Source organism: Rhineura floridana, chromosome 13 (assembly GCF_030035675.1).
Source record: "Rhineura floridana isolate rRhiFlo1 chromosome 13, rRhiFlo1.hap2, whole genome shotgun sequence".
Taxonomy (NCBI): domain Eukaryota; kingdom Metazoa; phylum Chordata; class Lepidosauria; order Squamata; family Rhineuridae; genus Rhineura; species Rhineura floridana.
Window position 1 is genome coordinate 35809069 of NC_084492.1, and position 143570 is coordinate 35952638.

Here is a 143570-nt window from a genome sequence, read left to right on the forward strand (position 1 = left end):
GTGGAAGGCACAGAAGCACATTTTTGTAAACCCATATTTTAGTACAGTGCTGGATTTCTGCCAGTGTAAATGTTAAAAGGATCGGCCTACTTTAACAAATCAGTTAAGAATATGGTCCTCAAGCCAAACAGAGGTCCAGCATTTTTTGGTATACGTTTCCATATTTTTGGGCCTCAAACCTTTAAGTGACCTCCTGTATTTTTTCAGCTTTGCCCAGAGAATGTTTAACTTGCGGTTTGATCACCAGCAGAAAACAGCGGGTCCATTATGAAAATTTTGCCTAACCAGAGCTTATAGTAAAAAGACTGTCTTTTTTTCACCCGTCACATTTCAAAAGGTCAGGAATGTGATTGGTGTTTTATCTGGTTAGACATGAACTGGCTGAGAAGCAAGAGAGAGTTAGGCCTACTTCTCCTTGCAGCTAGAAACCGGCATCTGGACTATATCACATTTAACAGAATCATAGACTGGGAGGGTGCCTTAGAGGCCATCTATTCCAACCCGCTGTTCAATGCCAAGAGTCCCAAGCAAAAGCATCAGCAACAAATGACTGTCCAGACTCTGTTTGAAGGCTTCCCATGAGGCAAAGGCCACCCTATAGGACAAGCGTGAGAAACCTCATGTCCAGAGGTTGAATATGGCCCTCCAGGCCTCTCTGTCTGGTCCTCAGGACTGTCCAAGGCCACACCCACTCTCCCCAGACCACACCTTTCACTGTCCCTGCTCCATATCCTCCTTGAGTGCTTTGCCTGGCTGGAACGTGCTCTTGGATTCTGACCATGCTTCTCGCTTGCCTGGGTAGAGGATGGGGAGGGAGGTGCAGAAACAAGTCCACTGTACAAATGTAGTATTCACATTCATTGTTCCTCCCACTTTTGCCTCCGGACCCACTAGGGATGGGATCCATTGGCTGGTGCCAGTTAGGCAGCATTCTTTCAACCTAACAGGCTGGTATCTATTCAAGTTTGTTCTTTATCCTCTAGCTGCTACTTTTACCGATCTGTTTTGTTCCCCTTGCCAAAAATATTGATATTAATATCAATATTTTCAAAGGAAATATGTATAATTTTAAAGGCAATATTGATGTTTTGAAAGGTAATATTGATAAATGAAAGAAAACACTGATAAAATCATCGTTCTTAATATTGATATTTTGGAGGCAGATTCGTTTTTTAAAATCCGCTTTTGGAAAATGAGCACGGAAGTAAGGTTGGTGTTTTTTAACTTGATTTTTATTAATTGTTTATTGAAGCCTAGAGGACATTTTGTTCAATGTTTGCTATAATTCTTCTTGTATTTTTTGTAGTTCATTTTTATATGCAATGTCCCTGGACTAAATGTTGGCATTAAAGAGGATGCTCTGTTCAGTTATCAATTAGATATTATAGATTGTGCATTTTTGTTGTCATTGTTGTTGTATTTGCTCTTTAAGATGTTTAACCTATGTTGTACACTGCTTAGAGTTCCATTTAAATATAAGCGGCATATAAATTATCTAAATAAATAAATAAATAAAAATAGCTACATAAAAACCCAATCTGCAATGACAGGGAATAAGCGTACTAATGGAAAATTTGGTACGAAACCCAAATTGAGTGGAATTATAGCACATCCCTACCCACCACTGACATGTGGCCCACTGAAGGTTATCCTGCAGGGAATGTGGCCCTCAAGCTGCAAAAGGATCCCCACTCCTGCTCTAGATAGTTGGTTTCCCTGTCAATCTGCTCTTCCCAATCATGAAGTGTCTGCTAATGTTCATCTAAAATCTTCAACTAAAACTAAAATAAATTGTTCTACTAAAAGTCTAGGGAGGGGGCTGAATCCACTGCAGGCCAGGATAAATATAAATGTTTAACGGTTGACTTTAACCCTCCAATGGGAATGGAGTTACTTAACTAGATTCATATTGCCAATGATCGCCACCCCCACCCCCATGTCTTCGTGGAAATCGGGATTTTCCTTAACAAAACGTCTTGTGGTCTCTTTCTAGCCTTTCTTTCTCCATGAGCTCGTCCTGATGTTAGTTTTCTTTGGCTACCCCATAGAAGGCTAAATGATTTTCTTTTGAAGTTTTTATTGATGAATGAGCTCCTATACAGTAAATAACTCTCCAGAGAAGCAGCCTGATCTCTCCTCATGTTCTGGAGCAATTGTAGTGACATGATTAAAAGGGGGGGGAGTGAAATTTATGACTGCCTGGCGTGGAATATTTTTGATGGGCTTCATACTCTTTGTTTTTTTTAAAAAAAAACCTTAATCTCTACAGACGTAAAAGCAGGAATGCCGCATCTCTAACATCTTTGATTACACCCATCCCGGCTTGGATGGGAGCAGGAACAGAGCAGGCTGTCAAAGTTGTGCTGTTAAGACTTTAATGTTGTGGATAAAATTCATGCCTTGGGATAACAGACAGAGTTTGGAAGGAGGGGAGATGGCCTCTGTCCAAGTGTGAGATGGATGTAAACCATTTGACCCTGTCCCACACATCTGGACACCTGTATGCACCCAGTAGCAGGTAGAATGTCTGGGATCTTAACGCAGGATTGGGCACCCTGAAAAATCTCAATGTCCATATTTAATACGAAAATGCAAGGCATTGCTCCTCATTGTGGCACAAAAATGCTTGCAAGGATGAAGATTTCCTGGAGGTAAGGTGTGGAGTTATTATTTGGGGACCACACTGAATCTGAGCCAGGGACTTAGCCTCCAGAATCTGTTTGGGATGGAGTTTCTCACTGGTATGGTGCTCTCTGCACATACTCAGAGACAATTATTTCACCGATTCCACGGCTGACCCCTGTTCTCCTATACTTTCTTCCCTGCCCCTTCAAATAAGAAAGGAAGACCTTATTTCAAGTTCCATCCTTCTAAGATGTAAACTGAGCTGGATGTAGAGTGGGCCCTTTTGTATCACAGCAACCAACCATGGAAACTCCCCACTTTTAAAGGAGATCACCCTAGTTAGCTGTTTCCTTCTTCTCCTTCCACTGGCAGGGAAAGGTCATGTACAAAGTTGTTCTTGAATATTAATACAGATTTTCCTACTTAATTTGCTGGTGCCTTTTAACAGTTTTGACAGTAGGTTTATATACCTCATTTATTGATTTCATAAATTTTACATGTGGGTATTAACTATCCGTGGCTTGACTCACTGACTCAAGTCATCGGGCTTCCCCTTATGGTGACATAAGTGCATGATGTCCTAGTTGCATGTGTTTATCTGGGTTGCTTTTTTTAAAAAAAAAAAATCCTTGCACATAGAAAACTAGCATGTAGAGAGAAGGCTTTTCCCCTAATGACTACTTTTCTATGTGTAAGGAATTGTTTTGTTGGGAGGAGCAGTCAATCAAGAGAGAAATCGGCTGTCAACATCATTCACTTAAGCACATGATTTTCCCCCAAACAATCCTGGGTACTGTAGTACTGTACTGTACCCTCACAGAGCTATGATCCCCAGCACTCTTAACAAACTATAGCTCCCAGGATTCTTTCGGGGAAATCAGGTGCTTTCAATGTATGGTGTGGCTGTGACCTGAAGCACATCTTGGCAAGAGGGATGGTGTGTAACTTGTGTAGCCAGGATTGGCCTCAGTGGCTCCTTAACTCCTTTTCCACTTTCCCCCCTTCTCCACATTTTTCCCCCAGGCTCCTCCTGCTCCACTTATCAAAAGCCAATTTGATAAAGCTCCCAATGTATATTCCATCCCAATGGTGCTCTGTGGACTATATATAATCCTGTCACTGGGCAATTGAATTCATCCAGTTTGAGGTCAAAGAAATCATGTAGGTTATAATCATATTACAAGGCCCTGCCGCAAGTGAAAAAGAACAAACAAAAGCAAATGCTTTTAAAACCTTTTCAGTTTTGTTTTTTTCCTTCCTCTTGGCTGCTGGGTCCATCCTGCCTTCATTGTTTCCATTACACACGCTGAATTCTGCAGAGCATGGACTTTGCAAGGAAGTCATCGCCCGGGGTGGTGAAGCCAGGCATTTTTCTGGGGGCTGAGCAACTGCTGCATTGTCCCTTTGCACGGAGCACCCAGGAAAGATTGGAAGGAGGGGGAAAGAATTCTTGGATCACACTCTCCACTTCTTCCAGGGCAGCTGCATGTGCCACCCAAGCCTTCACCCCACCCACCCAAAAATTACTGGCATTGTAAGGTGCTCAGAAAATTGTTGATATGCAGCAAACCCTGACATGTAAGTGTATATCAGGCCCGTGGGCAGAGGTGTAGTTGTCCAGGCTCTCGGGGGATCTTAGACCCCTTATTTTTTTGAGAGCAGGGTCCCTTTGTCTCCAGCATCCTATGAGCCAATAAGCAGGGAAAGAGAGTGTGTTGGTCACTGAGAAGAGTCTTCTAACGTGCTTCCTTGTCCTTTCCTGCTGACTGGAGCCAATCAGAATGAAAGGAGGTGAGTCAGCCACTGAGAAGACTCTTCTCAGTAGCTAACACACTCCCCTTTCATGCTCATAGAAGGTTGTATAATATTAGAAGGGGGTGTGGCTATGAGGAGGTATGGCTGTGACGATCATAAAGGGACCCCGCACTTCTGAATTTGCTGCTACACTACTGCTCTTGGGACTCGCCCCAGGCCTCACCTTTCATCTGCCTTGCTTCACACCCTCTTTGGGCATTCTTGCCTGGCTGGTATGAGCCCGTGAACTCTGATCATGTCTCTTGCTTGCCTGCGTGGAGGACAGAGAGGGATGTGTGAGTGTCTGTAGAAACTGGGCTACTCCACAAAGGTAAAATTTATATTCTTTGCTCTGCCTGCTTTTGCCTCTGGCCCCGCCTACCACTGACACGTGGCTCCCCAGAAGGTTGCTCACAAAGGGATACAGCCCTTGGGCTGAGAAAATGTTCCCCAGCAATGTATATCATACAGGCCTGGGAACAGCACCAGGCATCCTTGGGCAGGCGCTGGGGCCTAAAGGTGCTGGCAGGTCCATTTCTGATGCCTATCCTGTGCTTCCTCCCCCTTAATTATTATTTTTCTAGCCTGTTGCTCCAATCGAGCAGCTGCGTCGGACTAGCCACAATGTTATTTCCTGCCATACCCCCAACAGAGGGTTGCTCTGGTGCATCATTAAAATGGTAGCCACTGCTCCCTAGCACCAACAGGAAAGCCCTTCAGAGCCCACTGATGTAGGAGAGATTCCCCAAGAGGGCACTTTGCCCTCTCAGACCTGCAGCCAACTCTGACATCGTAACTAATGACACATTACAAGGTTAATAGTGACATGCTCAGGTTCTTGAATTGACACATGTTCATTTCGCCTGCAAAGGAAACACACCATGTGTTTTCTGGTGTACAAAACAAAAACTGCCTCTTGTGCAAGAATCAACAAGCTTTTTCCCCCCTTCTTTGACCTGGTTTCCAGAAATGTGGGAAAGTTTATTTATTTCTCCATGCATTCCTGATTCGCAATGTGCTCTCTAAAAATGTCGCTCAGATTTAGGCTGAGTGAGCTCATGCTAAATTTAGCAATGATCATTTAAACAAACATTCTTTATGCTTTGCTGAATGGGCACTGAAGCTGGATTAAAAGTCAATTGCGTTTGCATGAATGTTATTCACAATGTTTCATTCTTCTCTGAGCTCTTGTCTAAATTGCTTGTAATCTGACGGAGGGCAGGGAGTGTCTAAAAACCTGTATGATTTCAATCTCACTGTGGCATGTGGGCAAGGACTCCCAAATTAGAACCTGCTGTGAAGCCTGAAGGATCTCAGCCTTAATTTTCTCTTGCTCTCTCCTTCTCACATCAAGAACAAGGTTCTAGGCCTGAATGTGTGTTGGCAGTTTCTGTACACACAGTGGAGGTTGGTGCCCAATGGGATCAGTAAAGCAGAAGGCAAGGAGGCTAATAGTAGGTAGAGCCTAGGAAGGGCAAGAATTTCTGTTCAGTTCACATTTCAAGCTGAATCTATCAGATTCACACTTTTCAAAACAGTATGAAAGCCAGCCATCCTTTAAAATTTGCATTTATCTGAATTGTGAGATGCAGGCTTGGTATCCAAACAATGTTTACAAAAATACGTATAGGGAAGGCGTTATCTTCCCTTAACCTTACGAGGTTATCATACTTTGGACACACAATGAGAAGACCTGATTCACTAGAAAAGACAATAATGCTGGGAAAAACAGAAGGGAGCAGAAAAAGAGGAAGGCCAAACAAGAGATGGATTGATTCCATAAAGGAAGCAACAGACCTGAACTTACAAGATCTGAACAGGGTGGTTCACGACAGAAGCTGTTGGAGGTCAGTGATTCATAGGGTCACCATAAGTCGTAGTCGACTTGAAGGCACATAACAACAACACGGGAAGGTGTGCACAAAAATGAATATATGGGTGAAACTAACATGCAAAAATGCATTGTATGTCAAAACTGCCTACAAAAATGTGTTTATTAGGAGAAAATTGCAGTAAAATGCCGGAGAATTTTCATGAGGATTTAAAAAAAAAAAAAAAAACACAAATTGCTGCAGAAATGTGGAGAACTGAATTTAAGACTGGAAAAAAGAGAAATTGAGTGAACCGAAGTGGACAGATCCTTCCATCCCTAGCTGGAATCAGAGCCAGCAACAGGAAGGGCCAACTCATTCCAGTTTTATGCCCATCCTCCTCCCCATTGTGTTCTTCAGGAGTCAGTGAGACTAAGGAGGGAACAGGGAACTGACAGCCAGTGCTATCCTTGGGGCTGGCTGAAAGAAGGAAATCAAGTTAAGGTTGGCTGAGGTTGGTGGGTCAGTGCCCCATTAAACTTAACGGTCCAGTCTTCACTGCATGCATGCCGTCCTGGGCTCTTGCTGGGAGAAAATGGACTGCCTTCAAGTCAATCCCGAATTATGGTGACCCTATCAACAGGGTTTTCATGGTAAGGGGTATTCAGAGGGGGTTTACCATTGCCTCCCTCTGAGGCTGAGAGGCAGTGACTTGCCCAAGGTCACCCAGTGAGCTTCATGGCTGTGTGGGGATTCGAACCCTGGTCTCCCAGGTTGTAGTCCTAGGATAGGTAAAACTGACCATGGGGGAGGAGAAGGGCGGAGGGGAGGGAAAGTAGGAAGAGGGGGAAGGAGGGGATTGGAAGGGGGAGGGAAGGGGCAAGAAGGAGGGGATAGGAGGGAGGAGGAGGGGAGGGCAGGTTTGATCATTTGCATGCTTATTGAGTTCAATGGGATTTACTTCCGTGCAATCATGCTTGAAAATGAAATGGACTGCCTTCAAGTCAATCCCGACTTATGGCGACCCTATGAATAGGGTTTTCATCATAAGTGGTATTCAGAGAGGGTTTACCATTGCCTTCCTCTGATGCTGAGAGGTAATGACTGGCCCAAGGTCACCCAGTGAGCTTCATGGCTGTGTAGGGGTCCCCCAGGTCATAGTCCAACACCTTAACCACTACACCACACTGGGTCTTTGCTGGGAGAACAGGTGGGATATAAATTTAATAAATAAATAATGTGTCTACACACATGCACATACACACCTTTAGATCATAATACAGAATTCTGTTCATTGAATTGGACTATTTCTCCTATCCAGCTCTCTGCCTTGGGTGTTCCCACAGTGGCCAGACAGATGCTTTAGAGGAGTTCATGAACAGGTCACACTGCAGAATGGCCATGTGTCCCACCGTCAGAGGAGGATAGTCCTCTGTTTGAAGAGTTATGCAGTCCACATCCAACTGAAAGATAAGGAAGACTAAGAAGGGATAACAGGTGGACGTTGAAGTCGCCCCTGAGCACTGAGAAGAGGGGCTCTTCCAGACCTGAATCTTTTTGCAAGTGTATTCTGCAACATTTCAATGATGCAACCAGGGCTTTTTCTGTGACCGTACTCACCAGTATGGAGTACCGGCATCTCTTTCTTTGCTGGCCCTGGCAGCCATTTTGTGCTGACACCCACGGCACTTTTATCAGCATATGAGTACCAGCACCTCATTTTGTACCCAAAAAGCACTGGATGCAACAATAGTGCATTAGTGGTGGATTTATACTGGACCATCCACACATCATTCCACTTTGTTGGTTGTTTTGGGATGCTTCCCCAATGCTACCACTTTGCCACCGTCTAGAGGGGGTGCTCTTGCACTACAGCACAACAAAAGTGGAGCAAAAAATAAATTGGAACATTTGTGGTTCTCCGCTCCCCATTTAATACTCACAACAGCCATGTGAGGTAGGTTGTGCTGAGAGTTGAGGAGTGACTCAAGATCACTCAGCAGCTGAGCAGCCATCTGTCTGTTGTAACTGCATTCAGCATTGTAGACCCTGCATTGAGTGGGAGCTGGACTAGATGACCTCCAAGTTATCTCCCAAGTCTAAAACCCTATGATTCTTTATCCAAGTCATGTGCAGTCCCTCCAGATGAATAGGAGGAAGGAAAACCAACATGCTAGAAAAATAAGTATTTATTTGTAATCCAAGCCCAACGCATTTCAGCCTTTGTATATTTAGCCTCCTTGGAGGTGTTTGCATCGGTGAAAGCAGTTTGCTTATTGGAAGATACTTCTTGCCAGCCTTTATTCCCCTGATGAAGGCTTAAATATAAAAACCTGTCTGGAGAGGCTGGTAGTGTTTCCTCTGGGTACTTAACACTCACCTATTCTGTAGCCCCAGGAAGGCAGCAGAACTAAGAGGTTTATAAAGACTCTTGTCAGCCATCATAACTGACTGTTGGGCTGCACTTGACTTGATGGATCAAAGATTGAGCAGGTTTGAAGAAGAAAGTGGAATCCTGTGCTGAATATAGAAAAGGTGCACAGTCCCAGTGTTATATGCACATATACACATACACAGAGCATCACCTATGACATGGCAGGGAATCATAGGCTGTGCACCTCTTTGCACACAGCAGACTCTGTATTCATTCTGGGCACTAGTCCCTGTTGAAGGTCTGCACAACCTTTGGGTTCCCTAAGTCTCCTACTAACCAACTTTATGGGCACCCTTGGAAATATCCCTAACCCAAGCTTGCATGCTCAGGTTATTACTGCCTATATATCATAGTCAATGGGCCCAATTTGGTCTCCTGACTCACGTTTGCTATTTTTTATTAGCTCTTGAGCCTAATTCCAAAAGCTATTTTTCCTCCTACTGAACTTGCACTGGAGGCCATTAGAGGTCACTGTTTGAAGGATCTGGCCCGTTATAAAGCACTTAATGATATGTCTGGATGAAGCATTAAAAGAATCCTACAGGGAACAATTCAGGCAGTGGCCAGACAGATGAATAACAGACCTTAATGGGCCTTTCCCCATCTGCAACGTTTCTTATTCAGTGACTTCCTCTCTGTGCTCCTTAGGCTGAGATCAAATGGGTTGCCTGTGTAACATCAAGTACTTTCTTGGGTGTGTGGGTGGGGGGGAGGAAGCATCAGGGGATGGAATCATGCTTTGCCTTTGGGGTACTTACATAGATATAGTAATCTGGTAAATTATTCCCTGATAACAACCCAGAAACTGTTCCGGGAGTTGTCGAGGTGTGGAGGGGGTAGACTGCAGGCACAGGAGGAAAATATCAACCGTTTCTGTTGGGAAAGCATTATTTCATTAATAAGAACATAAGAGAAGCCTGCTGCATCAGGCCAAATGCCATCTAGTCCGGCATCCTGTTCGCACAGTGGCTAGTCAGATGCACATGGGAAGCCCTGCAACAGGACCTGAATGCAACATCACTCTTTTCCCAGTTTTGACATCCAGCAACTGGTATCCAGAGGCGTTCTGTCTCCAACAGTGGAGGCAGAACATAGCCATCATGGCTAGTAACTACTGATCGCCTGGGTTTGGGGGGGTGCCATTCTTGCTTCTTGTCATTTTTTTAAAAGATGCGTTGCTGAATTTTGGCTCTTTTTGGAGAGGGGAGAGGATAGTTTTTGTGTTATGCTTTTCACCTTGTTGGAGTTCAGAATCCATTGCCTCACTTTCACAGGCTTTTGCTAGATCCTCAAAAGGGCCAATGATGACACACGTTTGCATCAAATTTGCAAGTCCTAACTAGGCTTGGGGAGAATATCTGCTAAATCGGACTTAGTACCGGATTCCGACTGAATACGGTGGTCCGCTACCTTTTTGGACTGGCACTGATTTCTTGCAGTGGGCCATGGCTATAATTGGCATGGATTTTTTCCCCAATTTCCCCCACACACACACTTTTATGTAATTATCTTCATAATTTCCTCTAAGTTGATGCATTCGTAACACTGTGTAGGTGTGATAAATAGGAAAACATAAACCACATGGAACACTGTGATCATCTACATAGGCATTTACATTAAAAAGTGCACAATTTTTTCTTTGCAACAAATAACCCCCCAAAACAATGGATCAAATTGGCAAGCACCAAAGCAAGCAGGAACAAAAAAAGAGTGGATTGGGATCGAACAACGGACTATCAGAATACAAGCAGATCAGAACTAGGCACTGAACCCTATCCCTAGTGTTATATCTTTCCATAGGAACACTCCCCAGTAAATAGGGAGGGTTGAACCTGTCCATGTTGGTTTGTCTCTCTCCATTTCTCTTTTTTCCCCTGTCTTAAGTTTATTTCTTTACATTCCTGCGTCAGTTTGCAATTTAAAAAAAAAAAAATGAAGTCCAGCATGAAAATTCATCAGCCAATTTCTCCTAATGTATTTATTGGTGTATTTGTTTATAAGTTGCTTTTTTTTAACAGAAAAGTGAATCCAAAGTGACTTACAGAAACAAAGATTAAAACAAGGATATAAAAAAAAATGTTTAGGTAATTTTTGCAAAGCAATTTCCCTTGATATGATGCATTTTAATGTTTTCACTACTATATATGTTTATGCACACACTTCACCCTAGTATATACCTTTTTTTACTTGATTGAAAACTGCCAAATTTGGAGAAGTGCATATTTCAAAAGATGGCTGCGTTTTGGTCCATGCCTTGTTTTGGAAAGTGCAAATTCGGCAGGTTTCTCCACATCCATATCTGTAAGCAAAGTTTTTTTTAAAAAAATAATAATAAAAGGAGAGGAAGGGGCAAGAGATCTTGTACCTGGTGCAAAAGACCCATGGCTGAGACCCCCCTAACAGTACCCCTGTTGGCTTTCACAAGCAGAAAATGGGAATTTTTTAGGCTATAAGCTGAGTTTGAATTATTTTAACTGTATGTATGAATGGTTTTAATACTGTAAATAGTTTAATTCGATTTTAATCTAGACTTTTGTTTGTTTTTAATTATATGTGTGCTCTTATCTGGAAGCCACCGTGAGTTCCAGTTTTGGAAAAAGGGCAGGGTAAAAATAATGATAATAAATAAATAAATAAATATAAATAACAACAATATTAAAACAGGCTTGGGTTTATCCACTTGCCTGGTAACCATAGGTGATAAAGAATCCCATGCAGGTGAATGAGAAACAATGTCCTTATGTTCCACCTCTGTGCTCAGCATACAGACCAAATGAGCTGCCAATGAAGAGAAGCCTCCGCTTTGGCAGGCTAGTAACTGTAGTGGGTCATATTTACAAGGCTGTACAAAAATTTCTATAAAAATAACTCCAAGAAAATGAAGTGGTCACCCTGTGGCTGCATATATTTAAAGCACATGACATTCTCCCAAAGTCTCCTGGGAACTGTAGTTTGTTAAGGGTACTGGGAATTGCAGCTCTGTGAAGGGTCAACTACAGTTCCAGCATTCTTTGTTGCTGTACACTGCCCTGATGTTTTGTGAGAGGCAGCATCCTTTTAGAAATAAACAAGTCATGTGCTTTTAGCCATAGCCTTGGCTGTACCAGTTCAGAGGAGGGCTCACATGGTGGAATGCTCTCTATACCAAAAAACATAGAAATATAGTATGTCAAGCAAAAACAGTTCTAGCCTAGCCTCAATCCTGACATGCTACTTTTCTATTTGAAGCTAGTTCTTCTTGTGTTTTGTGTGTGTGTGTGTGTGTGTGTGTGAGAGAGAGAGAGAGAGAGAGAGAGAGAGAGAGAGAGAGAGAGAGAGTCCACAGCTGCAGTCTGAAGTGGCACAAACACATAGAGGTTTGCTGGGTCCATCTGCTCTTTATGAAAACTAGACCTCTGTGTATGTAAACACAGCAAAAGCATCACATCCGAGTCAACTGTAAGCCAGAAATCTGGTGAGAAGAGGAAAGAAAACAATTAAGCAATGTCGTATTTTGTTTAACAAAATTCAGCCATTCAGAAATTTCCAGAAATGTAGGGCTGTATTCAACTACCTCCTGCTCAGAGCAGACCAATTGAAACAGATAAGTTAAATGTGTCCATTAACTTCAGTGGTTCTACTCTGAGTAGAACTAGCACTGAATACCACCCATAATAACCGAACTCACCTGCAAAATTGGGATGGGAGCAAAGACATTTTTGGGGTTCGGAAGGAGAGGGGCACAGGAAGAGGGAATGAACGAAGGAAAGAGTTAAGTGCCACTATGAGAGTGCTGCAGCCCAGGCTGCAGCGTGGTATGGAGATATGCCCAGTTTAATTTCCCTTCTTCTTCTTTTGAGAACGTGGTGTGTGGGCATGACTGATGCTTGAAATCTGACCGATTACTCCTGTTTAGGGTTTGGAAGGACTGGCTAATGAACCTCATGGTGGAGGCGTCGCTGACTCTGGTTGGCTGACTTTGCACAGGCATCCCAAGCAGCAAATTTGGGGCCCTGTTAAAGGCTCACCAAGAAAACTCAGTTATTTAATTGTACAATGGAGTTTAATAACTGCTCTCCTGTTGGCATATAAGTGCTTTGATCCCCATCCTGTACTGTGCCCAAGATGACATAAATGCCGCTTGAGCAATACAGGCATAGTCTTCTCCCTGTTATCCTGCCTCCATTTACCTCTCTTCCTTTCTCTTATGTCCCCAGAATCAAATGTTAGACTGTAAGCTTCTCAGGGCAGGGACCTACAATCTTGTGCTTTGCAAATTATTATTATTATTATTATTATTATTATTGCTTTTTTACTGTTCTGTACACTTGAAACTGATTTTTGCTGTATTAAGATGGTGAAGACAGGAGCCCCCGCCTGCACTAAACATTTAAAGTAGTATCATTCAACTATAAAGAGTCATGGCTTGCCCCCAAAAAAGTTTGGGAACTGTAGTTTTTTAAGGGTGCTGAGAGTTGTGAGGAGACCCCTGGTCCCCTCACAGAGCTACAATTCCCAGAGTGACTTAACAATCAATCCCTGTTCCCAGGGAATTCTGGGAATTGAAAATTCTTCAGCCTTGTAGTGCAAATTTCTCCTAATAAACACATTTGATATGCAGTTTTGATTAATGTACACATTTGTGCAAGCAATTTCTTCTAATATAATGCATTTTGTGTTATTTTTACTAATATATGCATTTATATTATCATCATCATCACTGTTTATTTGTATGCCACCTTTCCATAACAATTTATGTGCAAGGCGGCTCACAACATGAACAGGAAAAAGGTTACATAATTCACAGTAAGAAATAAATTCAAATGGTCAATAAGTTAACAAAAACATCTTTTTAAAAATACAATAAATTTATACATCCTTATAATTCCTAATAAAATCCAACAATAAAATACAGAAGCATAATCCCAATAACAGCAAAGCATATACATTTATATGCATATAAATATAAATGCAATTATATTGCATTTATGTGCAAATGTTACTCCAATATATGCATTTTTGTACGCACTACTTGACTGGAGAACTGTTTTGCAAAATTTGGAGATGTGCAAATTTCAAAGGATGGACATTTGGTTTGTGTATTGTTCCAGAAAGTGTGAACAAAGGTAATTTTGCTTTTAAATGCAAACTGAACTGAATTTGTCCACCATTCCTAGCTCCAGCATTTGTCCAACCATCGTGGGTGCTGATGCCTGGCCTTTTCTTTTTACTTATAACAGAGGTCACCAACATGGCATCCATGGACACACATCTGCTGCAGAAGCCTTCCCTGGAGCCTACAAGATTCCCTCCCCCTGCTGAAATCAGGCTTGAAAAACAATAGAAACTTGAAAGCTTGAAGCCAATGGAATAGGTTGTGACATGTGCTAGTTTGTAATGTGTGTCTGTGTGTGTGGTGCTCACAACAGTTTCTCCAGTTTGCAAATCAGCCCATGGGCCCAAACAGGTTGGCAGTCCTTGACATATGAGAATGCACTGTGGCAAGACTTGGGCTTCTGCATTTTGTACTAATCTTTTCTTCCCTTCCTTTTTCCCTTCCCTTCCTTTCAGATCCTTCCCTCCCCCCTCCATATTCTTCCCTCTCTTCCATGCTTTCATGCACATGCAGAAGTAATTTAAAACCTGTGCTTGTAGTTTGGAACAAACAGCAGTTTCCCTTTACCTCCTAACACTGCAAACCGTGGTTTGTACAACCATTGTTAGTTAGCATGCTCAGAAAAATAACATGCGACAGCTCTACTTGGACCTCAGCATTTTCAGATGAAGGTGGGGTGTAAAGTTCCAACTGATTAGTATGCGTGCACACATTTCACGGAATGAAAAACTTGCAGCTAGAATAAGAGAAAGTGTCAGGTTAGAACCCACTTATCTGACAAGCTAGCTTTCCAAATGCATGGATGGTTGGGTTGTTGTTGTTTTTAAGGTGGGGCAGCATTAAAACAGGCAATCCTCATACCACCTGCATTCTGATGTGGTACAGGTCCAAGATGGACCATGTGCTTTCTCTGCATGAGTAGATAACCTCTGTAAATCCTGCTTGCAATGCTCTAGCCAGAAAAGTTGCGGAAAAAAGGAAGATTCCTCACTTGGAGAGCTGTGTGTGTGGCCGCCAGTCTGTCTCCTCTGTGCCAAAAAGTGGCTAGTGTTGGATCCAGGAGAGATTAATGAATCTATGATATAGGGCTTGTCCAATGTTTTGAGGAGATGCTTTAGGACAGTCCTAAAGTTTAGGGTCTGGGCGATGAGCCATGGAACTGTGGTGGACCTGGAGTTCTCAAGACCAACAGAGAAAAGGCTGGAAGCCAAGTTGTGGGTGAAGTTCTGTGTGTATGTCTGTATTTTGTTTAGCCATGGATATTGAAATGGGGTAGGAAAGGTTTATTTTTGTGTGTGCAGCTACTACCCTGCACACAAAACCAAGCATTTCCCATTTTTGTAGGAGTTTACAGGAACTTGGCAGCAGGAGGCTGAAGCAGTGTGGTTATGATGAACCAGGACAGTGTAGTTGTGTGCCAGGAGGGGAGGGATGCAAGGGTGAACTTCATGATAAGGACTTTTTTCTCTCGTTGAGACTGAAACAAAGGCCAGGGGAGACTGGGCATTGCAGGCACAATGGATACAGTTCAACTTGCCTCTGGGACACTAAGATTGCTTCCATCCAGGACAACTGGGGAAGGGCTGTAGCTCAGTGGCAGAGCATCCCCTTTGCATGCAGAAGGTCCTGGGTTCAATCCCCGGGATCTCTAGATAGGGCTGGGAGAGACTCCATGTCTGAAACCCTGGACAGTCTCTGCCAAATCAGTGTGGACCAGGTGTGGGGAACCTGTGGCCCTCCACATGTTGCTGAACTACAACTCCTATCATCCCTGGCCATTGGCCATGATTGCTGAGGCTAATGGCCATTGTAGTCCAGCAACATCTGGAGGGCCAATGGTTCCCCCACACCTGGTGTAGACAGTACTGAGACAGTTGGACCAGTGGTCTGACTCAGTACAAGGCAGTTCCCTGTGTTCCTAATATCCACCGATTAATCTGTCCTGCACAAAACTGGGGGAAAATCCCTCCCTCTCTGTACTATTGAACACTCGGGTTGCCCTCCTGTTCATTGCAACAACACTTCAGCCTGCTCAACTCTCTAGTCCTCATCTCTTTCTGAAACTAAGGGTTTGTACTTAAAGTATAAATACACTGATGCATAGTCTTCCCATGGGTGCCTCTGTCTTTCCACCCCACCCCACCCTCTTTGCCTTTATAAATGCCCCATATGAATTGATGATGCTATATAAATTGTTGTTAATAATAGAGAGGCTTGCCGTGCCTGGCATTTGACAGAGAAACTATGAGATGATGAATCTGTCCTGGAAAGAACTCAGAGTTGTAAAATTCGGTAGGGGAGAAAGTCACAGATGGAGATGGTCCGTTGTGTGTTACAGTGGGGTGAGGAACCTCAGATCTAGGGGGTGAATACAGGCCTCCAGGCCACTCCATCTCTCCACAGGCCATATATCCTTCCCTGGCCCTGATCCACCTCCCCTGTCCAGCGTTTTTACCTGGCTGTATTGTGCCTTTAAACTCTAATAATGCTTCTGGGTTACCTAGATGTGTGTGTGTGTGTGTAGAAACTAGAGTATTGTACAAAGATAAAATTGACATTAATTGCTCCACCCAGTTTTTTCCCCTGGCCCCACCTACCACTAGCATGTGGCCCCCGGAAAGTCACCCACAAGGGAATGAGGCCCTTGGGCTGAAAACAGTTCCCCACCTCAAGTTTACAGGCTGGGGACACAGAAGGCTGTGCTGACTGCTTCCCCCTCCCCCCCCCAAAAAAAAGAGGTTTGAGGACAGATTTGAATAAACGGTTTTGCCATTGCAATAGGAGTTCTGTGAGGGAATTCCAGGCACAAGAGACAGCAAGACTCGGGCTAGGGCATGAAATGCTACCACACCGTCCCTGAAAGGTAGCCATCCAGCCTCTGTTTAGAAACCTCTACTAAAGGAGGGCCCATCACCTTCCAAGGCAGCCTGCTCTGTTATCAAACAGCTTGTGCCCACAGAATTCATCGTAATGGTTAGTCAAAATCCTTTGTCTTGTAATTTCAGCCTGGTCGGGTTCAGGTCCTACTGTCTAAAACAAGAGATATTTGTTCCACCCTCTATGTGAAAGCACTTCAAATATTTGATGATGGCTATCCTAGTGCCTCTGAATCATCTCTTCACCAGACTAAACAGGCCTCATGGGTGGCCACCATATTTGTCACCCTCCTCTGGACAGAGTCATCTAAGGAAGCAGGAGACTTTTCTTCTTCAAATGGCTGAAAGCATTGGAAAAAAGTATTAATATGAATCAGTCTGCATCCTCATCCGCTGTGAATTTCTCCAATGGATCTTAAAGACATCTCAGCTATTTTCTATCATCTTTTCAGGGAGAAGACAGGTGTGTGTGTGTGGGTGTACACACACAGAGCAACAAAACACCATTGCACACTGGTGGCAGTCCATAAACATTAATAAATAATAATCATAATAACTAATATTATGAATATCCCATTATTCCATGCCCAACCACATTGCAGGCAAGACTCCAAATTCCAATGGCTCTACTATTTTGATGAGAAGGGGGGGGGAATTGCATTTCCCCAGAAATTATAAGCTTGGATAGTTGGGGGAAATGTACTATGGCCCAAACAGAAGTACATCCTCTGGAAAGGAAGACAAGTGGACTTTGCATCAGTTATACTATGACAGGGATAGAGAACCTCTTCCTCCCCCCCCCAAGTAATTATTGGAATCCAACAACTCCCATCAGCTCCTCCTGGTATGGGTAATAGTTAGGAATGAGAGGACTTGTAGTCCCACCACATCTGAAGGGCAACAAGTGTGCCATTGATAAGAAGTGAGACTGGGTCGTAGTAGGCTGCCTTGTACTACGTCAGAGCAACTGGCTCATCTAACGCCCCGATGGGTGCATCCACACCACAAACTTAAATAACTTGTAAAGCATTTCTGCAGCGTTAACGAAGAACCTCGGCCACTGTCAGTTTATTGAGTTTAGTGGTGGGCTGTTGTTGTTTTTCCTGTCAAGAGACTCCAACCACCTTTTCAGGACAACAGTCCCTGAGGTTTAAGTTTGTGGTATGGATGCAGCCATTTACACTGACTGGCAGTCGCTCTCCGGGATTTCAGACAGGAGTCTTTCTCTGCCCCAACTGCCAGGAAGTGAACCTGGGGCCTTCTGCACGCAAAGTATATTTCACAGCAAGGCTTCAGGGCCTACTCTTGAATGTCTACTTCTGTGCCCATTTACTTCTGGTGAGTAAGGCCATTGAAATTAATTACATCTAAATAAACAGGCATGAGATTTTTTCGGCGCCAGGTCAATACTTTCCTCTTCTCCCAGGCATTTTAGCATGTGTTTTAAAGTTGCTTTTTTAAAAAATGTGTTTTTAAATTTGTATATTTGTTTTTAATGTTTTTAATTGTTGTAAACTGCCCAGAGAGCTTTGGCTATGGGGCCGTATACAAATGCAATAAATAAATAAATAGTGCTATGGGTTGCAAGCACTGCTTTTGTGGATGCCCACCACCCTTGTCACCAGTCTACGCTATGGATTGCAAAACATGTTTTACAATAATTTGTTGTAGTGACTTTGTATATAGCTCATAATTAATAGAGATGGGTTCTTCTGGGAATAATAAACTGGCACTGGGTGAGGGCAGGACTCCCCATTTGGGTAGCAATCCTCTGCACATTTACTTGGGAGTAAGTCCCATTGAAGGCAATGCCATTTACTTATGAGCTGGCATGGATGGGCTCTTGGCCTCCTGAACAAGCTCTTTGGCCATCACTGTAACCAAAGTCTACACAAATATCCTCTACACACCTACACATCTACACTTCATCCTCCTTCAGTGTAAAGAGTGTGCATGGGAAGTAATGATCTGGAACAACAAGATAAATCAATAAGCCTTGTTTTGACAAAATATTTTATTGAATATAGGTTTTGTTTCTTAATGAAAATCTGAAAAAAAAATTAGGTTTTTTATTACAAAACATCATAAAGATATTTACGGACTAATATACAAAAGACAGCCTTGTTTATTTATAGCAAGAACAAAAGAATGTCTTATGATTTTTTTAAAAAAAATAACAACTAAAGGCTAAGAGAAAGTGTTTCTTGATATCTCTGGAGGATTTCTCTAGCTTCCCTGTAAGCCACACATCAGGTGGGGGTTTATCAGGCTGGTCAATTGCTTTGTTAGGGCACAATCCAACTCGCATTTACACCAGGCCGAGGGGAGTTGGATATGGCAGATCTCCAGCTGAGCCTGCTGGGTCCTGGCTCAACTGGGCTACGCTGGCGTAAGTCCTGGTCCCTGGCTCAGCTAAGCCAGGACAGATCCAGCTGGTTCCGCTAGGACCGGCAGAAGTGGAGCCGGCGGAAGCTGGCATAAGATCCAAAAAAGGGGTATGTTGGGGGCAGGCCTGAGATTAGGGGGCTTAGGCCACATCCAACTTGTGTTCGGAGTGCTCCTGCAGGTCCCAATCCAGGAAAAAGTTACACCAGGAAAAAGTTCAGTCCAAGAAAATAATTGCAATAGAAGTCAATGGAGAGAGCTGAGTCCCTGGTAGGGGTATTTGGGAGGGCAGGCTTTTATTTCATGGTCCCTGCACACAGCTTCCGTCTGAGCTGGCGTTCAGCCAACCCAGAGGCTCCTGAATGGCAACTGGATGCAGCAGAACTCCAGCACAACTTACCCCAGCTTCCTCTGAGTTGGATTGCTCTGCTGGTGACTCTAATGAGGTCCAGTTGGGATAGAAACAGCTTCCAACAACAGACAGACAGACAGAGAAAGAGGAAGGCATCTTATGGGGCGTTTTCTTCCTAAATAGAGACATGCTGTTAAGAGGGCTTGACAAGTAATAGAAACAAGAAGCAAATGATCTGGAATAACCCCCACCCAGAGCTGCGTGACAGTTTATATATCTACAGAAATAAAGTCCATTCCGCATGATTTGATTATTTTCTTTAAGAAGGCAAGATTCGTATTCATTCAAAATCCTAAGGCACTTTGAGCAAACTGATTAGAAAGCCATTTCTTTGGAGGCCGGAGACAAACAACTGGGTCTGTCTTTTCACATGCAGAAGCGACTGGAATAAGACGGGAACAGAGACACAGAACTGGGGCAAGGCGGGGGGGGGGGGAGAGAGAGGGTGGGAAAACAGAAATTCAGCTGCTTAGAACGTGCTTTGCATGTTCTGTTTAACCGGCAGAAAATCCCACACGTTTTCCATGAGATTGACTCTGAAGCACAATTAATTGGCTTTGAATCGCAGCCTTCACAATGCAATCCTGTGCGCTTTTTGCCCGAAATGAAAGTTCCATTGTGTTCGACAGGAGTTGATCCCCAGGAAAACGGGCCTTAAAAAGTTCTTGCTCCGGGGCGTTGAAACATTCTCAGACAAACACGCCGGGTGGGTGGGAAGAGCCCTCCCAAGCCCAAGGGAGGAATTATGGTTTATTCCCTTTGCAGTCGCGATCCGCAAAGCAGTTAAACAAACCGCGGCGCTCCCCTGGGTGCCTCTTCCGACACTAGAGCGAAAACGCCTCAGAAGCGGAGAAATCAGCTGAGCTGGCAACCGGCGGCAGTGCATGTGCGTGTATATTCCATATCCAGACGATAGGGTGATTTTCCCTGGATTGTTTTTTAAAAAAACGGGGGGCGCAGGGGGAGACTTGAGAGGGCTGACTCGGGTTAGACGTTGCACGTGAGAATCCCAATCGCCCTGGGCACGCATACCGAACGAAGGAGCGCCAGCAGCCCCCGAAACCTGCTCGACGTCTGGTTGGTTTGCGGCCTCCTCGGAACTGTCGGAGGCGCACAGCCCGAGCGAGCGGCCGGCGGGGGTGCTACTGGAAGTGAAAGACAGTCTCGGGAAAGCGGAGAGGCAGATAAGACAGGAAAGGGATGCCGAGCTGGTAAAATCTACCTTGAATCTGGGGATCTAGCACCAGCGAGGCGTTGAAAGTCGGGCGGGTCTCGACACTGGCCAGTAGGCAGCCGCCGGCGAGGCCGTCCAGTTTGGAGACGCCTTTGGGGCCCGGCCTGTGGAGGCCTTTCCTGGAGAGAATGCTCTCTATGCTGAAGCTCTGCGGCTTGGCGGAGCTCCTGGCAGCTTCGGGGGGAGCCTGGCTGGCCGCGGAGACTCCCCGGGGCGCCTCCAAAGGGGACGGTTCTTGGAGGAGCCTACCGGCTGCCGCCGGCGCCCCTGCGCTCCCAGAAGCACCCTCTCCCTCGACGCGCGCCTGGTCCTTGGGGGAAGGCGCGAGGCGCGCCAAGTGGCTCCGAATAGCCGCGCAGCTGGACGGGGTCAGCTGGAGGTGACTGCCGAGGCCGCTTGGGCCTGATACAGGGCCGATCCCTCCTCCTTTCTCCCCTCCCTTCGCCGGGTCCAGTCTGGCCCTGGAGTCCTCCTCATCCTGTCTAAAGGTTGGCACCGAGTCTTCGCCTACGGTGGGCTTGATGGAGAACAGGTGATGGTGGTGTGGGTGGGAGCGGCTCTCCCGCGGCCTCTTGCCTTGGGCCTCGGACGCGTGTCCACCTCGGGCGCCTCGGTCCCTCTCCGTCAGCTCCGCGTCCTCCCCTCCGACGGGGCTCCCGCCGGCTTTGGGCTTCCTCTTCCTCCGCCGGTAGTTCCCGTGCTCGAACATGTCCAGGCACCTGGGGTCCAGAGTCCAGTAGCTCCCTTTGCCCGGCCGCCCCTTCTCCCTGGGGACCTTGACGAAGCAGTCGTTGAGCGAGAGGTTGTGCCGGATGGAGTTCTGCCAGCCTTGTTTGTTGTCGTGGTAGAAGGGGAACCTCTCCATGATGAACTGGTAGATGCCGTTGAGGGTCACTTTCTGCTCCGGGGCTTCCTTGATGGCCATGGCGATCAGGGCGATGTAGCTGTACGGAGGCTTCTGCGGGGGCTCCTGCCGGGAGAGGACCCCCGCGGAGGCGAAGCCCAGCGCCCGGGGAAGCCCTCCCCGCTCCGCCCCGTAGAGGTAGACCAGCGGGGAGCTGCCCAGGGCAGGAGGGAGGGGGCTGCTGTACAGCTGGCTCATGGCAGATCCGAAGCGACTCCGGGTGTCTCGCGCGAGGGCCAAGGAAAGGGGGGCTCCCCTCTAGGGCTCCCCCAGAGCTGCCTGCGCTGGGAGGATGGAGATGGTGGCGGCGACCGTTCCTCCTCGGCTGGCTTTGGACTCTTCTCCGTCTCTCCCTTCTTCATAGCGCTTTTTTTCCCCCAAGGGGGGTGTTGTGGGGGAGAGAGAGAAGGAGAAGGGGGGCGGGAGGAAATGTGAAATAATTGTTGTAAGTTTGCGATTATATGTTGACTTAGCGCTGGAAAATAAATTGTCTCCGATAAACAGCCGTTTGCGCGCCCCCGGCCCACCCACATTAATTAAAACTCTGCGCGGCAACTGCAGCCCTTCCACGTGGCTCGCCCGTACCAGCCAATGGGTCTCCCCGGCGCTCCCCTCATTTGTTTATAGCATTAGTCTGTTGATAAGTCTGCCCACCCAAGTCGAATCAAGCTGTGTTTATTTGGAAAAATTTCCGGGCACCCAATATATAAACGCACGGATCTGATGTTTGAAATCTCACGTCCACCCCCTCCCCAACCCCATTGACGCTGGCTGGAAGCGCGGAAAGCAGCCGAGAGTCGCTGCTGGGGCTGAGAAGGGAAAAGACGGGAAGCCAGAGGGGAGTTCGCTAGCACGGCTCGGTCTGGCTCTCTTTCACGCTCCCATGTCAATGGCAAAGGGAGGTGGGGGGAGGGTTGTCGCCTTTCAAAATCGGGTAACCGCTGCCGAGCGTAAGAATCTCAGGAACGTCGTAAGAACGTAAGAAGAGCCATGCTGGATCAGGCCAGTAGCCCATCTAGTCCAGCATCCTGTTCTCACAGTGGCCAACCAGATAGATGCCCATGGGAAGTTCACAAGCAGGATCCCAGCACAAGAGCGCTTTCCTCTCCTGCAGTTTCCAGCAACTGGCATTCAGAAGCATTCAGCCTCCGAGTAGCATAGCCATCATGGCTACTAGCCGTCAATAGCCTGATCCACCATGAATCTGTCTAATCTTCTTTTAAAGCCATCCAAGTTGGTGGCCATCACGGCCTCTTGTGGGGGTGAATTCCATAGTTTAACTATGAGCTGCATGAAGAAGGGCTTCTTTTTGTCTGTCCTGAATCTTCCAACATTCAACTTCATTGGATGTCCCTGAGTCCTGGTGTTATGACAGATGGAAAACTTTCCTCTACCCACTTTCTCCATGCCACACATAATTTTATACACTTCCGTCATGTCTGTGGCCTTTGGGTTAGGACTCCACCTCCCATGGGCCCCAGCCAGCATGGCTAATTGTCAGGAACAATGGGACTTGTTGTCCCCAACCTCTAGAAGGCCACAGGTTCCTCTGTTCCTGCCCTCCTGCAAAGAGCTGAGGACTTGTGACCCTCCAGATGTCAGGAGATTTGAGAACAGACAAAAGGAAGGACTTCTTTTTGCACACAGCACAGTGTTAGTCTGTGAGATTGGAGACCAGAAGATGTTGTGATGGCCAGTGACTCCAAGGGGCTGGTGGACTTGGTCCATTACAGCGAATGGGGCTTTGTCCCAGCAACCTCAGTCTGCTGCCTGCTAGCCCGCACCTGCCTGCCTTCTGATGTACAACCAGTCCAGAGTTGGTACCGCCTGTCAAGGTTCCTCTTCCTCCTTCGTGTTAGCATTGCCCTTGTAGAAATCAGCAGGGATGAGGATGGGGGTAAAACTGGCTCCACCTGCTGATTGAATTCCCTGCCTTCTGCCCCATCTTTCCAAAGGGGCACCAGCCACCACTGCAGGAGGCTTTAAATGGGGGGGGGTAGACAATTTCATAGGAGGATAAGGCTGTCAATGGCTAGTAGTCATGGTGATGGCTGTATGTTACCTCTAGTATTTTTATGCCTCTGAGTACCACCTTCTGGGGATCACCAGCGGGAGAATGCTCTTGCACTTGGTGCTGCTTGTGGGCTTTCTAGAGGCATCTGGTTGTCAATGAGGGGACAGAACCAGTGGTGGCTTGTGCTCCATGTCAGTGCAGCAGTGGAATCCGCTCCGGGTTTTCCTCTGAACTTTCAAGGAGATGTCCAAGGTGCAGCACCTTGGGCAGCTCCTTGAAAGTTCAGACGAATACCTGGAGCGGATTCCACTGCTGCACTGATGAGCCACTAGCCACCACTGAATGGAATGCTGGGCTGGATGGCCCTTGGGTCCTTTCAAGCAGGGCACTTATTCTTATGCTGTTGGACTCACAGTGCCTTTCATCCGCGACGAGAATGGTCAGGGATGATGGAAACTTGAGTCCAGCAATATCCAGAGAACCATATTTTCCTCATCCCTGCCTGACAGGATCAGAACAAAAGCCTTTCTAGACCAGCTTCCTATTTCAGCAGAGGCCAGCCACATGATTCCCTGAGAAGAAGCCCACAAGCTGGGCATGAAGGCAAAAGCTGTCCCCCATCTCCCCCCCCCAAATATCCTGAACAATGCTCGAGACTGGGTATACACAGCATTTTATTCTAGCACCAGCAGAGTTGAAGTACTTGTTTTTTCCACCTAGTCTGCACACAATCTAGATCTACTGCATATTTTCCCACTCTGAAAAGTGCTTCTTGAGAAACTGGTTTCATTCTGAAAAGGAAAGCTCGTTGCAGATGGATTCTGCACTACTCCGCAGTGTGTCCATTTGAAAAGAGATGAAAACAGATGTAGACACTCCTGGCCAGGGGTGTGAGTATCCATACCTGCTCCATGATGCCATGGGTGGGTGTATACATCGAAATGGAAGGTCTGTCAATGTTGGTTCTCTCCGTTTCTCATAGTTCCAGTCTTAAATTCAGTTCTGCAGCAATTTGCCTTTTCTGTAAATCCTCATGAAAATTCTTTAGCATTTTAGTGCATACTTCTACTAAACACATTTTTGTGACACAATTTTTGCAAGCAATGTCTCCTAATATGCATTTTGTATGTTATTTTCATTAATATATTCATTTTTATGCACATTTCCCCTTAATAAATGCATTTTTGTACATATTGGTTGGAGAACTGCATCACAAAATTCGGATAAGTACAAATATCGAAGGATAGCTGTGTTTCGGTTCTCATATTGTTTCAGAAAGTGCACATTCGATAAATTCGGCTTTAAATGCAAACTGAATTGAATTTGTCTCCCATCCCTCACACCAAGATCGCAATTACCACTTCTTTCTTCATTTACCTGGGGCAGGAAAAGGCATGGGTAACCTAATCAAGAGGAGGGCTTAGAAATGTGTTATCAAATAACCACCCCTTCCCTTGTGGATGGCAGGATCTAGAATCAATCTGCATTGATTGACAACAGGAACAGGAACAACTCTGCACTGAGAAAAACTACATTTTTGCACTACAAATGGGTTAGCATGTATGCAGTCATTGGTAGGTAGATCTTTTCCAATCCATGAATTTTCCTGATTCCCCTTTGAAGAATCTGTGGCAGAGGGGCCATCATCACAGCTTCTGTCAATGAGTTCCAGAAGGTAATTTGCCTGATGTAACAGAACAAATTAAACCAGAACTACCATTCCACAGTGAAAAAAGTGGATAAGAGAAAAATCAACTCATTTGACATGTGGTGTTGGAGGAGGGCTTTGCGCATACCATGGACTGCGAAAAAGACAAATAATTGGGTGTTAGAACAAATTAAACCAGAACTATCACTGGAAGTTAAAATGATGAAACTGAGGTTATCATACTTTGGACACATCATGAGAAGACATGATTCACTAGAAAAGACAATAATGCTGGGAAAAAGAGAAGGGAGTACAAAAAGAGGAAGGCCAAATAAGAGATGGATTGATTCCGTAAAGGAAGCCGCATATCTGAACTTACAAGATCTGAACAGGGTGGTTCATGATAGATGCTATTGGAGGTCGCTGATTTGTAGGGTCGCCATCAGTTGTGATCGACTTGAAGGCACATAACAACAACAAAAGATGGACTCTTTTTTATTTGGTCTGTCCTGGATGTATTATCAGGCAGCAGCAATGGATAACCCCACTTCTAGTTTAATGAGAGAGGGAGAAAAATGCCTCTCTTTCTCTGCCCACTTTCTCCACAGCATGCATAAGTCTATAACATCATTCCATGTGCCTCCCTCCCCCCATAACAGCCCTGTGCATGGAAAAAATGTTCCACTGAATTCAGTGGGATTTACTCCCATGTAACTGCATTGGGTTGAAGTCTTCATCATTTCCCAACCAAAACTAATAAGCCTTACAATGCTATAGCCTTTCTAAAAGGTGCCCCAAAACCTTGATCATGGGGTTTTGCACTGGAACCACTGGGTCATCTTCTGAAGATGGAGATAGTCCACCACCACCACCACCAAGAATTGAAGGTGGCACGTATTGGGAATAAGCAAGCTTCTCATTGAACCCAATAGTATGAATGACACATTTTTGCCCATGTTGTGCACCCCATGGCCATCTTTGTTGAGAGGAATTCTGGGGAAGGCTGTAGCTCAGTGGCAGAGTACCTATTTTGCATGTAGGAGGTCCCAAGTCCAGTCCTCAGCATCTTCAGATAAGTCTGGGAAAGGCCTCAGTCTGGAAAGCTGCTCCCAATCAATGTCTGAGCAGTACTGAGCTACATAGACCAATGGTCTGATTCTGTATAAGACAGCTCCTTATGTTCCTAGCCAATGTGGCATAGTAGAGTCCTGGGCTTCAAATAGGCAGGCAGAAGTTCAGATCCCTGAAGCTCACTGGATGGTCTTGGGCCAGACACTACATTTCAGCCTACCTCACTGGGTTGTTGTGGGTGAGAATCATCTTGCTTGATGATAATAGTACAAACAGTGCTTGAAAAACTTCCCATATCTTATTTGACCAGAGACAAGAGTGGAAGAAAAGAAATGATTATGTACACCAGGAACCAAAGCCTCCGTCATACCACCTTTTTCGAGGTATAGTTGACCCTCAGAAGTAGGTCAGATCCTGTCTCTCACTTCTGACTTAGGGAAGGGCTGTAACTCAGTGGTAGAGCATCTGCCTTGCATGCAGAAGGTTCCAGGTTCAATCCCCGGCATCTCCAAGAATGGCTGGGGAGCCACTGCCAGCCATTGCTGACAATACTGAGCTAGATGTCCAGTGGTCTGACTCTCACACTAAGGCAGCCTCCTATGTTCTCATCTCATGTGCAGTTACAGTTATTTCAGGAGATAACCTGCGATGGTGCAAAACATTTCAGTGCCCATGGGCAGGAAAGCAACCAACATAGTGACAAAGGTATAAAAGTAAATCATTGACCATTTGCTGCCCTTTGATGGTCCTCCTCTCCCCCTCCCAAAAAAAACCCAACCCCAGCTGCCTCTTGGCAGGTCCATCCACCCCTGGAGAGAATTCAGCAGAACAATCTAGTGTGTGTTGCAGCACAGCCAATAGGTTACATTGACATCCGGAGCTGATTTAAAACGAAGCCAATTGAAGCCTTATTTTTTAAAAAAAAAAAACATGAGGCTGCCTCTTGTGTCTGCTTTTCCTTAAATGAGTCTGTCAATGCCAATATAAAACCTGTGTCGTGCAGCATGTGTGTGTGTGACTTCTCTCACACATTCTGTCTTGCCCTGGCAGCATTCACACGTGGCATAAAGAGTGCAAGAGAGAAATCGTCCCCTTTTTTCTGTTTTTTTTTAACTGCCTAGTGTGAAAACAGGCTGGCATCTGGATTGTGTCAGTTGTAAACATTGTGAATGCAGGATAAAAGCAGGAAAAGAAACTGTTTTAAATGGAAGATTCATCCTAGTAGCTCAGAGCTGGGGAACCTATGCCCTCCAGACATGGTTGGACTCCATCTCCCATCAGTCCCAACCACCATGGCCAGTGGTCAAGGATAATGGGAGTTGTAGTCCAGCAGCATCCGGAGGGTCACAGGTACCCCAGCCCTGTAGGAGCCAATGCAAGGTTGGTTGGTTTTATTGAAATCACAGAGACAGGGAATGCAAGAACACACCTTTATTTTAAGTATCACTTGTGAACATTGTGGAGTCAGGGCTGAGGAGCCAGTGATCCTCCAGATGTTGCTGGACTCCATTCTCTGTGACCATTGGCCTTGCTGGCTGGGGTCAAGGAGGGCTGGAGTCAAGCAACATCTGAAAGGCCACAGATTCCCCACCTCTTGGATTAGCCTTCCTCGCAGATTCAAATAGGTTTGAAAAACCAGTTTTACTACTGTGGCGGAGTGTTGTGTGTTATAGAGACTGAGTGCTGCAGGTGTGTGTATGCATATTTCAAATATACATTGGACATGCCCACTGCTGGCATGTAGCCTTCAGAGGGGTGGCTGACAATCAGACCAAAGAGTTAGCCACCTTTGTTCTACATAATAATCCCAAACTTGTGAGACTGTACTTCACACATGAAGCTTCAAAATGCAATAAGATAAAACAGAAGAGACTTGTCATGTAAGATAACAAGCGAGCATTCTAGCCAGCATAGATTTTTACACTCAGTTTGCAGATGGATTGAGACACAACTGGTTTAAACCTTATGCATGTATATGGGCTGTGCACAGCCCCCCTGATCTGATGTTTCGGCGCGGCCCTGATCCAACCTGGATAATCCAAAGCCGACCTAATTTGGATCCAGGTCCTGAACCGAATCATGGACATTGCACAGTGTTTAATTGTGAATATAGGCTTGAGACTGACTTGATGTACAGGGAAAAAAGACTCTGAAGGCACATCCCCACAAAAACTACCCAGTCTTGGCACAACTGGAAATATTGGCAGGGGACCTGGAAAAAGATGGGTTACTCCTTTCTGTATGGATGCCTTCATGCATCCCTCTGACAGGTGGTAGTTGCTTATGTGCTCTGGCTGGTCTGTGTGCTAGTTCTGCTATGTTCCCCATTTGCTGTGTGGACCAGCAGCTGACTAGCCTAGGCTGACAAAAGAGAACCTCTCCTGATTCACATTGAGCTGGATTTGATTCCCAAAATAAGCACCATGGAGACACAGCTCAAACAGCATACATCATCATCATCATCATTGTTGTTGTTGTTGTTGCAGGGCTGGCTTGGGTCAGCATTGCTGAGCACCTAGAGAGGCCTACACCTCAACAGAGGGGCCACTGCCAATCCCCAGAGCTGCTTGACCCTTTTGCTCTTTGCTGTTGGTACTTGCAGCAGCAAAGCCTTGCCCTCTCCCTCTGATGTAGATTGGGCCCAGAGGCAGCAGAGGCTTGACCATTATGGAGAATGGGGCACTTCCCCAAAGCATTTCCATCAGCCACACCCAGAGGGGGGAAAGGTTCATCTGCCGATCAGTTGCAAAATCTCTTAGAAGTGATTTTTTAAAAAAAACGCACTCAAGCAGCTCCCACCAGGTTTTACAGGGGAAAGGGGCAGGGTTTGAGTAACATCATGCGCCCTCGTTTTCAGAAGACAGAGGTAGAGATGCACTGAAGCGAGCAGAACAGGGAGTGTGTTTCTACCCTCAGTCTCACCCTTGTAGAACTCAGCAGGGAGGAGGATGGGAACAAAACTAGAATGAGTTGCCTCTGCCTGCTATTGGCCCTAGCTCTGCTTGTCATTGGCTCTGGCCCCGCCTACTGTTGGTGCCCCTGCCTTCCGCCCCACCAGTCCCAATACGCATCAACCACCACTGGACAGAGGGCAAGCTAGTAATAAATCAAAGCAGTTATAAGGAGCTGGGTCAGCACAGGGTGGGACCCTTGCCTTTTCCAAGCCTGCACCATTCCACTCCCCACCCACTACCAAAAAAACCCACACACACTGGAACCACCAACATGGCTTTGTTTGTGGACAAAGAATGTCAGTGCTGGAACAAATCCACAAACATGGATTTGTGTTTGAATTCACAATGATAAATCTTGCAGCATAACTTGTTGAAACACACACACACACACGGTCTCAAGAGTCTCTTTTAAATAAACTTTATTTGTTTTTAAGAAGGAAAATAGGCCAATTTGCATGAGTGTTACATAAAACAACCAGTTAACCAATCAGAAAATATAAAGGCTTGAGAAAAAACAACATTCCATCTGCCTAGCATGCTTCAGTTTCGATAAAAGTGGCAAGGGTTGTGTCAGAGAGCCATACACCCAAAGTGGCTCGCCTCCAGTTTGGGGCCTTAATCTCTCCCACCCCAATCAAATTTTTCTCTCTCCACACTATTGGTGTCAAAGGAGGGAGGAATTAAACACAGTAGACACAGTGCTGGGGTGGGCAGAGCCCTGATGAGGGTGTAAATTGCCCCCTCCCTGATCATTCAACTGATCATTTGATTAGTGGAGAGGGAGCACACACACCCAGTCAGCTAAGGAGGGTGCCCCTTTCTGTCTGTGTGCATGGCTTTCTCTTTCTCTCTGTGGCCACACACATTTTGGCCACACCCACTGCTGGGACGTGGCCAGTGGATGGTTAGCCAAGGGTAAATGTAACTCTTTGACCAAAATAAGGGTAGCCATCCCTGATATGTGCCTTTTGCGCTCTCTCTCTCCCTCCCTCCCTCCCTCCCTCTCTCTCTCTCTCTCACACACACACACACACACACACAAAGCCATGGGCACAGCAACAGAGAAATTTAGCCCCCGAAACAAGTGAGATGACCAATGCCAATGGATGGATGGACTGAAGGCCTGTCCCATAGACAATTCAAAATGTGATTTCTTACATAATGTCTTCTTATATTGGCCCACATTCCAATACACACAAGGCATATATTTTCTTTTTCTCTATCCACAGATCCGCAGGCTCCTGAGAACCCAAAAATAAGCTCAACTCTTGATTTAGCACAGCTGCAACTGTACAGATTGGGGTGAGGTGGAGGGCTGATGGTATCCCCATCACCTCTTTTTGGGGGTACCTTTGTACATGCGTTCAGTTCAAACTTGACCTGGTCAGGCTGACACAGTCTCATAAGAGCTGATGGGAAGGATGCATGTGTTTTGCTTTGCTTTTTTCTCCTCCCTCTCATTGCCACTCCTGAGAAATTGCATTTAGTCAAAAAAGATGTTTCTGCCTGCTACTTTTTGATCTCAAAAGATTTGGGACTGTGGGACATTTCAGACAACCATTGAGGAGGTGACCAAAGTGCAGAAGACATTTTGCATGTTGACCTGTCATAGTTGCCCTCGATGCATCAGAGGGATAAATTGTGAGATCACAGCTCACCATCTCCAGGCTCATTTCAAAGGAAGCAATGCCAGGCTGTGTGAGAGGAAAGAATCCACATTTAAATCACATCCAATACACCTTTAAAGTGCATGACTTCCCCCAAAGAATCCTGGGAACTATGGTTCCCCCTTCACAAAGCTACAACCTTTGCTGTTACTGTACCATCAATGCGTCGGCTGTTTTAAGGCTGTAAACACACAAGTCACCTACAGCAAAGCATTTCCATTGGACGCACTTGGAGGGGGAACGGGTTGATCTGCCAATCAGCTGCGAAATCTCTTTGAAGCTGAATTTTTTAAAAAACTCAAGCTGCTCCCACCAGATTTTACAGTAAAAAGGGGCAGGGTTTGAGTAGCGTTGCATGCCCCCATTTTAAGGAGAGAGAGATGGAGATGCACTGGAACCAGCAGAACAGTCAGGCTACATCCACACAAGCCATTGATTCCACTTTAAACAGTCATGGCTTCCCCCAAAGAATCCTGGGTAGTGTAGTTTGTGAAGGGTGCTGAGAATTGTTAGGAGACCATGATGCCCCTCACAGAACTACAATTCCCAGAAGAGGGGCTGACTATTAAACCACACTGGCCATTGGAGCTCTGTCAGGAGAATAGGAGTCTCTTAACAGCTATCAGCACCCTTCACAAGCTACACTTCCCATGATTCTTTGGGGGAAACCATGACTGTTTAAAGTGGCATAAATGGCTTGTGTGGAAGTAGCCTAAGTGTATTTCTACCCTAAATGATTCCACCTTAAGCATCAGCAAGTACAGTGATCTGCTTTTGATAGACTGACTCGTGTTAGCAAAGAATGAAGATTTTTGGGATTTGGCTTGCAACATTCCAGGGTGTAGGCTGGCCTTCCCATAATTTCCAGAGATGGATCTTGACCTTGATGCTTTGCAGACCAGGCTTCCGCTATTCACCACAATCGCATATTGGCAAATCCTGCTTTGTGTTGTTTTTGCACAAACTACTTCTTAGGGTAGACCAAAAAAGAAAGTTGTTTGCACCATATTCCATGTGCTTACATATATCAGTAAAGAGCCACTGTGGTGCATTAGTTAGAGTGTTGGACTATGACCTGGGAGACCAGGGTTCGAATCCCCACACAGCCATGAAGCTCACTGGGTGACCCTGGGCCAGTCACTGCCTCTCAGCCTCAGAGGAAGGCAATGGGAAACCACTTCTGAATACTGCTTACCATGAAAACCCTATTCAAAGGGTCACCACAAGTCGGGATCGACCTCAAGGCAGTCCCACATATATCAGCTGAGAGCTTCTTGGAGAAATCATAGAGGGGTTCAAGGAAGTCAGGACAGAGTCCTGTGAGGAGAGACTGAAAGAACTGAGCATGTTTAGCTTTGAGAAGAGAAGACTGGGGGGTGATATGCTAGCACTCTTCAAGTACTTAAAAGGTTATCACACAGAGAAGGGCCAGGATCTCTTCGCAATCATCCCAGAATGCAGGACACAGAATGACACTTTAAACAGTCATGGTTTCCCTCAAAGAATCCTGGGAAGTGTAGTTTGTGAAGGATGCTGAGAGTTGTTAGGAGACCATTACAGTTACAAGTTACAGGAAGCCAGATTTTGGCTGAACATCAGGGAAAACTTCCTAATTGTTAGCGCAGTACGACAATGGAATCAATCACCTAGGGATGGTGGGCTCTTCAACACTGGAGGCATTCAAGAGGCAGCTGGACAGCCACCAGTTGGCTATGCTTGAAGTTGGATTCCTACATTGATCAGGGGGATGGATTAAGTGGCCTTATAGGCTGCTTCCAATATGATTCTGTACTTCTCTGAGTGGTCAGTTGACAGCACAAAGATTTATTTTTTTTTATTTTAAAAGGCTAGAGTTTTGGTTCTACACATGCAGCATAATGAGACGGTAGGATCCTGAAGTGGTAGAACTGATTGTACCACTTCAAGCAGCAGGCTGGGTGTATTATTTGTGAATGCTGTCCATATGTTTAAAAATAAGTTTTTAACAACAATTGCAGGGCACTAATGGAGCATATGGATTCTGTACCTAATCCCATTCCCTACTGCTGGGCTAGTTTGTTTTGTTTTGTTTTTAACATGGGAGAACATTTTAAGACCACCTCCAGTCTGAAGTTGTACAGTCTTTAACCCTCATTTGGCCTTATATAGGGCTTGAACCTCAGTTTAAACATTAGCCATGGAGGTTGTCTAGAGTTGCTCTATCCTTTGGCCTCTCTATGGTGAAAACAAATTGTCTGTACTATAAAGTGGCACCCTTCTATCCCTTTGCATCTCTGTGGTGAAAACCAATGCAGTGCTATGTTTTTGAAGTTAGAGTGGGAAACCAGTTCAGTTTTGCACCTCTAGTGCAAATAAGGTATATGCTGGGATTGTACACACGCACACGCCAGAGAGAGGCCTGAGAAACAGTGTGAGATTAGGATCAGGGACAATAGTGTTCAAAGTTCTGCTCAGCTACAAAACTCACTAAGTGACCTGGGTCCAGTCACAGTCTCTCAGCCTAACCTACCTCACAGGGTTGTTGTGAACATGAACCGCAGAGGAGAGATAACATATATCACTTTGATCTTCTTAGAGGAAGAGCAGGGTTAAAATGTGATCCATATATAGTTTTGCCAGTATGGTCTTTGTTCCTGTTGAGAGGGTCACCAAAATAGTTTGTCATGCCATCATTTTCCCTACTGAAAGCAGCGGATTCTGGGCTTCCTGAAACAAGCTGTGGCCTTTTCTGACCTCTCTCTGGGCCACCCGGCAGGAAACATCCTATTTTCTCTGTGGCCCTCTCCTTTCATGAAAAGCAAAAGCAAAAGAATTATGTGCATTTGACATCCAGTGCTATACAACTCAAGTCTTGGGGGAGCAGGTTCCTTGGGGGCATATTATGATGATGATGATCATCACCAGCGTTATTGTCTGTTTTGAGGTCACACAGGAATGGCAACTCCCAAAACATAAATGGGGAATACTTGGCAAAGCCCCAGAGGAGCCTGAATATCTGTGTGCTCAGGCCTGTTGCTTTATATTATATACTTTCCTGTTTATAACAAAGAAAGGGATTTATAACAACTTTACAAGTGCACACAGCTGCTTGGTGCTTACATTAGGCATTTGGGATGCTTGAATTTGTATAAACGTTCAGTGGGCTTGATATTTATCTCTGTTTTTATTTACTGGCGTCATGGGTTGCATCAAAGGTGGTTGCAATTCAGAACAAAGGTTTGTGGGGGGCAGTAAAAATATGGCAAAATAATGCATTACTCTCTCTCTCTCACGCACACACACGCACACACACACACACACACACACACACACACACACACACACTTTGATTCCTAATGCTTTCCCTGTTTCTGTCCAACAAGCTACACACCCCTTTCAAAGCCCACTAGCACTGCAACTGGGATAGGTGCAAAATGCAGCACCCTGTGAACCATCTTTTTCCATTAAAATCAAGTTACTAGTCCCTGCATTTTTGGAGATAAGCTTGTTTGAAAGTTCATGAGCAAAATATCTTGGAAATCATACCTACTAAGTTGCAGGAGGAGAAACTGGATGAAGACGTTTTTCAGAGGCAAGGGGCAGCATTTCTGTGTAGAGCAGAGGTCTCCACTCCTCCCCTTGAACAAAGATGTGATCACATGCTCTTATACAGAAATCATTATGTCAAGTGGGATTAAGCAAATCCATGACTGGGGTGGGGAGGGGGGTTGACCAATTACTGTTAGCCACAATAGCAAAATGGAACCTCCATATATAAGAGCAGTGTGTGGCAGCTGTAAAAAAGGCAACTTCTATGCTAGTTATTTATTACTGGAAATAAAACACCAAGGATTGTCATGCCCTTTATATCAGGGGTGGGGGACCTTTTTCAGCTTGAGAACTACATTTCCTTGTGGGTAATCTTCTGGATAATCTTCTGGATAAGGCAGATTCAAAGCCATAAGAGGGCAGGGACAACGTTACAGAATACTCCAACCTAGGGAGGGGTGAATCTGTTGTTCAGATTCTCTGTGTTTCTCATTTTTCCAGTTGTAAGTTCAGTTCACCACAATACCACATCAGTTTGTGATTTCTAAATAATAAAAAGTCCCCATGAAAATTCATCAGCATTTGAGTGTTAATTTCTTCTTGATTTGCAATGCAATTTTCCCTAATAGAATGCATTCTTGTATGTTATTTTCAGTAACATAATCATTTTTATGCATACTTCCCCTTAGAATATGCCTTGTTCTACACATTACTTAGCTGCATTGCAAAACTCAGAGAAGTGCGTATTTGGAAGGACTTCTGTGTTTCAGTTCACGTACTGTTTCAAAACGTACAAATTCGGTAGGTTTGCCTTTAAGTGCAAACCATCCCTATTCCCTCCTCTCACCCCTTCATCCACACATCTACTCCCCTTGTGCACCCATCCACCCTCACGGGAATCTTATTCAAATATGTGGTGTGCCTGCATTTGGAGTGGTCTGGACCATTCGTGGTTGTCCTGTCACAAAAAAAAGGGTACTGTAGAGCTGGAAAAAGGAGCAGAAAACGGCAACCCAATTGTTCAGGAGGTTTTTAGTTCAGAAAAAAAGTGACTGGAGAGGATGCTGTGACTGAGGTTTATAAAATTGTGAATGGCCTGGAGAACGTGCTTTGGGAGAAAGTTAGTTTCTTCCTCTCAGATTAGGAATCAGGGTCATAGAATCACAGAGTAGGAGGCCTTGTAGGCTGCTAATCCTTGTAGGCCACTGGCCTAATAGTCAAATGGAATTCTGGAACTGGCTGTTCCACCTTAAACGGCTTTCAAGGGGATGGTCACCTTAGATGGCTTTCAAGGGGGGGGACAAATTTACATACAAGAGAGGTCTGTCTGTGGCTGCTAGCCATGATGTCTGCATGGAATCACTGGATTCAGTATGTGCATGTGTGTAAAAATAATTCTCCTAGTGCGAAATTTTATATGCCCAACATGGCACCACCCATCCATAAGGAGAACTCTGGCATTTGCAGAAATACTTTGAGTGAACGAACCTAAAGGTGGGGGGGGGCAAAATCATCCCACTGAGCATGCTCATTGTCCACAAAGGGAAGGCAGTCCTGGTCCATTAGTGACAATGGGGTGTTGTGGCCAGAGCATCTGACTAGGACAAGATCTGGCTTCGAGTACTTACTCAGGCATGACATCCATTGTCTCTCTCAATCTCACCTACCTCACAGGGTTGTTGTGAAAATAAAATAAGAACACTGAATATCACCCTTGATTTCTTGTAATTGCAAGATTTATTTCTCTTTCTTTTGAAGTAATAAATATTTGTCTTCATCCCATATTTTATTTCTGCTTTTTTAAACTATCCCATTGGGCATCAAAAGTAAACAGCTACCTGTTGGGGCCAATTCACACATTACATTTTCAAGTGTGCACAATACATCTAGGCCATGCACCTTTATAAAAGCAAAGTGTGGACCACAAGATGGGACTGACCTAGGTTTGCAAGAATATACACTTATTAGGGATCCACGACTGCTTGCGGCCCCTTGGTGAGTCTGCTATAGACGGCAAACCCAAGTTTGCCACAGTGCAATTTGTGAAAAGCCTTTCCTTTGGGAAAGGGGAGGCTCCTGCAATAGATTTTCTTTTGCATTCCTCATGATGGTATTGAGCTAGTTATACACCATCTCACTTTCAATATTGTTTGTGGTTGCAGACGTTTTGGGGCAGGCATACTACTTCTTTTCCAATCAATGACATCCCCTACTGGAGAAGGGCTGTAGCTCAGTGTTAGAGGACATGCCTTGCAGGCAAGAGGTCATTGGTTCAATACCCAGCATCTCCAGGTAGGGCTGGGAGAGGCCCCTGTTTGAATCCCTGGAAGGCCACTGCCAGTCAGTGTTGGCCATAGTGGGTTAGATGGTGTGGTATAAGGCAGCTTCCTGAGTTCCTGTGAAGCTAAGCCTAAGTTTGTATAGCTACACTTCTGCATTTGTACATATTCTTCTGCGGTTCTGCTTGCCTCTCACATCCCTTCTAATCTTTCTGTTGGCTCCTGCTTGGAGGACTTTTAGACTGTAAGCTCCGCGCAGCAAGGACCTTTTGTCGTTGTTTTCTCATGTTTCCCTGCAAAGTGTCAGGAGATCACTAGCACAACAACAGCAACAAACAATAACACCATTTTTTGTAAAGGGGGTGATAAAAAGTAAGGATGTTTCATAGTAAACAAATAACACATTTCTTTCTGGAAGCTTTTTGGGATCTGTCTCAAAGTAACCACTTTGATGGTGAATTGCCCTTCTCTCTCTTTTTAGCATTCACCACCTGGATAATCAACATGATTGCTGAACTTTTTTTTCTTTGCAGTTAGATCAATGCTAACTGGGCAAGAGAAAGTGTGGGGAGCAAGAACGGGGCATCTTGGGCTAAGCAGAAGATGGACAATTCAATCATTTTTTAGCTCTCACTCTGTCGGTTAAATATAATGTTTGCTTTATTTTATACGATCATTGGTGATGGTGGAGGTGACAAAGTCCACGTCCCCTTTATTCCCCAAATTTCTGAATTACTTGCAAACAGAAATCAGAGTAAACTTATGTCTTTTAGTCCTAATAAAGATATTAACCATCTCTGGGCTTAGTTTTCCTATACTTTGAGAGACAGAAAATGTGTGTTCCTGAGCCATAAACATAACCAGAGAAGATATCCTTTAGAGGCTGCATGTGTGCACATACTAAATGATATGTTCTGGGGCCCAGTCCACTCAAAGAAAAATGGTGTTCATTTCAAAGTGACTGACTCCTAAGGAAATGTGCACAGAATTACAATCTGTATGGTATGTGTGTTCACGCATAGGCATTTTTTGTGGCTGAGGTATCATACAGAGCACTAATCCATTTACTTACATCATTACTGGAATAGTTTAAGCTTGAGATGAGGGGTTTGGAAGCAGGGCCAAAGCTATGAACATCGGAAGTTGAGTGTAAGTCAGAAATCCTTGTAATCAGACTCATAGCCAGCCTAAAATTTCTGGGGGGAGGCATCAAAAAGGAGGGGGGCAGAATTTTTTTCTGTAATAAATTTAATTATTTTTTTGTAAAAAAATATAGAAAATTTTAGGGGGGTAGGGGCCCCTAGGGGGTAGCCCCCCCAGCACCCCTCCCCCCAGCACCCCTCCCCCCACTACAGGCCTGCTTGTAGTTGCTTATATATCAGAAAGGAAGATAAACATATGGGCTAGATAAAGAGTAAATAAATATTAAATATTAGGAAGGTAGATAAACAGACATCCTCAATGTTATGTTATACATAAAATACCAGTTGCAACGCCTGAACGTGCATGCAAGGAAAGCAGGTGGGTTTTAAAATCCAGAACCATAGAAGGATTTTCCGCCGCCATACCCAGCGCACTTACCCAGAAATAAATGTTACTGATATCAAGAAGATTTCTTTTTGAGTAAAACGTCCCAAATTAAAAAAAGGAAAAAACACCCAAAACAAAAAGGAGGGGGGATAGGGGGTCGAACTGGTGCAGCCGCCTCCCTTGTCTCTTTTCTGCAGCCGTCAGATCTCCTTCTTGAACGTATTAAGGAATTCAGTCCAGTTAATGTTTTCGGTGGGGTTTCCACATAAATCATGATTTCGGAAGGGAGAGTATTTTCTGTGTGAGAGCAGACTGGGCATGAGGAGGGCGAAAAAAAGTATCTTGGCTCAGTTCAGGAGCTAACGATCTGAAGTATCCTCCCTGGCTGAGCTGAATCCTGACCATAAACGGGAATCCGAACGAAGGTCCCGCGCGGTTCGTCCTGAGCAAGCTTCGGAGTGACATCGCAGGGAACTAAAGTCCCCAAGCAAGTAAACCTCATCTCTCCCTTTTTCCCCCTCCGCCTAACCCTTGTGGGGGAAAGATGTTTGAAATCTCTGTGTTTTCTCGTTGAGAAAAAGGGGAAGGGAAGAATCCAAGTATTGAAATAATAAATACTCCTTTAGAGTGCACTGTGACAGGATTTGAGAGCGCACGGCTCCAGAGAAGAAAGACGCTGACCGTGTTGGTAAGGGTGCAGTGGAGGATAATTAAAAAAAATCAGCTGCGGGAAATCCCTGGAGTGTGGAGAAATACGGTATCATAGTAGGGACACTCAGGCCACCAATCAGAGGCCGCCGAGCTTGTGATTGGTTCCTTGGGTGCCTCTTTTCCATTTTCGAAAAGTGATGAAATTGACTAGAACGTAAGAGAGAGAGGTAAATTACCTTTAAAAAAGAATCAGGAGGGCGGGGTAAAAGCAAATGGTTTCTGAGCATATCCAAAGTGCCTTTCCCCTGAGCATCAGCAGCTTAAGAGTAAAGGGGAGAGTTTCCAAAGCTTCGTCTACGCCTCCACCTGGGGCCCGCGTCATTCCTTGGAAATATATTAGCAGGCCGAGGAGTTGGAGGGGTCCTAGTTTAGTGGTACGGGGCAGCAGGACCCGCTTTCCACGCAGAAGATCCCAGGTTCAATCCCCGGCATCTCCAGTTAAGAAAGGATCGGGTAGAAAGTGATCCGGGAAATGCTGCCCTGGCCTGATAGTACCTGGCGGCTGTTATGTAAATTTGTATCGATATTAGCAGAGATCGTCAACGATGCGATCAGTGTGTGCGTTTACCTAAGAAAAGCTTCTTTATTTATAGAAATGCATAGTAGATCGGAAAGCCATACCTAGTTCTAACTAAGTTGGAGGTGCAACTCCCAGTTTCGGGGGTTGCCTTATGGCTCCGTAGGGAGAGAGCAGAGACAAAAGTGTCTCCTCTCTCTCGGACAGTTGAAGAAGAGAAGGGAAAGGGCGGAAGGAAGAGGGGCAGATAAGCTTCCTTAAGACGTATCAGTCTAACAACGGAAGGAAGTCAGTCAGAGCATCACAGGTAAAGGTAGTCAAGCCTAGCCATCTGGAGGACCCTAACTCTATCTCCCTTCTGGAACATAAACAAAAGAACAAAACAGGAGTTGCTCTTGCCCCACTTCCAACAGCGGGGAGGGCTAGAGGGTGGATTTGGTTGCAGTTGGACGCTAAAGCACCTGGAAGAAAAACATTGCATGCTAAGCTGCCTTTTACGGAGCCAGACCATTCGTCCCCCTACCTCAATACTGTCTACAATAACTCTTCAATCTTGGGTCCCCAGACGTTGCTGGACTACAACTCCCATCAGCCCTAGCCAGCTTAGCCAGAGGCCAAGGATGATGGGAACTGTAGTCCAACAACATCCGGGGACCCAAGGTTGGAGGACAGTGGATCTACAACGACAGTGGGAAGTTCTCCAAGGCATCAGGCAGGCGCCTCTCCCAGTCCTACCTGGAGATGCCAGGGACTGACCCGGAGGCCTTCTCCATGCCAAGCAGGTGCTCTGCCCCTGAGCCAGGGCCCTTCCCCTTCCATTAAAGAACTGAATAGGTTTTGTGAGTCCAACGAAGCTGTTCACCAAGCAGGCTGTTCTCCAATGCCATGATTCCAGCCGTACCGCCTACTTTCCAATCAACTTCTCCTGGAAGGGTATTATTATTAGCAGGCAGTTCTCATGTACAAGGAAATCTTTATCTAATTGTTTTTATTGCCCCAAGGTAGGTTGTTGGGTTTTTTTGTGTTTTTGCTGCTCTCAAGAGCTGGGGAAACATGGCACTACCTGTTCATTGCCACAGTGGGCTTCTGTGGGAGGGATGTAAATTTAAATAATAATAATAATAATAATTTGAGATGTAGGTACTGATACGCAAAGCCCTAAATATGGCTTAAAGTTCTTAAAGGATCAGCTCTCCAACACCTGCCAACCCATGCTTTGAGATCAGTAGAGGAAGCTGTGTCGTGGCACCACCAATGAGCATGGCTTGTGGAGGGGTGACTTGGACAAGGCCTTCTCTGTTGGAAGTGTGGCAACAGCCATTCCTGTTTGGTTCTGTTTGCATTCCTAAGGGAAGAACAGGGGTAGTTGTCCAGTGTTAGCATAGCCTTTCCCAACCAGTGTGCCTCCTGATGTTGTTGGACCACAACTCCCATCAGCCTCAGCCAGCATTGCCAATGGTCAGGAAAGATGGGAATTGTGGTCCAACAACATCAGGAGGCACACTGGTTGGGAAAGGCTGTGCTAACGTATAACATTCTCCATGGTGGCACCTCCTTTGTGGATCTGCCTTCCAGGGGAGGTGTATCTGTCCCCTACATTGTCCACATTTAGGCATGGACCAAAGGCATATTTGTTTTACTGAGCCTTTGAGACACAAACATCTATTGCAGGAGCGGCTAACCTTTGGCCCACCAGATGTGGCTGGACTTCAAGTCCTATCGTCTCTGACTATTGGGCATGTTGCCTGGGGCTGATGACAGTTGGAGTCCAGTAGTGTCAAGAGGGCAACAGGTCAGGCACCCCTAGTCTATTGCAATCTCAGTATTATTTGTGTATTGTGTTGAAGCATGGATTTTTAAAGATGTCTCTGGATTGTATTAAGTCGTTTCAGTGTAACAATAGTAAGGCCCTAGAATATGTGAATGGAATAAAATGATAGGGCATTTTGTGCTTTAACAATGCTCCAGAAATTATATTGCCTATTATTATTATTATTATTATTTGCCCACCTATCATATTAAGTCCCAGGGCAGGTCACAACAATTTAAAATACAACACTTATTATAATCAAATAACAAGTAATCATAACAACACCAGGGTCTACACACTATAAAACAGGGGCCCTTCAGATGTTGCTGAACTACAGCTCCCATCATCCCTGACCATTGGCCATACAGGTTGCTTCTGATGGGAGTTGGAGTCCAACAATATGTGGAGGCCACAGATTCCCCATCCCTGCAATAAAATTTATCAGGGTCTACATCCATTCTGTGAGATACCAACTTCCAGAGCAGTATCCGTTCACTGGAGCAAAAACAAGAGTCTTATGGCAGCTTAAAGACAAACAATTCATTACTGCAAGGTTCTTTGTTTCTGTGCGATATGTAGCTGCCTTCTTTTACCGCATTCTGAACCTAAATAGTATCAAAGTCCCAAGTAGTCTAGGACCTGGTTACCATAAGGACCCCTTTCTCCCATATAGACAACCTATCCAGAGTTCAAGATCAGCTTTGGATAGCACTCTCTATGCCATTAAGGTGGTGGATGTCGACACAGGGCCTTCTCAGTGGTGATGCTGTAGCTCTGGAATATTCTCCCAGTAGAGAACTACTCAAAGCAGACCCACTGAAGTTAACAGACATAACTTAGGTTTATTGATTTCAATGGGTCTACTTTAAGTAGGATTTAGTTGAATACAACTGCATAATTCCAAGACAGGAAGCACATTTGTCTTTATTTTTAGTTGTTGTACACACATTATACCTGGCACCATCTTAAAAGATACATCACCATGTTAAAAGCCCTGTCTAAAATGTTCAGTTTTTGAAAGATGGCAGAAAGAAAGGAGGGATGCTTCCTGCCAATCCTCTTTCCACAAGGCAGGGCCTGCCACACTCAAGGCTCGGTCCCTGGTGGAGGCCAACCAAACCTTGGGGGCATGGAGAACCACCAAAAGTGCTCCATCAGAAGATCTTGGTGCTCAAGTGATACGGAGTTAGGCAGTGCTTAAGTACTTTGGGCTCAAGTTGTTTAGGGCTTTCTGATTTAACACAAGTACCTTGAACCTGGCCTGGCAGCAAATTGGCAACCATTGCAGCTCTTTCAGCAGTGGGGTAAAATGTTGCCAGTCGCCTGCTCCTGTAAGCTTGCTTGCGACGGAGAGGGATGTGTAAGTGTGCGCAAAAACCTGCCTACTGTACAAAGGTAAAATTAACATTAGTTGCTCTGACCACTTTTGCCTTTGGCCCTGCCCATCACTGGCATGTGGCCCCCAGGAGTCTACCCAGAAGGGAACATGGCCCTTGGGCCACAGAAGATTTCCCACCCCTTGTATATGGCACATGTTTACAGTCACTCAGTGGCTGGCTGATGAACATGTGAACTGAGTCCATTGAAAATCATTGCAGCTGCAGCAATGTGAGACAATAAGGAATATCCAGCTGAGGCTTTATAGATGTGATGCTGTTGCCTTCACCCATGCAAGCCATCGCTTGCCACTGCTGTTGTCAAATGACAAGCGTGCCTGGGTGAGCCCACCCAGCTCAAAACACAAGACAATACGACAGTCCCAAGAAGCTTCCCTCCTACCCTTAAAAGCAAAGCGCCCCAGCTCAGAAGTAGGGCAAATGTTTTGCATGCACGAAGTCCCAGACTCAGTCCCCAGCATCTTATGGTAGGCTTGAAAGAGACCCCTGTCCAAACCCTGAAGACTTGTTGCCATATAGACCATGTGTGGAGAAACTTTGGCCCTCCAGAGGTTGCTGAACGACAACTCTCATCAGTCCCAGCAAGCATGGCCAATGGCCAGTGATGATGGGAGCTGTAGTTCAGCAATATGGGGGTGGGGGGGCAAAGGTTCCCCACACCTGGCTTAGGCAGTACTGAGCTACATAGACCAAGGGCCTGACTCATTACAGGCAGCAGTATAGTGGCAAATTCAGGAGTGCGGTCAAGCCACACACCCTTTCAACCACACCCCTTTTTCCACTTCCCCTCCTTTGCTGTCCATGTAATCTCCGAGCCCCCAGTCCACTACAACAGACGTCCCTAGGAACCAATCTGCATGTGGGGCTGCCCTTGAGGTTGGCCCAGAAGCTGCAGCTGGTGCAAAATGCGACGGGGAGACTGCTCACTGGGGCAGGGTATCATCAACATGTCACTCCGCTGCTGAAAGGATTTCACTGGCCACTTGTTAGCTATCAAGCTAAATTCAAGGTTCTGGTTTTGGTGTACAAAGCCCTACACAGCTTGGGACCAGGATACCTGAAAGACCATCTTATCCCTTATATACCCAGTCGATCACTGCGCTCTGCAGGTGAGGGCCTCCTGCAGATACCATCTTATCAGGAGGTCCATTCCACACAACATAGGAAGTGTAGTGGCACCGACACTTTGAAATTCCCTACCCTTAAATGTCATACAGGCACCATCGCTGTTATCTTTTTGGCGCCTACTGAAGACCTTCCTCTTTCAACAAGCCCTTTTAAGTAGAGACCTTATCCCAGTCTAGGATAGGACTGGGGATCTTCTGCATGCAAATCAGGTGCTCTGCCACTGAGCAACAGTCCTTCACAGCCTAAATCAGACTCTATTTCCAAGTCAGGCAATGAAGCAGAGGTACAGGCCATAGCTGAGTGGCTGTTTGTGAAGGCAACAGTGATCAAGATGGACCAGGAGTCTGACTCAATATAGGGCAGCTTCCTACATCCCTACATCCAACACTGGCTTGCAACAAGGACCCAGCAAATGTGCCGTAGCAGGTGTCTCGTCTATTTGAAAAAGCAAGACCTGTTTGCAGGCAAGATATCACCATTGGACCTGTCTCTTCCTCCAAACCACAGCAGGTGAATTTTCAAAAGAACAAGTTAAACCTTCTTCCACCATGCAACAGGGAAGAAGCCTTCTTGTTTGTTGCTTTGGCCGACAGCGCTGGAAAGAGACACTTGATATAAAAGAGCTCTGATTGTTTGTCAGGACATACTTTGCCAGATTAAATTGCGAAGGGGCAGGGGGAGGTTAGAAGCTTCTTACGCTCTCTGCTCCTTGTGCCTAAAGTTCTACGTGAGTTTGGCATTTGGATTTCTTGATATTCCCTTGCACAGGCTTGCCGAGGCCAAAATAAACTCGAGGTCCATGCAAGAGGCAACAAGGCAGCGGCTTATAGACTCTGGAGTAACAAGTAACCCATTGTTCTTTAAGGAAGCCTTGGTCTCCCTACAGCCATTCCACCAGAGTAACAAGGGCAGAACCCACATCCTGTCATGTTAAGTAGGCAGACCCTTGTCAAGTTTTCCAAAGTTGCTTGGTCCAACACTGGAGGCATTCAAGAGGCAGCTGGAGAGCCACCTGTTGGGGATGCTTTAAGTTGGATTCCTGTGTTGAGCAGGGGGTCGGACTCCATGACCTCATAGGCCTCTTCCAGCTCTGCAGTTCTATGATTCTATGTCACACAGCATCACAGAAACACAAGAGGAGGCTTGCTGGATCAGACCAAAGGCCTACTGAGCCCACCATCCTGCTCTCACACGTAGTGGCCAACCCGATGTGTTTTGGAAGCCTGCAAGGAAGATTTGACTGCAGCAGCACTCTCCCCACTTGCCGTTCCCAGCATCTGATAAAACAAGGTACACTGCCCCTGACAGTGGAGGCAGAACACAGTCATCGTGGCTAGAAGCCATTGATAGCCTTGTCCCCCATGAATTCATCTAATCCTCTTTTAAAGCCATCCATCAGTGCATCTTGTTGTAGCAAATGTCATAGTTTTAACAGGGCAGCGTTTGTTTGCCCTGAATCTTCCAACACTCAGATTCGTTTGGTGGCTCCAGAGTTCTAATATCATGAGAGAGGGAGAGAAAACCATCTCTCTATCCGCTTTCTCCAAACCCTGAATAGTTTTATTCACCTCTATCATGTCACCAACCCCTTCCTCGCCTTTTTTCTAAACTAAAAAGGTCCCAACGTTGTATTAACACAAGGAGCCTTTGGAGCTTTTTAGTTTAGAAAAAACACCAGCAGGGCCCATTCAAAGGAAGGAGTTTGAGCATCAATGAAATGGGCACAGCTACAGTAAGCTTTATATAAAAAATAAGCACAATCCTATTATTGTACTCCCTTCCCCCATGACAGGATCCTGTACAAGTACATATACTGTTCCACCTATTTATATGGGGGATGATTCTGGGGGAGGGCTGAAGGAGAAAATCCCATTCTTTAACAATATGAGTTCTGATTAATCTAATCTCAGGTCCCATCTACTTAAAGCACAAGCCTTCAATGTTTTAAGACCCAGGGTCCACCTTTAACCCAAACATACATTTGGGGACCCATTTCTTATTCCCCCCTATATTTCTATGGTGGTAGTGCTGCTGTGTAGACCCACCTTAGTTCAGGCTATGACCTGGTAGTGGGTTCCAACCCACCACATGAAGGCTAATAAGTTAATGCATTTTGTTTCCAACAGTCAGCTTCAACATGACCACAATCAGGACACTGAAGGTAATGCAATGGCCATCTCCCATTGGTTGTCCCCAGAATCTGATATTCAAAGGTACATTGCTTCTGAAAGTGGACATTTCATTTAATCATAGAATAGTAGAGTTGGGAGGGGCCTATAAGGCCCTCAAATCCCCTGCTCAGTACAGGAATCCAACTTAAAGCATCCCCGACAGGTGGCTGTCCAGCTGCCTCTTGAATGCCTCGAGTGTTGGACAGCCCCTCCCCTGAGATAATTGGTTCCATTGTTGTATTGCTCTAACAGGACGTTTTTCCTGATGTTCAGTTGAAATCTGACTTCTGGTTTAATTTAGCTATCATTTTAGCTGTTGTTTCGGTGCCTCTTTATTTTTTTAAGGTACGAAGGCAAGGTAGTAACACTCAAATAAATATTGTAAATAAGTAGTTAATAGCAATTAAAATAGCAAAACTACAGACAATAGTTGATCAAACAGTTTAGAATTCTCTGGTTGGTTTTTCAACCCTTCCTCACCCACCCACCCACTTTCCCAGAATTTATTTTCTTTTTTTCTGAATTATCAATATCCAACTACAACGATCTGGACTGGTTCATTAATACACAGCCAGCAACTCACTTTTTGCAGAGAAAAGGGTTAACATTGAACACTTCTGACCCGGGAATGGATGTAGGCTATCTTCCCTTTTCAAACTTGGTTCTAGATTTTAAAACTTGTTCTTTTTTCAAACTTTGTTTTACATTTAAAATTATTCTTCTGCTTTCCTGCCACTGCAATCTAAATTTAGTTGTCTGCTTCCAGGACAAGGGGGAAAAAAATAATAACTGGAAGTAAATGGAGAAATCTTTTGTCGCTAGGAAGCAGAGAAGGGAGAACTGGAGGAGGCCTGTTTAAAAAAAGAACCACCAAAAAAGATTTCAGCAGTTTAGGCTTATATGGATGAAATCTCTTGTAGGCAGGGATGAAAGAAGACTGTAATCTTAAGCATCCGTCGTGGGAAGCATATTGCATTGGAATCACCGGGATTTACCTCCCAAAAATAGAGTAATTAGGACTGAACTGAAAAATCAAAACCAATGCATATTTAATTTATACTAATTAAAGCTTTAATTTAAGTAGCAACGGCAGTACGACAGCAGGCCTTCCTGCGTTAAAAATGAATTTGAACATCCCTCAGTGGCAGCTATTAAGAAAACACAACCCTGAACTTTTGTGCTTGAATGAGTTTGGTGCAGGAACATATCTTAACGCCTCTGTGCACTCTGCTTCCAGGAAGATTTTGGGATCACTTTCAGCAATACCCTTGTTTCAAAGAACCAAAAACGGTGCTGGGAAAGGGATAAAAATGTGCTTAAGAAAAGACAAACTAATTTGCAATGGTATCTAAGGTGGTGGGGAAAAAATTACATAGGAATCAGTGCAAAATGCCATCATCGGCGTCACACATAACAGACCAAATGCTCTTGTCACCTCCAATACAACTTTTGTCAATGGAGTCAGTTCACACATTCAGACATAAGCCACCAAGAGTTGAGAAATCAAGTGATTTAGACTCAGTCGGATACACAGCACAATATGCCTCACTATCACCAGGAATGGTTTAAAGCCGAATGCCCCATCCAGAGAAAAGCTATAAAATTCCCCTTTGGTGGGGAAAAAAAAAATCCAGTCAAGTAGTCTGGGGATCACCAGGACCCCCTTTGGATGTTCCACTGTAAATTCAACCAAAATCAGGTCCTTTCATTTGCAGGGGAAATCAGCCGTAGTGGATTCAACCGTTCCTCTAAATCAGTGGTTCCCAAACTTTCCCCCCACAGACCACTTTCAAATTGTTGATGGTCTTGGCGGACCGCTTAATGATTTTTCTGCCTGTTGTAGCAATTGCAATGTGCTGTGCTAGAGCTGTATGGTTTTTAATTGTATCTTTATTGCCTTTTTTATTTCTTATTTTGTATTTTATTGTGTTACAGTTTGCATTCCGTAGAATTCAAATTGTAATCTGATAAAATACAGCATAATAAATAATAGAAACCATAAAAATACAATTAAAATCCATATGAATATTTAACATGGACATGCCATGGGCCACCTGATGAAGCTTGCAGGCCACTGGTGGTCCATAGACCACAGTTTGGGAAGCCCTGTTCTAGAAAGAAATGGTTGGTTTCAAGCAGCATTGCAGGGTTATTTATCTCCCTTCCTATTGGCTCACACACTCTCATACTTGGTAATTTTTGCATCTCATTGCCATTCAATTCCCACCTTAAATTTTTCTCCTTTGTCTACCTGCCAACTAAGATTTCATGTCATGCATCTGGCAAAGGGGGCTTGAGTACACAAAAGCTTGTGCCATAATAAATGTTAGCCTTTAAGGTACAACACCCTTTGATTATAAAAAATATTGATGGATCTTGCAGCTCAAACTTGGCTCAAAGCCACACATTTGTCTCAGAGATCTCCCCCCTAGTCCTAAGCATGAATGACAGCTACCCAATACTGAGGGGGAAGCAGCGTGCATGCACTTAGAGATACTATCTGCTTTATTTCACATCTTGCAGAGCTGAGCTGCAGGCAGCACAATGAATAAGTTTCCATGAGTGGGGATGGGACTGTCCTACCACAAGCTAGGGATGGAGAATCTGTGCCCCTCCGTGTTTTTGAGCAGCAATCATCCTTAACCATTGGCTACGCTATCTGGGGCTGATGGGAGTTGTAGTCCAAACATATTTGGAAGGCCACAGGTTCCATCATCCCTGATTTAAGCTACATTTGCACAGTGCTTAATAATAATAGGAACAATTTCACTTTGGGTTTAAATTGGAGGATTGCCTCCTTCCCCCTCCCCCACCATTGCCCCGTTCCACATTCTCAAGTTTGGGAAATCAGCCAAAGTTTCCAGCTCAACAGCAAGGAGAGCAAACTCCTTGGGCCAACATTGGCTTTAAACCCAGAACCTCCTTAACCCAATGTTTAAAACACACGCAATTGAGCAGCTTAGAAATAAACACATGGAAGAGGGTAGGATGAAGGCAAGAGGTTTTCTGTCCTGCAACCAAACACCCCCAGATCCTAGGGCATATTGACTTGGAGTCATGTTCCACTTCCACTGCAATCACTGGGAATTTGCATTAAGAATACAGCAGCTGTTAACTCTTTAACTGTAGCACTTATTTGAGGCAGGGACAGTTGTATAAAAGTTTTTTTTTTAGAAAAAATAAAATAAAGGTTCTGTTCTTGTATGAGTTCTTGAAAAGAACACAGTGTAAAAAAATGGGGAAAGAACTATGAGGTGCCTGTTGCAATTATTACATTCTCAGGCAATCAACAATTGTTTATTATTCTGACAGCTGGGATGTGACTTGCATTCCAAATCCTGTAGTTGATATCAGGAATAGCAGTAGTGATTTAAATGATAGATCTTTTTTGCTGTGGTCCTAAGAGGCTTCATGAGAGCAAAGATTCTATCTAGAACAGTAGACCTCATCTCATTTCAAAACAGCATTATTCCAAAATAGGTGCTAAGGCTGGATTGCTGTATTACTAGATAGTAAACTTTTAAAACCCTACAGACAATAAAAGAGAGAATGCCAAGAAGATAGAGAATTTTAACTGACTGGTTGCAAGTTCTTCTATTTAAACAAATGTGCATATAGGCCGTCAAGGTATTTGGGGAATAAGACAGTTTAATATACTGAAACTATCACATTTATTAGTAGAAAAGGCCATGTTTGATTTTTAAAAAAAATCTCTGTTACGAACCTGGGCCAAAAGAAATACCCTGAAAATATTAAATGTGCCCTAAATTTAAAACTCTCCTCCCCTCCACCACAAAAAAACTAGCTCCTCATTGATTTTCTGGTTAAACCACTTTAAGTTTGCAGTAAAAACTGTGAGAGTCACAATTCCATGGCTATTTACATGAGAGAAATTTCTCTTAAACAAAAGTTTGACTCAATTCAGAGTATGCATGCTTAGATGGGTTATAAATCTGTTTTACTGGCAGATAGATAGGCAAATGAATAGATTACTTTAGATACAGGGATTTTAAGAACTTGGTAATGATAGAGCATTTTCCCCTAAATGCTCCCCATATATCAGGGATAAATCTAATTCAATCTTGAGAGGTCTGGATTTGTTAAAAGAATCTCCATGATCCACTAGTGTGTGCTGAATTTTTAAAGCAAGAATGCATATTCAGGACCTCTTAACTCAAAAAGGATAAATCATAGAACTGGGGAAAATGCAGAAAATAGCAACCCATACAGCCCTGAAGATTGGAGTTCTTTCCCTAGAAGGAGTTTGGGGGCTTGACAGTGAACAGAGAGAGCAGCAATTCATCCCTCTCTCATAATATCTAAATCTGGAGTCATCCAATGAAATAAATGGCAAGAAAGAGCTCTAGGAGCGATACAAGAAAATACTGTTTTGCACAGTGCATCATTAACTGATGGAATTCACTGCTATACAGTATGGGGAGGACTGCTCGCTGAAATAGCTTTAAACGAAAGATTTGCCAACTTCATGAAGGAGGAGAGGTCTGTCCATGCCTATTGGTCATGATGGCTAAATGGAGCTTTCATATCTAAAGGAAGTATACCTCTGAATAATACCAGCTGTAAGCAACAGGGGAGGGCTGTTCCCTTTAAGCCCAGCCTGTGGGCTTTCCAAAGGCATCTGGTTAGCTTCTGTGAAAAGCAGGCACTAGACTGAGGATGCGGGACTCCAGTTCCCATCAGCCCTAGCCAGCACGGCCAGCGGTCAGGGAAGATGGGAACCGCAGTCCAGCAATATCTGGATAGCTACAGGTTCACCACCACCACAGTAGATGCATCTTTGGTCTGATATCCAGCAGAGCTCTTTTTGTGCTCTAAAAGGCGTGACTAATCTGCACTCTTGTGATCCTTCATGCACATTTTTGCTTAAGAGTCTACATAATGCCTTGTTTGGATCATACAAAAGAGACCCACCTAATCTAGCGTTCTTTGCAAGAATTCCAGCAATCTGCAGGCACTTGGCAGTCCATCAGAAACCGACTAGTGATCCCCACACACACACATACACACCCAACCCTGCGATACATTTCCCTCAGTAGCCCTTACTACGACCCCATGAGGCAGGCCAGGAGATTATCCCCATAATAAAGGCAGAAGCTGAGAGGCTGCCAGATACCACCAAATGAGGCTTTTTAACCAGAGATGGGGAACCTGTGGCCCTGCAGATGTTGCTCAACTACAACTCCCATCATCCCTCCCCATCAGCCACGCTGGTTGGAGCTGACAGGAGTTGCAGTCCAACAGCTAAAGGGCCACAGATGTCTCTCATCCCTGGTAGACCCTGTCCTCCCCACCACCACCCAGCCCACACTAACTGTCATTCTTCAAATGTATTTTCATGCTATAATCCCTCCCATTGTCTGTTTTAATACTGGGGAGATTCCAGTATCTAGCACCCCACTCTAAACATATTTTTAAACACCACCAGTTTCATAAATATGAAGCAATGCGGCTGAAGCCAGAACTCTCACAGAATCTTAACCCTGAAGGTTTAGAAATAGCTTATTTTCTAACCTGCAACCCATCTGGGTTCAATTTTGTCTTCCCTGCCCCAAATATCTTCCTCCCCTCCCCATACACCCTTCGCCCTGTTGCAAAATGCTTACAAGCTAGTGGAGAAGACAGGCACTCTGTCCATGCTTAGAAACACTTTCTGTTTGTGGTTTTTTGTTTGTTTGGTTTTCAACACCAACGGCGCTCAAGGAACGGGTCCCAGGGCGAAGGTTACAAACCTAAGCACCCTTAGCAAGTTCCCCTTGAACAGACAGGGATTGACTTCTGAGTAACTGGCTAGATTTGCATTGTTGAGGGTGCAACTGTAGGGTCACTTCCATGGGATGCAGGTCCTATGGAACTTTGTGGGATGATTTCACTTCCAAAGGGAGAACGTGAACTACTGAAGCATTTACTTGGGAATCAGATCGACCGATTAAATCAGCTGGGCTGCTTGCTCACATGTGTTTCATCTCGCAGTCAGGAGTTTAGTTCGAATCTATGGATTCGAATCAGGATGTTAATTCAAAAATGTGTTGTGCAGCTTTTTTGCATGCGGGGGGGGGGGGAGAGAGAATGCAGCTGACCTTACTTGTTTCAGTGTGTGATTATGTTTCGGACTGGAACAATATTTGCACTTACATATAGAAACTGTTGTTATTCATTCTCAAGATTATGGAAACATGAGAATTTAGGAAACCAGCATTGCACTTTATTTTTCTTTTCATTGTCTGGAATAAAGGGAAAGGAAAAATGGCCAAAGGAATGAAAAATAATCTACGTGAAAACAATGTCGTATTTAAAAAAAAACATTAAAAGGGTAGAAGGCAACCAAAAGAAAAAAAAAGGAGTGAAGAAGAGTGTGGAAAAGCACAGTTAAACTATTTCATTTTTTAAAGAAATTATTTTTCCTGCTTTAATACAAATGTATTATTTTACTTGGGAATCGGTGGATTTAGGATGGCAGGATTAGATGTTTCCATTCCTCTCGGTGGAGAATCGGGTTTCACTCCGATTTACTACAGCATCTATCAGGGGAAGCGGAGTTCTTCTAAACCAGCTTTTTCCCCCCACGGCTTCGGTGTTTGAAAACTCTCCTTCCGGCTGCTTGGGGCATTGCTAAAACGCTTTAAGGGCGTAATCCTAACCATGTCCGCTCAGAAGTAGGTCCTACTGAATTCAAAGGGGGTTGCTCCCAAGTAAGTGGAGTTAGGATTGCAGCCTAAACGCGGCAGCGATCTTCCTTACCTATTCACAACGGACACTTGAACGGTCCTGTGCGCTTTTTGCTCGAACCCGCTGTGTGTCCAATGGGGAAGCGTACTTAGGATCACAGCCTTAAATGGGGCTTCTGAATTTCCTCGCCGCTGTGGTTTGGAAGCTAACACTTCATTAGTTCTCCTCCTAATCCCGGGTCAACACCATTCGCAAGCGAGGTGCATCCCGGAGCCTGTCTCCCCACGACCCCCCTCCCGTCCAGAGCCAGCTAAGGTGAAAATAACCCTGGTCTCGATTTTGCCACGTTCTCGGCTGTCTTGCAAACCTGCGTCTCGTTTGTCTTGTCATGTTTTCAAAGATGGGGAAGGGGGGCACTGTAATCAGGAAAACTGCAAAAATTCACACAAACATGCGGCAGACTTTTTGAGGAGAAATAAACAGCACGGATTTATTTTTTTTTCCAAGAATGAGTACAACAATTAAGACCACATAAGACAAAAACAAACGTGACATAGAATTCAAAGATAATATTTTTTAATGTTTTTGTGGGTTTTTTAAAGATTAGTTCAGACTTCAGAGTGGGAAATCTATTTTACAAAAAAAATGTATCAGACACTGCTTGTTTGTTCTCTCTTTTTTGCTTTTGAAAGTATCAGATACTTTATTTTTTTTAAAAAAAATGTGTATTTTCCAATTCCTTCCATCCCTAAAAGTTCGTCAAGAGAGAACCAAAATAAATTATTCATTTTTTTTTAAAGTCACTTTGAAAAGGGAAAAGGGTTCTTGATGCCTGTTCGTACACAAAAACCGACGAGAACAGGAGGAAACCTACTTGATCATTTTGGCAGATGGAAACAGATGGGCCACACGGGGAAGAAATTCAGGAATAATCCAGTGAACTCAACTTTAAATATTATATTAATGGCTTTCCACATAAGCCTGATTAGAAATCCACACATATTTACAACGCAATAAACAGAAAGTCCCCTCCAAAAAAAAAAAAAAAAGGAAAAACCCAACACGAGGACAATATACTTTTATATATCTATAATTATTTCTTTCCTTTTCACAATCCTAAAAATGGTCCTTGTGGAACTGACGGTCCTACATAACTTAGAATTGTCTGAGATGACCGTCCCTTCCCCGCCCCCCCTCACAATATAGGTTGTTCCACTGCCTGTTTTGGCTAGGCTATTTAATTTTATTGAAAAAGAGGCCCCCTTTCCTCTTTCAAGGACAATACATTTGAACGAAAGAAGACCTAAAGGGATTTTGGGGTCCGTAAAGCACTAGTTTTTTGGGGGGGGAGGAGGAGGGATCCCTCCCCCAGCCCACCCCTGAGTCTTTTGTTCGAAGGAAAGATCGTTTAAAAAACAAAACACAACGCTCAATTCCCTGGGCGCCCAGCCCCCCGCTCCCGCTCCCGATGGCGGGCCGGCTTCTGCCTAACCGGAGCAGGTCAATCAATACTTAGTGCAGTCATAGGTATAAGGGGTGCTGGCGTGGCGGTATAGGGAGGGCGCCGCTCTATAAGGGATCTGGCAGGTGGAGTTGGTGCTCACCTGTTGCTCGCTCAGCGCCGTCGAGGTCTCCAGCCCCAGCCGGTGAGGGTTGAACATTTCCCGGACGTTGGAGAAGTTCTGCTGCTGAGCGCCGAAGGCGTGGCCCGGGAGGTGGTGGTTGATCTCCGATGTGTGGTTCAGGTACCAGGAGGCGGCGGTGGTGGCTTGCCCGCCAGCTTGGTGGTGAGGGAGGGCGTGGTGATGGTGGTGGTGGTGATGGTGGTGGTGGTGACTGGGGGTGAGGGTCCCCTCCTCCTGCTGCTGCTGCCCGCCCGAGGCCAAATTCAGGGTGGCCAGGGGCGAGGAGGCCCCGTTGGCTTGCTGCTGGTCCGAGATGGAGGCGGCGGCTTCCTCCAAGGTGGTGGGCACGCACAGGTGAGCGTTCCTTTCGCCCGTGTAGAGGCTCATGGCCCGCATGCTGCACTGGTAGCTGCCACCGGCCTCGCCCAGCCCCCCCTGACTACAGGCCTGGCTGTAGATGGAGGGCGCCTGCGCCTGGGCGTAGCTGTGGGGCAAGGAGGACCCCATCCCCGCCGTCCGGCTGACGGGGCTGAGCTCCCCCGGCGGCGAAGTCCGCAGCGTCATGATGTTCTCCACGCTGAAGCCCGACAGTCCGTTGGTGCCGGTGGCGCCCGGGTGGTGCTGGTGGGCGTCCCCGGGCAGCGAGCTCTCCGTGGAGACCGAAGGCGTGGAGGTCACACTCCGGGGACTGTCCTGCAAGGCGCTGCCGCTCTCCGGGCTGAGGGTCTCCACCTTAGTGATGATGGGGAGGCCCGGAGAGGACGCCTCGCTCTTGATGACTATCTTTTTCTCCGACGGGGCGGCCGCGGAAGAAGGAGTCGGAGCAGAAGAGGGCAAGGAGGCGTTGCCGCCGCCAGAGGCGTTGGTGTTGGACGGCGCGTCCTTGGAGACGTCCGGAGCCTTCAGGGGCTCCTTGAGGTGCCTGTCCCGGAGCGTCTCCTCTTTCTCCTTGGAGACGTCTTTCTTTTTGAAGCGCCGGCGACGCCGGAGGAAGCTCCCGTTCTCGAACATATTGTACGAATCCGGATCGAGGGTCCAGTAACTCCCTTTGCCGGGCTTCTTGTCGTCGCGAGGCACCTTGACGAAACACTCGTTGAGCGAGAGGTTGTGGCGGATGGAGTTCTGCCAGCCTTGCTTGTTTTCCCGGTAGAAAGGGAAGCGGTCCATGATGAACTGGTAGATCCCGTTCAAGGTGATCTTCTTGTCCGGCGCGTTCTGGATCGCCATGGTGATCAAGGCGATGTAGCTGTACGGAGGTTTCACCAAGTCCTTCGGGGCCGTGGGCTGGTGGGGGTGGTAAGGCCCGTAGGAGCGCCCCATGCTGGCCGCGTACTGGTCGGGGTGGCCCGAGTAGACCCCCATGGAGCCGGCCATGCTGCCGTAAGTCCCCGCCGTCCGGTAATAATTCTGCTCGCTGAGGTAAGGGACCACTCCCAAGGCGTTGGGGTCCGAGACCGAGTAACGGGCCTGCATGATGCTCCTTTGGCTTTCTGATTCCCTCCCTCCAAAACCGTGAAAATGTCAGATCAAACAGTTGGAGGAAGGGGGGGAAGGGGCCCCTCTGCGGACCAGTCGCGTTTCTCGGCAGGCCAAGCCGTTCTCCCCCCACCCAGCCCCTCCAATCTCCTCCGCCGAACTCGGCCTCCTCGACTTAAAACCCCAACATCCCCCCTTGCAGCTCCGTCGCAAAATGGTCGTAGCCCTCAATCTCTGGCGGGGCGATCGGACCCTCTCGCTTGGCGCCGCATCGCCGAGCCCCACGGCGGAGATGCTCTTGGAAGGCGAAGCGACGGAGCCCCCGGCGCGCCGATCTTGAAAAGGAGGAGAAACAGGAGGAGGAGGAGGAGGAGAAGGCAACCGACAGGCAAAATATACACACACAGAGAGGGAGGTGTCTTCTCGCTCCCCCCCCAATAAAACCCCAAAATCTTCCCGAAAGGGGGGAAAAAAGAGGGAAGGGAGAGATGGACCAAGGCGCTTTGCTAGCTTGCTCTCCCCAAGGCGGCGGCGACGGCTCGGTTTGTCCCGGGCGAAAAGCGGCCCGCGTAAACACAAACAAGCCCCTCGGAATCAAAACAAACTGCTCCGGCGTCGGGGGGCGGCGTGCGCGGCACTCCAGAGCGGGGCGCGAGGGGAGCCTCCGGGAAGCCCCGCGCGAGGCGAGCTCCCCATATAGGGCTTACGGAAAGTTTCCAAAACTTCCTTTGCTGAAGGCCAGTTTTGACTCCTCGCTAGCCACGCCCCCTCCCTCCACTTTCCGCCAATGGCGGCGGGCTTCGGGCACGGCCGGGCCAATGGGCGAGTCGGAGGAAGGCGCCGTAAGGACACCGTGGGCTCCTCCGGGAAGCGCGGCCGCGACGACCGGCTCTTGGGGCGCCTTCTCCTCCCGCCCTCCTTGGAGGGGAAAGGGGGGATTCTCGGGCGCGGGATGGGTGTAGCGGGCGAGGTGAGAAGAGGTGCGATCGTGGGATCCAGCCTCGCTCGAGCTGAGACTGAAACCCAGACGCCCAGCTCTGCGCGACAGCGTCGGGTTTCTGCGTGGAATCTCGATCTCTGCTAGAGATGGGGAGTGGAGCCCCCAAATCCAAAAGGCTCCTTTTAAAAAACGATTTCCTGCCTCAGCAAATCTTACAAAAAAGAAAGAAAGGCACAGATTTTCCTTTTCAGGATATTCGGCTTTTCATTCAAATCTCCCCTCATTCTACGCCAATAATAGCCAGAAATGGTCGCCAAGGTAGCCTGTTTCCTGACATTCGTAAAGGGAGCGGAAGGCAGCTTGCTCCATACCGAATTTGGGAACGCTTCCCTCCACCTGGTGCTCCAAATCCCAAATGGTTTGCATTGCAAAAAAAAAAAAAAAAAAGGAGGGAGGGGGGAGAGGGAAACATTTAGAATTTCTCTCAGTTTTGTTAAATGGCTTTTTAGGGGATCTTTTGACACCTCTGTCCTAAACTCATTTAACACCTCAGTCCTAAATACCTGAGATTAACCTCCAAAAGGAACCTGTTCTGACGGCTGGGGCTCCGTTTGGAATGAATTTCTGTGGATTTCAGTTGAACTTTTTTACACCTTAAGGGTGCTGGAGAAAGGTACAGATATTATATTTTAATTTAGATTTTTTTTTTTTTAAAAAAAGGGTTGAAACTGATTTTGTTAGACTGATGAACCCCTTCCTCCCCACTCCCCTCCCCTCCCACCCCCTCTAATGATTTCATTAGAGGCAATCAGACTCGGTTAATTAGGGGCGCGAGCCTGTAGCCTAGGTGTGATTTCCCACCCCCCTTTCCGGAGTTGGGCGAATTTTCAGTCGCTCAGCGTAGGAAAACGCTGCAGCATGGAACGGGACAGGGCAGAAGAAACCGCAATTACGAAAAATCTGACAGTCAATGTTTAAACTAAAATCAAACCCGTTCACATTTACTCCTCCCCCCCCCCAATAAATTGGCTTCTTCAACAAAGTCGCTGTCCTAATCTTCAAGGAATGAGATTGCAGCGCGCTCCGTGGAGGGATAATCTGAATGTTTCACAGTGCGATTCCTAGGCGCCTTTTTCAATCCCCCAACCATCCAGGGGGCTTTTTTCCCAGGTAAGTCTAGCGCTGGAAAATGAGGCAGAACATTTAGAAGCGGGTTAAAAAAGTGGGGGTCTGGAACAGTTCATTTCTCTATCCCGAGCTTCTATTTTACTAGGTGCAATTTATTTCAATTCACTGATTTCCAATCTTTAAAAAAAGAGAGAGAGAGAAAATATGCCTTAGAGGAAAGAAACGGAGTCTTCAGTCCATTAATAAGACAAAGGATTTTTTTAGTCGGGTGCTATTTACAGGATGAAAAGATTTGAGGCAGGGTTAGGACTACTAACACACAGGTTACTGTGGAGTTAGGAAGGCCATTTGTGAATGTATTTGAAAGGGTGTCAAAATACCGACAATGATCTCCTATTTTTTTTAAAAAAAAAAATCAACAAGAAAAGTATCCACCTCTCTTGAAGTATCTCTAGAGATTTTGAACCTAGATTCTTTTTTTCTATTTTGGGGATGTGAGGGAGATATAAAGACTACGTCTGTCTTTTGGAACACACTGATATGATGGCCAACTGTTTAAATGAAAGGGTATAAAAAGAGTGAGACATGAACGGTAAAAATTAAAATGTAAAAAATCATAAATCAGTGTGTGGGCTTTTTCTTGTCCTGAGATTTCTCGGAAGCCCTTCTATGGAGAATTCCTAAAATAAATGTTGCGGGGAGGGAAAATTGCCGAGGCAATGTAGAAATATGAAATTAAGAATATTTCAAATATTCTTGAAATATCCTCTGCCCGTTTTTGTTTCCTTTAATCCAGCAAACAGTTGCAATTAAACCCACTTTTCCAATAGCTGACCGAGTATAACTGAAAATGTGAAACATTTGCTACGGATTTGGCGTTCAGGCAGTGCGGACAAACTGAATTCACAGAAAGGAGACAGCCCGGCCTTCTTAATGTATGAAAACCAGACACACCAGTAAGTATCTTAAAAGAAATAGGAAAGTAAACCGGCGGGGAAAAGATCTCCCCTAATTTTTTTTTTTTGAATAATTGCTCCTGTTTTCTGTTCCTCTACCCTGGTCCTGAAATTCCTGACTGTTTAATTACGTTACCAAAAAAAAGGAAATATAATTATTTATGGCTCCTCACAAAAACAAGCAAGCAAACGAAAAAGAGGAGGGAAGGGAAATAAATAACTCCCACACACCTTTAAATAAACTCCTACCCGAACAATGCTTTTGTACCTCTGATTCACTTATTTGGAGCTGGCAGCATCTGATTGCTTTATTGTAAAAGAGGAAGGAACGGAAAGGAAGGGACACCAGTTACTGATCCAGCGAATCTTTCAACTCCTGAGAGCAAGCTTTCCAGTAATGCATGTCGCTTCTTAGGGTTTCCTATTATTTATCTAATCAAAAGTAATTTCAACAGATGTTGCATAGGCCAAGTGGCGTTTACCTTTACATAGATCGCTGCCTTTGTCCCCTAATGAATATTGCCATTGCTGCAGTCTTCGAGGGTAAGGATGCGGCTATCTTCTCATTGTTTGTCGGAAAAGACAACAGTAATCATAATGCCTATTGCTCTGTCTGTCGAAGCATCATCGTTGACTCCAAGCTCACTCTCGGGCATTTGGTGCCCTCTCCAGGCTGAAAGGGTGAATTGGAAAATGCCCTGGGAAAGCCTTCAGGCTGCGGGATGGCGAAAATGGAGACAGCGGCACCTTGTGGATTAACCGCATCGGTGCGCACGTTCCAGACTACAGACTGCAGTCGTATGTACGTTTTTCCTGTGAAAGTAACAACCATTGAGCAGAGTGGAAGCGTGAATATACATAGGATTGTGCTGCACATCTTATTTATTTATTTATTTATACCCCGCCCTTCCTCTAAGCAGGAGCAATTTTCCCACTCGACCTCTGTGTCTACAAATAGGGGAAAGTGAAACAAGGATAGTAGCATTTGAAATGGGCTCCTACTGGGAGGAAGGGCGGGATGTAAATCAAATTGATTGATTGATTGATTGATTGATTGATTAAAAATGTAAAGGCTATAATCCCTTCTCACTTAGGCAGCAATCCAATACACACTTACCTGGGGTAAATCCCATTGAACCCAAGGGAACTTACTTCTGAGTAGACCTGTATTGGATTGCAGCCTTGCTTGGGATGGAAGCAAGCTCCGTGCATCTGAGTGATTTGTTCCCCAAGCAAACGTGCATAAACAGGATCCAGGCTGTAAATTTTAAATTAAACGAATCATTCTAGCAAGTGCCTCGTTTATTGCCAAATTCTGAAAAAGCAAACGCGTTTATTCGTTTGCAAGGACAGCAAACAAGGGATCTTGAGGCATCTCTCAGGAGACTCTCCTAAAGAAAGTGTGTGCGTGTGTGTGTTGATTCAGAACGACTGTCTATACGCTAATTTTAATCGATTAATTAATTGGCTGACACACATACAACTAATCGAATAAAATGTATTTAATTGGGCGACAACATAGTATTAATTAATACTCTTCTGTCCCACTCTTCAGTTTTGTGATTCCAAGCCGCTTATAGAATGTGCGTGAAAGTTCTGCACATTTTTTTCCACACGTTATAAACTGCAACGCTTAGAAGCCATTTCTGACCCTCTCTAGCGTCTTTTTATTTTCTCCCAGTGGTAAGGAATGAAACATCCAGAATCTGCCCCTTGGCTTTAACTTTGCAGTTTGCAACGTTCCCTAGGAGCTGCATTGCAAGCAGCGCATTTGCCAGCGCCGGTGTTCCTTGCTCCGCGTTCAGCCTTGTCCCTTCTGGGCTCCCGTAGTCCGTGCAAACCCGTGGAGCAAGCGGTAGTGGGCTGCAGAAGGCGGAGCGACAATGTAACTGACAGGGTGGACTCCGCTAGTTCTGACAACTGGTGCTGTCAACCCGGCAGGCAGACAGGCAGGCATGGAGGTCGCGCAGCAAACTGGCAGTCCCGGTAATTGAGGGGGGGGGTTGCTTTTGAAGAGCAGTAGTGGGTGGAAGGAGGAGGGGAAGGATTTTTGCTCAGGGGCAGAGAGCGCATGTTTTGCATGCAGAAGATCTGGGTGCGATCTCTGCCAACGCCACTGTGCAAAAGGTGAAACTGCCAGTGTGGTGTAGTGGTTCGAGTGTTGGACTGGGACCTGGGAGACCAGGGTTTAAATCCCCACTCAGGCTAATCTATCTTACAGGGTCGTTGTGAGGTTGAAATCAGGAGGGGGAGAACCATGTTTGTATGCCACCTTGAGGTCCTGGGAGGAAAAGTGGGATGTAAAATGTAATAATAAATAAATAAATTGTGAGAGCCATCAAAACTGAATTCGTAGCCGCGTTTGGTTGCTCAGATAATGCTGCGACGAGGTTGCTGCTGCCACTGAAGGGAGCATTTTGATCTGTGAAAGTGACATGCTGGTGCCACTGAGCCCTTGTTCCTGTGGCAAGAGGGGGCTGGCTCTACTATGAAGCAAGCAAGGTGAGCCAAGAATCTAGGGTGGTGTTTAGGGATGGCAGAGTCCCCCACATCCCATTATCGGGTTGTCCGCCAAGCTGCCCTGCCCTGTAACTGCCTTGCTTGCCAACCAGCCAGCCAACTTTTGCTTTGCCTGCCTCCCCCTTAGTAAGAAGACTGCCTGCCTCCTCTGCTGTACTTGCAGATAGGCTATTCCTGTTAAACTTTCATGGGGGGAGGGGCGGTGGTGGCTACTGGGCGTGGCCCACTTATGCATTCACCGGAACTGCAAATAAATCAACTGCAGAAGTGCCGAGGGAACCTGAGCATGGGTTTCTGTATTATTATTATTATTATTATTATTATTAATCACTTGTTACCTGAAGGTCTCCAAGTGACTTACAGCATACATTCCAAATTAATCTGCAACTGGTGTGGTAATGGAAACTGTTTAACAGAGAAGCTTTTCACTACTACTTTATTAAATGAATAAATAAATAAATAACTACTCTGCTCGGCAGCAATCCTAACCCCATTTATCTGGGAGTAAGCCCCGTTGAGTTCAATCAGATTTACTTCTGAGTGGACATGGTTACTTCATAAATTAGAGTAAACCCACTGGGTCTACTCTGTAATTTCAATGGGTCTACTCTGAATATGACTAATGTTGGATTTTGCCCAGGCTTATCTGAAAAACTTCTGTGTGAATACATCCTGACTTTTATATTTTCTTCTTTAATGCTGTGTGCAAGGAGTTTCCAAGTGGAACATCCGCCATAAAATTTGGGATTACATGGAAGCCAATAACTTGGCTGATTTCCCAAGACCTGTCCATCACCGGATCCCCAACTTCAAGGTATGATAGCATCCACCTGAAGTGAAAATTCAAAGTACAGGACCTCTCTTGAAACCTTAGTTTTATATATTGCTTATTCAGAGCTTGGAAAAGTTACTTTTTTGAACTACAACTCCCATCAGCCCAATCCAGTGGCCATGCTGGCTGGGGCTGATGGGAGTTGTAGTTCAAAAAAAGTAACTTTTCCAAGCTCCGTCCTTATTATCAAGAAATATAGAGCAAGATGGTTAATGGTTTCAACAGTTTTTGATGAATCCTGAGAGCAAGTTTTTTTGGAAACACAGCATTCTTCATCATGCTTAGAAACTGAGATGAAAACAAACAAAGAGAAAAATGTTGATTTTTGCAATTTATACATATGCAAATGAATGTGTGTGGGGGGGAGCTCTTTACTGATCCTCGTGTCTGCTTGATAATGTCACCTATCATGAATGGCATCCATCCATACTTGCAAAGTATTGTTGCAAGCCACCCCAGTCTCCAAGTGGTACAAGACTTCTAGGGGTTCCTGGTCATACCCAGGATTTGGTTCCCTTGGGAAGCTGCTCTGCAGAGACTATGGTGTCTTATAGATATATGGGTTATTTTCACATATTCACAGCCTGAGCATAAGATGGAGTGGGTCTCAGCATTAACAATCCAATAGATCATGCTTTTTCATCAGGCTTGTAGGGAAGGCACCCCAAAGCCATGCTACAGAGAACAGGCCTCTCTGCTCCTAGTTCCCAGCTTCTTCTCAAGACGAGGCTAAAAAATACAAGCCTTTCCTTGGCTCCAGGATGGGGGAAGGAGGTCCCCTTCCCTGAAAAGAGTTCCAGTAGCCACAGGATCTCTCTTGGCCACACCCCTTTGGATATGAAAATTGCCCATTCAATAAATCCATTATCACACAGGCTGACCTGGCTAGATTATTAGATTAACAAAAGAAACGAGTCTGACCACTGGAGTGGGATTTCTTCCACTGCAGATGCCACTTCGATTCAAGGTTACAAATTTGAAGGAGACCCAAAGAAATCATCTATCTCGACCCCGAATCCCATAATAGTATACCATGCTGTGACCAGCTACTGCAAGTGAAGCCTTATAGCTGGGATGGAAAATCTGTGGCCCACAAGAGGCGGTTATTGTCATTAATTCAGCTTATATCCCACCCTTGCTTCTGAAGGAGCCCAGTTGTTGAACTCTCATTAGCCCCAGCCAGCATAGCCAATGGTCAGGGATAATGGGAGCTGTAGCCCAGCAACATCTGGAGGGCCACAGGTTCCCCAGATCTGCTCTAGCTAGACCTTAGGAAAAGTGTGCCACTATCTTACTTTACTTTACAGCTCGAAATGGTCAAGTCTGCCCTTGTAGTGGGAGAGAGAATACAGAGGGAGGCAATGGTAAACCCCCTCTGAATGCCGCTTACCATAAAATCCCTATTCCTAGGGTCGCCATAAGTCGGGATCGACTTGAAGGCAGGCCATATCAGTATAACAGTCATAGAGAATCCTGGGAAGCATAGCTTGTTAAGGGTACTGACTTCACAGAGACACAATTCCCACTATGGAAAGTCCATTTCCATTTCATGTTTTGCATGCAGAAGGTCCCAGGTTCAATCCCTGATGGCATCTCCAGGTAGGGCTGAGAGAGGAAATGGAAATGGACTCCTTCAAGTTGATCCTGACTTATGGCGACCCTATGAATAGGGTTTTCATGGTAAGCGGCATTCATGGTTTACCATTGCCTCCCTCTGAGGCTAGTCCTCCCCAGCTGGCTAGGGCCTGATCAGCTTGTCACAGCTACACAAGCCAGTCCCTTCCTTGTCCCAACTGCCAGCTGGGGGGCAACTGGGCTCCTTGGGACTATGCAGCTTGCCCACGGCTGCACAGGTGGGAGGGCATGTAACCCCTGAGCCACTCCCTGTGGGGGTGATCTTTAGCTGGCCCTTGATGCCCAGGAGATATGAGTGGGGATTTGAACTCACAGACTCTGGACTCCCAGCCAGGCTCTCCTCCCCACCCTCCCTGAAACCCTGGAGAGCAGCTGCCAGTCAGTGCAGAGAGTACTTAGCAGGACGGACCAATGGTCTAACTCAGTATAAGAAAGCTTCTCCTGTTCCTTAGGTCTAGGCCGGTTGCACGTATCACTAGGAGCCCCCGCTGATGAGAGATCTCTTACCGAAACAGGGTGCGGCCCATGCCTCCACGAGGCTTCCAGATTTGCAGGAGTTCCCAAGTGCCAAGATAGTTAAAGTCAACCCCGATGCCCCTCAGAAGGATGCCCGCTTTTTAACTCTGGAAGTGAGTATGTTGTCTTCCCACTCTCTTCCCTGCGTAGGGATCTTTCCAGATGAGTGACCCTCTCCAAACATGGGATGCCTTTGAAAAAGCCAGGGAGGTCAAGGTGGATCCTGACAAACCTCTAGAGGGAATTCGGCTGGCTGTGCTCCAGGTAACCAGACCTTCTCTCTGAGGGGTGTTTTCATATGCTCAGCACTGGGTGGGTCCTGGCTCAGATGAAGAACACAAGGAGTTCCTGCTGGATCAGGTCCAAGGTTCATGTAGCCTAGCATCCTGACCTCACAGAGGCCATCCAGATGCCCGTGGGAAGCCTGCAAGCAGGTCAGGAACACTGCAGCAGTCTCTTAACTTTGGATTCCCAGGAACTGATATTCGGAGGAATTTTCCCTCTGAAAGTGGAGGTAGAACATAGCTAGTAGCTACTGATAGGCTTATCCTCCATTAATTTGTCAAACCTTCTTTTTAAGCCTTCCAATTTGGAGGCCACTGCTACAATCAGCGTCTGTGTTGGAACTGCTTTTTAGTGCTTTTTACAGCTTTGTTTTAGACAAAAGATGTTTTTAAAGCTTTTTTTAAAAAGAGATATTTTAGTGACCTGTTGATTGAGCATTCCTCTTGATTTATTTGCAGGGAAATTGGGCAACATTGGCTATTTAGGGTTGAATCCTACAAAGTTCTCCTCAGAGCAGACCCACTGAGGTTCTCCTCAGAGCAGACCCACCTAAGTTAGTCATGTCTATTAACTTCAGTGGGTCTACCCTGATTCAGAATAGCACTGGATACAACCCTTAATGCAAATTTCTGCATCAGTTTCCTTATTGCAGAAAGTCCGATCTTTTGGGGAAGCGGGTTTTGTTGTGCAAGACTTCCCCAGTCAAGTATACCTGCTCAACCTGAATTTACTGGTATGTGGCTGAATCCCACGGAAACATAGCGACAGTATGGCTGGGGACTCCCTGAGTCCCACTTTCCATTCCTTATTCCTTGTTCTCCTTGTCTCCTCTTCTTGCAGGCCAGAAAAACTCTCTTGGTGCCAACCCCACGTCTGCGAACAGGGCTATTCAACAGGATTGTCCCTCCCTCTGGAGCAACTAAAGAGACTTTAAAAAAATGTGCCACCTCTCAGGTAAGAATGGCAGGTGGGAAGGGGAGGAGGGAGGAGGAATTTGGTTCCTTGGTTAACCGATTTCTACTGTCCTTCAAAAAGACTGCTGAGCGTCAAGGAGACCACTTGGAAATGGCAGGAAGGCTACAGACAAGCCTGTGCCAGTTTGCTAGATCCGGTCAGATATCTCTGTTACCTCACCATCTTGATTTTTTTTTTTTATGAGTAAGTGTGGACAGCAAAACATTTCTGCTATTCAGGGCCAAATTCACAGCATCCCTTGTAAGGAATGATTTGGTGTTAGGGGGATACTGTCCTGTGTATACTATAAAGTGTGGCTCTGGCGCCCTCTAGTGTTAAAGCTGGCTAAAGCTGGTAAACATTATGGGAAATTTGAGTTCCTGTGTTGTCTATTTTAGCAAAACCAACAAAGCTTCTTGTTGTGACACCTTTCAAAGAGTCCCAGATTTATCATGTGGCATAAGCTTCTGTGGGCTAGAATACCACTTCATCAGATGGTGTAGAGTTTAGAGTGGTGGACTAGGACCTGTGTGACCAGGGTTCAAACCCTGCTCAGCCATGAAGCTCACTGGGTGACATTGGACCAGTCACTGTCTCTAATCCTACCTCAAAGGGTTGTTGTGAGGTTACGATGGGGGAGGGGAAGAGTCAAGTATGCCCTCTTGTGCTCCTTGGAGGCAAAGATGGGATATAAATGTTGTGTGAATACTAATAATACTAATGCTATGGGTGTGTAAGGGATGGGGGAACATATGCAGTGATGTCAAATAGAAGTAAACACCAAAAATACCATCTCTGACTATTACAGTAAAAGCTTAAAAGTGTTCTTATTATTACATTTATATTCCACCAGGGATCTCAAAGGTGGCATGCGTGGCTCCCCCCATTTCCATACTATCCTCACAACAACCCTGTGAGGTAGGTTAGGCTGAGAGACTATGACTGACCTAAAGTCACCCAGCGAGCTTCAGGACCATGTGGGGATTTGAACCCTGGTCTCCCAGATCCTAGTCCAACTCTCTACCCACTACGCCACATTGGCATGTAGGCAAAATGACCATCCAGAATAGCAAAAACTGATGGGAAGTAATGTCACAACCCCAACCTCATCATCAGTCTTTATTACAGTCAAAGACCAGCCAAACAACCCCAGCCTTGCTAAGTTAATAAATACCCATAGAGGAACAGGAAACCTTTATCATGATTGAAGCCGCAGGTGACAGAGCTGAACTACTTGATTAAATTGCAATTCAGCAACTTGGTGCTGGAGGCTCACTTTGGAGTTGCTTTGTTCGAGAATGGCCACGTTCAGGTCAGCAGCAGAACGGAAGCCCTTATATTTCTGAAACAGGGATTGGAGATGGGATTTCGTTCAGCCTGAAGTTCCCCAGCACTTCAGAATCCCCAAAGAATAACCTGGCAGGCTTCCAAGAAGAGAATAGAACCGGCTGTTGTGGATATAGGAGGCTTCTGTTCTCTCTAATACACTATTGTTGGGGTGGGGGGGATTTCTGGCTTGCATTTACTAACTTCTGGGAAGATAGGAACATAAGCAGGTGCCTTACACCAAGACAGATAATTGGTCCATCTAGCTCAGTATTGCTTACACTGACGGGCAGGGGCTGTCCAGGGTTCCAGGCAGAAGACTCTCCCAGCCCTCCCTGGAGATGCCATCGGGGACTAAACCTGGGACCTTCTGCCTGCAAAGCAGATGCTCTAACCACTGAGTGATGGCCCTTCCCCAACAGTAAAGCAAGACTGGAGCAGTCTCTTAAGGAAGCTGCCTAAGACAGAGTCAGACAATTCGTCCATCTAGCTCAGTATTGCTTACACTGACTGGCAGCGGCTGTCAAGGGTTTCAGGCAGGAGTCTCTCCCAGCCCTACCTGGAGATGCTGCCATTGGGGATTGAACCTGGGACCTTCTGCGGGCCAAGCAGATGCTGTCTCGCTGGGCGATGGCCCTTCTCCTAGTCTCCTCTTCCTCCTTGATTTCTGTTCTTTTTTCCCCAGGGTATCAGGGATTACAGTGTACCTGTAGGACTAGATGCAAAGGTGCAAGTGGACCTGGTTGTGGTAGGATCTGTGGCTGTTTCGGACAAAGGTACATGGCAGGAAAAGGTGGGATTTAAAGTTCAGCTTGTCGCCAGAGAGGAGCAGATAGATACTGGCACATGATGTGGGCTTGTACAGTGAATGATATATTCTTTCTGCTCTGAAGCTGTTATCCGTAATAATTTTGTAATTTTGAAATCTATTATTATTATTATTATTATTATTATTAATCCACCCTTCACCCAAAGGTCCCAGGGTGGGTTACAACAATATACAGCATTGAAAATAATTAACACAACCTAAAAACAACCTAAAATCACAAAAAAGTGTGGGTCCTGAAAATATATGGCTGAGGTGTCAAAGACCAGGGTAAAGAGGTGTGTAAACATTTGCAGATGTTCATGCACTTTTAAATTATATTCCTGTAACATAGGGGTTTACACAAACACAACAAAAGTGGGTTTTGCAAGCCCATGTGGTAGCTAAAAAACTTACACTTTGTGCCTGGAGAAATAAACACCCACCGTCTATTATGCAGTGGGCTGCCATCACTGCCTTGGCTACACTGGACCATATTTTATGCAGGCATCAATTTTGAATGGATACCTATTTGGATATCTGGAGGGCTTATTATTATCAACTTACAGGCTTAACGAGATGCATGTGCTGGTGGCTGTTGTATCTGTAATGTAAACTGATGGTGGTTTATTGTTATGATTAGCAGTATTCCTATATTATTTCTTTTTCTTTATTTTTTACTTTTGCACCTTTTAATTTTTTTTATTTTGTTTCATTATTTTTCTTTGTTTTTTTCTTTCCTTTCATTTTTAAATTTGCAAATACACAATTAATAGAAAAGAATTCTAGGCAGATAGCCCTAGGTATCAACTGGCACTATAATAGCTAAATGGAATGGAACCTCGCATGTTTAGAGGCAGTGTATCTTCCACTGAATATCAGTTTGCGGGGGGGGGGGAACATGGTGTGGGAAGGCCATTGCCTTGTTGCCCTGCTTGATGGCTTCCTGGAGGCATCTGATTGGCCACTGAGGAAAGGAGGATGCTGGACTAGATAGACCATTCCATTGGTTCTTATTAGCCATGATAGTTAGGGTGGAACCCCCATATACCAAGGCCCTGCCCACCAACCTCAGTCTGCCCTCAGCCAACCCCCTCCAGCTTGCCTCTCTGCTTGCAAGCAGTCTAGGGAGTGGAACTGCCTGTCAGTGTCCTCAGTCTTAGTGTTGCCCTTGGAGAACTCAGCAGGGAGGAGGATGGGGGCAAAACTTGAATGAGTTGGCTCTGCATATGATTGGCTCTGGCTCCACCTACTGTTGGCCTCCCTGCCTTCCACCCTACCAGCCCCAATGGGCAGAAGCCACAACTGCATAAGCCAAATTTGTACAACTGAGATATATGATGCAAGGACTTTCCAGAACTGTAGGTGGCAGGCACATTCTTAGAAAAGGCACCCCTCTCTGTCACTCTCTCTGACACGTGCACACAGAGAAATTTTTCTTCTAGGATGTATAAAATTATGCACGGCACGGAGAAAGTGGATAGAGAAAAGTTTTTTCTCCCTCTCTCGTCACACTGGAAATCGTGGACATCCAATGAAACTAAATGTTGGAAGATTCAGGAGAGACAAAAAGAAGCATTTCTTCACGCAGCACGTAATTAAACTATGGAATCTGCAAGAGGCAGTGACGGCCCCCGACTTGGATGGCTTTAAAAGAGAATTAGACACATTCATGGAGGAGAAGGCGATCAGTGGCTATGCTCTGCCTCCAGAGTCAGAGGCGGTGTGCTACCTAATACCAGTTGCTGGAAACCACAGGAGGGGAGAGTGCTCTTGCACGCAGGTCCTGCTTGCGGGCTTCCCATGGGCAGCTGGTTGGCCACTGTGAGAACAGGGTGCCGGACTAGGTGGGCCATTGGCCTGATCCAGCAGCCGGGCTCCTCGTATGTGCATCATCTGAAAACAAAGCAAGCACATTTTCTTCAGTAGAATTGTTTCATTCATATGCAACTCTGTGTGGATTTAACTGATGGATGAATCAAGAAATCAAGAAAAGTTCCTATGATGACAATTCCCTATAGAGCAACGGCCATTGCTCCGTAATAAGTACCAGCTTTGCATGCAGAAGGTCCCAGGTTCAGTCCACAGCATCTCCAGGCAGGGCTGGGAGAGTCTCCCTGCCTGACGCTCTGGAGAGCAACTGTCAGTCAGTGTAGACTAGATAATATGAAGCTAGATGGACCACTGGTCTGAGTCAGTATAAGGGGCTTCCTATGTTCCTATGAACTGACTTAAGTTTTCTTCATTCAGGTGGCTTCCCCAAAACTATGGAATTCCCTCCCACAAGAGGCAGTGATGACCACCAACTTGGATGGCTTTTAAAAAGAAGCAGACAAATTCATGGAGGATAAGACTACCAATGGCTACTAGCCACAATGGTTATGTTCTCTCTCCATGGTCAGAGGCATGCTGCTAAATACCAGTTGCTGGGAAACACAAGTGGGGAGAGTGCTATTGCACTCGCCTTCTGCATATGGGCTTCCCACGTGGCATCTGGCTTGCCACTTTGAGAACACAGTGGTGGACTAGATGGGCCTTTGGCCTGATCTAGCAGGGCAATTCTTGCTGTTGAAAGTAGAGCACCAATACATGTTACAAGTGACCTGAACTGGAAGTGGCTGAGAGAGTAGAGAGAGACCTTTCTGTCTATCAAATTACGCCTCTAAAGTGTTGGTTGTTTTTGCAGGGTTTGCCCATCCCCTTCCTCCCTCCTCTTACTGTCTTTGTTCTCAGTTAGTAATGGCTCCCTGATTGCAGGCCATATGGCTGCTTCAGCTTGTATAACTTTACCTTTCTGTCATAACAAACCTTAAATGTCTTCATTCTTTCAACTACCAGTCTTAACAGACCAGTTATATATTGCAGTGGAGTGCAGAAATATCTACACATATAATAAAAATGTGAGCATCACACTTTGCAGTTCGCAGCACCATAGACAGGTGGCGCTCCAGCCCCAGCCCCCTCCACCATGAACACTTCCAGCCCCCTCCACCTGCATGCCACTCACACCACCCGTGACCACCTGGCAAGGCAGTGGTGGCAGCCCTGGCGAATGAGGAGGCAATCTAGGTGTGGTGGTGGCAGCAGCCTGGGTGGGTGGGTGTAGCAGGAGGCTGGTGGGCTGCCTAGGTGCACTGCATGGCAACAGTGTTTAGCGGTGGCATGGGAATAGACAAGGCAAGTGGGTTGGTGTGGAGTGGGATTGCCTGGGGGTGGGATGGAGGTTGGCAAGTAGAGGGAGCGGGAGGCAGAGCTCCCCTAATGAGTGAGGGAGTGAGGGTGTGAGTGAGTGTGTGAGGGAGTGAGGGTGTGAGTGAGTGTGTGAGGGAGTGAGGGTGTGAGTGTGTGTGTGTGTGTGTGTGTGTGTGTGTGTGTGTGTGTGTGAGGGAGTGAGGGTGTGTGTGTACAAAAACTCAACACTTCTGTTCCTATTACATCCATGTGGTCATGGGTGCTCATTTTCTCACTGCAGGCTGGAGGATTGGGAAAGGGGAAGGCTTTGCAGACATGGAATATGCAATGATGGTCTCCATGGGAGCTGTAAGAGAGGACACAATAGTTGTCACGGCCGTTCACGACTGCCAGGTAACAGCAGCATTGAACTGGGGTGACTCACTTCCTGACGGGGAATGAATTCCTGGGCTCTGTGCATAATCTGATCTAGGAAACAAATAAATAAATGGAATTAAATTTCTGGGCAAAAAAGTGGTGGTGCAAAATCAGATGTGGAGATTGCTACATGTTCTGCCAAGTATAAACACTTTGCAGAATTAAATTCTGCTCCTGCAGATCATGGTCAGGGGCCAAGAGACAAGTTAAGAGAGACCTGCCCCCAAGCCTGATTTCCCAAATGCAACAGCCTCTTTGGAAAACAGACTTAGAAGCAAGATCATCTCTAGAAGCCAAAACAAGTGCCATTCAGGATCCTTTGGAATGAGGCGGGCAGATTTAAATTGCATGATTAACTCTGTCTCTTATATTTTCTCTTCTCTGGATCAAAATTCAAATGTATGTTCTAACAAAAGGAGAAGAAGAATTTGAGGGTGCACCAGGTGCCCACAACTTTCTTCATCTTTCCACTAAGCTTGGTCTAACTATGGTGGGAGTTGGTGTGTCAGACCCAGGTTCAAATCTTCACTCACCCCTGAAATTCACCTTGGGCCGGTCCCTATCTCTCAAGCTAGCCTAAGTTGTCGTGAAGATAACACTGTGTACTCAGGGAGGAGTGAGAAGAGCCATGAAATCATTTTAAGGAATGCAGGATATAAATGTAACAGATAAATAAAATATGTCTGTTTCCACCCTTGCCGTAGGAATTGCTGTCCTCTGTGGGAGGTGTTAAGAGGCAGAAACTGCAAGGAGGAAGCTACTAATTAAACTTCCAGGGGAGCTTTTCAGAGTCAAGCTCCCATCTAAGCAACCATCCCAGAGGATCTTGGAGATGAGAAGGGCTCTTTATAGCCTGACAATATAATGCCACGTTGAGTGCTGTGTGGAGCCACCTGCAGTTTTAATTCCACTTCCAGCTGATTAGAGAAATCAGTAGTAGAGAAACAATCCCAGAGTCCCATTGGTTGTCACCTTCATTGGTCCCAATTTGTTTCTGAGTCCAACCCAAAGTACAGGCATTGACCTTTAGAGTCCTAAATGGACCAGTGTTTTAATTCCACCTCATGTAAAAGCAATCCTTTGCCCCAGTGCTAAAGGGTTCTGAGTTTGGAAGCAACCTGTGGACTGGTGATATTTCTCCTCTTCCTTATCATAGGTGGTAGACATACCGGAAGAACTTCTGGGTGACCATGATCTAATTGTGGATTACATCCTTACCCCAACAAGAGTGATCAAGACGGGGTGCAGATGCCCCAAGCCCCGAGGGATCCTCTGGCACAAGGTAGGTTGTCTCTTCCGCAGCAGGCACTTAGGGATGGTAGAAACGTATTTCAAGGGTCTTGCAGTGCATTAGGTGCTCTTAATGCTGATGAAGGTAATATTATTGATATTGATATTAGATGTAGAACCAGGCATGGACATATTGAGTTGTTTCCACCAAAGTTACATTCTGAGTAGACCCTCTGAAATTAATGGACCTAAATTAATCATGCCTGTTAACTTCAGTGGGTCTACTCTGAACTGGACTAATGTTGGATACCAACTTTTACTTAATCAGAATTAGCAGAGCTACAGTGTCTATCGCTTAATTTTCTGCAAAAACTAAACAATTTTTAAAAGTGCCCATGATCAGGCAGCATATTTTTTTTAAAAAAATAAAAGGCAAGTATTATTTATTTGTTTTCAGTATCTATATATCACCCTTATTTATCCATTTTCAATATATGTATATCTAACATATATGTGTGTATGTATATATAATAGTATATTATGTGTATGTGTATATAATGGTATATATATACCCTCTTCTTTCAACAAGCCTTTTAAGTTGAGACCTTATCCTAGTCTGTGTCTGTGTTGGAATTGCTTTTTAATATGTTTTTAAACCTTTTAAAAAAACCCCAATATATTTTTAATTTTTTTTGAAAAAAGATGTCTTGAAAGCTTTTTAAAAAAATGTTTTTAAAGTTGTTTTGTTTTAATGTATTTTAAAGTCTGTTTTTATGATGTTTTAAAGTGTTTTTAGTGCTTTTGTTTGCCGCCCTGGGCTCCTGCTGGGAGGAAGGGTGGGATATAAATGAAATAATAAATCAATAAATAAGTAAATACCATCCGATAACAGCTGTTCTCTGTACTTTACGGCACTTGCAAAAGCTGTGGATAGCCAGTCTCTTCTTCAGAGGCATTTCCCCCACCCTATTTCTCATATACTTAGGGAGGGAAGGGGTGCCTCTTCTGAATCATGCCTTCTCTAAAAACAAGTTTTTTGTTTGTTTGTTGCTTTTTGCAGATATAATTATCAATTCACTGATCAGACTCAGATGACTAGGCACCACTGTGGTTCAGAGGTTAGATCAGGTGGGAGGGAACTTTCAGCCCTCCAGAAGTTGCTGAACGACAACTCCCATCAGCCCCAGCAAGTGTGGCCAGTGGCCAGGGATGATGGGAGTTGTCGCTCAGCAACATCTGGAGGGCCAAAGGTTCCCCTCACCTGGGTGAGAGTATTGCACTAGGACCAGGGCAATTCAGGGTCCAAATCCCTTCCCCCTACTCACCTATGAAGCTCACTGGGTGACATTTGGCCAGTCACTGCCTCTCAGCCTAACCTACCTCACAGGGTTGTTGTGAGGATGAAGACCTTTGGAACAGATAGCCTACTCTGACTAGTGGCAGCACTCCTGAACCTCAGGCAGAAGGGGAATGGGAGCCAGACAACCCCCCACTCGTCAGCACCCATTCCTTTATGTCAGAGGTGGGGAAAACATTTTCCAGCCTGAGGGCCACATCTTTCTGGGCAACCTTTTGAGGGCCACATACCAGTGGTGAGTGGTTCCAGAGGCAAAATTGGAGGGAGCAATGAATGTAAATTTTGCCTTTGGTACAGTAGGCTAATTTGCATGCGCATCCACATACACCCCTCCATCCGGCAAGGAACAGGCATTATCAGAATTCAAGGACACGTTTGCACCCAGGCAAAAACATTCAAGGAAGGTGTGAAGTAGGGCCAGTGAGGGGTCTTCCTTAGTGAGAGGGGTCTTGTTTGGGGAGAGGCCCAAGGGCCAGATAAATAGGCCTGGAAGGCTGCATTTGGTCTGTGTGCGTGAGGTTCCTCCCTTCCCGCTATATGGTGCAGCCGAGCTTTATTCATGTTACTTAATTAGCAAGATAAAACAGTGGCAAGTTCTGAAGTTCAGAGTCCCTTCATGATAGTCACACCACGCCCCGTTCTAAGATTATACAACCTTCCAAGATTATAGAATAATCTGGCCAGGTCTGAATACTGCTTTCTGCTTCTCTGTTCTTGTTAATGCCTTCTCCCACAACCAACTTCCCTAGGAGCTAATTGGCATGAAAGGGGAGTGTGTAAGCTACTGAGAAGAGTCTTCTCAGTGGCTTACACACTCCCCTTTCATGCCGATTAGTCTTCTCAGTGGCTGAGACACCTCCTTTCGCTCTGATTGGCTCCAATCATCAGGAAAAGACCAGTAAACATGTTAGACTTTTCCCAGAGCCCAACACACTCCCTATCCTAGATGACTACACCCTTGTGCATAACAACAACACCAACAACAACACCAACAACAACACCAACAACAACACCAACAACAACACCAACAACAACACCAACAACCAACCACCAACCACCAACCAACCACCAACCAACACAACAACCACCAACCACCAACCAACACAACAACCACCAACCACCAACCAACACAACAACCAACAACCACCAACCAACACAACAACCACCAACCAACACAACAACCAACACAACAACCACCAACCAACACAACAACCACCAACCAACCACCAACCAACACAACAACCAACCAACCACCAACCAACACAACCACAATAACCAACCAACACAACCACAACAACCAACCAACACAACCACAACAACCAACCAACACAACCACAACAACCAACCAACACAACCACAACAACCAACCAACCAACAACCAACCACCACCAACAACCAGCAGCACCAGCAGCACCAGCACCAGCACCACCAGCACCACCAGCACCACCAGCACCACCACCACTACCAGCACCACCACCACCACCAGCACCACCACCACCACCAGCACCACCACCACCAGCACCACCAACAGCACAAACAGCACAAACAGCACAAACACCAACAAATTTTTGATGGATATAGCCTAGCTTTGATAGAAGGCTGGGCTAGGGGAGAAAAGACACTTCAGCTTAAGCAGTTTGTGGAAAAAGAAGCAGGACTCTCCATTTTTTAAAGGGTGTTATTTATCTAGTGATAAGAGCACACTTACTACCACCCACAGAGAACAAAGCGTGGGTCTGCTGTTTTGTGTTTTTTTAAAGTACATAATTTTTGATTGATTATCTGTTTTTAACTTTATTTGATGTTTGAATTTATACAAAAATTGGAAAGAAATAGGAGGGAAAAGCACAATATTAAAAGACCAATAACAGAATGATAAATAATTGAACCATTAACAGTTTAGCAACTTATACTATCATACAAATAAAAATATGAAAACTTGCTTAATAACAATATTAATAAAATACTTATCAATATTATGTTAATAGAACAAGGTGTATGAGTAACCATTTTAAGATTATAAATTTTTTACTTTTGATTTATAGTTGTGGTTTATAATTTAAAAATTTGGGAAGAAGTACAATCTTATCTCATGTAGAATTGAAAAAGGGTTGCAGCTAACCTCCTTCTGCTTGCTGTTTCAAAGCTCTTTAAACATTGCCCATTCTTGTTTGAATCTGTTTATTTTCATTGTTAAATACTGCCAGGATCTCTAGGAATAAAGAAAGGGTCAGGAACAGTGGATGGAGGAACATCACAGTTTGAATCTTCAGGCTGCTTTGCAGATGTGTGTTCATCACTTTTATAACTGTAGCATGAAAGGTTGATGCTCTGTGTGTGTGTGTGTTTCCTTGTGCAAAAGAATTCAAGCCCTCCAGGTGCCTTGCTGCAAAATGAAAATGGTTGTAGCAAAATAATGAGTCGGCAAGCAAACCCAAATGCAAATTAATCAACTAATATACAACAGTACAATGTTCTAAAACTGGCTGGCTACCAGTAGTTGTTGTTCAAGGCTCCAGCTTAGTCTGGCATCAAAAAGATAGTAATGGTCATGCCAGCCAAATCACTACCACCAGGGCACCACAACAGAGAAGGCCCTGTCGCCAGTAACCACCCACCATACCTGTGTCAGGAATTTCTGGAATTCTATGCAGCTCCACCATGAGGTGCGTCATGGAACTGCAGGTGGTGGTCTCTGTGAAGTATCTTCTGGCCCTGGACTGACTCCACCCACCTTGGCTGACCATTTGGATCCTCTCCAGCAGGAGAGCCTATAAAAGGGCTCCCTGTTCCAACTGAGCCTTGCTTGAGCCACATGCTCTTTCTGAACAATGACATCTTCTTGCATCCATGGTTATTCTTTGGTCCTGACCCCTGGCCTGCTCCTCAGTACGTTCTCCTCGATTCTCCTCCAGACCTAACTTACTCTTTGGTCCTGATGCGTGGCTTGCCCTACAGTTCCTGGCTCACCTCAGGCTGCTGCTCACGGCCCACCCTGACACCTTTTCAGTGTTTCTAGGAAAAAGGACTAAAACCTCAGAGTGTGTGGATATATTCTTTTCAGCTTGAGAACATTTGCTTTTAACTTGAGCCTTGTGTTCCATCAAGCTTCAGCAGAAGCCAGAAGATGCAGCTGGGCTTTTCCTCTCACCCGCAACAAGTACCACTAGGCCCCACCTCATCCCATGTGGTCCTCTTATGAGCAATAGTGCTGTGGCAGGGTCCCTTCATGATAGTCACAGCCATGCCCCTCCTCCCTTTTTTGATGCTAGGTTGAGAATGAGATCCTTGTGAATGCATTCTCCCACAACAACAGACGCCTCTAGGAGCCAATCAGCATGAAAGGAGGGGAGTGTTAGCTCCTGAAAAGAGTCTTTTCAGTGGCTGACTCACCTCCTTTCACTCTGATTGGAGCAGGAAAAGACAAGTAAGCATGTTAGAAGACTCTTCTCAGCAGCTAACAGACTCCCCTTTCATGCTGATTGGCTCATAGGATGCTGAAGACATAGGGACTCCTCTGGGACCCTACTCCCAAAATGTTAAGGGTTCTAAGACCTCTTGAGGCCCTGGATGACTACACCCCTCCTTAGGAGTCCATTGCTGTCAGGAACTGTTGGACATTTCTGCAGCTGCCCCATGTGCTGATTCACTGAAGTACAGCTGGCAGGATTCTCCACAAAGTACCTTCAGGCCCTGGTCTGACTCCACCCACACAGACTGGCCATTGGGTCCTCCTGAACAGGAAAGAGTATATCAGAAGGCTTCCTGTTTCAACTAAGCCTTGCTTAAGCAACATAGACTTCTTGAGCTCTGGCATGTTAGATTCAGGACAGACAAAATAAAGTACTTTTTCACATACTGGTGCATAGTTAAACTATGGAATTTCCTCCCACAGGAGGCTATTTCAGGGTTGTGAGGATTCAGGCAGGCACAGAATTCAGGGATGTCAACTTTTTTTTTTTAAAAAAAAAAGGTTCCAGCCCTCATGGGTTTAAAAGGCAGGCTTGGAAGTTTGTAGGCAATATGGGGGGGCATGGGCATGCATGCACACTTCTGCTATGTTACCGTCGCAGAAGGGTTGTAGTGGGACATTGCACCTCTCTGTCTGAAAAAGGTTAACCACCCCGATCTAAACCAAAACTGGTGTTTTCAGTTGCTCCCAGGACAAAACCCTAGAGCCTGTATTGCAGAAAATGTGTATCTCACAGCAAATCTCAGGCTGAAGCTTCTGAATGCTTTTCCAGGACAGCTCCACAGAAGCCACCAGAGATCACAACCCCAGAGGAAGACTGTTCCTGTGGATTCAAATCATGTGCTGTGCAATGGCAACATGCCGCTTCGGGCTTCCTGGTGCATACAGATGGCTAATCAAAGATACCGAAGTTAGTTAGTTAGTTCCCAGTTCATTATTTGCATAAAAGTTCAAAGCACAACTCAATCAAATATGGCAAAAACAACTGAAGTTTATATGTCTCTGAACCCCAAAGTAAGCTTTGGAATGCCCCATAACATATATCTTCAGGAAGGGTGTGGGGTAGGACTACCCATTCCAGATCAACAATCATTTTCTCCAATCAAAATATGTAGTGTTTGAGCAACACTCATAAATGGGTGTGAATGACAATAATGAATAAGAAACTTGGGGCATGCACCCCACAATACGCTAGGGGCCACCCCAAATCACAATTCCACTCCTTTAAAAGAGGATCCTCTAAAAGACAGCATTGAATTGCCAGCAGCTTCAGCATTGTGAGAAATGAAGCAATGGGCAGACCCCTAGGAGCCGTCCCTTAGAGAGGCCTGGCCTATGGGGCCAGGCTTAAAACGACACTCATACAGCAACTCCCAAGTCTGGCTTTGCAGGGTCCTGGGGTGGGGGCTTCAGTGGATACCCCTTCAGTGCTACCCTTCTCATGTTCCTCCCACCTAGCTTTGATGGCTTCCTTTCCTGGTGTCAGGATTCAGCCTCCATAAATAACTTCCTTGGCCATCTCTGACTCCCCTACTCCTAATCTCAAGCGATATCTGCCCAGCCCTGGCAAAGGACGCTCCCACTCTGACCACCGCCGCTGCGGAACCCTTTCATCTCTAGTGCTGCTTTTCACACTCTGGCAGACAGGAATGGCCTGCAGGGAAGCCTGTATATCAAAAACTTGGCTTCCCTTCTGCTTTTATTTTGCTTATCAGAGAGAAGAGGAGAGATTAAAGGCTGCGATCTTTCTTTGGAGAAAGGATGTGCTCACTCTCACCCTGCTGGTGCTGCCATCTGTTCATGAAGGGAGATTGGTCCATCATCGTTCTCTTTAGCCCAGCCACGGCGCTCTTTCTGGTCAACTAAATTTGGGTGGGAGATGGCGGGGGAACCCTATGGGAGAGTGAGAAAAGACGGAGAATGGATGGATCTTTTATTTACACATACACACACACATACACACACACATACACACACTCACAAATAGAGGTACTTAAAACACACACCAGAGGAAAATGGAGGTACATAAAATGATGCATGGTGTGGAGAAGGGGGATAGGGAGAAACTTTTTTCTCCTTCTCACACAACACTGGAGTAGGAATGGAAAGACCTGTCAATTTTGGTTCTCTCTCTTTCTAATTTTTCTCCCATCTTAAATTTGGTTCTCCACATTTCTGTAGCAATTTGTGTTGGGTTTTTTTAAGAAAAGAATCCTCATGACATTTCCCCAGCATTTTAGTGTGAATTTCTCCTGATAAACACACTTTTGTAGGCTGTTTTGACTAATCTACACATTTCTGCAAGCCGTTTCTTGTCCTGTAATGCATTTTTGCGTGTTATTTTCAACCATATATTCATTTTTATGCACGCTTTCCCCTAACATATGCATGTTTGGAAACATTGTTTGGTTGGCAAACTGCATTGCAAAATTCGAATAAGCATGCATTTGGAAGGATAGCTGTGTTTTAGTTCTGATATTGTTTCGGAAATTGTGACTTTGTTAGGTTTGGCTTGAAATGCTAACTGAATCGGATTTCTTCCCATCCCTGTACTAGAATGTAATGGGATCATCTAATGAAGCTAAATGTTGGAGGATTCAGGACAGACGAAAGAAAGCACTTCTTCACACAGCACATATTTAAGCTATGTGGAATTTGCTCCCACAGGAGGCAGTGATGGCCACCAACTTGGATGGCTGTAAAAAGAGGATTAGACAAGTGGGTACTAGCTATGATGGCTATGCTCTGCCTCCACTGTGGGAGGCATTAATGCTTCTGAATACTAGTTTCTGGGAATTGCATGCAGGGAGACCTTGCAATCAGTTCCTGCTTGCAGTTTCCCAGAAGAGGCATCTGGTTGGCCACTGTGAGAACAGGATGCTGGACTAGATGAGCCTTTGACCTGATCCAGCTTCAGGGCTCTCCTTATGTGTAACAAAATCACCTTATCAGCAATTCTTGCAGTCCCAGCTCCAAAGCATTTCTAAAAATATGTGCAGCGTTGGGAGATCAACATCATCTTTAGCCTCTTCATGTTTTTTTTTTTAAAAAAACAACACCACCCAAATGACATCCTTCCTTTCTTGCTCTTTCAAATCCAGAATCTTCAACCTCCTTCCAGGATCTGGGTGTGGGGACAAATGACAGAACAGGCAAAAGAGCTGCTCTAAAGGGCCATTGTTTTGCCCACAGCACGTTCTTTTTAGAGTGTTTTTCATCCAGGCCTGTATGCCCATTGTAAATCAGCCAGCACTGGAAAAATAAGGCATGATTGAGCAAAAGCAGGTGATTTTTAAGGGCTTCTTTTAAAAAAGAGGACTCCCCAAGGTATATATTTGTGGTGGTTTTTACCCTGGCTGACCAGAAAAGGCTTTTGTAAGATCAATAACAAAAGGAGATAGGCCCTGCCCGCTGGCTTACAATCTAAAAAGACAGAGGAGCAAAAGGAAAAAAGGAGGAGGAGGGAAGAGGAATATAAGCAAACTTGGGTACCAGTTCATGAAGTTAGAAAGCTCTTCTAATGTCCAGCTTGAATAAAACAGTTGGTTTCCATCTCTTCCTCTTCAGTAGCCTCCTGTAGACATTTCCCAAGGCAGGTTCTGGAACATTCCAGGAACAACCGGTGTGATCCACATCATCTCCAAGGGATGTCCCCGCTTAGAGCTTCAGTTTTGTGAGAAAGTCAATATCTTTCAATGATCCTTCTAAGCATGCCATACCTGTCCACAACTAAACTTGCTTCCAAGAAGCAGGACTGTAGGCTAGGCTGTCATGTAACAGGCTGGAGCCTTCCTCCTCCTCAAAGGCAAATCAATGAACTGTCGAGAGCCCTGCCTACCATCAGACAGTGCTATCCTTGACATTGTCCAGCCTTCAGGATGTACTTTGTTTCTTCAGGAGGAAGTGGGCAAACCTATTTTGGAATATTTTTGTGGCATGCAACACGAGATGAGCAGTTTTTCATTCCTATATTCCTAAAACTTTAAGCCAGGAGTAGGGAACCTCAGGCCCGGAGCCAAATGCAGCGCTCCAGGCCTTTCTGTCTGGCCCTCTGGACTCTCTCCAGACCACACCCCCTCTCTCCAGGCCACACCTCTCACTGGTCCTGCTCCACACACCCTGGTTGGAATGTGCCCTTTAATTGTGACAATGCCTCTTGCGTGCCTTAATGGACAGCGAGAAACCTCTCAACGTTTGTGTGGCTGGAATACAGATAGATGTTTTGAGTGTAGAAGCCTCTGGCTTTTGCTCCACATTGAGATCCCACAGTTAAGCCCTGCTAATAATGGCTTAGACTTGAGACAAGTCTGTGCATGCTTTGTGCCACTCGTGGCCTGTGGCTCTGTGTCTCTGGGGCAGTGGAATCCGCTCTGGGTTTTAGCACGAACTTTCAAGGAGCTGTCCAAGGTGCTTTTCATCGAGTTTCCTTGTGGAATGCACAAACGCCATGCTAATATAACAGCTCCTTGAAAGTTCAGACTAAAATGCCACCCTGGGCTCCTGCCGGGAGGAAGGGCGGGATATAAATCAAATAATTAATAAATATATAATAAATAAAACCCCACAGATATGGAGCCACCAGCTGCCACTGCTTTGTGCTTCTCAGTAGCTCAGATGTTGTACCCAGAACAGGCCCTTTCTGAGTCCAGGGTTTGTTATGAAAATTAAAATTATTTTGCATATTTGCTTCTTTATTAATGTTTTAGTCTATTTGGCTTACTTTTCACAATTGCTTCTGCTTATCATGGGGTTATTTCAGAGTGTGACTGGTTGGATCTGCCATGGTGGCAGAAAGAGGGAACCCTGGAATAAAGTGGTGGGGAGGGGGGTTGTCTTCAAGAGAGAGAGCACAGAGGCAACTTCCTTCCCTTGTGTTCTGCACAAGGTTTTTCCTTTCTTCTTTTGCTGTTATGACTTGGCTAAATAAAGACTCCAAATATCTAGAGAGGAATTAAACGTAACTCAAGAGGCATTTGTGTTGGGTCCAGGAGAGATCCATTACGTGAATATGGGGTGGAGCTGGGGGAGGGCCCGATTTGGTCATATTAGCATAGAGTTTGTGCATTTCACAAGGAAACTTGACCAAAACCAGCAAATTGTTCTAAATTGGGGAAATGGAAATGGACTACCTCCAAGTCGATCCCGACTTAGGGCGACCCTATGAAGAGGGTTTTCATGGTAAGCGGTATTCAGAGGGGGTTTACCATTCCCTCCCTCTGAGGCTGAGAGGCAGTGACTGGCCCAAGGTCACCCGGTGAGCTTCATGGCTGTGTGGGGATTCGAATCCTGGTCTCCCAGGTCATAGTCCAACACTTTAACCATTACACCACACACCTCTCTAAATTGGGGAAACAGAGCAAAAGGGGGTTCCAAGCCTATGTGGTGTACTTTAAATGTGACTCTACCAAAGGTCTCCAGAGGACATGTTGCACAGCTGAAAATGTGGCACTTTCTTGGGATTTAGCAGAGATGTCCATTCAAGCATTGACGTTGTACAACAGTGGGCTGGGAACTCCAGTTTTTCACATCGCTAATAACGGGCCTGGTAGCACTAGCTTTCCTAGTCCAGGGCCACTGTGATGTTGTGGTTACAGCAATGGTAGCCAACGTGGTGCCCTCCAGATGCTAATGGAATCCAACTCCCATCAGCCCTAGCCAGCAGATCCAATGCTCAGAGATGATGGGAGTTGTAGTCCACAACATCTGGAAGGCCACAGGCTCCTCACCCTGCAATAGACACTACTGGGCTAAATGGAGCCTGGGGTTTCAATCCGCACTCAGCCATGAAGCTCACTGGGTGACCTTGGGCCAGTCATCACTTCTCGACCTAACTTGTAGAGTAGTTGTGAGGATCTTTTTTAAAAAAGTATGCTTTGTATTGGAGTTCCTCTGGAGAAAAGACAAGGTATAAATAAATGAGCAATGTTTTAGTATGTACATTTTAAACAGTACATGTATAAGTGCCCATGGCATTTTAATCAGAGTTTCTCAGACAAAAGGACCTTGCAATCTAAATTGCAACAGAGAAAAAAGGTGATGAGTGGCTGTATAATATTTCACGTTGTAGTATCTCCTAGTGTGGAGACTAGATTTGTGCCAGGATGGGAGGTCTCCAAGCTTACTAAAGGAAAAAAGGAATGTAAGCATTATTAATTAAAATGCCCACTGTTCTTTCACCCACGGAGCTCTATCAGCCCAGAAGGGAAGTTGGTGGGAGGGGAAGAATAGGATCCAGCAGGCCACTGGACCATGCTTCATGAATCTTTCTCCAAACAGCGCAAAAAAAAAAAAAAAAGACAGTGAGCTGTAATATAGATCAACAGTATTTGTGAAGTGTGTGGTGCTTCCCGGCAGGAGCTTGGTCTTCACAGAGCCCGGTTGTGTTTTGCACATCTTGTATGTCATCTGATGGTTCTGATGTCCTGTTGATGTTACTGACAAGCCTACGTGATGGCCTGATCTTCCATTTTGAAGTTTGTGTTTGTTTAAAGGGGAGGAAAACTAACATTTCTCTCCATTGTAGATCAGTTATGAAATGCTGGAGAAAATCCCAATCCTCAAGAACCTTCGCTACAGAGAGAAACAAGAAGGCAAGGTTGTCGCCCTCAGGGATGAACAGCCAGATGTTCCAGCTGCTGGCAAGCCTGCGAGAGTAGCCAGGAAAAGTAGACCTGAAAGTAGCCATTTCCAGGACAAGACCAGCTTGTCCCAAGCAAATCCAGAAGATGAGGCTTTATCAGACAAATGGCCCCTCTCTGCTGCCCCTGTCACTGTTTATGTGGGCAGCATCCCTCAAGGAACCAGAGTGAGCGAGTTAAAGGATGCCCTGCGAGCTTCTCACGTGACTCCTGCACGACTGATATGGCAAGGAGCGCAACACCGGGCATTTCTCAATTACAATGATCAAACCACGGCTGACACTGCTGCTGCAGCCCTTCAAGGTTTAAGCCTCCGAGGTAGTCCGCTGCGAGTGGAACTGGCTAGGAACCAGCGCAGCAAACTGGCAAGCAGACCCCAGTAGGGTGTTGCAACACATACGGCAGCAGACACAGATCTCGGTACAACAATGGTCCAAGGTTTTCAGGGATGGCCGGAAGCTGCTGTTGATCTTGGAGGCTCCCTCCTTAGGCAAGTACACTTGAACCATGAAATACCACAAATGTCCCCATGAAGAAATGTGGGATTTTTTGGTGAATGCTGTGGCTTTAGAACAGATTTGTCCTCCTCCAGGAAGGCAGAAAGATGTGGCCCTCCATATGTTGGATCCCAATTTCCATCAGCCCCAGTTAGCGTAGCCAATGCTCAGGGATGATGAGAGATGTAGTATATCAGTAGCTGGAGGTCCATGGTTTCATCTCCCCTGACCTCCCCAAAGCTACTTTGCCTGCTCCTGAGGATGGTAAGTAATGTCAGAGCTTGGTCTACATGGCAGAACCAATGAGGCGGCAGAAGGGTCTGCAGCAGGTGAGGGATGCCGTTTCTGCCTGCTCCCTTTCAGTAGAAAAGTAGCATGTCAAGAATAATTCTAACCCAGCCCATTCCCCATTTGCCAGTTTTCTACTTGCAGAGAAGTGTTTTGTTTTTGTTTGCTTTCTACAACATAATGGGCTGTGCAAAAACGGGATATGTTTATATATATATATATATATATTATAATAATAATAATAAACTTTATTTCTACCCCGCCCTTTTTCCAAAAGGACTCAGAGCGGCTTACAACTAAAAACACCATTAAAACATACAGAGTATATTATTAAAAAGAATTAAACTATGAGAAAAATTAAAACCATAAAATATAGGTTAAAAACAGCGGACAATTTAAAATAATAAAATCATATAATGTAATCACCAAACCTATGACACTTAATCCTGGTCGTTCTCTATCCCAAATGCCCGTTGAAATAAAACAGTCTTTACTTGTCGCCGGAAAGATGGCAAGGAGGGAGCTGATCGCACCTCACTCGGAAGGGAGTTCCACAGCCTAGGGGTGGCCACCGAAAAGGCCCTATCTCGTGTCGGCATCATATGTGCTTGCGAAGGTGTGGGGAACACAAGAAGGGCCTCACCTGAAGATCTCAAATCCCGGACAGGTTCATGTAGGGAGATACGATCTGTCTAATAGTCTGGACCTGAGCCGTATAGGGCTTTGTAGGTCAAAACCAGCACTTTGAATTGTGACCGGAAACAAATTGGCAGCCAGTGGAGCTGTTGTAACAGGGGAGTTGTATGGTCCCTGTAACCAGCCCCGGTTAGCACTCTGGCTGCAGCTCTTTGTACCAATTTAAGTTTCCGAACAGTCTTCAAAGGCAGCCCCACATAGAGCGCATTACAGTAGTCTAAGCGGGATGTAACCAACGCATGCATCACCCTAGTCAGATCAGGTAGCTCCAGGAACAGGCGCAGCTGGCGCACCAGTTTTAATTGGGCAAATGCGCTCCTGGATACAGTAGCAATCTGGGCCTCCAAATTCAAAGCTGAGTACAGGAGTACACCCAAACTGCGAACCTGAGACTTCAGGGGGAGTGCGACCCCATCCAGCACCGGTTGAATCCCTATTCCCTGATCTGCCCTCCGACTGACCAGGAGTACCTCTGTTTTGTCAGGATTTAATCTCAACTTGTTTGCCCTCATCCAGTCCATCACTGATGCCAGACACTGGTTTAGGGCCTGTACGGCTTCCTTGGCTTCAGGTGGAAAAGAGAAATAGAGTTGAGTGTCATCAGCATACTGATGGCACCGAACCCCAAAACCCCGGACAACCTCTCCCAGCGGTTTCATGTAGATGTTGAATAACATGGGGGACAAAACGGAACCCTGAGGGACCCCATAGGTCAATGGCCAAGGGGTCGAGCAGGAGTCCCCCAGTACCACCTTCTGGGTTCGGTCCTCCAGGAAGGACTGGAGCCACTGTAACACAGTGCCCCCAAGTCCCATCTCGGCAAGGCGGCCCAGAAGGATACCATGATCGATGGTATCGAAAGCCGCTGAGAGGTCCAGTAGAACCAGCAGAGACACACTCCCTCTGTCCAGTTCTCTGCGTAGGTCATCCACCAAGGTGACCAAAGCCGTCTCTGTCCCATAGCCAGGCCTGAAACCAGATTGAAATGGATCCAGATAATCCATATCATCCAGGAATCTCTGGAGTTGGGCGACCACCACATGCTCTATTATCTTGCTTAAAAATGGAATATTGGAGACTGGCCGGTAGTTACCTAGTAAAGAGGGATCCAGGGAGGGCTTTTTCAGCAGTGGTCTTATAACTGCCTCCTTTAAGCATGATGGAATTCTGCCTTGTTGTAGAGAGGCATTAACTATTCCCCTGACCCAATCGACCAGTCCCCCTCTGGTACTTCTAATGAGCCAGGAAGGGCAAGGGTCCAGTACACACGTGGTGGCACGCGCCGCTCCAAGGATCTTGTCCACATCCTCGGGTAGAACAAGTTGAAAAGAATCCATTTTAATTGGAGAAACAGGTGCCGAAGTTAGATCCTCAGAGACTGTATCAATTTTAGCATCCAAGTCACAGCGAATCTGAGCGACTTTGTCCGCAAAGTGCCATGCAAATTCTTGACAGCGGTCTGCTGAGTGGTCAGAATTACCCTCACGGGGGCTGGAACTTATAAGCCCTCTAACCACTCGAAACAGTTCCGCTGGACGGCTCCCAGCAGATGCAATGGAGGCCGAGAAGAAAGATTTCTTCTTAGCCCGTACTGCCTCGGAGTAGGCCTTCAAATAGGCTCTAGCCCGAGATCGATCAGCTTTGCTCCGAGTCTTCCGCCAACGTCGCTCTAGTCCCCATCTGACACGCTTCATCACCACCAGCTCCTTGGAAAACCATGGAACCGGTTTGGCTCCACTCCGAAAGAGGGGACGCTCGGGAGTGATCGTGTCCACCGCCCTGGTCATTTCTCTATTCCAGAGATCAACCAGGGCTTTGACAGGATCGCCTGCCAAGGTGACAGGAAAATCTCCAAGAGCCATCAGGAAACCATCCGGATCCATCAGCCTCTTGGGACGGACCATTCTAATCGGTCCCCCACCCCTGCAGAGGCTCTGAGTCCCAGTGAGTCTAAACCCGACCAGGTAGTGATCTGTCCATGACAATGGAACCACTGCAAGTTCTTCCACACCAAGATCACCGTCATCCCAACCAACACAGAAAACATATGTTTCTTTCCTGGAAAAAAAAAAACACGGTGGGATTTTGGCTGGATATATATATATATTTCTAAACAGAAGCACTTTTGCAGCTGATCTCAGGCAAAAACTCAAAATAAGCATTGCAATGTTCTCTTTCTTATATAAAAAAAGAAAATAATAATACAAGAGTTGGAAATGTTTTTCGTAGCTCCAGGGTGTACTCTTAAGTATATTTTAAGCACATTATGATGCCCCAAGAGAGGCAGCCCTTTCATGAAGCATTAAATGAAACCTTTTCAAGGTTGACGAGTTGCTTTCTGTGCAAAATCCCACAGAACGTTCTTCCTTCCCCTTCTGCACCCCTCTCTTGTTTTGCCTAAGGAAAACAAAAGCTAAAAGCAATTACACTGATGCCTTGTAATAGTTTGAAAGAAACCAACATAATGGAGAAAGGCCTCCTCCTTACCTTCCCCCCCCCAGTCAGGGGCTTGCTTGGTCACTGGGAACCTGACTTATACTGGGGCTGTGAACCCACAAGTCACCTCCCCCAAAGAGTTTCCATTGGCCACACTGGAGGGGTAACAGGTCTGCCAATCCATTGTGAAATCTCTTTGAAGTTGAATGAAAATGCACTCCAGCTGCTTCCACCAGGTCTTACAGAAGAAAGGGGCAGGGTTTCGCTAGCGTCGGGTGCCCCCATTTTCAGAAGAGAGAGGTGAAGATGCATTGGAACCAGCAGAACAGTGAGGGTGCCTCTACCCTGAGTCAGACCATGGCCATACATTTATTCCACTATTCTTCCACCTTAAACAGTCATGTCTTCCCCCAAAGAGGCCTGGGAGCAAGAACAAGAGCCAGCAGTTAGAGTGTTGGACTACGATCTGGGAGCCCAGGCTTTAAATCCACACCCAGCCATGAAGCTTGCAGAGTGGCCTTGGGCCAGTCACAGTGTCTCTGCCTACCTCACAGGAATGTTTTGAGGATAAAATAGAGAGGAGGGGGAGGACCATCTATGCCACTTTGAACTTCCTGGAGAAAATAAACAGCCAAACTTGCGTCACGCAGGATGATGCAATCTCATCATGCAGATGCCAGAAAATCAAAATACATGTCTTGTAAAAAGAAAAGAAAAAAGACCTTGTCCTTGTTTGGAAGAATTTTAAAGGTTGCTATCTCAGGAGCTGATTGCCTTTATAGAAGACTTCTATGCCTTGGGACTGTTTCGTTTACAGAAAGCGAAGTTTTCATCTCCGAAAGGAAACAATCACTCAGGCTGTTGATATATGGGAGTCATTCTTTGCTACTGCATGTAAACAGGCACAGCAATTCCTATTGTACATAAACTCCTGGTTCCTTGCAAATCCCCAGGGAAGCATTATTATATCCTGCTCTTCCAGGTGTGGGTTTGCATGCTGATCATTAGATTTGGAGCACTTTTCACAGAAAGGAGTATTCCAATAGCTGGAGGCTATTTCAGGCTTTTCGAAATTAATTTCCATTCCAAACGGCAATGGGACTCAAAATATTAAGTGCCAGGAAACTAAGGCAAAGCTCCAGAAATATTCTTTTAAAAATAACCTGAATGAATTGTCACAATATGAGCTAGGGATGTACATTTGTCTCGCTATAATTAACTAGCATCTCCCAGTTAGGGGGAGGCACTCTGCCTGGATGCAATTTACAAATCTATCTGTCAGTACCATGAGGAATACAGCCATGGTCTTTTTTAAGATCTCATTTCTAAAACATTATGGCTAGAACTCTATGCACATTTGGTTGCTTCCGAATAAACTTTTATAGGATCAGCCTGTCAACTACACAGTTTTCTAGAGGGCCTTGCTTCTTTGCCCTCATCTCTTCTACAGGTGTCCAGCAGGTGGCACAATTGGTGCATCAAAACATCCTAAGAAATTAGCTAAATCCATTATACTCTTTAGCCTTCAGAAATGCGTTCATCACAACATCCTTTTTATATCTATTTTGCCCCCCCATATTCCCCAGTTTAAAAGTGTTTGATTTATGTTAACAATTTTTATATTTTATCTTCTGTTTTATTGCTAACCACCTTGAGAAGTTAGACTTTATCAGAGTAAACAAACAAAATTCATCGTAAGACGACATAATGATTGCGAGGCTGGAGCGGTGGTGGTTACAGTTTAAGTATTGTTCAACATCAATTTTCACAAGAAACATCTGGGGGGAAATTATGTTCCAAAAATGTCATAATGAAATCATGCCAAATTTTGAATTCAGTCAAGATTTTGCTACATCTTTTAATTGGTATACCTTGCCTCTGAGATAGTAATATCTGTTTTTCATCCATGTGTGTTTTGGGAGTTTTGATGCAGACTGCTCTGTGTACCTTGCAGGGCTGTGGTATTCTGAATCAATGCATCAAGGCCTCATCCAGGCACTCCAAAAGGCATATGGACATGCGCAGAGTTTTTTATTTTGATTTTATTCATTATTCTTATTTTAAATAATAGTTATTCTCATCTTTTAAAGTTGCATTCACAAAGTAGACCCACTGAAATGAATGAACCTAAGTTAGTCATGTCTATTCATTTCAAAGGGATCACATCCACACCATACATTTGAAGGAGTCTTATACTGATTTAACAGTCATGGCTTTCCCCAAAGCATCCTGGGAACTGTAGTTTGTTAAGGGTGCTGAGAGTTGTTAAGAAGAGACCCCTCACAGAGTTGCTAGTAAATAGAAGTAGTAGTAGTATTTAAATTTATATTCCACCCTCTTCCTCCCAGAGGACCCTAGGGTGTCAAACACAAAAATGATAAAACAATCAAAAGCATCTAAAAACAGACATCTAAAAACTAAAACAATTCAGATACAGATTGGGAAAGATCTCTACTCAAAAGACTTGTTGTAAGAGGAAGGTTCCCAGCACACTTAACAAACTACAGTTCTCAGGATTCTTTGGGGGAAGCCATGATACTGCTTTAAATGTACAGAGTAGCTGTGTGTCCTGGCTCTCCTCTAAGTTGAAGGGCTGTAACTCAGTGGTAGAGCATCTGCCTTGCATGCAGAAGGTCCCAGGTTCAATCCCTGGCGTCTCCACATAGGGCTAGGAGAGACTTCTGTCTGAAATCCTGGAGAGCTGCTGCCTGTCCGTGTAGACAGTACTGAACTAGATGGATCAATGTCTGTCTCTGTATAAGGCAGCTTCTTGCATTCCTGTGAACATTGTTGAATGCAATCCTCAGGATCCAGCGCACAAATGGCACTTTTCCATGTACAAGGTCTTGGACGTAATGGGGAGCAACTGTGTGCGCACAAAAGGAGACTATGAAAAGCCACCCATTTCCAATGAAATGAACACACACACATGTGATCATTGAAGAACAAGCATCTCTTCAGAGCATGGTGTGCAACTGCAACTGCCAGCCGCTCTGAAATGCATTCACAAGCCAGTAAAAATGTTCATGATTGTCAGATAGCTTGGGGTGGAGGGAATCCAGTTGGCAAATCCTTGTGCGAAATAAATATTCCCCCCCTCCTTACCCCCGCCATGGTCTTTGCAAAAGAAAAGGGTGACTGCTGTCATGCGTGGCTTAAATGGACCTTAAACAGATGCACTCCATGCTTGATTCCCAGCAGAGATGTGGATTCTTGCCGCGATAAGAATAGAGTGGTTGGGAGAAGGTTGAGCAGGAGACTGCAAAGATTTCCTAGGCTGGCTGGGTGGCCCCTTCCTCAGTGGTCAATACTGGCCTTCATTAGGGCTGCACTGTGCAGGCAGATTAATAGGATTTGTGGGTTTGAAACCTTTGAGCGATTGAAAAGGCTTGGTGGCTACACATCAGCAGCGACTAGCCATGGCAGCTAAATGAACCTCCATGTCCAGGGGCAACAAATCACCGGAAACCAGTTTCTGGGGACAGGCCCAACAAGAGGAGAGGATTATTGCCTGCTTGTGGGCTTTCTGTAGCAGGGCCAGATTAACACATGCTGAGACCCTAAACCAGGGGTGAGGGACATTTTTTCAGTTCAGTGCCAGAACTGGTATTATATGTGTGGACTGGCTTACCCTGGTCCACAATCTGGCTGCCAAATTCTGCACTAGCTGTCTTCAGTGGCAGTCTCACATATATAACGCATCTAACCTAGAGGTTGCCAGAACACAGACAACAGAAATTAGACTACCCCTTGGTATGCTGCTTTCAAACATTCTTCTCAAAGCGGTTTACAGCCACATATCAAAGAGACAATAAAATACTGTTTAAAACCAAATGAAGCACCACAGAAATCCCCAAACGTTATCTCAAAGCCTTGCTGGCACCCAAGAAACCAAGCACCTATCCGGGATAATAGGAATAATTATAATTCTGCAACTCAGGTAGCTTAAGTTGCTAAATGCCATTGTAAAGAGGCAGCCTTGAAGGGCCATTGAAAACACACCAAGGGTGGGGCTTGTCTGGTATCTCCTGGAAGATTCTAGATAATTTTGGAAACTCAAAAATGTGCACACTTTTGGACTTCCCAGGAGGATCCCTCCGCCTGTGCAGCTCTGAGACGGGCTCCCGTCTTGGATGAAACTTTTTCAGCCTTAAATCCAGTCAGAAGGGTCTTTTTTGACTGGGGATAATTTCTTCTGGATAAGGAAGAAACGTGAGATTTCCCACACAGCTTTGTTGTGGTTGTGGGAGACTGGAATTCGTCAGAATCGTCTGTGAAAGAAGGTCTTCCAGCAGCTCGGACGGAGCGAGGATTTTTAGCTAGCTCAGCTGATTGTGACCCGTTTTTTTTCCCTTTTTTAAAAAAACGGACTAACAGGCAAGCGTCCTTCTGTCTATGCTTATCACTTTCTTATCTATACAGCTAAAGAGATTTGTCAAAGGATCAGCAATTAAGAAAACCTGGGTGAGCCAAAACTTTCCTTCTTTTTTACTCACGGAACTAAGGGGAAGGAAAATAAAAATAGCCTATCTTTTTCCTATTGCAAAAAGCTGACATGGAAAATGGCATTGTAAAGATTACAACGGATGAGGGGTTTTTGATTGGAAGAGAAAAGAAAAATCTTTTTTATTTATAAGACTTTTGTGTAATATATGTCTGGGACTATTTTTTCTGATCTACTTTTTCTTTTTTTTTCTTTTTTGACGAATCTGCTCATTCTCTTTGCTACTAGTCATTAGGACGCTGTGAACTAAAGTTGTTTTTGCACTTCTGGGCATATAAGAGATAAGGGCTGTCTAGAGTGTGACACCAGTTGGTTTGAAAGATTAACTCCTTTATAACTGGATAAAGAAATAAACTGCTTTTTGCTTGGGACATTGAAAATTGAAGGAGTTTAGTTCCTTTTGCTTTAAGAATGACAATTAAGAAGACCATGGATGTACAAGAAGGGACTTTATCTTTAGACATGTTTCAGAAAATAATGAATGGGATTAAGTCAATAAAACAAGAATTGAGAAATAATAGACAAGCGTGGAGAATTGAATTTGACGAAATGAGACAGGAGCTGAAAGAAATTCAGGATTCTATGAGAAAGGAGAATAAAGATAGATCTGGAAAACCAAAAAAGGATGAAAGAGAAATTAAAGGCAAGGTTCAAACTATGGAGATTGGATTAAATATGGACATGGAAAAAGATTTGGATTTCCTGGCTGTGATGGATCCTGGAGACAAATATTATGGTTTGGAAATCAGTGCTGTCCCTGAAGGAATTGAAGAGATTGGAGATAAAGATATTATCGGTTCAAAAAAATTCCTGGATTGGAAGGATTTGATGGAACTCGAAATGGAGAAAGTTAACAGAATTAATCCCTGTTTTGTGTTAATGGAAAAATCTTCAAGAGATGTGCTAGTGTATCATGTAAAAAAGAGGAACAGAGATGCGGCTTTGCAACAATACTTCAGTGATACGTTCGGAATTGATGGCAAGAAAATATCTGTGATAAAGGAAATTCCTATCAGACTTTTATTATATGACTATGACAGCAAGATTATTGGGTGCGTAAAGATGGAAGATGGAACCAATATGGATAATGGAAGAAGAGCGATTTGAAATTACTGGACTTAGTAGACTTGATGAGTTCGATTAATTGACATGTTTATCTAGAAAAAAATTGATGGACATATATTTCAAAGATTGGAAACTTCTCTTTGACTTTTTGTGGAAGAATAAAATGATATGATGTTAATGAGATTTGAAACCAATTAAGATAACCGCTGGAGGAAGGTGATTTTATAATCTATTAAGAGACAGGCTTGTTATATATTATAGATTTATAGCTGAACTACGACAAATCGGAAGTCAATATTTTTATTTTTATTTTTTTATTGTATTAGTTATTGATTTGTGTTTTTTTCTTTTTGTATTGTTTTGGTTTTGAAAATCTGAATAAAAATTAATTGAAAAAAATGTGCACACTTTTTTGGGGGGTAATATTTTGGTTTGTCTAATAAAGCTATTGCCGAGAGGTGGGTTTTGGAATTTTCTCTATAGGATAAGTAGATTACTTTTGATTTTTATGTAGGAAAAGATAACTTGGGAAGCAGGCAGTGGGGAGGAATGTCAGCAAGTCAAGCACATAACCATCCAATCCCTAGCCACTGTCTCTCCAAATTGCCCCCTCCTGATGTGGGTTTTCTCTCACAGAAAGTGACCATCGGGTGCATTTGTTACACACGTTCACATGTTAGATCCTATGATGATGCCTATTTCAGCACATGCATGGGTAATCTAAGCACTAAGGGCTGTATCCAGTGCTAGTCCTACTTCAGAGTAGACCCACTGAAGTTAGTGGGCATTGTTATTAATTGTTAAATTTATATTTTGTTCATTTAACTTGCATACCGCTTTATATCTCAAAACATCTCACAGTGGTTTACATTGCAACAAAAATCAATATAAATTCTACATTCAACACAGTTGCTAATAACAACTGTATTATCCCACCATGCCTCTCAAAGGAGCCCAAACAGGGCAGCAAATAAAACAATGAAGTCATCTTAAAAACAAAACATAAAAACAATTCCAGTACAGATGCAGACTGGGATAAAAGTCTCTACTTAAAAGGCTTCTTGACTAACTTAGGTTTATTAACCTCAATGGGTCTACTCTGAGTAGAATTTAGCAGGAGACAATCCTAAGGAAATATATTTGTATCCCTAGGCAAATTGATACATATTAAATGAATTAATTGACGGACAGCACAATTCTAACCATGTCTACTCAGGAGTAAGTCCTATTGCATTTGGTGGGGCTTACTCTGTACGGTCGAGATGGGGGATCTCAAGGCCAGGGGCCAAATGCAGCCCTCCAAGCCTCGGTACCTGGCCCTTGGGAGAAAGCCACATCTCATTTCTCCAGGCCACACCCCTCACTGTCCCTGTGCTGCACCTTCTTTGACTCCTTTAACCTGGGCTAAAATGTGTCCTTGAACCTCTTGCTTGCAAGGAAGGAGAGGGGGGAATCTCCGTGGATTAGAAACCTCTGGCTTTTGCCTGACTAGAATGCAGCCTCTTGTCCGAAGATGAGGATTGCATCCATTGGTCCACCCATTTCTGCATCTGTTCCCAACATGCACTGGCATGCGGCCCCCAGAAAGTGCCTTGTGAAGGGACCTGGCCCTCAGCCTGGAAAAGCTTCTGTGTCCCTGGTGTACAGGGTCGCAAAATAAACTGACCGCTTTTATTTTGAAGAAAAGCTGTCATCATGGGAAACGGACTGGCGGTTTCCTGCCAAAAATCACTCCCTCTCTGCAAATGGCATTTGGGACAAATCGCAGCCAAGAAGTGGCAGGTTTTCAGTAGCAAACCGGTGCAGGGCCCAATCCGGATTAGGAGCGTATTTGGGATTGGGGGGAGGGGGGCATGGCTGCTTTGTCTGCAAAATGCAGGTCGCCAGCTTAAGTATACTTTTTTTAAAAAAAAAGTGTAATAATTTTGCCTTAGCTGCTATGCCAGCTGTCCAGAACACAGGAACGTAGGAAGCTGTTTTACATTGAGTCAGGCCATTGGCCCATCTAGCGTCTTAGTGCCTGCACTGATTGGCAGCCGCACTCCAGCATATCGGACAGTAGTCTCTCCCACCCCTACCTGGAAATGTTGGGGATTGAAACTGGGATCTCCTGCATGCAAAGCAGATGCTGCACCACTGAGCCACAACCTTCCCTGGCAAAGTATTAAAAAAATAAAAGACCCCTCTTTGCGGGGGCAGGCCTGATGGGGTTAAAATGGCTCCTTGGTGCCTTATCTTTACTCCTCTGTCAAAAGGTGCATAGCGTGGAAAGGGGACCTGCCTGTTTAGACTGAGCTCAATGGCCTGGGGAAAAGCTGGCATCCAAGGCATATTATGGTTTGGCTGGTTCACTCAGCACTGAGTCATACGGAACCGTGCCAACTCTCACCTGGAGCCCGCAAACCAGGCCCCTTGGGCAAGCGTGACCACAGCCTGGGAGGCCTTTCTTCTTCCTGCTTTGTCCAGGAGATCTGCCTTGCCCCTTCATTGGCTGCCATAAGCAAAGACAAACCTAAATTCATCATGATTACACTCCTACATTTACTCAGTGCTGTACATCTATTAAAAAGCAAGACTGTCTCTGTCCACAGGCTTACAATCCAGTAGGCACAACACAAAAGGAAAAACATATGGGGAGGGAAGAGGAGAATAAGAACTGGAGCAACAGCAGCTTCTCTGGCCAATGGTTGGGGCCAGGTTGGCCTGCCCCTTACCTTAATGTTCTCTCTGGAAAGTAGAAGAAGAAACTTTCCAGTTGTTGGGCATGAATATATGTGTGAGGCAGTCCCTTAGCTCAGGCTACTAGCATCTTCAGAGTCGTAAAAAAAATTTGACCTATCAAATGTGCTGGCAATGAGGGGTGAATGGCCCCATCCCCACACCCACCAACTGATGACTGTGTTTCCATGCTGCTCATGAAGGGGAAAACCCTTACTTCCTCCATGGCTACCACTGGTGCCAAGCAGGCTAGAGCAATCGGCTCTTCCTGCACCAGCCCACTCACTCGCCTGTGTGGAGTTCCCGGTTGCCTATGGCAACCAGACAAGGTGTTACATTCAAAGCTCTACTAGCTCATGCCCTGAACCTCATGAGAAGTACTCCTGCAATGTCACATTTCTACAGGGAAATATTCCAGATCCAAAAAGTCCATTTCCAAATGCTACAATGTTGTCCCGATGTTGAATTTGCGTAAAACAAAAATTCAGCCCAACTCAACTCACATCCCTGGCTGTGCATCAGTTCTCTGAACCAGGCTCTGCCAGCCTGGTGCCCCCATAAGAACGTACGAAGAGCCTGCTGAATCAGTCCAAAGGCCTCTTTAGTCCGGCACTCTGTTCTCTCACAGTGACCAACCAGACACCCGCAAGAAACCTGCATGCAGGACCTGAGTGCAACAGCACTCTTCCTGCTTGTGATTCCCAGCAACTGATGCACAAGGGCCTACTGCCTCCATCAGTGGTGCTGGCTGGGGCGGATGGGAGTCATGGCCCAAAATACCAGGAGGGCAACAGGTTGGCACAAGCCTCCAGGGCCGTAGCTCAGTGGCAGAGCACTTGCTTTCCATGCAGAAGGTCCCAGGTTCAATTCCTGGCATCTCCAGGTAGGGCTGGGGAAGTTTCCTTGTCTGGAACTCTGAAGAGCCGCTGCCAGTCAGTGTAGGCCATAATGAGCTAGATAGACCAACAGTCTGACTCACTGCAAGGCTGCTTCCTAGGTCCCTGTGCTCTGGACCTTTCGCTGGCATAGCTAAAGCAGAGGAGTAGAAACCCAGGTGTTCAGGGTTCGATAGAAGCAAGAGAGTTTTTCAAAGGGGGCCAGATGGGTGGGTCTGACAACCACATGAAGCAGAAGCAGAATGTCACGACAGCTTTCCTGCAGTTTTCATTGGGGGATTTGAACTCCAGCGCTCTGCAAACATGTACACTTCCCGAAGGGACACTTCTGTCCATGTCAGGTTTCTCAGGAATCTGACTGACAGGTATTATTTAGGAAAGGGCATGGGGGAGGGAGGTTAATGAATATTTTGCTTCTTGAAAAATATCTCCACTGCAGATTGACCTGAGAAGGGAAAACATTGCCCTACTCTGGCTTGTTTGTTTCTGCTATTTCAGTTTTGACTCGAGCGCAGGGGGGGGAGCACGAATTCTCCTTTCCTTCTCTTCCAGCTTGATGAATGTTGCTTTATTAAAAGCCAAAATCCAGCACACACAGCCCCAACCTGCAGAAATGGCCAGCCACATGCCACACTTGAGCTACACACAGCGAGGCATTTGTGCCATTAATTGCCTCGGTCGAAGTTATTGATAATTTCGCTGTAAGCTGAGCTGAGAGAAATCCCCCTTGGGCCCAAAATAATCAGGCCTGAAAAGAAACAGCTTTGTGAAAGGTAGATCTCCAGAGAGGTTGGGACTGTGGTAGGTCCAGAGAGCAGAAGAAAAGTAGAAAGAGGGGGCAAGGGACTTTTTTTTTTTTTTTACAAATGTCATGCTAGTTAATTTCAGCTCAGAGAGAGAGAGTTTGATTGGAAGGCAAAATGATAAGAGCCACAATCCATTGAGAAGTTCCCTTGTAAATACCCCTTTGAAACAAACAGTAGCCAGCCAGAGATGTAGGGAGAGACAATGCTAGTCCTACTCAAGAGTAGACCTATTGAAGTTAATGGACATGACTAACTTAGGCTCATTCATTTCTATGGGTCTACTCTGCATAGGACTTAGTTGAATACCACCCATAGAATGGGGAAAGTGTTTACCACTAGATCCAGATATTCTAATGCTCGGATAGATGAAAGATGGAAAAACAGATGTGAGGAGAAAGCATTCAATTTTTTCTTTAGGCCATTTGCAGCTGGTTTTATTATTATTATTATTATTATTATTAAGCAATTTTTGAATCATTAGCAGGTCATTTTTATTTTCAACATTTGGGAAACATCCCCATTATATCAATGGTGAATTATATCAACGTCAATTATATCCATTACTAATTATTATAATACTTAGGGATATCTCACGCGGTTAATCTATGAAATAGGTTTGGGGTCAGAGAAAGAGGAAATGCAATTGGTGTAACTGGAGAATTACATTGCAATCCTGTACCTACTTACCAGGGAGTCAGCCCCGTTAAACTCTGTGGGACTTATTTCTGAGTAGACATGCATAGGGTTGGCACTGTTAATCTTAAAGAAAATTATGAAATGTTTTTTAAAAATAAGCAGGTGCTACATAAGAGCATGGTAAGAGCATGCCTATGTAAGGTAGGAATGCCTACAGTATGCCTACAGTACACATTTTTAAGTGAAACAACCCAATTTGTGCTTCTCAGACTAAAATTTGGATTGGAAGAATACCATTATCGTTTGGTTCTTGGACTTCTCCAGATTTTGTGATATATTTCTCAGCTCAAAACAGATCAAAATGCATTAAAATGTTTATTTTGTAAAAAAAAAAAAGTTCAAAACTAATGTGAATTTTTGTGTGAGTTTCTAACAAAAGAGTCACAGATGAAATGGGACGGAATGGAATTATGAATGAATACATGCAAAACATATCCATCTGTCCCTATCAGTGGTGTAGTCATCCAGGGTCTCAGGTGGGCGGAGTTAGACCCCTTTTTTGGGAGCAGGGTCCCTATGTCTCCAGTGTCCTATGAGCCAATCAACGTGAAAGGGGAGTATGTTAGCCACTGAGAAGAATCTTCTAACATGCTTCCTTGGCCTTTCCCGCTGATTGGAACCAATCAAAGTGAAAGGAGGTGAGTCAGCCACTGAGAAGACTCTTTTTAGTAGCTAACACTCTCCCCTTTCCAGCTGCTTGGCTCTTGGAGACATCTGTTGTTGTGGGGGAAGGCATTAACAAGGATCTCATTCTCAACCCAGCAGCAAAAAAGGGGGAGGGTGCATGGTTATGGTTGCCACTATACTATTGGCACCTATTCCTGTATTCAGACACAGGTTCCATTTATGAAATGAACCTTGCACAGATCTTCCCAGTGGATCTCCCTAAAATAATTTTTTTTAAAGCTCAGTTCACATGTGTAGGCTACCTTTCCCTCTGTTATTTTCCACAGGTCTGTTATATAACTCTGCACTGATTCTTTTAAAATCGTTTTCAGTTAAAGAAGCAGATGTAGAGAAGTGCAGTTCTTCCTTGGCATTATGAACTCCTGCATTTCAGGAGAAGAAGGAAATAGTTACTCCAAAGGCTGAATTAGAATGATATTCATCCAGATTAAATACCTTTTGAAATGATTTCTTTAAGAGAGAAAGAGAGAGAAGCCCTATCTGCACTATCCATTTAAAGCAGTATCATCACTTGAAACAGTAATGGCTTCCCCCAAAGAATCCTGGAAACTGTAGTTTGTGAAGGTTGCTGAAAGTTGTTACAAGACCCCCATTCCTCTCCCAGAGCTACAGTTCCCAGAGTGGTTTAACAGTCAGTCCTTCTTCCAAAGAAGTCTGGGAATTGTGGCGCAGAGTGGTAAATGGCAGCAACGCAGCCAAAGCTCTGCTCATGGCCGGAGTTCGATTCCAACGGAAGGAGGAAGTCGAATCTCCGGTAAAAGGGGTCGAGGTTCACTCAGCCTTCCATCCATCTGTGGTCGGTAAAACGAGTACCCGGCATACGCTGGGGGGTAAAGAAAGGCCGGGGAAGGAACTGGCAATCCCACCCCATATATATGGTCTGCCTAGTAAACGTCGCAAGACGTCACCCTAAGAGTCGGAAATGACTTGCACTACAAGTGCGGGGACACCTTTACCTTTATAGAGAATAAGGAAGTCTCCTAACAACTCTAAGTATGCTTAACAAACTACAGTTCCCAGGACTCTGTGGGGGAAGCCTTGACTATTTAAAGTGGTATTATACTGCTTTAAACATATAGTGCAGAGAGAGAGAGAGAGAGAGAGCAATCTGCCATCATCCTATTTCTCTTTGCAAATATTGCTTCAAGTTGCTTGAATTAATTTGAAAACATTTTGGTGATGAAATAAAAAGAAGAGCAGAATTTCAACAGTGATTAAAGATTCCCAGATGGAGGGAAAATAGCAGCAGGTTTTACACTGACAGAAGTGGTATTTCAGGCATACTTTTAGCATTGCACTTAGGGCTTAATAGTCTGTAGCCCAGAGACTTAGTAACGGTCCAGGTTCTTGCTGAAAACATTCTAACATAGTGCTGAAAGTTGACATGGAGTGGCACTAGGCTGCCAATGCAGGCCACCGAGTGGTAAGGACCAATATTCAGTCATCCAGGGTACAAATGAGCGGCTAGACTGTCCCTTTTCTGCCTTGTTTCAATTTGTTTTTCCCTTAGGCAGGGAAAAGTATAAGACAGCTGCCCAGTGTTCAACATAAATCCAAACAGCAGAGAACTGATCCCACAAGCCTGAAAACTGTAGAAAGCGTAACAAGAGCAACTCCCATTTGGTTCTCTTGGCATGCCTGAGGGGAGATAGAGAGAGGGTCCTCCAGCTGGCTAGGCTGCCTATCTTTAGCTATTGCTCTTTCACCTGTCTTCCTTCTGTTGTAAACTGATGGTCTCAGGGAGCTGACCTCATCTCCAAACCCTCCTTCTGCCATTTTCTCCATCCAGCCAAGGAAGAAGACATTTTTGCCTTTGTTCCTCTCCTCTGCCACGGAGCAAATGACCAAGCCTGACCATTACGCCTCCAACTTAGTTAGCACTAGTTATGCCTTTCCTATCAACTAAATCTTTCTGTAAATAAAGTACCTTTTCTTATTTTACAAAGTCTAAAGTCTCAGTGATCTGAATGCAGGAAAAAAGTCTGCTCCGTTCCGGTAAATCACACAGTACATATAGCTTAATTCTGCTGCAACTTATTTAAATTCTCTGCTAATGCATAACAAAAACAAACATAACATGTCAAGAAGCAAACCAGTTTGATTTGCAAGTTAGCACAGGAATAGATTCGGCATTAGTGAGGTTGACACTGACAGCAGCATGGCAATTTATCCCAAGATGCAAATCAGGTTTGTCAAATAAGACTACAAAGGATTATAAAAACAATGACCCTAAAGAGTGAGATAAAGAGCTTTGCGATGTGGCAAATTTTTGTAGGAAGAAAGGTCAGGAGAAGCAGCTTAAGAATTAAGCAGGCTGAGCCGAGATTTCAAGAGAAAGATTCAGATAAGGTGCGTGTTTGTGCAAGCACACACTCACACACACACACCACTTTCCTGCCTGCAGCTTCCATCTCCGTAGTCTGAACATACTTACGTCTCAGAGAGTATAAATTCACCAACTGGGTCAACCAGATCACATGTGTGATTCTCCTCCAAGCACCACAGTTCTCTTGGAAATGCTGGCTAATACTCAGTGGGGCCTGGCCCATTAGGGCTCCTGAGGTATTGCCCCACCAACCTCTGCCTGCCTTCTTATAACCAATCCAGGGGGTGGCCCTGCCTATCAGCTTGTTCTTAGCCTCAGTGTTGCCTTAAGTAGAACTCAATAGGGAGGAGAATGGAGACAAAACTATAATCAGTTGGCTCTCCATGTCATTGGCTCTGGTTCCATCTACTGTTGGGCTCTCAGCCTTCCGCCCTACTCATCCTGATTAAATGGGCACCAGCCACCACTGCTAATATTCATAATACTAATAATGAGCAATGGAATGTAGTAGGGCGAAAGGTACACTTGGGAAACAAATTCACTACAATCTAAACACAAGTTATCTAATCTGTTCAGCTCACTTGGCCTGGATCCAATCCAATAAAATTAAAAATTCCATGATTTTTAAAGTGTATTGATTAAACTTTAAGTATGCATTTTTCAAGCATCATGAAGACAGAACAATGAAAAGAAGAGTCGGCATTTAATACTTCGGACTGTGTGAGGGAGCAGAATACTATTCACTTGTTTTTTCTTTCTAGGTCTGTAATTAAACAGGTTGTGTCCAACTAATGTTAAGTCACACTCAGGTGAAACCCAACAAAAGTCATGGAGTTAAGTTAGTCATGACTAGGGTTGGGAGAGAAATTCAATTCAGTTCACATTTAAAGGGAACCTACCAAATTTGCACTTTCCGAAACTATAAGTGAACTGAGACACGGCCCTCCTTCAGGATTCACCCTTCCCCTCTCTGAATTTTGCAATGCAGTTCTCTAGCCAAGCAATGTGCACAATGCATATACTGAGGTAAAACGTGCATAAAAATTTGTGAAAATAGCCTACAAAAATGCATTATTTGGGGAGAACTTGCTCTGCAAAAATGTGTGTATTAGGCAAAATTGCATACAAAAAAGGTATAAATGTAAACATTTATTTATTTATTTTAAAATTAAAGCAAACTGGCATGGAAATGTGAAGAACTGGATGTAAGGTTGGAAAAATGAGAAACTTAGAAAAACCAGACAAATTCACCCATCCCAACACATTATTGTTATTTGTTACTATTATTATAAGTATTAGTAGCATTATCATCTTTGCTTCAGGTGCCAACATGTCTATGAGCCCTTCCAACATGGCCTCAAAGATACAAACAGCAGAATGAAACTGACAACCGCTTTAGACTCCAGGTTTATGTGTGTGTGTGTGAACACTATGTCAGAACATGTATATGTATACTTTCTCCCTGATGTGCAAGATTACTCTGCACCACAAATAGGGAGCCAGAGGGCCTCCAGATTTTGCTGGACTACAAGTCCCGTCATCCCTGGTTATTGGCTATGCTGTCTGGGGATGATGGGAGGTGGGGTCCAACAACATCTAGAGGGCCAGAGGCTCCCCCTACCTGCTCTTCATGACCCATGGTTATTAAGTAGTATGCACATCACTGTTAATAAATTTGCTACATGCAGGGATCTTTTGCATGCCTCAAAAATTTGGCACATCCACACAATCTCTTTGCGATCTGAAACAGTCCACTCCAGAATTGTATCAACTGTATCTACCCCAAAAACAATGGTCACTCTGAAAGAAGAAAACAACATGGGTCAAATTTTCTCAAGTCTCTCCCCCCCAGACTCCCCCCCCCGTAAGAGATCTACTGTTCCCATAATTACAAAATGTACGGTTTGGAACATTTGATGGCCCTCATCCACAGGAAACATCTTAGGATGGTGACCTCGTCTTCTTTGAGTTTTATTCCCAACATGCTACTTACACAGATTTCTATGCCACACACTGATTTATTTACAGTTTATACAATTTGTGAAGGCCATGTACGAACACCATACATTTTTTTTTATTTGCATTCCTTTTTTTTAAAAGGACAAACGTACACAAAAAATCCAGGGGTCTAAACCCCTTCCACCATAGTTACACTTTTATACAGTGCAGAATGAAACTTAAAATAGGTGTATCACTGAACTGTACAGTCAGGCAAAAATAAAAAACAAAAGCGTCCTTCATATTTATATTTATATAATATATAATTATATATAAAACATAGAGAAAATTGCTTTGCCACGCTCCTGCTTTTGACATTTACAATGGTTATTTCACACAGTCCCTATGGCAAATATTGCCAACACACATTAACCATTCTAATACTGATTGACCAAGGCTGCTGTTGTGTTTTATTAAAAATGTTGAATAAATAAAAGCATGAGCCTTGTTAATCATTTCCATTTTAAACCTTTATTTCTCAAAGTGCTTTTTTCTTTGTAATTTGGTACTTAATATTTAAAAGAGGCTTGGGTATGGTAAAAAAAGAAGTGGAGTGACTCATACAGGATCATGCTATCGAGCACCGGGGCCCTACAACCTCTATTCTGTGGTAGCCTTTTTGTGGTGTAAGTGTGTCCAGTCCTGCTTTTCAAATTCCCACCAACACCTGAAGGTACAGATGACTTTGGAAACTCAACATACAATTACAATTTAGGGAAGACGATATTATAGAGAACATCTCTGCACTCACTCAGTTTTCTGAAGAATCCTCCAATGCCCTGAATCAGAGGAAAAATATACAATGAACTATGTATATTTTTATGCTCTGTCCCTAAAAACATAAGAAGAGAAGTTTCAGCTGGAAGCCACTTCTGGTTGCTAAACAAATGACCCAATAGTGGAAGGATGGACATCTCATGAAACTGACCGTTGTCTGCCATCGCTGTCGGGATTATTGGAGGTGTCTGCTCCTTTCTTGTATGGCAGATCCCTGCCCCTCAAAGTCTAGAATCCATTTTCTTTAATGATCATTTTGCACTGGGGTGGGGGATACTCATTGGGATTTTGGGGATGGAATATATTTATTTTTTTAAACAACAGAGTTCATTTGAATCCTGAACGAGGTGTGTGTGGAGGAGGAAGCTACACAGACCCAAAAGTGGTTTTTGGAAATGTTACCAGATCAAGACCCAAGGTGAAGGAACAATGGAGTACTTAGAGTTTGGGCATGATGCTCCATCCCTCCCCCAAAACTCCCCAAAGGCACACCCAATGCATATTTGCTCTTCTTTAATGTTTCCTCAAAGACAGAGTGTTCCTTTCTTGAATATTTATATACCTCATGAGCAACTATCAGTCTAGCTTCCTGGGAGGTCCTTTGGCTCCCAAAGGGGCTTGTGGCAGGAAGTTCCACAGTCCTACACAGTGTTCCCTTGGATCAATGGGGATCGGCTTCCCCCCAAGAAAGCTTGGCTCCCTGGTCTTACTATCACATCACACAAGGTTTGATGTCCTGGTATGTGACTTGCTGGTGGTAGTAAGAGCCGCTACCTCCCGAATGCATGGAAGATGACGCCATGGCATTGATGGAGAAGACAAATTCTTTCCGGTCACACATGCTTGGAGACTGGGAATGGTACCGGATTCCTAAAAGCAAAACCAGAGAACAGGTTTAAGCAGCTGGAAAGGAGAGGGAGAGGGAGGAAATATTATGTCACCCCTGGAGACTTATTCATTCAGCATGAAACTGCTGAATTAGAATTAACAAGACATTTGATTCTATCTTGCTTGGGCTCAAATAAAGACAATGGCCTCCTGTCCCATGACAGATGTCAACTAGCAATACTAGCATGACGGCGTTATCACCAATTCATTACTGCTGTGGTTATTTTGCATGGGTGTTAAGCGTTAAGGCACAGGAAACTACCTTATAATGAGTCAGACCACTGGTCCATCTAACTTGGTAGCATCGACCCTCACTGGCAGTGGCTTCAGGCAGGAGTCTATCAGTCGTACCTGGAGATACCAAGGACTGAAGCTGGGACCTTCTGCATGCAAAGTAGAGGATCTGTCACTGAGCTATATATGACTCTTCCCTTGATGTAACATACTCAAGGAAGCACAGCTCGACAGAGTGCATGCTTCACATAGAGGAGCTCCAAGGTTCAGTCTTTGACACTTTCGGTGCAAAAGGGATACCAGGTAGAAAGACTGGACAGGCATTTGAAAGAGCTGCCACCAGGTAGGGTTAAATAATAATAATAATAATAATAATAACCCTCTGTGAAGCTTGTTATCCTCCAAATACTGGGGCCTACCAGGTGTTTCACGACCTTTCCACTGTTGCTTTTAATCCAAGGCAGAGAGAGAAACCAGATTTACTGAGCGTTCATTGAGGTGCAATTAGCTTGGGAGGGAGGGAGGGAGGGGGAGAATGACGATTTATGTAGGGCCTGAGCTACGTAAGCCAGTGTTCTGATTCAGTATAAGGGCAAATTCCAATGTGGCTGAGATCCACCTTAGGCATGCCAGAGTGGAATTTTTGAATGCATCTCCCCCTCATTCCTGGAACAGTAGAACCTCATGCCATATCACAAACTGCTTCTGAAACATCGTTCTTATAGAAACAGCCTGTCGTGCAGAAGCTTGGGGCGCTTCTGTTGGAGAAATGCAAAGTCCACAGACTTGTTGGGTGTGTGCAGCCATCTGCGTGATTCAAGTCTGAAGTCTCAACCTTATTCTGCCAGTTTATGGTCACAATGGAGTGGACACAAGTCAAAGATCTCCCTGGGGGCTTCATCCACCCTTCAGGACACGTTAGGCCCAATGAGGTGGTGGTGTTATTGAGCTGGACTCTACTGTTCTTAATCAGAGGAAATTCTCACTTGATTGGAATGGGAATTTTGCCCATATGCAAATAGCAGGATGGAATGGAACAGTCTGTTTCCTGTCTGGCTAAGGAAGGAGAAGGGTGGTGGGTTGGGCTTTTTCTTTCTTTCTTTATTTGTGAGTATAGATTTGGTTTTCTTGATAAATTTGGAGGACTTGCTTCTAATCCAAGCCAATGGGAAAACAAACCCTGGATTTTAATTATTTCAAGGGTTAAATTACTACTGTACTCTAATGAAGACTAGGAATGAACATAAACAAAACCTATCAAATTTTGGACCACAAACAGGCTTTTTATTAAAAGCAGAAATCAACCTTGCTCTTTCTTCTTAGAAAATATATCTTCTACCTACCCACCCATCCGCTTGCATGGCTGATACTACAAAATCAGTGCATGCCTTGACTGTAACTCATAGCAAAAAAAACCCAAAAACAATCTATCTATGGATCCACATCTGTTGACAGTATTTAAAGATACTTATTTCAATGTAAAATCTAACCAGCCTGGAACATTGGTTCCTAATTAACAAATTTCCTAGAACACATCCCCACACAGTAACCAGATCATTCATATTTAGTGAGCAACAACTTGCAATTGATAGAATTAGCATTCCTTTCTCTTTCAGAATTGTAACCCCTTTCAGATTTTAAGATAACAGCATTATGTTTATCTATCTATAGTGTAGTTAATGGATACTGAACAACTCCATATATAGAATGGGCAATGGACTTATTTTTTTAAAAAATAATCACTTTTAATCCTATATGGTGATAGAAGAATTTCTTTATTGGTTTATTTTCTTTTACACTGCAATTAGGCAAGGAAAAGCTTTGGACAAAAAAAATCATATTGTCTTTTTCTAGATTTCCACGACAATTTTTTTTTCTTTAAAGAACTGATTCTGGTTTCCAAACCCGTGTGGCTGAAGTCAACATGATATACAAAGCAATCCTCCCAAACTTCATATGTCCTTCATCTACCTCGAGTGCATTTCAAAAATTAAAATACTAATCCTCTCTGCCCCATTTCTTGCTAAAGTGACAGGAAGATTAAAGAAACAGGAGGTGTGAACCTTTACATTTTGAAGGTGAAGTTGTTGTCATCACTTACTTTTTTAACAAAGAAAAGTCAACACCTTCACCTCTAAAAAAGAAGCTTGAATTTCCTTCCAACTTTACATATAATTCTTCTCAGTTCCTCTCCACTATTTTGTGCGCTGTTGGTGCGCCTTCACTCTGTCGGGCGCACTAGACAAAATAGTCGGATTAGCAGGCCCCCGCTCCGTTTGAAGGGCGAGCTACTGAAATCGGCCTTCTGTGGCTGGACGTGATCATGTCTCCCTGCCTGATCCTCCGACTGCTAAATCTAGAGGGCTGCTGTTTAAATACAAAGGATCGCCACTACCATCCCCCCACCCCACCCCAATCCTCTCCTCTAGCAGAAGTAACACCCCAGGAGTAACAACCCAGGAGCAAAAAAAGGACACCAGGATTGGGAATTCTTTAAATGATCGCGGCCGAAATCACTCCTGCTCTAGCCGCGGCATCTAAACAATTCATCAAGGCTTATTCTTCTTCAAATCACAATCCCTTCACAGTTATTAGCTTTAAAACAAGTCACCGGACGCTTGCAAGCTTTTTCTTTTTCACTGTCTTTTGTCTGCTGGAAAGAAATCGCCTTTCCTTCCCTACGAATCCCTACGAAGAAAATCAAACTAACTCCAGTCTTTTTGCACACACGCTGACCCTTATCCTTTTCTGTGAAAAAAACAGACCTTGTCAATTTCTCGTTAGCAGGACGGGTCAGCTTCAACGGATTAGTAAGGATCCCCCTCCCCCTCCTAGAAAGCGACACTGTGGCCCCCCTACTCCCACCCACCCCCTACCCCCAGTCACCGCGGAAAGGGAAAGCGAGTATTTTCATTATTCTTTCTGCAAAACCGAAACTAATCGCGTGGGTGCCGTTTGCTCTTTTAACCTCCGTTGCAAAGCGGTCTGGCCCTCTTGAACGCAAGAGAATCCCGCTTACCCCAAAGCAAGCAATGCCGAGAATGTACTTGCTGGGTTGTTTGGAAGGGGAAGGAGGGCAAATTCGAGACCAGACAGGAAAAATAATAAAATAATAAACAAAACCGCCCTAACAAAGTTGGTTGAAGCAAAGAAAGATGTTTTGTCTACAAAGGAGAGTTCAAAAGGGCAACTGAAATTAGGCAGTCAGTAAAATACTGCAAAGGGATTGATTCCTTTGCATATATCTGCCCTGGGAGGAAATGTTTAGAAGGTAATATTAAGCGGGAGAAGATGGCATGACAAGAAGCAAGAGATGGAACATACAGCAGTAGAATTATTATTATTATTATTATTATTATTATTATTATTATTATTTAAAGTATCTCATTTCATTGAGATAAATTGACAGCGCAATCCTATACACTTCCTCCCAGGTAAGTGTACATAGGATTGCTGCCTTAAATGCACACTTATTAAATCACTGGAATTAAAAAGTGCCAGGTTTTGGCTACACTAAAATTACTCCCTCGCACCATTGATAGCATTACTGTTGTAGTGGCCCTATGCTCGGTTTAGAATATATGAGACGGATCAGTATTAGAAGAGATATTTTATTGTGATTGCTATTAAGAAAGTCCTTATTGCTTCAAAGGGAAGAAGGGTGGCAGTGGCAGCAGAAGAGATCTGTGGCACCAGGCTAGACAATTTTTTTTGTGCCGTAAGTTTGCATGTCCTCTCGATCAAAAGCTAATGCCACAATAAAGGTCAGCATTTCAGGTGTCACAGGAGTCGTTATTGTTCCTAGTGTTAACTTTAAAAAAAAGTGAGGGAGGTTGTGCCATCATTTTCTGACTTCAGATCAAGAGTTTCATATATGCACAATGTGTAACGGTTGGCAATAACGTATATAGGCCCATCCTGTTGAAGCCTGTGATGTTAATACAACTATGAAAACGTTTTCTTTCTGCAGCAAATTTTAGTGGACCCTCAGAAAATAACATAGGACTTCAACCCCATTTCAAAAGCCATGTGGTGTCTTGCTTTGAAACAGGCTTCCTTTTTACGGTGTAAAATCGGGTTATGTTAATTAGGCAACCGCAGCGAGGAAATAAAAGTGAGGCAGTGACAAATCAGTTATGTACACGTACAATTCCAGGCCTGTATATTTGCAAGCACTCCAGGGGAAAGCGTACATATATTAGCTGAAGAGTATGCATGTTGGCATAACAGTGCATCTTTTATAGATGTAACTGCATGATAACTATTTAGGCTACAGTCCTATTAAAATCAATGGGAATTTCCCTACTGATTTCAGGATTAGATCCGTACATCCTAAGTGTTAGATCTGTATTGCACAATATACGAGAACATTTTTATCAATATGCAATTAGTCTTTTATACATTACACTGGCATCAAACTGTCAGCATATAATGGACTTCTAGGCTTCTGTATGCTATTATTGGTAAGGCCCAGGGAATATTATTCGTAATATGATGCACAAGATTTTAAGTAATATTATACAAAATACTATTGGTACGACCAAACCAGGGTTAATTATTCCAAACGCCCCCACCCCCGAAATGTGCGGCCTTTCATTTTATTTATATTATTACATGAGATCGAAGGTGAGGAAGGAGAAGCTACATCGATACCACACATTCAGGCCAACTGTGCTGGACAAAAAGAAAAAAAAGAAAAAATGGTTGCCACAATATTCACGTCCACTGCTGCAAATCACATCATCTTCTTCCATCCTTGAGGATACCGGGTTGTATATCTGGATGCGACTTTCCGAGGTCTTAAAACCCTTCCAGGTGGCCCTCTCTTCCTCTCCTCCGTTCAATTTATTCCTTTTGTCCATACATTACAGGAGGATCTGTGGCCGAAATTGGGGGTCGGGGGGAGGAATACCCCTATTTTTCTCTTCCCAATCGTGCTGGCTTCCCCCATATCCTTGCCGTTCCCCCAGCCCCAAGTGGTCTGTGACTCTGCCTTCCCTCCCCCTCTGATCTCTTATAAAACACTCACACTTCTCTATGGAACAGCCTTCACCTCGCCCCTAAAGCAAAACTTTCCCCTCATCCTTCACAGCAGAGGGCTGACTTCTAAGGCCCCCGATCCTCTTGGGTGGGTGGGAGTCATACCCATGATCACATCACCTGGATGATTACTTAACCCTACTCATACAATCGGGATTTTCCTAGATTTTCAAAGCATACCAGTACAGGGTGATTGGGAGGGGAATTTTAAGCCACCATTGGTTTAAAAGGAAGGGGGTCGAGCATGGCAGTTATTCCGAGTTAACTCCCACGGGATAAAATGAGTTTGGTCGGGTGGCGCATGTTCTAGCCTACCTATCTGGTGCAAAAGGGAGCGTTTGGTCCTGATCCTTCAGATTCTTGGTTTTTCCTTTCCCTATGCTCAGAGGTCTGTTCACAACCACCCACGATAAATGTGAGCTCTCCTTTCTCCTTACAGTGTTCCTCGCCTGTTCTTCACTCTTTCGTTTTGAAGCTTTTCACTTCGGATCCGCTCTGTTTACAAAACACCAAAATACCCTTTGTCTTTTGCTGTGCGCCATCACCTTTCCAAGTTCTGTATCTGGTCTCTCTTCCCCCATCCTTTCCAATTTCCGCGGCCTGATCCCTACCCTCTCTCCAGATCTCCACTGAAACCTTGATCTTCTGTCCCTTTAGCCTCCGATCCAGCCTCTGCTGCCGGCCAGTCCCCTCCCGCGCGCTCTCCCCCCTCCCCCCCCCACACGCACGCACTGCAGCCCCGCACATGCACTCCGTCTTACCTTGCAGTTCTGCCGTGTTGTGACTGTTCTGGTGCAGGTAAGGTTGCTCCAGAGAGTGCGTGGACAAGCCCGAGGAGAGCGGATTGCCCGCCGGATTGCATGGCGACAGGGGCTGCTGTTTGATGTAGGAAGCCCCGCTGTTCAAGCCTGGAGCGGCCGAGGACGCCCAAGCGGACGGGGCCGTGCTGGAATAGACCGAGTGAGGCTCCATCACCCCTCCGCCAGGAAGGAGGGGCGAGGCGGGCACCGAGCCGTCATGGTGACCGTAGTCCCCTCCAGCGGAGCCTCCTCCTCCGCCCCCACCGCAGCTCCCCATATAGGAGTGGTGGGCTCCGTTGGAGGACAAGTGGGGAACGGAGTGGCCCGCCAGCCCCATGCCATCGACGTTCATCATGCCCAGGGCGCTGCCGTCTAAAGGGAGGCTGTTGGGCGGGCAGGAGGGCCCCTGGAAGCCGTAGCTGTCCGGGAGGTGGTTGAAATTCAAGTTCATCATGCTGTACATGGGCTTTAGGGCCTGGCATTTCCTCCTGAAGCCGCGGGGCCTCCGTCGGAAGGAGCCCTCCTCGAACATGAACTCGCTGGCCGGGTCGATGGTCCAGTAGTGGCCCTTCCCGGGCCGGCCCAGCCCTTTGGGCAGCTTGATGAAGCACTCGTTGAGCGAGAGGTTGTGGCGCACGGAGTTCTTCCAGCCCTGGTAGGAGCCGCGGAAAAAAGGGAAGCGGCTCTGCAGGAACTGGTAGATCTCGCTCAGCGTCAGGCGCTTGGACGGCGAGCTCTGGATGGCCATGACGATCAAGGCGATGTAGGAGTAGGGCGGCTTCTCCGGCCGTCGGATGCCCGCGTTGGTCTTCTTGGCTTTGGCGCCTCCAGCGCCGCCGCCGCCGCCGCTACTGCTACTGCTGGGGGTCGAGGAGGAGGTGGAGGACGCCGACTCCATGACTGTTCCCAGCTGCTGCTGCTGCTGCTGCTGCTTCTCGGAGGCTGTAGACATCGAGAAGGTCCCGGCCTCGGGAAAAGGAGGAGGAGGGGGGGGCCGAGAGGAAGGAGCGCGCAGCAGTCCTGCGGTCATCGACGGCTCCCGTTCGCCGCCCCCTCCCCAAAGGACAGGCTCCTGGGCTGGAAGGGAGGGGGTCTCCGCTCCCCCCCTCGCTCCTATCCCCGCACCCCTCTCGCCTTCCTCTCCGCAAGAGTTCCTTCAAGGCGCTTCAGACGGGAGGACTGCAGGAACGGAACCGAACCGCCTCTTCTCCTTCGCCCCTTCAGTCCAAGCGGCGGCCTCGAAGCGGCGGGCTCCGATCCCTGCCTGATTAACCCCGGGGCGGGGGAGCCAAATCCGGTGGGGGGGGAGGCAGGGGGAGGGGACAGCTGACCTCTAGCCTGCCCTGGCAGCCCGGAGTCCGAAGCAACCTGTACGACCCAAGCAAGCGCCCCGAGCCTTGTGCCCCGAATCCAGCGGAAAAGGCTTCCTGCGGCGTCTGCTGCTGCTGCTGCTGCTGCTGCTGCTGCTGCTTTTTTCTCCTCCTCCTCGCCCTCCCCCGTTTCTCAGGCTTGGCGGGAGGCTCAGGCCTTCTTTTCCCCCCACCTCACCCCGCCGCCGCCGCCGCCGCCGCCGCCGCCGCCGCCTGACCAGCGTTTCCTCCCAGCCCTCCCCCACGCCCGCCTCCCGGGCTTTTGCCAGCGAGGAGTCGCCGCCGCCGCTCCTGCTACTTCCCAGGCCGGTGAGTCGCGGGTTCTGCCCCCAACCAGAGCGGCTGCCTTTAACTTTATCTCAAGTCAGCGGGCGCCTGGCGACTCTTGACAGCGCGACGTAAGAGGCAAGAGAAGTCCCCGCCTCCTCGCCCCCCTCCCCCGCCAGGCAAGCTGCCCCCTCCTCCTCCTCCTCCCTCACCTCACCCCCCCCTCGGACACACACACTTTTCTAGTCTCCTGTCCTCATCTTAGCTCAACACTAGTGGGTGTTTTAAGAGACTTCTCCACTGCAACTCAAAGGATTGGATCAGGGTCACCTACCCCCATTCCGTCCCCCACCTTGGAAAAGGAGGATACACACACACACCTCCAGCCCCCACCCCAACCCGTAGAAGGCCTTGCACAAACGCACACGTGTTCACCTCTTCCCACCGATCATTGGTGGACTGGGATTTAAGCTGACGCTCTGGCTTCACCCTCCCTCCCCATCACCCCAAATCCTAAATCTTTGAACAAATATATTTGGAGTAATCAGCTTTTTCTTTGCTTTTTTAACTCCTGCGGAGGGAATCCTAAATCTATGTGCTGGACTGCCATAGCGCTTTACTTCCACTTAGCGCGTGTAGGGATTTGAGCCCGAGATCCTAAGGCCTCCTGCTTTGGGGACCATCGGGGGGACTTGCTCCCGAGTGAACGTGGGCTGGAGGTGTAAACAGACCGAGCTCTCTTCCCCGCGGCAGTCCTGATCTCACAGGTCGAATGAAGCGCGTTGTGCTGAAGTCGACGAGGTCTGCCTGGGGTTATACTGGGCTCTAGGAGCTGAGTACACGATTGCGGCTTAACTAGTTGTTGAATCACCTCCCAAGCCCTCTTTCTTAGACACGCACCTATAAGCACCCCAACGATCCTAAACTCTTCTTGGTTTCAGCTGCTGTTACTTTTCCATCCAAACAAAATCCCTTTCTGAGTTCAGAGACTGCTTTTGGCTTGTCCATTTCCAAACGTGTCCGTTTCCAAACGTGTTGAAAGGCCACTTAGATCCTAAACTTCTGCTACTTACATACACATCCCCCCCTTCTCTCATCTCTTTGCTATGCAAAACCAGTAGGGAATACTCGTGAGAAAGCCATTTCCCGATGGCCTCATTTTGCGGACAATTTTTAAAAAATAAATAAAAAAATGTGTTTATGTGAGCGAGCGAGAGCAGGGGGATAAACACTAACATTCCTCGCTACACTGAGACGTTTGCTAGAAATTGGCCAGTTAATTGAATGCATTTTTTTAAAAAAAAGAAAGATTTGTTTATGCATAAATGGGACACACACAAAATAATGCGACTCCCGGATCTCCCCTGACACCAAGGGGATCTCTCTTTAAAGGCGGTAGGTTTGGAACTCACCCACTTCTAAAAATCAAGTTTCTGATTTCCCTGCAAGATAGACTCAGACGAGGGGGCAGGATGTTTACGCAGCTCGACGTAAACAAGTTCCCTGGCCTTTTTTAATAAAATGAAAACGTCCGGAGTCTCTTCCAGTGCCCCAGAGCTTATATTGCTGATTGTTTAGGGCTTTGTCTCCCTCCCACACTCCCACCCCAAAACATTTTCCTATGTAAAAATATGTACTAAACCACGTTGGTTTATTATTTGATTCTATGGAGCAACGTGGGATCTTACAGAGACATGCAAACGTGCTTCCGCACAAACATCCCCACTTCACCCGCACAAACGAGGGTTTGCATCGCCCCTTCCCAATCATTTTGATTTTAAATTTTTTCCCCCTCCCTTAAAACTCTCCGGAGAATCTTTTCATCCGCTTTCCAGCCTGCCACTCACTCATCAAGGTAAGACACTTCCAGATTTTGTCACCCTCTTTCCAGGCGCGCGTGGTAAATTTGGCACAATTTAAGCTGTTAAAGGGGTCTAAGTGTGTGCGAGATTGGAGGCGGCGAAGAGCGGGAAGAGTTTAGCTTTCGCACTTAATCGCGGGGGAGGCGTGTGTGTGGAGGGGGAGAGAGAGATCAACAGATCGGCTGTTTTCTTGATTCACAAAATGATTAGGGCCTAGAAGATTAAAAAAAAAAAAAAGCAAAACGGCAAAACAAAATTATTTAAAACAAAATTATGTGCCTTCTTATCGAAAGAGAATTCCCAACCTGGAAACACAGACACACACCTCTTTCCTTGTATCCCTTTTACATTTTTTTTAAATCTATCATTTAATGCCTTTTTAAAAGGAAATTTAAGATCTAGTGTTCTGAATCCCTCTGTGAAGGGTGAATTACAAGCAGACGTTACCAGCCTATAGGGCGCCTCACACAGCTGTGAGACCCAGCTAGAGCAATTTCACTTCAAAAACAGTCCCCTACCCTTAATAACAGAAGTGGCGGGGCGGCGAGGTTGTGGGTCGCGGGCCCCCCAGAAATAAGCTGGAATTATTTTTTCAGTATTCACAGTTGCAACTGAAATGGCGCCTTCTTTGGACACAGACGCGCGGATATCTCCAGATAGGACGGGTGGTGGTGGAAGATTTAGGGTGCTCCCTCTCTCTTTGCTACTGAAAGAGAGGCCGTGATAACCAACCAAGGTTCGCCAGGACTTTCCCGTTTTGCAAACCTCATTGACATGACTCGGAGGGGTCAGTGTTTGTGGGTATGGATGAGAGGGGATTACATCCCCAAGGCATTACAACTGCGGCCCTCAAACTGAAGAAAGGACGGACATATTCATGGCTAAGTACTCAGCAAAAGATCTGGTTGAAGGCTGCAACCCTAAACACACTGACAAGGGCTCGCTGCATCCTGCTCCGATCCAAAGACTGCTCAGTAAAATGCTTAGGGTTTTAAGATCGGAGTTAGGATAGATTGCCCTCTAAAGAGGCGGATTGCTGGGAAACCGACTTGATAGGAAAGGGATCGAAGAAGATCGCTGTCCCGGTCGGCGTCTCCACCGCATCATCCCAGAAAATAGCTTTAAAAACGCAGCCACAAAATCCAACACCCCTTCTGTGCAATAAAACAGATTTTTAAAGGGAATCACAACACAAAGACAAACCTAAAGGCGAAACACTGATTTCTCCTGGTCTGTCCACGAGATCGCGGTGGCTCGGAGGCCAATAGCTTCGCCTCGGCTTCTTTAAGGATGCGGATGGCTAGAGGTGTGCAGAGGATGAAGAAGAAAGGATCCTTATTCAGATCAAGAGAGACATTATCCTTGTTTTCTTCAAGGAGCCATCGACTGAACCTTGTTTGTTCATTTGTTTTTAGCCGGAGAAATATAATCTGCAGCGCGATCCTATACACGTTTACATGAGAGTAAGCCCCGTTTCATACAGAGGGAGCCACTTCCAAATAAAGGAGGCATAGATCTCTCTGTACTCTTTACACTGTAAGCTGCTTGGGGCAGAGATCCGGCCGCACCTTTCATGCTTATGCGAAACTAAGGTGAGGGAATTCACAACGAAACCCACCACGGCTATCATAATCAATAATGATTATTTTAACACCTGCAGGAATCACCATGTGACAACAAAATGCGTTGAACTTAGGGCGCGTTGAAAATCATGAAGTCCCACTGATTTCAAAGGAAACTAAGGCTGCAATCCAATACATATCTACTCAGAAGTAAACTCTATTGGGTTCAACTTACTCCCAGGGTAAGGGTGTATTGGATTGCAGCCTTAGTCTGCATCCAACTCTATGTTGCAGGGATGCCACTTTTTCCCCTATCAGAAAAAACACCCACATACACTTCCTTTTCCTAGCCGAGTTCCTTCCCCTCTTCCCCAGCAGAGAAAGTTTGCTTCGACCGCCATTAAATCTTTCTCTTCCATTTCCCCACCGCTGAGCAACCAGCTGGATTCCCTGGCAAGGTGACTTTCCTAGATCCACTCCCTGGGAGGTAAATTCCCCTGGCAGAGACAGGTCTCTTTTGCAAGAGTGCCAGCGGCTAGGAAGATCGGGACCTTACTTCCAATAAAAAAGGGAAGGCTTCTCATCCCGATCCTGAGCACGCTTTTATTCCGGAGGAGTCCCTGTTGTTCCATGGTTGCCGAATCAGTTTTTAGGATCAAGGCGTTTATTGCGCGATTCACAAGGGAGTGAACTGAAATTTCTTTTGTTATATCACGTCTTAACCGTTCAGATATTCTTTAGTTGATGGTAAACTGTGCTGATGCACCACTTGCTGTTTTCTTTGCAGCTAGACCTCATCAAAATAAGGACCTCTGCTTTGAGGCTCTCAGGCTGGGAAGAAAATATTTGATGGGGGGGGTTAATCCGAAATCTAAGCATGTTTATTTGGTGAGGTGGGGGGAATCCAAAGAAGATCTAGAGGCCTACTCGGAAATGTAAAACAATATGAATGTTTAAGGCCTGCTTTTAGGCCGCGGACGACGCGATCTTCTTTGGAAGGAAGATCACCTCCTCCCCCCCCCCCAACCCATTGCATTTTCCAAATAGCGGTGTGCACGATCCGACTACAGCTGAGCAACGGGAGAGTTAGAATGCGTGCTTACAATTCTCCCATGGAAATCATTGTAATTTCAAGGTGCTCTGCTGATGCTGGATCTCGAGTTGTGTGAGATAACCCCCCCAAAAAAACCCCCCACATCCTGCCCTTTATTTAGAAATAAGTAGATCCTGTTGATATAATTGCAATTTACTTCCAAGTGTACTAAGAATGATCACTCAGAGTCGCTTAAACCCCGTCCTCTAGTTGGAAGTCGGCTCCCTTGATCTCAGTGCCATTTACTTCCAAGGAACCGTACTTAACATAATCATCCAGGACGTCAACACTTCAAGAGACACATAGTCGCTCTCCAGGGGACTGTAGGGTGCCAGTGAGATAGCTGGATCCATCACCCCAGAGAAGCTGGAACACTTGACTGTAATACTGTACTTGTTTAACCTTGTTTACTTCGATGTAACAAACTAGGTCGATTCTTCAGAAGGCTGAGTTGGAACGAAAATGTAATGGCTTTCAGTGGATCTTGTACATCTAAGTTGGCCGAGTAGGACAGGAGAACAGTGGGGAGAGAGAGAGATGCTTTTATGATTAGGAAATGGAACAAATGCAGTCCTCAGCATAAGGATGAATCAAGACAGCTCTTGGATTGGAAGCTCTGCGGGGCAAGCGCCCGCCTATATTTTTATAACCCAATGTAACGGGGTTTCGGCAGCAATCCTAAACCGTTCCTAGAAAGTAAGTCCTTCAACATTCAGCTAGACTTACTTCTCGGGAGACAGGTATGCTCCATTAGTGCCATTGCAAGGGGTGCTACAGTCCTGATAAGCCCAGCGATGAAAATCATAATCCCCTCCCAAAAAAACCCTCTTCCAAGTTAGAAAGGAATAAATCCGGTAGCAAAGAGCTGAGAAATGTGCTGAGATTTTATAGACTAGCATTTCCATGTGTTGAGGCATGTCTGCATTTATTTATTTTTATTGGGGGTTTTTTTTTTAAAAAAAATGAACAAACCCTAGTTAAGAACATAACTCTAGTTCTTCAAGTGACCCCCAAATGAAGGCCACTAAATTCAAAGGGCCCGCTTCCCCTCTTAAGTGACAGAGAGGATGGTACCGCGTGCCATTTCCGGAGGGTTTCCTGCGCGGTTGTAGATCTAAACCGGCTGAAAACCAAACACTCCGCCTTGACTGCTAGAGGCTCGAGAAAAATGGGCCGCCCGCTTTGAATCCCGAGCGGCGCGCTCTTCCTCGTGAGCAAATCCAACGGCCAGCCCCAATGGCCTTTCTCCTCAGCCATTGCAATCGCTGTGCTAAGGACACTTCTTAGCGAGGAAGCCCCAGTTCAAGTCAATGGGACTTGCTTCTGAGTCAGCGTGTCTTAAGAGTAGCTTGTCGGTGTTTAAAGCCGTCTGCTGGAGTCTGGAGAGAGATAGCAGGGTCACCAATGAAGGTGAAACACACACACACCCCTTTATTTTTCCAGATGTGGGGGGAAAGCAACCAGCTGGGGCAATTTTATTGTTGTATATTTATACTTTGGTGCAGAATGTCTGCGCGATCTCCAGTTGTGCTTCCCACCAGTCCACCCCCTCCCGTGCAAAAGGAGATCTCCTTGCCTCTTGGAATTATTTGCACCCGCACGCACACCACTCGAGCCGAGGAGGGCGAGGATTCTTGACCGTTTTCTTAATTAAGACGCAAAAGAAGCCAGAAAGAGAAATGGATGTTTGCAACCGCTCTTCCGGGCTCCGTCATATTTTGCCCTAAAAAAGACTCGAGGAATTATTTTTCCCCTCCCCCCCCGCAGGTATTTTTACTAGCTAATTGCTTAAGTGAAGGAGCCTTCGCTGGAAAGAAGACAGTGAAGGGGAAGGGGAGGGGAATGTAATCCGAGGCTGGAAATGTATCTGGCTAGTATGGTCAAAAGCAGATTTTGCAGGCAAAGAAAGGACCGGGTGGGGAGGGGGTTGCTGCTTTGGAAACGGGCCCGCATGTTTATCAAAGGTCAGACCACCCACGGGGAGAACAGTCAGACGCGCGTCCGCGCTCACTCCGGCCTCCCTGCCCTGGTTTTCATTAACACCAGGGAGCTGGTCCCGGACGAGAAAGACGCCTCCTCCCCACCCCCACCCCAGCCAGTCTCCTCCTCGGTCCTGCTACTTACTCGTCCACGCACACACACAGTCCTTGCAAAGCGATCCCTAACCGTTTGCACAAGACCGCGAGGTGAGTGGCCCAGCCTGGCTTGACCAGTTGGTTCATTGGGAGAGTCCGCAAGATATATATATCGCGTAAAATGTTCCAACTTCAAGGTGTTGACAAGGAATTGCAGTCGAGCGAGGGGAGGTGGAAGGGAGCCGGATAGGTTTTTGGCAGAGCTCTCCAGAAAAGCAGCATCAAGCTTTCCAAAGTGGGAAGAGGAGCGGGCGGGGGAGGGGGGGTCTTCTCACTACCTCCCCTGGTTGTTATGATGAGCCACTCGCTGTGGTTTCGCTCGAGTTTCAGGAGCCCCTGTCCGGAAGAGACAGAACTGTCTGCAAATCCTTAATCCATCCACGCGGCATCTCACTGCTGCACTCCTCCTGAGTTAATCAGGAGTAACTACCAGCGCTGGATTCCACACTCTCTATAAACTTATCCATGAATACTATACAAACATGTTGGGTTAAGGCGCTAGGCACACATTTCCTTTCAGACCTATTTAGTTATCGTTCAGCTTTGAGATCGGAGATCTGACACTCAGATCTGATGGAGTTTGGTTGTAAGTGAAGTGGGGGAGGTGAGACATGAGCCTGCTGAGAGGAACACAGGAACCTGATCAGTCAGATCATTAGTCAATCTGAACTCAGTACTGTCTACACTGGGTGTGGGGATCCTTTGCCTCTCTAGAGATTGCCCATCATCCCTAGTTATTGGTCATGCTAGATAGGACTGATGTGAGCATCAGTTCAGCATCATCTGTTGTTGTTGTTATGTGCCTCCAAGTAAACTACGACTTATGGCGACCCTATGAATCAGTAACCTCCAAGAACATCTGTCATGAACCACCCTGTTCAGATCTTGTAAGTTCAGGTCTGTGGCTTTCTTTATGGAATCAATCCATCTCTTGTTTGGCCTTCCTCTTCTTCTACTCCCTTCTGTTTTCCCCAGCATTATTACCTTTTCTAATGAATCATGTCTTCTCATGATGTGTCCAAATGCATCATCTAGAGTGCCAAAGACTTCAGGGTCTACAGTGGCTGGGGCCTGCTCCCCTGGGTCAGGTTTATTCAGATGCAGTTCTCATTGATTTCAATAGGATGTACATAGCTTAAGTGACAGGGTCTGGGACAGACCCTACTTCCTGGGCCAAAAGTGAGGCAAAGTGACCACGGGCCCCTCCAGACACCCTTTTCATTGTCCATTCATGATGATTTATGCTCACAATGGTATGGGGTTGGTTACACACAATCCTGCTTTGAATCCTGTTTGTGCCTGCAAAGGTTTCAGGGTGGGCATACTGCTTTGTTTCCTATGAGTGCATGTAGTTTCCTGCTGAAATCCTCTCCCTTTTCATATCACTCATGTTCGGGGGTGGGGCTGTACCAACTTTCATTGCGCTATAGCACAAGACAGCCCCTGCAGACTACAATAATGCATTAACAACTACTGGAGGAGAGTGCTGTGTGGACAGTCCAGTATAAATTCACCACAAACACACTATGATTGTGTCAGTGACATGATGTAGAAGACACCCATTAAAAAAAACCAAACACCCTGGAGGGGGCTTCTGACAAAATACAGCATTTTGGTGGGGGCAGTGGGAGAATATTTCTACCAATGGCTGTTAGCCATGTTCAGAAGTACCCCTGAATACCTGTCACTGGGGAGGAATAATGCGAGAGTCCTATTGTTTGTGTGCTTATCTCCTGTTGTGGTACTAAATTAGTTAAGCAGAGAGTAACAGAGGTCTGAAATGCAAATGTGCCAGTGTGTGTGTTTACCTAAGAAAGCAGGCTTTTACCCTGCATTAGGATCACTGAGACTTAAGACTTAGTAAAATGAGAAGCTACTTTATTTATAGAAATACATAGTAGATAGGAAAGGCATACCTAGTTCTAACTAACTAACTAAGTTGGAGGCGCAATGCCCAGGCTTGGGAATTGCCCTCATGGCTAGGAGAGAGAGAGCAGAGACAAAGGTGTCTCTTTTTCCAGACAGTGGAGAAGAGAAGAGCGGAAAGAGCAGGAGGAGGAGAGGCAGGTAAGCTTTCCTTAAGATGTATCAGGAAGTCAGTCAGTCAGAGCATCACAGGTAAAGGTAATCAAGCCTATCCATCTGGAGGACCCTAACTCTATCTCCCTTCTGGAACATAAACAAAAGAACAAGACAGGATTTGCTCTTGCCCCACTTCCAACACCCCTTCTCAACGAGTGTTTGGTTCAGCCCATGAGGTTCATCTTGTCTCACAGATTGCAATGTCTGACTTTGCCCAATGCCTTCCTGAGAGCGTCTGCAGTCATGTCTTCTGTTGGACAATACTCCATCTTGAGTAGTCTTCTGCGGTAGGTAGGTGCTTTACGTCTATGTGCTTGGTGCGTGAACTCACCCCTTCTGACTCCAAGAGTCTGTTGCATACTTGAGTGCTTCCCAGTCCCTTTTTGGTTGTCAAGCTGGTTTTTCAGCACAGGTATCCCACTGCAACCACCACATCTGGCTTGGTAACAGTACTGATATACAGATGTTTTCTGATGTCTTGTCTTGTATCTCTCAGCATTTCCTTTAGCATTTGGCTTTTTCTTGAATTTCCTCTTGTAGCCTGCAGCTTTCCTTTCTTAAGGAAGCTTGGTCACTGTCCAAGTTTTATTTTGGTGTAGAGATTCCAGCTCTTCCTTGGGTGCCTGCCTCCACCTCTCAGCTTCAACTTTGGGTAAGGCTTCAGTCTCTTTCCAGGTCTCTGGTTCTGGAAGTTCATCTCTCAAGAGGTAAGCAAATCTGTTTGGTGGTACACCTCTGTTGGTGTGTTCAGAGCGTCTGGGTGCTGGCACTTCGGCTGCCCCTTCTGGCTCTGTTGCATCTTCTGGCTCAGACTCCTCACCTTCCTCTGTAGGTATATTATTGTTATACCTTCTGTGGTGGAAGAATAACTCAGCTTCTTCTTCCGTTTTGCTGTCATCTGTTTGGTGTGGTGCCCCTTCTGGTCGGTGTGCGCACTTTCCTTCATCAAAGTGGACAGCTCTGCATCCTTCAACTTCGCCAGTTTTGGGATCTATTACTTTGTATCCCTTCTGCGTTTTGATCTCTTTTGTTTTGGGATGCGCACAAAGGCCTTGCACCCAAATGCACGAAGCTGAGACACGCTTGGTGTCCTATCATACCATAGTTCAAATGGTGTTTTGTTGGTTGCAGATGCAGGAAGTCAGTTCTGCAGGTAGGTGGCAGTAACGGCAGCTTCTCCCCAGTACTACTTTGGTAACTGTGCATCTTCCAACAATGAACGAATCATTTGTACAAGGGTCCTGTTCATTCTCTCCACGACCCCATTCTGTTCAGGGTTGTACACAACTATAATCTGGTGCTCTATGCCTTCCTCACGGAGAAAGTCTTGCATAGCTCTAGACACATATTCCCCTCCATTGTCAGATCTTATGATCTGTGGCTTTCTTACAAATTTGTTGGACACAGTTCTGACATAGTCCTTCGATTTTTGAAGTACTTGACTTTTCTCCTTTAGCAGGTACATTGTAGTATACCTGGAGTAGTCATCTATACATGTCAGCATGTATAAATTTCCACCCTGGGATGGCACTCTCATTGGCCCACAAAGATCAGTGTGAATTAATTCTAGAGGCCTTTTGGTTTTCCTCTCACTTTTCTTAGGAAATTTTGGGTTCACACTTTTGGTCTTTATACAGCATTCGCATGTCTGTGTAAAATTGCACTGTCCCATTTTGATGCCTCTTGCTAAATTCTCCTTTTCTAGAGCAGTAACTCTGACTAAGCTGGCATGTCCCATTCTTCTATGCCAAATATGTAAACATCCAGAATTACAGGTTTCCTTGACCACATTTGCATGCACAGCTTCAATGTATTCTAAATGTAAAAGTCCATCTTGCAATTTTGCAGTGCAACAAATTTCTCTGTCATCTAGAACGTGGCAAAATTCTCCACTCATATAAAGTTCACCTCCTAATTCCATTATTTTAGTAGCACTTATTAAGTTGTCTTTAAAATCTGGAACATATAGGTAGTTTTTAAGTTCAAGCAGTCTGGCCATCTGGCATTTTGCAAAGCAATTCTACTGCACCTATACCTTGACAAAAGAACATTTGTCCAGATGCTGTTAAAAAAATTTGCTTGTGACTCTTAAAACCTTTAAACAGGTTTTTATCAATTACAAGATGTGAGGTGGATCCTGAATCAATTTAAAACCTGTTTTTGCAATCATCTTTCCCCTCATCAGAAACATGGTAACTAGAAGCCTCTGTTTCTGGCTTTCTCTGTCTAGGGGCTTCTCTCACTTCAGTTTGCCTTTGTTTAAAGTCAGGCCTTGCTGCTGTCTGCTTTGGAGTTTTGCATATGAACCCCCTGTTGCTGTGTTTGTCTATGCCCTTTTGTGGATTTGGGTGATGACTCATGTCGCTACCCTTTGTTTGTTTGTTCCTGCCCATAGTAAGTACTGCCTTCAAGTCAATTCCGACTTATGGCAACCCTATGAATAGGGTTTTCATGAGGCTGAGAGGCAGTGACTGGCCCAAGGTTACCCAATGAGCTTCATGGCTATATGGGGATTTGAACCCTGGCCTCCCAGGTCATAGTCCAACACCTTAACCACTACACCACACTGGCTCTCTCCATAGTAAGGTATGCTTGCTCCAACAGAATTTCTTGTCTCTCCTTAAAATCCTGGTCTTTTAAATATGATATAATCTGACTCATGTTTTGGTCAGAATTTTCTAGCACACAGCAAATTAATCTATGATGCTGAATGAGAGAGCAGTGCCTTTTTCATATCATCATCTAGATCTTTCCCACATCTCTCAAGTTTAGCTAGGAGTTCTGTAAATTATTGAACATGCACATTCAGGCTGCCACTCTCAGCAGTCTCCTTGAGAGAAAACAACTCCTTGTAAAGGTAACATGATGTGGTTCTTTGACTTGTAGTTTCTGCCACATTTGTTTTACATTGTTACATCCTATGCAAACATTTAGTGTCTTAACTAACTAACTAAGTTGGAGGCGCAACGCCCAGGCTTGGGAATTGCCTTCATAGCTAGGGGAGAGAGAGCAGAGACAAAGGTGTCTCCTCTCTCTCAGACACTGGAGAAGAGAAGAGCGGAGAGGGCAGAAGGAGGAGGGGCAGGTAAGCGTCCCTTAAGATGTATCAGTCTAGCGACGGAAGGAAATCAATCAGAGCATCACAGGTAAAGGTAATCAAGCCTAAGCATCTGGAGGACCCTACCTCTATCTCCCTTCTGGAACATAAACAAAAGAACCCAACATCTTCCAACATCTGTGACATCTAGTTGGCCCCTGTGGGATGCTGGACCATTCCTCTCATTCAAGAGAGCTCTACACGTAATCACAGAGATGGAACAAATCTGGAGGTCATCTAGCCCAACCCACCACTCAGTGCAGGATCTGCAATGCAGGATCCAACTACAGCATCCCTGACAGGTGGCCATTCAGCCTCTGCTTAAATACCTGCAGTGAAAGTGTGCCTATCCCCTCTTGAGGCAGGTGGTTCTGCCACAGAATAGCTGTTACTGTTTGGATGTTTCTCCTGTTACAGGGGTGACTAACCTTTTTTGGTCCGAGAACTGCATTCACGCACACATACATACATACATACAAACACACACACACACACACACACACACACACACACACACAGAGAGAGAGAGAGAGAGAGAGAGAGAGAGAGAGAGAGAGAGTCCCCTTCTCATCTTATTCATTGAAGGAGAGTTCCAAAATGCAGTCTCATATGTTTTTAAACTGCTGCATTGGTTGCCAGTTCATTTCTAGGCCCAGTTCAAGTTGCTCACATTAGTGTGTAAAGCCCTGAACAACTTAGATCCCAAATATCTGAAACATCGCCTCTTTCCCTACAGATCCTCTCTGGTGTTGAGATTTGCAGGGAGGGCCCTCTTGATAGTTCCACCACTCTGAGAAACCCAGACAGTGGTGGCCCAGGAGAAGGCATCTTCTGTGGTAGCCCCTAAATTGTGGAATTCCCTCCCCCCAGAGGTGTCTCTGACACTTTCACTGTACAGTTTTCAGCAAATGCTCAAGATGCACCTCTTTACCCTGGCCCTTGACACTTGAAATGTATGTTTTCAGGACCCTCTCCTAAGAACATACAGTGAATGTAATTTAAGAACATAAGAACATAAGAAGAGCCTGCTGGATCAGGCCAGTGGCCCATCTAGTCCAGCATCCTGTTCTCACAGTGGCCAACCAGGTGCCTGGGGGGAGCCCGCAAGCAGGACCCGAGTGCAAGAACACTCTCCCCTCCTGAGGCTTCCGGCAACTGGTTTTCAGAAGCATGCTGCCTCTGACTAGGGTGGCAGAGCACAGCCATCACGGCTAGTAGCCATTGATAGCCCTGTCCTCCATGAATTTGTCTAATCTTCTTTTAAAGCCATCCAAGCTGGTGGCCATTACTGCATCTGGTGGGAGCAAATTCCATAGTTTAACTATGCGCTGAGTAAAGAAGTACTTCCTTTTGTCTGTCCTGAATCTTCCAACATTCAGCTTCTTTGAATGTCCACGAGTTCTAGTATTATGAGAGAGGGAGAAGAACTTTTCTCTATCCACTTTCTCAATGCCATGCATAATTTTATACACTTCTATCATGTCTCCTCTGACCCGCCTTTTCTCTAAACTAAAAAGCCCCAAATGATGCAACCTTTCCTCATAAGGGAGTCGCTCCATCCCCTTGACCATTCTGGTTGCCCTCTTCTGAACCTTTTCCAACTCTATAATATCCTTTTTGAGATGAGGCGACCAGAACTGTACACAGTATTCCAAATGGGGCCGCACCATAGATTTATACAACGGCATGATGATATCGGCTGTTTTATTTTCAATACCTTTCCTAATTATCGCTAGCATGGAATTTGCCTTTTTCACAGCTGCCGCACACTGGGTCGACATTTTCATCGTGCTGTCCACTACAACCCCGAGGTCTCTCTCCTGGTCGGTCACCGCCAGTTCAGACCCCATGAGCGTGTATGTGAAATTAAGATTTTTTGCTCCAATATGCATAATTTTACACTTATTTATATTGAATTGCATTTGCCATTTTTCCGCCCATTCACTCAGTTTGGAGAGGTCTTTTTGGAGCTCTTTGCAATCCTTCTTTGTTTTAACAACCCTGAACAATTTAGTGTCGTCAGCAAACTTGGCCACTTCACTGCTCACTCCTAATTCTAGGTCATTAATGAACAAGTTGAAAAGTACAGGTCCCAATACCGATCCTTGAGGGACTCCACTTTCTACAGCCCTCCATTGGGAGAACTGTCCGTTTATTCCTACTCTCTGCTTTCTGCTTCTTAACCAATTCCTTATCCACAAGAGGACCTCTCCTCTTATTCCATGACTGCTAAGCTTCCTCAGAAGTCTTTGGTGAGGTACCTTGTCAAACGCTTTTTGAAAGTCTAAGTACACTATGTCCACTGGATCACCTCTATCTATATGCTTGTTGACACTCTCAAAGAATTCTAATAGGTTACTGAGACAGGACTTTCCCTTGCAGAAGCCATGCTGGCTCTGCTTCAGCAAGGCTTGTTCTTCTATGTGCTTAGTTAATCTAGCTTTAATAATACTTTCTACCAGTTTTCCAGGGACAGAAGTTAAACTAACTGGCCTGTAATTTCCGGGATCCCCTCTGGATCCCTTTTTGAAGATTGGCGTTTCATTTGCCACTTTCCAGTCCTCAGGCACGGAGGAGGACCCGAGGGACAAGTTACATATTTTAGTTAGCAGATCAGCAATTTCACATTTGAGTTCTTTAAGAACTCTCGGGTGGATGCCATCCGGGCCCGGCGATTTGTCAGTTTTTATATTGTTCATTAAGCCTAGAACTTCCTCTCTCGTTACCACTATTTGTCTCAGTTCCTCAGAATCCCTTCCTGCAAATGTTAGTTCAGGTTCAGGGATCTGCCCTATATCTTCCACTGTGAAGACAGATGCAAAGAATTCATTTAGCTTCTCTGCAATCTCCTTATCGTTCTTTAGTACTCCTTTGATTCCCTTATCATCCAAGGGTCCAATCGCCTCCCTAGATGGTCTCCTGCTTTGAATGTATTTATAGAATTTTTTGTTGTTGGTTTTTATGTTCTTAGCAATGTGCTCCTCAAATTCTTTTTTAGCATCCCTTATTGTCTTCTTGCATTTCTTTTGCCAGAGTTTGTGTTCTTTTTTATTTTCTTCATTCAGACAAGACTTCCATTTTCTGAAGGAAGACTTTTTGCCTCTAAGAGCTTTCTTGACTTTGCTCGTTAACCATGCTGGCATCTTCTTTGCCCTGGCAGTACCTTTTCTGATCTGCGATATGAAATTTATTTCAAACTTTTTTTTAATACTGCATTTTGTACTGTTGTGACCCATCCTAAGACCTACCGGTGAAGGGCAGGTGATACTTTTAAGATCACTTTGCATTCCCATTGGGATACTGGGCAGGGCAGAGAGATGTACACCTTTCTGTGCACCCCAGTCCTATGTCTACTTTATTTATTGATTTAGCCACCAAAAGTGGTGGGATTTGGGGGGGGGAGCAGAAAAATATTGCTTGTGCACCACATCAGTCCCTCAGCAGGGGGTAGCTGTTGGAAGTGTGGCAAGAACAACTGCTCTTTGCATGCTAAGGGGAGATAGGGAGTTTAGGCCTACTAGACAGGGATTAAAGTTTCCCAGATGGAGGGAAAATAGCAGCAGGTTTTACACTGACACTTAGAAGTAGAACGTCAGACATACTTTTAGCATTGCATTTGGGGCCTAATAGTTTCTAACCCAGAGAGTAATGGTCCAGGTTCTTGTGCTGAAAACATTCTAACATAGTGCTGGAAGTTGACATTGAGCGGCACTAGGCTGCCAATGCAGGCCACCGAGTGGTAAGGACCAATATTCAGTCATCCAGGGTACAAATGAGCGGCTAGACTGTCCCTTTTCTGCCTTGTTTCAGTTTGTTTTTCCCTTAGGCAGGGAAAAGTATAAGACAGCTGCCCAGCGTTCAACATAAATCCAAATAGTAGAGAACTGATCCCACAAGCCTGAAAACTGTAGAAAGCGTAACAAGAGCAACTCCCATTTGGTTCTCTTGGCATGCCTGAGGGGAGATAGAGAGAGGGTCCTCCAGCTGGCTAGGCTGCCTATCTTTAGCTATTGCTCCTCCACCTGTCTTCCTTCTGTTGTAAACTGATGGTCTCAGGGAGCTGACCTCATCTCCAAACCCTCCTTCTGCCATCTTCTCCATCCAGCCGAGGAAAAAGACATTTTTGCCTTTGTTCCTCTCCTCTACCACGGAGCAAATGACCAAGCCTGACCATTACGCCTCCAACTTAGTTAGTTGGCACTAGTTATGCCTTTCCTATCATCTATGTATTTCTATAAATAAAGTAGTTTTTCTTATTTTATAAAGACTCAGTGATCTGAATGCAGTGTAAAAGCCAGCTCCTTTCAGGTAAATCACACAGCACGCTTAGCTTAACTCCGCTGCATCTTAGCTAAATTCTTTGCTAAAGCATAACAATAGGCAGCTCCAACCCTAACGTTTAGCTGAAATCAGCCTCCTTGAAATCCCAGCCATTGGTGTACTACAAAATGTATATGCATATATAGAAATTTTGACTGTAGTGTAATCAGATGTCCAATGCATCTCATCCTGTTGGTGGAGACTGTGAGCAGTGTGTGTGTGTGTTTGTGTGTTTGTGTGCCTGTTCAGTCTGCTGGTCTAAATGTTGATGAGCTACAGGCCTTGGCTGCATTCCCTTCTTATGGTTCGCTATCTTAAAATCAGACTATTTATTATCTATTTATTTATTATATTTATACCCTGCCTTTCCTTTGATGAAACCCAAGGCGGCTTACATATGGTTCCCAGGCGGTCTCCCATCCAGGCACTGACCAGACCTGACCCTGCTTAGCTTCAGCAGGGTGCTGGCCTCATGTGCCTTCAGAGGGGTTCCCAAACTGTGGTTCGTGGACTATCAGTGGTCCTCAAGCTTCATTCAGGTGTTCCACAGCATGTGCGCCTTTAAATATTCATATTGATATTTAATTGTATTTGTATTGCTTCCTGTGTTTCTTATATAGCATTCAATTGTGTTACAACTTGAATTCTATGGAATGCACATTCTAATGCAACAATATGAGAAATGAAAGAAGCAAAATACTATTAAATATCACATACAGAGTCTAGCACATTTGCTACAACTGTCAGAAAAATCATTAAGGGGTCCACCAGGACCATCAGCATTTTTAAGTGGTCTGGGGGGGGGGATTTGGGAACCACTGAACTAGAGGAAATAGAGGACTGATTATCCTAGTCCTGGTAATCTTGCCATCTTATGTTCATTCAAGAAGCCTGTAAACCTTTGACTCCTGCTCTGCAGTCAAGAATACATTTCTTGTCCTGCCTACCTCACTTTCAGCACACAATGTTTCAGAGTAGGCCTCAGGTCAATGGTAGAGCGTCTGCCTTGCATGCAGAAGATCCCAGGTTCTATCCCTGGCATCTTCAGGTAGGGCTGTAAAAGAACCCTGTCTGAAAACCTGGAGAAGCCAAGCCATAGACTTTCACATTTGGGGGGCTTGGGGTTGGGCCCAACCTAGGAAAAGATGGGTGTGATAACTCAGTGGTCTCCCACAGTGTCCTGTATTTGAAATTCACTTTTCAGATGCTCACTTTAAGAACTGCAAGTGTGCATGCATGTCCAAAGGACAAACTGGTCAGTCTCTACGCAACAGATTAAATGGACGCAAATCTGACCTTGAGAAAGGTAGCACAGAAAAGCGTGCAGGGGAACGTTTTAATCTTCCTGGCCATTCAATTGAAGGAGTCATGTTTTTTCTTCATTCATGCTGGAGGTGTAGCAAGAGCAACTTCTGTTTGGGTTCTTGATTTTGCATTCAAGAAGGAAGATAACATTAGGGTCCTCCAGTTGGCTAGGCTTGCCTACCTTCACCTGTGCTCTTCTCTACCTAAGTTCCTTCTGTTGTAAACTGATAGGCGCAAGGAAGCTGACCTCCCCCCCTTCCTTTGTCTTCTTCTTTGACTGCTGAGGAGAGAGGAGACATCTCTGTCTTTGTTCTCACTCTTAAACCATGAGGGCAATACCCAAGTCTGGGCATTGGACCTCCAATTTATGTAGTTAGTTAGAACTAGGTATGCCTTTCCTGTCTACTATGTATTTCTATAAATAAAGTAGCTTTTTCTTATTTTACTAAATCTTAAGTGTCAGTGATTTAAATGCAAGGTAAAAGCCTGCTTCTTAGGTAAATACACACGCTGGCACTCACAGCTCAGACCGCTGAGTTACTCTCCATATGCGTAACAACTCAGAAGGATGACTTAATATGAAATTGACTTAATTGTAGCATCATGGATGCCTTTATTTGGTAAATGCATGGTTGTAGTCTATGAGCCAGTGCAGAGTGCAAAAGAGTTGCCGTGCACTAACTCCATTTCTGAGCAATGTACAAAGTTCAGAGTTTTAGCAATCTTCTTTTCACTTCAGACTCTTAACCAAGTATCCTATAAATAAGTACAAGCATGTATTGGGGGCAATTCCTAACAATTCTGAAGTGCATCATGATTCCCCCCATAGCCATGCCCCCAAAGAAATTCCAGAGTCATGCTACCAGGATTTTATGTCTTGCTTTCCTAGCACACTGCTTAAAAAACTCACCTTAAAAATACATACATTCAAAACAAACTACAAATAAAATATCATAATTAAGTTTATGGGCATGACTGCAGTCCTGTGCATTATGCTGTGGAAGTCAAAATAGGTTCAACTTGTAAAACATATTTGGCTTTGACATGTCATTTGCTGCTGAGCAACAGCTGTCACAATATGCTTTGTGGCCCCGTCTCTGGGTCTCCACTGCAGGATGTTGCAGGTGTACTTTTTTCACCACTGGATGTTGTGGATATACTTTTTTCACCACTGGAAGCATCAGCCTTAGAATAGGCTTTCCGCTTTCTAATAACAAATCTAAAAATGTATTGGTGAGAATGGTAGACCGAACACAATTGATAGGAAAATATTGGGATTCTACAGGACAAGAACCACTGTTGCAACCTCTCTAGACCAGCTTTTCCCAACCAGTGTGCCTCCAGATGTTGTTGGACCACAATTCCCATCTTTCTTGACCATTGGCAATGCTGGCTGAGGCTGATGGGAGTTGTGGTCCAACAACATCTGGAGGCACACTGGTTGGGAAAGGCTGCTCTAGACCCTAGTATATTCATTGATTAAATAAACTGGCAGTTTAAGATCAGAGTTAAGGCTATCTCATGTTGGCTCAAGCTGGCAAACTGAACAAGCACGTTAGCTGGCAAAAACCCTCTCTCATACCCACTCTTTTAAGCAGTTTGACACTGCTTCTTTTTGTCTAAACCAACATTTCCCAACTAGTGGGCCACCAGATGTTGTTGAACCACAACTCCCATCAACCTCGGCCAGCATTGCCAATGGTCAGGAAAGATGGGAATTGTGGTCCAACAACATCTGGTGGCCCACTGGTTGGGAAAGACTGGTCTAAACTGCATATAAAAATAGGGTCGCTGTGTTAGTCCATAGTATCAGAAAAAACTTTAAAGACCAACTGTATTTACTTTTTTAAAGGCATAAACTTTCTTAGGTGAGTGCCTACTCAGATACATGAGTGAAGAATCAGGCAGAGTGGATATATAGGGTTGCACACACACCAATCTCTGAGCATTGCTCTCTGAGCATTGCAAGACTTGCAGGGGCTCCTGTATTTATCCAGGGTTTGGTTTCCTTGGAATGAAGGTCAGTGGAGAATGTGCTGAATTTATGATATATGGTTTATTTACACATATATACAACCTGAGCATAAGATTGAGGAGCTCCCAGCACCAACAATCTAACATATCTTGTTTCCCCATTAGGTTTCTAGGTGAGTCTCCAAAGCCATAGCTTGATATTCAGCACAGACAGCAAGCCTCTCTCTGATGACTTCCTGCCCCAGCCAAGTGAGGAGGGGAGGGCTACCCTCATTCCTATGGTGACACATATTTTCTTAGCCAAATCCTCATACATGTTAATAGGGCACTTAACAGGCTGGACCCATGAGCTTATGAAAGAAACTGGTTTGACTATTTCATCAGGTTTCTCTGCTAACTCCATCTATACAGATTCAAAATCAGACACTGGAAAGGGAGCCCAAAGACATCATCCAAACCAGTCCTATAATCCTATAATAATAGTCAACTTCCTGGCCATTCAGTGACAGATCTTAAAGCCATTCAGCTCAGGAAGACAAGAGTTTAACTTTAAAACAATCTCAAAATGGCTCCAGTAGGACTAAAAATAATTTTAAAAATGATTTTTAAAAATCTGTTATTTAAAACTCAAAAATTATATGCTCTGGCCTACAAAAGCTTATGCCATAATAAAAACAGGCATTAAAGTCCCACAGACTATTAATTGTTTTTATGGTGACTGAGAGACACCCCCCAACTGTGACAAAATGGTTATTGTCCCTGTAAAATATGTCAAAGTTTTTATTTATATTTAATATTATGGAGGCTCTTGACTTACCTAGTTCAGTCTTCTTTACAGCTTTGCAGTCTGCTGGGCCCAACTGAGGCCTTGCAGTCTGTTGCTTCAAAGAAAGTGGGTGGAGCCAGACTAAGCCACCTTGTGAGCAGGGCCCCTGAGATCTGGCACTCAGACTGGGGCACAATGCATGATCCGTCCCCCTCCCTAAACCTTCCTACAACATGCTTTTACACGGCTTAGATTTAACTTAGGGTGAGAAAGACTGAAAATAAATGCAAAACATTTATTAGAATGGAATAGTTAACATGCTTATTCGAAAGAACGCTGTTCAAAATAACCCTTGAAAATTTTATAATTTTTGTGTTACTATTTTTTTTTAATATATTCAACATTATTTTGAGACATGTACTTTATACCAGTTCAGGCTAATGTTTATGCTGTTTCCAATGGTGTAAACAGTGTTACATTTTTTACTTAGTACAGGACCTACAAAGGAGGTCCAGAAAATTCATGGTGGTCCTAAATTTTGTGCAAGTCCTGTACACTAGGATTGTACACTAAAATTAATTTGATGTTTGAAAAACAATTGTTTTATATTTGGTTTTACTCACAAAAAGGAGAGAAGTAAAATATGCAAATATATTCTGGTATGGTAGTGTACAAGCAAGTTAATTCACAATTAAGTATTCAGTAATGAGATATGAGACCAATCTATCCTTACCTTGAGCAGTGCTAGTACATATCTTTTCTTCTACTTTAGCAGAATCCTCATTAGTGTTTTCTTCGAATACTAATGCTTGAGCATCCAATGGCTGGCTTTCACTATCTCTTCATCACCTCATAATGTGTTTGAAACAAAGTCCAGTCTGAATAAATGTACCTGGCTAATTATTATTATTAATAATATTTTTCTCACTTTCCTCTTCTGTGCTCTAGACTTTATTTGTACTCCATAATGTTAATTTCACCTTAAAACAATGCCCAAACACATGTAGACATGCTCCAACATGTTCTACTCACAGACCAAATAGGAAGAAGAGGTAGGGTTGCCATATTCCAGTTCCACAAATCTGAGCAGGCTAATTTGCTTATTATGCAAATTATTTGCTTATTATGCAAATTGAACATATTAAAGGTTGCATTTTCCATTTGTTTTGTTTTTGTGCCTAGTAATTACCACCAAAACCAGGGGACGATGTAAGGATTTTTTTAAAAAAAAATACCTTACATTTTCAGCCTTAAATGCCTAGACTCTAGTTTCCAACACTATTAAATATTTATTTATTAAATGGATTTATATCCTGCCCTTCCACTGTGAAAAACAGAGCTCAGGGCAGCTTACAAACATAATAAAAATACACCATCAATGTAAAAACACAATAAAAATGCAAAATAGAAACAAGCATAAAATAAGTCAATGCAGCAGTATAAAAATCCAGTATAAAACAAAAAGCCAGCAAACCATCAATTAAAAGCAAGATTGTGTCTGAGAGGTTGCCTGTACCAATAATTAAGAAATGTGAAATGAACACACCACTACAAATTGTAACACAAATAGAAACAAAGATTTCAGTATTTGTTGTTACATGCCTTCAGTATTCAGAGGTGATTTACCATTGCCTTCCTCTAAGCCTACAGCACCCAGTATTCCCAGGTGGTCTCCCATCCAAGTACTAACCAGGCCTGAACCTGCTTAGCTGAAGAGATCAGGCATGTTCAGGGTAGTATGACCGTAGCCTTTTCTGAATTGCTGAACAGAGCTCTGGTGGGCGACAGGGTGAGTGAGGCAGCATTCCAGTGCAACTTGGGAGTAAGCACCATTTAACAGGGTGGTGCTTAACAGGGCCAAAAAAAGCAAATGCTAGTACCACAGCCTTTTCTACAGAGAGGTTTGCCTTTATGTCTTGTATTGTTCAGGGGAGATAACATTTGATGGATTCAAACCCCTTTATTCCATTCTCCATGGTGGCAGGCAGACACTCCCATTGGCTTCAGCACTTAAGACACATACCCTGAGACACAGAGGCAATTGAAATGAAGGCTCCTCTGCTTGCTGACTCAGCCAGAAATTCTATGGAGCTGCACATGTTGATCAAGTGAGCATGTGCAGTTTTCTAAACTGCTAGATTCTGCATATGCCGCAGACAGGCAGACTAAAATTCTTTATTTTCCCAAGACACCTTTGGTGTCCCTCATTGGCTAAGAACAATGGAAGGTGGGAGTAGGCTGATTTATCTCAAAATGGGGAGAAAACTGCCTCCACATTTTTGCTTTGTGTCTCTGGATCTTCAAGGGCTAGAGACTTGCATTTTTGAAAAGAAAAGAAAGCTGGGAATCTGGGCTACCTAATGGACTAAGCAGGCACTTGGTAGCATGGCTAGAATCTGGATAAAACCTGGCTAACCAGGCAATATGACAACTCTAAGAAGAGGTGACACACATCCCCATATATTAGTTTTCTTTTTATCTTCCACTCTGGTGTACTGTTCCTTTAAGAACACTGTAGGAAATCCTTGTTGAGCAAATGTGAACTGCGGCCCAGTTGTTCAGTGAACTGAACTGCTGCTTACTACTGGAGCTTAGTAGTTTTGTAAACTGAACTGAAGCCTAGTAGTTCTGTGAACTGGGGTCTGGATCGTATTAATAAACTGTGGTGCTTATAGAAGACTTGGATATGCTGAGATTTAGCAACAGACTTTATAGCCACCCTCTGTTCTGTGGATACACCAAAAATTATTTTGAAAAGTGTTGTTGGTTTTTCCATGCTCCAGGACCCCAGGCCCTCCAGAGGTTGGGGCCTCCGGGAATTTGCCCCCTTACCCTTTCCACAGGCCCTTTAATGCAGGGCATAAATTCTTAATAAACAAACTGTTGCGCTGTGTGTATTTGTGTGCTTAATTTAGTTTAAAGCAACACCACAGCAACAGAGTAACAGCAGATGTTGAAATGCGAGTGTGCCAGCGTGTGCGTGCGTTTGCCTAAGAAAGCAGACTTTTACCCTGCATTAGGATCACTGAGACTTGAGACTTAGTAAAATAAGAAAAACTACTTTATTTATAGAAATACATAGTAGATAGAAAGGCATATCTAGTTCTAACTAAGTAAGTTGGAGACATAACACCCAGGTGTAGGGGTTAGCCTCATGACTTGAAGAGAGCAGAGACAAAGGAATGTCTCCTCTCTCCTGGACAGTAGGAGGACAAAGGAGTGGAAAGGGCAGAAGGAGGAGGGGCAGGTAAGCTGCCCTAAAGAGGTAACAGTCTCTAGCCACAGAAGGAAGTCAGTCAGAGCATCACAGGTAAAGGTAAACAAGCCTAGCCATCTGGAGGACCCTAGCTCTATCTCCCTTCTGGAACATAAACAAAAGAACAAAACAGGAGTTGCTCTTGCCCCACTTCCAACACAAACAAACAAACAAATACTGGCAAACAGGAACAAATCCCCAAAGAATCTTTTTACTTTGGTTTTACAGCTAACAGAAATTGTAGTATGACACAACAGAGAGTCCTTTGCTTTGCTGAGAGTCCTTTTGCTGTTGTTTCTGAGTCCATCATATAAGCCTGTCAATGCAGTCTAGCACTGGCTGTGGGGATGGTGGTGTGTGAGCTCCCCCAGGGGAATCTGGTGGGGTAGCTTCAGCCCTGCAACACCCCCTAAGTTTATGTCTATGAAGGAAGCTGCTGCCAGTCAGTGCAGACATTCCTGAACTAGATAGACCTCTGGTCTGATTAAGTATATCACCGCTTCCTTTTCCCCTAAGTACTTATTTCTCTATTCCCACCGCTGCCCCTGTGATGAACTTTATTACACTGTAATTTCCCCCAAGCACACCTTTTAAGCCTTATTAGTAACTGAATCTGCCATATTTAACTCAGATCTTCCTCTAACACGCACCCCTTTGTAGAACACAGTGGGGAGTACAATATTTTTGTTGGTTTTCAGGTGACTATGAAAGCAACTTAAATATAAGTATAAATCCGTATAGGCATCAAAACTCTATGATCACAAATTGCCATTAATTTTGCAGGGTCTTTTTTTTTTTAGCTGTAAAGTTATACTCTCTCCATTGCTTTTATCTGTATCTAATATTTGTATTACATGTTTTAATTCTGTTTGCCCCTGCAGAGCAGGAGAACTGTTTTGTTTGTCATGGGCCTGTTTTTATCTGTGTAGCCTCATCTTAAAAAAAAAACTTGTGGCACCCAAAAGACTAATTCATTTATTAGGATGTAACTTTCATGGACTAGCATCCACTTCATCAAATATATGAAGTGTTATCCACAATAGGCCAACATGGGTGAGGAAGGGAGGCATGTAAACAGTGGAACTAAATTGCCATGAAATGCAAAAAGTACAGTCTGTTACAATTCAGCTATTCAATTGCTTGTTGGAGATGTTGGGAACTCAACTCAAACTTTGGCGGATTTGCACGGGGATAAAACAGAATCGTTCAACACTTTCATCACATTAGTTTTCAGGGTGGTATGCAGCATCCAGGGACAAATCAATACAATACAAAAAAAGAACAGAGATAAAAGCAACAGACTAAAGCTTAAATGTAGGCAAAAGAAGCACAGTGGTAACCCACAACCCATAACTGATGATAAGAAACATCATCCTAGCATTGCTAAGTTGGTTAACACTTGTGGTAGGACAGGAAACCATTGTCTCTATTCATGCCCAACGGACAAAATCAAACGTCGTCTGCTTCTTGCAAACTTTTGATCTATGCTGTGTTTTCCCTGTGTTTTTGTGCCACTGGAAAACTTGAGCTGTCATGCGCTAACAGAAGTGTTAGTCTGATTTAAAAAGAAAGTATATCTACACACACACATACACATTTCTGGATCCATGGGGGATAAATGGGGGATGTCTTTCCAGACATGACTGTCTCTGGGAAGCCTAAACCGAAAGAAACGTCTGGGGAAACGCAGGAGGATTCTAGAGACCGAGATCAGGACGACAGAGCGATTGGAGTCAATGGGGACGCCCATTTGTAAGTCGCCAGCTGAGACTGCAGCCCTTTGCTTATGGGGTTCCCCTGGAGAGTGAAAACGGAGCACCCCAGAGGTTCTGTATGCCGGACAGTTTAGCAAGGAGCTCATACGAGGGTCAAATGAGAGAGAGAGAGAGAGAGAGAGAGAGAGAGAGAGAGAGAGAGATCCTATTCCTCACCGTCACAAAAAAGACCCCATCTCTTCCCCCTGATTTGGGGATGCTGCTAATACCCCAACCCACCTTCCCCTTTCATTGCTGTCCTTGACATTCTTCACTGACACGTGAGTTCAGTGCACGCGAACGTTTCTCCGTTTGCTGTAGGTCTGGGGTGGGGGAGGGGTGCCCGTGGGGGCAGCGGGGAGCCTCTTTCTTGCGAAATGAGAAACGCCGTTCCAAAAGATAACCTCCCGTCTGTCCCCTCTCTCCCTCCTCTTTCTCCCCCCCTCCCCAGGTATTTATATCCCTGATTATGGGGTTATCATAACTGGAATGCTTTGCAGGGTTGTTGGCTGCATCCCAAATCTCTCTTCCATTCAAAGGCAAAGACAGAGACGAGGAGGGGGAGGGACGGATTGCGACAGAAGGGAGAGCTGGAGAAGGGGGGGAGAGGGGGGAGAAATTCATCCAAAACACTTCTTCAAAACTTGTCCCCAACTGTGTGTGTGGCCGATACGGCTTTATCTCGTTCCAGCTCCCGAGGCTTAGCCTGGAATCTTGGGGGGGGGTGACGGCAGAGGGAAGCGGCAAAGAGAAAGTCGTCCTTTCAGACAGGAGACATTCCCAGCCGCTTCTGGACATGCTAGGGATCGAACCTGGGGTCTTTTTCATGCAAAGCATGCGCTTTCCCACTCAGCTATGGCCCTTACTCTCGAGTAGACCTGAACGCAATCGCGTTCAAGGACGCTAAGAAAATGGAAGCAAAGTTAACACACACTGCTTGGGGAGCAGGCATCAACTGAGTTCAGTGGAGTTTACTTCTGGGTAAGCGAGCATAGAATCGGGGCTGCCTGTAAATTGGTTTAGCTCTTGCTCTGCCTCTCCCCCTCTCCCAGCAAAAATCCTCAGGTATCTGTGAACAGAGCTGCAAATGAGAGCCAACCAATTGCTTAAGTGATATTTCGCGTGTCAGGCGCGGTACAGAGCAAAACAAGCAACAGAAGTCTCACAGTCACTTAAACGGCCTTCGGCAGCCGGCACAAACCTCTCTTCGGGAAGCGGCAGGCTTGAAAGGTTTTAAGGCGGTTTTGAGCCGACTTGCGTTCTGTACGCAATGACCGGTTAACTCATTTGTACCTTAGCAGCGCGTTAGATTATGAGATCTTAGATGAGGCGATGCCACCGGCTTCCGCCTGAGGGGAGAGATCGGTTCCCTTCCAGATACCAAGAAGGAACACGCGTTGCGTTGCGGGGAAACACGTCGTCAACACTGGAAGGGTCAGTGGGACTGTAACGCTCATGTCCACAAAGCCGCCACTCTTATGGACGCCGGCTTGTTTAAAATGGGGGTCAGTGGGTAGGTGGCCTGTTTCTTGCAACAACAAAATGAGTGGACCTTACCGATTCTATGCTTCTCCATGTGCGTGGCAGCCCGGATCTTTTCCAGAAAAAAGCAGAGCTCGCAAAAGTTACTTTTTTGAACTACAACTCCCATCAGCCCAATCCAGTGGTCATGCTGGCTGGGGCTGATGGGAGTTGTAGTTCAAAAAAGTAACTTTTCCAAGCTCTGGAAAAAAGAACCTGTTTATGAACTGACCTTCTGGAATTCTCCGAATAGTATTTCTGATGCTGTGTGAAGCCGCTTTGAGCATGGTTTATGAGCAGAAAAGCGAGGCATATGGATTATTTATTGAGGCTGCAAACTCATGCACTTGGAGTAACCCTACTTGATCTCAGCGGGGCTTCCTTCTGAGTAGACCTGCAGAGGATTGCGCCCTTAACAGGACGTGTGTATAAAATGACAGACTTTGTTATAGTGCACTCCTAGGCATGTCTATGCAGAAGGAAATCCTGCTGAATAATTCGGTAGGTCTTACTCCCACGCAAGTGCGCATAGGATTGCAGCCTTATCTCCATTAGGCTATCCCTATCAGGGCGATCGCTTCTCTTCTGCAATGGTTCGGTCAAAGAGTAAGTCTCATTGACATCAATGGAACTTGCTTCTGAGTCGACATGCGTGTAGCAGCCTCCCTTATTCACTCGCTTTAACTTCCGTAAGTCAGTTCCTATCAGGATGCGTGGCTCTCTTCCTCAGGGTGTTTGGTGATCGATTTATTTATTTTCTAGTTCACTTAGGGCTTCCTCTCTCTGGATTCTTCTTGAAGAGAGGAAGGGAAGTGAGGACTACACACCTCACGTTTGAAATATGAGACGTCACCTTACTTAAATAATCGTGTAGTTATGGTGATGGTGACGATTAGATGGAGAGGAACCTCCCTCTTCCTAGAAAGTTCTTCTCATCTAACCTGTGCTGACCTTCCTTCAGGTGCTATACTGATACTGGTTGCTGACGTCATTTCCTGCTCCTCCCTTTCTTCTTCCTGGCACCTTGGGAGAGGAGACATCTTTCTTTTTGCTCTCCTGCATAGGTGAAAGAGCGAGCTTTTTCCATCTCCAACCTTAGTTAGCCAGAACTAGGGATTCCCCTCCTTTATGTATTTCCTACAATAAATGATTTTGATTTTATCGTGAGCCGCCCTGAGTGCCCAGTCGTAGGGTAGAAGGGTGGAACAGAAATGTTTTAAATAAATAAACGAATAGGAGCTTTCTTGTTTTTTTCAAGACAGAGTCTCTGGGATTATCCAGGGTAAAGTGTGCTCCTGCAACAGGGATCCTGTTACAGGTCAGCTTTTCCCAGCGTTCAACTCCAGTGCTAACTGGCATGATCATCATTTTTATTATCATTATCATTATAGCCTCTTTTCTACCTATTTGCGTCCAAACAGACTCACACCACAAGATCAAAAGTACAGCAGGAATCCTCAAAAATGATTTCCATGGGTTTTACTGTCAGGGACCAAGTTTAAGACTGGAAGGATGTTAACTGGGTTAAAAACAAATATTTTGACGGAACTGGATTGTGGATCCGGCTGGTACTTTAGCTTTTTCAAGAAATGAAGAGACGAACAGACACAATCGATGTGTAGTCATTTATATATCCTGTACACCCCTCAAATAAGCTGTATGTGTGCGCGTGTATACACGGCTGATTCATAATATACGTGTATATGTAGATTTGCATCTTAAATCTAAGCATACTTACTTGGAAATAAATTCCATTTAAAATCAATGGCTGCCTGCCTTGACTCTTCAGTTCAAGGCAGCTGTGGTTATGTCTTCTCATCAGAAACCCTAGAAGGTAGGGTGAGAGAAGGAAATCAGAATTTTGATTCACCTTACCTAGTAAGAAAGGAACAAAACCACGTTTCTTGGGGAACTGCCTACAGGTCGAATTGCAATCGAGAACTCTGACCGGTAGCTTGGAAGCAAAGTAAATTAGGTTTCTCTGTCTTCCGCAGAGTCGGTATCTGAAATCAGGGTCTAGGCGAGCTTTGAGGACGGTAGCACGTCAGTGAAATGAACAACCCTTCAAGCAAAACAAGGACCCACATTTTTAAAAACAAAAATAAAGGTTGCTAATAAACTGCACCTTCTCCTCCTTTGCAGGAATCCGGCGGTTTATTTTTTGCCTATTGTCAGGACATATTGGCCTCCTCTGAGGAAAGAGGAAAAGAAGAGTCCAGTTGAAAATATATTTGCCACAAGGGCTCGATTTCTTGCTGATGTTCAAGGGGCAAGGGGAATAACTTTGCGATGTGTGTGACATCCAAATAAACTCCTTCCTCACCCCACCAGCCATGTCATTTTCTAAAGCCTGCTCCCTTTGTTGCTTGGCTTCTAAATTGAGAAAAGATATCCTTGCCTGTCAGGAATCCGACAACAAAGTGACCAGTTTGCTGCTTACAGAACAAATGCCCTGACCCTCGTCTTGTCCATTTCTTCTGGGGCCCTGTAGACTGTAAGTGTATCGGGGCTCCCCCTTTTTTTAAAAAATAAAACCTTCCCCTCTGTACATTGTTCCCTATAGTGATGAAACAACAACCGACAATAATGACTAAAATGAATAAAACAAACCTTCAAGGCAAATGTGTGATGGTCTCAAGGGTAGACTTTGTCCAGCCATTTCCTTTATGTCCTTCCTGACCATAGTAGCATTTTAAGAGTACATTGGCATTTGGGAGAAAAATATGTAATTCTCCAACTTCACCACCCCACTTAGATTTCCGGAGGACAAATCAGCTGAGGTTTACAGTAAGAATAGTAAACATTTTTTAAAAAAAATTAAGCAAAATGTACAATATTGAGAATAGTTGGAGAAACGGAGTGAGGATGCTTTGTCTGTAGGTTCTCTATGATTTAACCCAGTTAATTGTGACAAATCTGTGAAGGGGCCTGCTCTAGGAAAGAACCTGCACCATTTCCCTGAATAATATGGCCCTTTAACATTCTAGGTTTATTTTTAAAGGTTTTATCTTTGCTTTGAAAACTAATGGAAAAGGGGGCGTTGGAAGAATGGAAGGTGAGAAAAATGAAATACCCTGGATGACGCTTTTATGCAACATTTGACCATTCTTTTTCAAACATCTTTCGGGTCTCTTTTAATTTTTGGATAGTTTTAATTGGGATGATTGAAGCCTCCAGACAAAATCTTTAAAAGTCCTCTTGCAGTCTACGAGAATTGTTTCCTAATAATTCGCCAAGGATCCAGGTTTAAAATGTATTTCAAAGGGTGTACATCCCGCCCACCCCCAAAATGGGGAGGGGACCCTGTAAAGGGGACCTTGTTCGGTTATAATGTGGTTCAGGTCTTGCCACGGAGTTGACACCTAACGTTCCATGGAACGTTCTGCAAAGAGTAAACATTCTAAAGAAATCTAAACATTCTAAATATATCTCCTATGATATGGGTGGGCGGGCTACTTTTTTTTAAAAAAGAAGAAAAGAGTCGGTGACCAGACTTTTTAGCAACAGTACCACTTTCCAAGGCTCAACGTGATAATAAATTAATCTTTCCAATGAATCAGTTAATTGGTCAATCACATTAAAGACTGGGATTCCATCGGAGCGGTTCTTGTGGATAAGTGATCGTCGCCGCTGTCTGGTCACACGTATTAGACTATTTTATAAGGTTCGTATTTTTCTTTGAGGCTCCTCAGAAAAGTCCGGAGTACCGAAATTGCTAATCGGCTGCTCGGATTAAAGAGATTCTTCTCTAAACAAAAGTTAAGTGGAAGCAAATTGGTTACAAATCAATGGGACTTAACTTTCCCCGTAAATATATTTAGGATTGGGATATCGGATCCTTTAGTCTTTGGATTTTTTTTTAAGGGGG

The 143570-nt window shown here is 45.0% G+C and overlaps 4 protein-coding genes, 1 non-coding gene and 1 pseudogene across 10 annotated transcripts; 2 read left to right on the forward strand and 4 right to left on the reverse strand.

Moving 5' to 3' along the window:
- Nucleotides 1-18760: 18760 nt before the first annotated feature.
- FOXL1 (forkhead box L1) lies at nt 18761-21960 on the reverse strand. The gene is made up of 2 exons (XM_061593975.1): nt 20655-21960; nt 18761-19547 (listed from the first exon to the last, which is right to left on the reverse strand). The coding sequence occupies exons 1-2, from the start codon at nt 21766-21768 to the stop codon at nt 19459-19461; spliced, it is 1203 nt and encodes a 400-aa protein (XP_061449959.1). The 5' UTR covers nt 21769-21960; the 3' UTR covers nt 18761-19458.
- Nucleotides 21961-53918: 31958 nt separating this feature from the next.
- FOXC2 (forkhead box C2) lies at nt 53919-55898 on the reverse strand. Its single transcript, XM_061593876.1, has one exon. It carries the CDS (start codon nt 55778-55780, stop codon nt 54188-54190), a length of 1593 nt encoding a protein of 530 aa, XP_061449860.1. The 5' UTR covers nt 55781-55898; the 3' UTR covers nt 53919-54187.
- Nucleotides 55899-60665: 4767 nt separating this feature from the next.
- On the forward strand, nt 60666-92601 carry MTHFSD (methenyltetrahydrofolate synthetase domain containing). 5 transcript variants are annotated; one of them, XM_061594142.1, is made up of 9 exons: nt 60704-60793; nt 61182-61309; nt 62038-62141; nt 64461-64574; nt 65436-65549; nt 67561-67651; nt 71153-71265; nt 72446-72571; nt 83872-92601. In XM_061594142.1, exons 3-9 carry the CDS (start codon nt 62079-62081, stop codon nt 84367-84369), a joined length of 1119 nt encoding a protein of 372 aa, XP_061450126.1. In that variant the 5' UTR covers nt 60704-60793; nt 61182-61309; nt 62038-62078; the 3' UTR covers nt 84370-92601. The 5 variants fall into 5 exon arrangements, with proteins under 5 accessions (XP_061450124.1, XP_061450126.1, XP_061450125.1 ...); XM_061594140.1 differs by lacking the exon at nt 61182-61309 and having other exon boundaries at nt 60666-60793; XM_061594141.1 differs by lacking the exons at nt 60704-60793; nt 61182-61309 and adding an exon at nt 61582-61617.
- Nucleotides 92602-97003: 4402 nt separating this feature from the next.
- On the forward strand, nt 97004-97072 carry TRNAG-UCC (transfer RNA glycine (anticodon UCC)). Its single transcript has one exon. It is a non-coding gene; the product is annotated as a tRNA-Gly (tRNA).
- A 6449-nt stretch (nt 97073-103521) lies between these two features.
- Nucleotides 103522-112869, reverse strand: FOXF1 (forkhead box F1). Of its 2 annotated transcripts, none has more exons than XM_061593790.1 (2): nt 111300-112869; nt 103522-105246 (listed from the first exon to the last, which is right to left on the reverse strand). In XM_061593790.1, exons 1-2 carry the CDS (start codon nt 112366-112368, stop codon nt 105089-105091), a joined length of 1227 nt encoding a protein of 408 aa, XP_061449774.1. In that variant the 5' UTR covers nt 112369-112869; the 3' UTR covers nt 103522-105088. The 2 variants fall into 2 exon arrangements, with proteins under 2 accessions (XP_061449774.1, XP_061449775.1); XM_061593791.1 differs by lacking the exon at nt 103522-105246 and adding an exon at nt 110521-111033.
- Nucleotides 112870-134812: 21943 nt separating this feature from the next.
- On the reverse strand, nt 134813-134921 carry LOC133369451 (5S ribosomal RNA; annotated as a pseudogene).
- Between the last annotated feature and the right edge of the window lie 8649 nt (nt 134922-143570).

Bases quoted from the DNA above. Each gene is read 5' to 3' on its own strand.
- FOXL1 (XM_061593975.1), bottom strand. From the start codon at position 21,768: ATGAGCCAGCTGTACAGCAGCCCCCTCCCTCCTGCCCTGGGCAGCTCC. The intron at 19,548-20,654 runs GTAGATTTTACC...GTCTCTATTTAG, and splicing joins GCTAGATCCCCAGATTCAAG to GAAGAAAACGCCCCATAAGA.
- FOXC2 (XM_061593876.1), bottom strand. From the start codon at position 55,780: ATGCAGGCCCGTTACTCGGTCTCGGACCCCAACGCCTTGGGAGTGGTC.
- MTHFSD (XM_061594140.1), top strand. From the start codon at position 60,763: ATGGAGGTCGCGCAGCAAACTGGCAGTCCCG. The intron at 67,652-71,152 runs GTACATGGCAGG...TTCTCACTGCAG, and splicing joins TGTGGCTGTTTCGGACAAAG to GCTGGAGGATTGGGAAAGGG. The intron at 72,572-83,871 runs GTAGGTTGTCTC...TCTCCATTGTAG, and splicing joins GAGGGATCCTCTGGCACAAG to ATCAGTTATGAAATGCTGGA.
- FOXF1 (XM_061593790.1), bottom strand. From the start codon at position 112,368: ATGACCGCAGGACTGCTGCGCGCTCCTTCCTCTCGGCCCCCCCCTCCT. The intron at 105,247-111,299 runs GTAAGACGGAGT...TTTTGCTTTTAG, and splicing joins CAACACGGCAGAACTGCAAG to GAATCCGGTACCATTCCCAG.